Consider the following 144,179-nt stretch of genomic DNA (forward strand, 5'->3'; position numbering starts at 1 on the left):
TGTGCCTCCTAAGAACCTGCATTAGCTTTGATGAGTCGCATCTTCATGCAATTCATCTTCATCCTGCTGAAACATGAAGAAATAAATACCAGGCAAATGGAAGCTAGGCAAGGAGGAGGTAACACTGACAAAAGCATCACTAGGACAAATTTCCCGAGTCACTCCCAGAGCTGAACACCAGAGCTGCAGTAAGTGAGAGACAAGATGACGATCTGTGAAAACCTTCTGTCGCTATGTCAAGTGAATGCTGTGGGATCACTTCATGCCTGCATTCCAGCCAGTGTTCAGGGTTTTCTCCACCCTTCTCTGAGGCAAATTCTGGGTTCTGTGATTAACTTGCCATCCTCCCCACCCGTACATTATTTACATCCCCTCATCTGATCTTAGCCTGCTACTGTTCCTGTATTATTTCTTTTCCAGGAACTTCATAGTACTCATGGATTGATGTTTTTGCAGTCTACAATTCAGTTCTCCACTCTTCTGTTGATTCTGTTGTTTCACACGCTTCCCATCTCGTTACTATACTTCCCAGTCTTCTGGTTTTTCTCCTTGCACTTGAGCTCTGTATTGTACATACAACTGATTTTGCTTTCATCATTTTTTCTTAGGATCATTATGATATTTGCTAAATATTTTTACTTTTCCAGTTTGGTGTTTTCAAAAATCTTTCATTATGCAGTCTTGTATTTTCACCGGCAAACTGGCCAAGCTTCTTAAGATTTTACTAAATTTGGCCCAGCCACTTAGAACAAAAACTTGACCTTGCTCCTGTTATCTGAGCTAGTTGCTGGTTCGCCTGCTTGTAAGAGCTTACATAATTCATTTCATTAGTAGTCCATCAATCTGGTTCTTTTCTAAAGTTTCTGTCACATTTATTCCAATGGGTTGGTGTAATGCTTGAGACCCTGCAATGTGCTTAGCCTTAAAATTTTCCTTGAAAGTACATCCCGCTCACAAATACTTAGCATTTGCACCTGCTTTTGGTCACAAAGTGTTTTATAAAAAACAAATCCTAAAAACATCCATGAACCTTAAGCATTATCCCATTTTGAAATGCATCACATATTGCAGAAGCACACTGAAAGACCTAAAGACAGTTTGAATTAGTCTGCTCAGCCCTCCATGCTGCTATGTCCAGATTACATAGGACATGTTTAAACTCAATCTGTTGTACAGCCTGATATAGCACAGGGGAATCCCCTAACCTGCCCAAAAAAGGTGAAAAATCATTTCAGGCTTCAGAGTGAATGGAGCATGTAATTTTCCCCTCATGTTCCCATTAAAGTTTTGTCTTCTGTCTTGAAAATTCAAGCAAGTTTCAAGCCCCATTGTACTGGCTGCTCCATAGAGATATGGCATGTGATTCCCTCATGTGATTCAAGGACAACTAGAAGGCAGTAGAAGTCCAGGCCTTTTTGAAACCCTATATTAAATGAACAAGACAACTTCTGGGTGCTTTGCCGACTGCAGAGCATAACCCCTCACTGCAGTACAACATCTCAAGCTCTGGGATGCTTTCTCACACATCTTTATTCTCTCCTTCCCAATTCCCAGGGCAGTACAGAGCAAGATGTTGGGTACTGTTGAGAACTAAGGGGGCAAAGGGGAGTCCAGGGCTATACAGTACTTATACTGCCAATGACTGCCAGTAGTAATGAGAGAGAAGAGAGCTGAGATGATAAAAGCTTGGCCAAAATTTCTGCACACAGAATAGGTAAACTACTTACTTTTAAAGGTCAACAACAAAAAAAATGACATGCATGGGATAAAACTAGGAAGATGGATATAAGTCTTCAATAACAAGTGGACTGGCATGACCCTGGCAACGTCAAGCTCCCTACAGTAGCTCTTTCTCTAACATCTTGGATATCACTTATTTTAACAACACATTTGCTGATGAGAGTAAAGCTAATGTAGCATGAAGAGAAGGATGGAATAGAAGGCATCTTATTTGTCAATACATCGTCACTGTCACCCAGCTTTGGTAATGAGGTGCAATATGAACGGCAGTCTGATTTTCAAAAACACCATGCACCAGCATGCCTCTTTGCTTTCATCTGGAAGTGTGGGAGATCAGAACTATTGGAAAAAAGTTGTTGTTTGTTGCTTTTTTTCTCCCCTAACTTGTACATTTGTGATCAATAACTTTATCCATTTGAGATGAGCTTTAGAATCTATTAGAATAAAATATTTATGTAGTAATGTATCCAATTTTCATGATTCTACCTTTATATTTATATTGTTGGGTGCTTTTCTTATAGTGCAGATCATCCTAATACCTCTGCTTTCTTTTTTTCAGAAAGTATAAACTCTCCAATTGTAAAAAAGAGTTTGAAAATAGACCCTTCCCATAAAGCTTAAACAAGAGAAGACAGACAGTACAATATTTTGCTTCAGGTCTTGAGAGAAAAGGGATTTGATTCATGATTTTTGAAAATCTGAGGTCATGAACAATTTGCAGATTGTTTTACTAAACCATAAAGTAATAATAATAATCAAAATCTTAGACAAAAGTTATTCTGTTGCTGCTACTGAAGAGAGATTTACCTCCATTTCCCAGGGATTACCAATTTAATAGTCTTTAATAACCTGCAATTGTCAGACAAACATGTTTTATTCCTTCACTTCAACAATAGCCCAAAAGTGCCAAAAATATTTGCATTTATCTTCAATCAGTGAAGTAGATGGCAAGATCAGAAGGAGCTTTATCTAACAATAGCTGTGGTGCCTTACAATTGTCTTAAATATTTCAACAAAGAGATACATCAGTGTATTTCCCTGGCTAGCACTGAGTTGCCAAAGGTCAATAACTTCAGCTTTAAAACCAGACTGATCTCTAAAGCTTTTCTTGCAGTTGAGAGATTAAGGCAGAGTCTTATAAACATATTTATGAAATAAGAGCAATGGACTTCAGCCTGGCAGTTTGGAATGTAACACCATTCTGTATCTATATTATTTTGGGGATTAGAAACCATTAATTTCTAAAATTGTGCTGTGGAGCATAAGTGGCAACAGCTGCAGCTATCTGTTTGCTGTCTTTCCACATGGGCTATTTTCTGTGCAAGATATGCATGAAGAACACAAATAAATGGGGTGCTACCTCTTTAGACAGGGCCTGGCAAATTTAAAATAAAAAACTAAAAGCATAAACCATGTTTGCCTTAAAATTATGAACTTAGGTGTTAATAAAAATGGCATCTTAAAGCAAGTCCTTACACACTTCCTGTTTCTGTAATCCATTCTTCTTGCATGCACAAACTAATAAAATGCCTCTTCTTATTATGTCACTACTGTATATGAAACATTTCATGCATAAAATATCAATCCCAGACACAAGTCTTTGAGAGAATGATTGTACTGGCTAAAGGAAGACAGAGAGGTTTCTGAATATAGATCCAGTAATGCTTTCCAATCCCAAAGCAAAACTGCAACTATATTCAAGCTCATGGCTTTTCAGTGGCAGTAAAAAGCAAATCTTTGGACAGCTTAATGATGTGGACAAGCTGATTGAATCAGAATAAGACATGTGTCCCATTCATATTTGGCCTATAAAGACAAAAAAAAAAAAAACCCTCCAAAACTCTGTTACTTGGGGTTTTTTTTGTCCTTTACTTTTCACAAAACTTAACTTTGTACAGAGCTTATTTCAAAGAGAATCTGGGAAAAGTAAAAGTTTTGATTCCTGTCCAAAGGCGGGGCGGGGGGGGGGGGGGGGAATAAGAGAGAAAAGAAAAGAGAGAGAAAAGAAAAAAATCAACCTGAATTAACTTAGCCTTTAAGCCTTCATGAGATTTTTAGTGTTGCGAATTGTCACTGCTTATTTCAAGACTTCAGAATACCTCACTGTTAGTAAACCACTCACTCAAATTTGTTAAAAAAAAAAAAAAATTAAATACAGGTATTTTAATTAGGAGAATCAGGCCTGTATGATCTTCCATTCCTTCTTGATAGTATTACGGACTGTACGGGAACTGTGCTCCACGCCACGGCCCTGCTGCCCCTTGCGTACAGATCAGGAACTTGGCTGGAGCATGCTACTTTTCTCCCATGGTCCACATTTCTTTGACAACTGAAGCCACAATGCGGGGGAGGGAGAGGTACAGTTTTTTCTTGCCATCATACTGAGTCAGAACATGGCTGAGGTTTTACAGTAGTAGGACAATTCCAGCTCCTTCAATTTAGTCCTAACTTCAGATCTACTGTTTGAGAAAGAGACTCATGAAAGTCTTCTGCCCTCCACAGGAAGGCCATCCTCGAGAGTTAATTACATAGGGCTTCGTCCAGACCACTTCTAAATGTCTTCTTTACTGGAACCTCATTTTCTTTTCTCACAGGAGTATTTTACAGTTTAAGAGGCCTGAAAACTCATATAAAGAAAGCTTTTCAAAGAAGTAGTCCATCTGCTGCCAGTAGGAGAGCTCACCTGAGTAAAGGGTTATAGCACTAAGCATAATAGAGTTCAACACCAGAAAATGTTTTTCAATAGGTATAACTTTGCGAGCCTGCAATCATTCCTGATAATCCCTCTGTGGTGGGTTGACCCTGGCTGGAAGCCAGGTGCCCACCAAAGCCCCTCTGTCACTCCCCCTCTCAGCTGGACAGGGGAAAGAAAAATATAACGAAAGGCTCATGGGTCCAGATAAGGACAAGGAGAGATCAATCACCAATTAGCGTTACAGGCAAAACAGACTAGACTTGAGGAAATTAGTTTAATTTATTACCAATCAAATCAGAGTAGGGTAATGAGAAATAAAACCAAATCTTAAAACACCTTCCCCCCATGGTATTCACCATGGTCCGCAGGGGAATCTCTGCTCCGGTGCCTGGAGCACCTCCTCTCCCTCCTTCTTCACTGACCTGGGGGTCTGTGGAGTTGTTTCTCTCACATTTTCTCACTCCTCTCTCCCAGCTGCAGTTTCTGTTGCACAGTTTTTCCCCTGTCTTAAACCTGTTATCCCAGAGCTGCTACCACTGTCACTGACTGGCTCAGCCTTGGCCAGCGGCGGGTCTGTCTTGGAGCTGGCTGGCATTGGCTCTCTCGGACATAGGGGAAGCTTCCAGCAGCTTCTCACAGAAACCATCCCTGTAGCCCCCCCCCCACTACCAAAACTTTACCACATAAACCCTATACACCCTCTTTGGAGTATGCCAGGCAATTTTTCTCTTTTCTCATTGCCTATAGTCTCCAAATACTTCTGGATATTTATTTTACTCTTTCTTCTTTATAAGTGATTCTCTCCATCTTCCCTTTTCCATCTCTATTATTCTCTACTTATTGACCTCAGAGGTGATACACTACCGTCCCAGGATGGTTTGTGGTGTAGTAATTGTGGTCTCACCTCTGGACTGTGAAGTGGTGCTTTGCACACTCAGGCCACAAAAGACCACATAATAAATAGAAATTAAAGGCTGCTCTGCAATACAAATAAACTTACATTGAGAAGAGGCATATGCTGCTGGAACAAAAACGACCACTTGTGCATGTGATTTCTTTGGTATTGGGTGGGAACAATGTCCAATTATAGGCTTTTCTTACAAAATAAATTAGAACTTCAATGAGGGTATCAACTAATTATCTCCTAGGAAAAGGGCTTTAATTTGATGTTAATAGGGCTAAAGGAATATTTAGCTCCATCATTTATGTATGAAATGGTGCTATAAGCCCTTCAGTATCAAAATGCTAAAAAGTGCTTAAATAGTAGTCATGGTCCCATACAGTAACCTTGCTACCTTTTCCCACTTGGAATGATGTACGGAAAATTGCCAAAGCTGCACCACAGGATTAATTACAGACTCATCACGGAATTCTAAAACCACAATACTTAGGCAGCTAAGCAAGAGCGGCTCTCTAATAGATTTAATCAACTGCTGGGTAAACCCTCAAACGAGCAGATGTGACGTAAAAAGAGAGATCAATGAATTTGAGTAGGTTACAATGCCATTCACCAGGCTTTTTACTTGAGGAAAAAAGAAGGGAGGAAAAAAAAAAATAAAAAAAAGCACTGACCCATTACGTGCATTCTTCAACAATATTCTAAATAAAGTGTTCAAATAGAATTTAAAAAAATAATAATCAAAAGTTAAGAACTCATGCTTACTTTATATTAAAGACTGAAAATAAGTAGTTTCTTAACCTACTAAAGGTGATCTTCCTTGCCAGAAGGACTCCTACCAGGAAATGTAAGGGTAGCTTATCTGAAGGTTTTCTAGCTGTTAGATGCTATAAATGTCATTCCCTACTGTTGACACCAGGCTGCCATTTAGCTCTCAGTACACAGAACAGGGAGTGCTCTTTCCTAAATTTGTTTAAATGTCTAAGGCTATTACCTTGGTCTCTCACATAGTACATTATTTTATAGCAAACACAAACAAGTGAACTAGCACAGCCAAACTCTCTTAAAACCAATTAAAAGTAAACAGCACCTGAACAAACTCACTATCAATTAGCAAGTTGTTGGTTGCTTTGATAATCACATCACAGAAGGGGTATCCACAGAAATTCAATCACTCCAAAAATCAGTATTATCCCAAAGGCTAGACAGACATAGACAAAGCAGTTCTGGAGCAGCACAAGAAGGTTAATTTTCTCTCCCTCTCAACACCCACTCCTCTCCCTCAAGAAAGGGAGATAGAACCAGGCCATTTTCCCCTCTAACATGCTAAAGCTTTCAAATAGCTCCCAGGCATTTTAGAAGCAGTTGTACAGTGTTTGCTTGCCACTTTCAATTAAACATGGTACAACAGTCTGATGTCACTAGGATCTAGTAATAGTAAGAGTTTAAGGGAGTGTTCAAACTCCAAAAAAAGAACTATTCACAGGGATCCACATTTTTCTGGATAAACACTGAGGCAGTTTATAAAGACAAGAACAGGGAGAACAACATAAAGCACTGCCTCCCCTGTCTTTACACTCTCCGAACATTTGGTGAATCTAGATAATTTACTGCATATGGCCAAAATGACTGACTTACGGGATTCTGTAAAATCACTGCTAGCTTTTGCATCTCCTTAGAGGCAGTAGGTATCTCAGAAGCAAAACTATTAGAAGTATTTGAGCCTCTAGTAAGATTCAGACACCATTGGATTTAACCAAGTTCTTTTTTCCATATGCTCTGGCTAAATAGAAGTTTTTCTGGTTGGCCAAGCTTCTATTTTAACATTTTGTTTTCAACTGCTTCCATACACAAAGGCCTGAGGAGAACAAAAGTTGAAAAAAACACCTTTTTCCTGGGCCTCTGAAAAGGAGGCAAAGTGAGCAGCTTCAAGGTGTCAATAGAGATCAGAGCAGAAGTGGCTAAAAGAGGGAAAGAAAGAAAGATATTCAAAGGCTGATTGGGAAACTAGAATGGAAGGAAAGACATAGTAGAAAGGGAATGGAAAGGCTTGATAACTAGAAAGAAGCAGTCAGGGAAAAGGGTTCTCAAAAGGCTGTGTTTTTTAAACCAAGGATGCAATTAACACCATCCATGAGAGATCTGAACTCCAGTTCCATACAAACACTTTTTAAAACACGTTAAGGTACTCACTAGACTCAAATATGGTTACTTAACAGAGTTGTTACTTTAACTAGGTATTTATCAAGTCTATCTGTAATGTTTGGCACCAGCATCACATACCTTGATCTATTGGACTCTATTGCTTTGACTCACAAGGTGTTTCAGGATTAACTGAACTGCAACATTATGAACACCAAGCAGCATCTGGAAGATCTCTAGATCTTCTTGCTCAGCCCCAAATAGGAGTCTTGATCAGCTCCTTCCTCTTCCGAATAGTGGATTCAATAATTTAAAGAAATTGGAGGCCAAAAATTATTTTGAATTTTGCAAATGCACAAGGAGTAGAAAATATTTACATGAAAAATGATGATAAAATAAAGCCTAGAAATTTTATAAGAAAGGAAAAAGAAATATTGCACTCAGTTTTACTCAAAAGGCATGGGATTATCACAACAAAGTCACATCTCCCCATGTACACAGTTTGTTTACTTTTTGTATATGACTCAGAGACTGAAGGAAAGGGGAATCAATCTCACTTTGATTGTGCCTGCTTCTAATCAGGTTCCCTGGCTGTTTTTCACACATGAAGATACAATGATGTCTGAGTAACAAACAATGCAGAGAAATGCTGCTTCTTTAAAATTAAGATTCCCCCAGACTTTTTTTTCAGTGTCATGGAAGCTTTTCTATTGCTGCCAGGCTTTATACATCACTGATTTACAAAACCTTGGTTTTGATATTAGATTGACTTGACAATGTCTCACATAATGAGTAAAATTTAAAAAGCAGCAATAGATTATACTCTTAACATGCAGACCCAAGCTTGACTGGAAGTTGGAAAGAGAGAGGTGCCTCCCTTCCACGTAACTGTGGCCTCTCTGGGTGTTTAACATGTGGTTCTACTCAGAAAAGCCAGTAAGTGCACACTACTTACTGCATGTGGCTACTGCTATTTCTGCTTCACAGAGGTAAAAATCCAGCGTCTTCTGCATCAGTTTCTTGGTGACACAGCACTTGCACAGAGGCAACTAAAGCCTACAGAACTTTTAGGCCTGCTAAGGACCAGAAAATAACTTAGCTTGGGTCTCAGATGCAGGGCGACAGGTCTGAAGTGCTCTGGGCACTTGACAAGTCATTTAATCTAGGAAGGTGAGTCTGTCTGAAGCCAGAATCCAAGAACACATTTACAAAGTGTTTAATCAGACTCTTTTGGGTTTTTTTAAAAGACTTTTGGGGCTCAGCCCACAGCGTTTCTCAGATAAAAGTCTCATTTCCTAGAAAATTGCTTCCCATTTCACAGACGTTCAAGAATGATTTCTCAGTTCTTTCACTAATACTTCCTAATCCCAAATTTTAAACTACTAATTATTGTAATATTTCCTCAAATTCATATTTGCTTAATACTAAGAAATTACAATAACAGATATGTTATGTAAACCCAGAGAAAGAGAAATCTATCTATGATATGTGTAAAGAGATTCAGTGCAAAAAGAAAGAAAGGAAGAAAAAAGAAAAATTAGGAAGTAGAAAGACTTATAACATTTTTCCAAAGGTATTCATGGGCAATAGAAAGTAACACAGGTGTGGTGCAACTCAGCAAGAAACTGTCTACTCCATTGCATAAAATACAGCTGCTCTAGGAGTGCAGACCCATCCTGTTCTGCCTCCATGAAAAGGACAACCTCCCTAAGGTCCTTGCTGCTTCTATACACAACCAGGACAATCTCAAAAAGACAAGAGGAGCAGCGACACACTTTACAACTGACTGCATGGATAACACTATCAGAACTCTGACTGCAGCTGGTATATTCTGACAGTCCATATAAACAAGTATGCAATTTTTGAATAACCAAAATGTTATCTGAAAATTATTACATTTTTTTACTAATGGGTAGATACTTTTCCAAGGCAGAACCAAAAAACTAAAATTCAGCTCCCTACCTTGATTACATTTTTCTCAGGTGCTTTGCCCACATGCCTTTCCAATCAATCCATGCACCAATTCTGAATTAGGCAAGAAGCTGAAAAAAAGTTAGAACTTTTTCTTATCCTTCTACAAAACCCCTACAGCAAGTATGCACAGCCCTGAGCAATTGCATAACAGAAAATGAAGCTCAGCTGTGAACCCAATATATGGAGCTGACTGGGCCATCACATACCCAAACTGGAATTCTAGTAAGAACCAGAGCAGATGTAGTTTAATGGTGAAATAATTGAAAAATATAAAAATGAAACACTTTACCAATTGTAAAGATAATGTTTCTGAAAGTTTTTTTTCCCCAAAGCTTTTATATTTTGATTTTTATCCTGATGTGTCTTTTGTGAGATCAAAAGTTAATTTTTGATCAGTTTTGATTTCTAGATACCTTCCTATGCTGAACTGCATTCAACAAAATTAAGCTCATATACAGAATAGTTTGTGTGAAAATGTCTTGTTTCCATCAGCTGCATCAGAATGTTTGCCCCAACTTTTATTTTGAGTTTGTATTACTTCTTTTTTGGATAACTCTGTACCTTCCTTTTCCCCAAAGATAACACATCTCCTGTGAAATGATAGTATCCCAAAGGAGACAATTTAGTTACCTGCAATTCTGCTTTTTTTTTGAGATTTTGTTAATGAGCTCCTCTTTTTCACTCACAGCTCCTCTAAACTAAAATCAAAGTGTTTAAGTAGGTAGTCATGATGTTTTGATTCCAGAACTGATTTGGGTGTAGGGGGGGTGGTGGTGTAGTGGTTCTGTTCAGCTGCCTTTCTTTTGGTATTAATTGTAGATAATCTACTGTGAAAAACTCTCAGGATTTATCAGTTTCACCCTGTGGCATTTCCCTTTAGCCCAAGGATAAATCTTTCTAACTCTGGCAAATGTCAGGAATGTTCCTGTGATACAGGTGATCCTACAATAATAAAAATCAACAGCTAAAAGCAGACTTTATTGTAGATATTCATTATGATACTTATAGCCTGTTATAAATTTTCATCTCATTCTTATTTAACAAAGGCTATATATTACTATCCTCTATATCACTGTGACCAAAACCAGAAGACCATCTTGAGTTATGATATGCTATATACATAATCATTTTTACAGTAAAGATAAATGCAGAAGTTATCACATTGAAATCATATCTAAAACAGTGAAATGGGTGCTAATATTTTTATATCATGACAAGGATTTGTACCACAGCAAAGACAAAAGAAAGTTAAAGTCTTTAATCATACTTAGATCATTAAATATCAGAATACAACAGTCAATTAACTAAATGTTTCAAAAAATACCTCAGCAGTCTGCAACACACCTCACCTTTGCCAGAATCAGAGCCATCTTCTTGACACCGTCCCGATAGCCACCAGTGGCACTGTCTCTTCAGTTTCCCAGGTTACTCACAATGGTTTTGTTGAAGTCAAACACAGCCAGTTTTCCAAAGCCTAAAGTTTGCCTCTTGTCTGGAACATGCTGAACAAAGCTTCAGCACACACGGACATTACGGGGTCACATAGCATACATAGTGCCAGGCTAAGGAATACAGAAAATGAACACTTCTCACCTTCCCAGTATCTTAGTCCATTTATCTTTTTTTTCTGGTACTCTTTTTGCTTGGCAGAGATATCACTCATTTTTAGTTTCCTGAAAAATACATTAAAATAGCTGCACTAACATGTTTCTTTGGGTTTCCTGCCCCCCACAAACAAACAAAAAAGATCCAAAGCTTTCCTTTTGAAAGAGAGAGCACCATTCCCAAACATGTTCCTCAGGACAATCACCAATCATGTCAAGCATTGTCCTGAAATCCAAGCAGGAATTACTTGTTATTTTGTTTCCCATTTTACATTCCTTAGAAAACACTGCCTTTGTCTCTGCATGAAGGAAACTCTTATTTACAATTGCAGCTCTGTTGATTTCTCTCATGACAATGTCAAGCAGTTTATATATGAGAGGAGTAGCTGAACCCACTACTTTGTCACCAACACGCACTTTTTTTCAATAACACAAACTATAGAAAAAAAGCTTTGCATGGAAAAGCTTTCTTTGATTTTTGTCATCTTTGAGGCTGTGCTTAACCATCATCACATTTTTAGATGTGTCACTGGATACTTCTGAAGTAAGGAAATCAACTGCGTTCTCCCAGTTGTTGTGTGTGCAATGTGTTGACTCCAGTCTGGAAAACCACCCTGCCAGAACAACTCCAAAGGGAGTATGCAAATCCTTTTTAGTAACACTATTCACCATAAAACATCAAAACACTATCTGAATACATCTGGGAGATGAACAATAATTTCGTTCTGGTCAGGCTAATCTCTACCCCTTAGTATGAAATCACAGCTACATGAGTGAGATGAGAAATAGAGTATGCAATGGGCAAAACACATTTGAACGAGAACTTTCAGAAGTGTCTATATTCTGCCATTAAAATCATCATTAACAGACACACAGATTACAGGGAAAATTGTATTTTTTTTCATAACATTATTTATCAGAAGGACACAATTTCTATCAATGCTAATTTTAGAAGCATAGGTTTTACACTTCTTATTTCACAGCAAAAAAAAGGCACAAGGACACTGACTTCAGAAATCTTGCCAGTTCTGGCGTTCCATCAAAAAAAATAGAGAAACTGATGATTGCTTAAAGGAGCTACTTTTTTTCATGGTGGTCAAATATTTCAGGAAGAGTTTCTTTAGAATCGGAGTATAATTAAAATTGCAAATGTCTTTAAGGATGTCAAATAACTCAACTTGCCAATTAAGACAAATGGATATTGCACAAACCACACTGGATCTTGTGAGAATTCAGTCACAAGATTTCCTTCGTAGCACATATAGCTTAAGCATGCTTCCAGGTTTGGTTTATCATTTTCCCAGAGCTTTGAGTTTGATGTCATCAGCACAGCATCCTGAAATGCTGTGTGCTTTACCAGTCACTTCAACACTACAAATCCCCACCAAAGATATGCTTTCTTACCAGTTATACCTTTGTCCCACCCTAAAAAAATATTAACCCTAAGAGCACTCGGAACCTCTTTGCTGTATTGTCATTGTACAACTTGCCTTCGTGGAAGCTGTAGGCACATCTCTTGCATAGTGACAACACATTAGAACTTCCCTCCTCCCACAACAGACTCGTTATGGATAAAGCAATTAGACCATCATTGGTCCATTCTGAGCATTAAGCAGAAAGCCCCTCCTGTTGATTCTCTCAATATTCCAAGTACATATGGACACAAAGTACAGATTCACTCCCTTACCAGCGCATACTCTCTACCATCTTAGGAAACAGTGTCCTGTGGTTGGAAAAGGCCAGGTTCAGTTCCCAGGATGGCGACCCGCTCCCTGCATGACCTTAAGGAAGCCACTTGTTCTAAAAATGGCTAATGACTCTGAAGTGTCAAACCTGGCATTTCTTCAGTGTAGTTTTCAGAAACCATTCATTTCATTCAGAAATACAGGTAAGGTCTCTAGCATCTGGGCAGGAGAATGGGGGGCAGCTCCTACAGAAGAGGAAAGGTAGAAAGTCCAGGGTGCCTCAAGCCAGGCCCTCTAAAACCAGCAGCTGTTTTGAGGCCTTGAATCTCTTTGTCATTCTCCTCAATCTATAAAACAGAGACAAGAACATTTCCCTCCTGCCCAGGGATTGTGTGGATAAATACATTCCTGTTTGTGAGGCACTTAGATAAGATAGCTAAGGGAGCTATGTAAGTTGATAGATTCCTTGATCTGAAGGAACTGTACTCTTGAAAGAAGCAGCTTGACTGAGTTATGTATGTCCATATTATTCACAATATGAAACTGCGAAAAGATAAAAAACATTCTAATGATATTTGAGAGCAGGAACTCCCCTTCCCCCCCATACTTTGAGGACTCTGTCCCTTTGGACATGGTATGCCTTTCAGTGAGGAGGATTCCCTATTGTTTTCTTTCCTATTCTTTATAATGTAAATGTAACCTCATTTATTTATTTATTTTGTCTCTGAGGCCTCTTTTCATCTGGCAAGATGGCGGGGGACGGGGGTGGAGGGAAGAGGAGCTGAAGGAGGGGGGCTATTTAATAATGTCCTATTAATCGCAGTGCACTATCAGCAGGCTTTAACCCTGCTCCAATTCTTTGATTGCTTTTTAGGGATTAGAGCAAACTTCATTGTCATCCATTGCATTGCAAATGGGTAAATTTGAGTGATATGTACACAAAATATAGATAGGCAGATAGTGCATCGATATATGTGCAGAATATATACATGCATTTATATAGCTTGTAGACACACACACACACACATATAAAAGTAAGCTACATCTCCCTGTATGCCATACGAGAAAAATCAAATCAAGGCACGGAGAAACTGAAAAAAACCTACATGTATCATTCACCTGATTTCAATTGTGACTCCCTTTGAACCTCGGCCAAATCATTTTGTACATTAAAAATTGGTCAGGGATGATAAGATTCCATTTTCATGGTTGGTAATGCAGAACCGGTGAAAGAATACAATTACAGACCCCTGAGTAAACTCTGCGAATGTCAACTTGATGTAAATGATCAAGTGTCGACAAAGGGCTGGCGGGAGGGGGGGCAGGCAGAGTTGGAGAGGAAAAAGAGAAGGAGAGGGAGAGACAGAAACAGAGGCTTCAACTTCTTCAGCAGCCTCTCACACAGTGACGTGCCAGCACTTTCCCAGTCCCAGCCCTTTGGGACCTGACCTTTCTGAGCCAACACGGTGCCCCGAGTCTCCCACGGCTGCCACCGCCATTGCCCTGGGCTGGGACCTCCGTGCCGTGCCGGGGTCGTGACACAAGTGACCTGCCCCTGCCTCCAGCAGGCCAACAAAAGCAAGCAGCCAGCACAAAGAATGCCTGCGAAACAATAGCACGCCTCCACATAAATCCTGCAAGAGCCCAACACCCAGGGCTTGCATTGAGGGACTGTCAGACCCCGACCCCTGCACAGAGCGGCTGCACGACTGCAGGTGCGAGAGCCCCCGGTCTCGCTCCCGAGCCCTCCTGGCTGCCTTCCCGCGACGGCCCCACCGTTGCCCGGGCCCCAGGCAGCCCTTCTTGCTCCTCTCCGCCTTCCCTGTGAACACCAAGTTGATGCCATAGCAACTTCGGCTCTTTTTATATCAAGCCGACATAGGAATCTGAGGAAGGATGCTGTGACAAAGCGGATGTACAGAGGCTCGGGGAGCGAAAAGGAGGCAGAGGTGCTCATCCCTCATTAGGGAGATCAATGGTTTAAAAGTTCCCAGAGCGCGATCTGTATATTCCTTACTCCTCATGATTACCCAAGGAAGCGGATAAATACATTCTCTCACAGGCAGGTAAACTGAGGCACAGAGCAGTGAAGGGACTTATCTGTGTTCCCAAAATGAGCCTTGAGCTGAGGACTGAGTGCTGGGCACCTGTTTCCTCCAGCTCCCTGCTGACCACTAGCCCACGCTGCCTCTTGGTGATAAGGAGAGAGTTCATGTCCAGGTCTTGGCCAAATCTCATCTAGTCCCACATTGCAGTGAGAACAAGACTGCAGTGAACTTCTGAGAGGGGAACACATATCCAAAAGCCCTTTGCTATTCGTGAGCTGAAAACAGGAGTGATATTTCCATTTATTTTAGAACTATCACCTGAGCTGATTAAAGCAGTTACCAACTTCAGTTGTTCGTCACAAGTTGTTTTTGTTTCACATTTCCAATGTTTTTCCTGTGTGCACCACATAAATTATTGAAACATTATTTTATTTACCCATCCCCCTGTGACAGAAATAGGTTCTCTGAAAGCAAATCTTGCCCTAATCAGTTTTGTTTGTCTTGGTTTCTCTCCTCAATATTGCCACTGCTTTTGGGTTAGTGAACAAGTAACACTAGTTTGCTCTTGTGGAGAACAAAAGCACTGTGGGCTGATAAAGACAGGGTGCTAAATTAAAGGTTATTCCAAAATACATCATTGGTGGCTAGGAAACAATAGGCTTGTAAAACTTTTAGCAAGCTGGGTGGGAAAAGAAGATAACGTGCTGAAGTTAGACAGGATGGGGATTGTCTAGACCCCCGCAGCCTTGCTTCCTATTGAGCCCTAACCTCGGCACGAAACTTGCTTGCTTCACAACTACCTCCAGAATTGGCCATCAAGAATATGAGACAGTGAAATAAGCAAGCCCCAGGGTGCCAATATATGGGCTTAGGTTTATATCTTATATAAAAATGGCATAATAGTATTGTCCGTTCCTAGCCTGTACTCAATTCTTTTTATACACTAATACATCAGTAAAACCTGATCACCCTACCAACACACTGTTACAGAGGCACACACTTAAAATGTTGCCTTTTTTTCTCCTTTTGAGTACTGTGCATGCCATCCTAATTATAAGCAAAATAAAATAAAGCAGTGGTATGCACATGATATCCTACTAAAAGCAAATAGCGTAATCAAGTTTGATGTAAACGTGACGCAACTTGCTTAGTTGGTAAGGGGTCTAAACTCTAGCTAACTACCTGTACTTTAAAATTAGCTTTGCTCAAAATATCTCGAGCAATATTATTAAAGAGCCAAGTGACATTCAGAATGTTAGCAGGACTGTTCTGGTTTTGAAGCACAGTTTCAAATAAAATGAATTTTAAACAGTTCAAAACATTGCAATTTCTCACCTGCACATATGGCTTACGACAAATTTGAATACTGAGTGTTATCTGAATCTTAAACTCTGAACCAGTGTACACAAATACAGTTAGGGGGGTTGGGCACTGCAGTCAAATCTATTTGCTTCTCAGGCTAAAATTATTTGAACAGTTATTATTTTTCTCCCTTTCCCTCCCTTGATTCTACATTCATGGTTCCCCTAAATGACACAAAATTATATATTGAATTTTTCCTCCCATGTCACAAAAAGATAAACTGGACTGAACCCATTAACCAGGAAAGTTAAGTCAATACACATCATCCTTTTGACAAACTTTACTGCGTGTTGCCAGTCTTCGCAGATCATTACAGAAATTTAAATATAGTTAGTCTTTACTGAATATAAGAAAATGAAAGCATTTTTTCTATGTCCTATTTGTATAATAAGAAAGATCTCAGTTTACATGGATTAAATCTACATGGCATTCTTATAAAATACAGCACAATCTCTTTCAGCAAATGCAGAAATGACCGTTTTTATCTAACATTGCTGAAGCATTCTAGATTTGACATAAAAAAGCCACAGCTCTAATATTAGATTTAAATAGTGCAAATTACAGCACATGTTAAATAACTATTCCCTTGTGTATTTATAGCTTTAGGTTCTGAACTTGCTGTCTTGCATATTTTTCACACAGTCATTTTAAAAAGTTTTCAGTCCCTTCACTGATATTTTATTATTAATAATGATTAACATATAGTTATTGTTGTCACACTGAAGATGATTTACAAATATTGTTTTGTTAATAGATGTGGTGGAAGGTTTTATTCTGTTAAAACACTTTTACGGCAATATTTTGTCAACTAAATGGTTTCTTTTGGTAACTGAAATCCAGATTTTTCCTTTTTTAGGTTTTTCAAAATACACATGCTTCATTTGGAAAGCAAAAAAATAAATTAAAAGTATTTGCACCAAAATGAGGAAAGATATCATCCCAGTCTGATTTGCCAATTACACCTTACCACAAATACGCAAGTAGTTGAAATCCTTTTTATTTGAATAATTCTGAGACACATTTTTTAGGGAATACTAATATTTAATGGAGATGAATGGTACACCTAGCAACATAAACACGCAGCAGCAAAAAGTAGTAGTCAGCATTTCCAAAGCTAAGCCTGGGAAACTTATCCAAGTCCACTTAAAAAAGGGTAGCCTACCTTACACAAGTTATAATCTGTTGTTTGCAAGGTGGATGCAGCTCCAGACCCAACAGCTGGCCACCACTGATGCAAGCAGCAGAGGACAGCAGAGGGAAACCCCATTGCAGGTGTTGTGTCCAAGCCCTGGCTGGCTGGGCTCAGCATTCTTCTCCAGTTGACCTTCAGATATCAATTTACAGACTTGGTAGTGATTTTTCAGAGATATTTTTGTTTGTCCTTTACATATTCTAAACCACATAGATAAAAAGGGACTTTTTTTAAAAAAGAACCCTCAAGGTTTCACAGTTAAGGCTATTTCTGTGTTTTGAGCAAACTGATTGATCTAATTACTGAAGGCCTAGAGAATCATCTCCTGGGAGAGTCTGCATATCCATTTGCTGGCAAATAGTATCTGATGGTCACAGCGAAAAAGGGAATAAGGAGTCCTGGAATCAACCTGAAGTGCTTGCACCATCTACCATGTGTATTTGGACACAAAATTTCACTGATCTTTGCCCATGTTTACCTATTGCTACAGAAGGAGGGAAATTATTTGTGTACTTACCCTGCAGGGGAGCTGTGCCCCTACTATAGCTGGAAGAATAGCAAGTAAAACCAGTGAGCAATAGTTGCATGCATACACAAGAGAAAGTAACATGCAGTTCCTCCAGGTTGAAGCTTTAAAGATATGGCAATACCTGGGGAATAACGTACAAAGTTTTTGTTCCTGTGGGCAAAGACTGTCTGAAATGTCACTTGCTTGTGGCTATTCTGACTTTAAGAAGGGTATAATAAATTTGAGATTTTTCTACAGCAACGAAAAATCTTGGTTTTCCCCTCATCCACATTTGAGAAGGAGCTTTTAAAATCTAAATTAAGTAATTAATTAGTAATTGTAAAACAGTTTAAAAATTATCCTAAAGAAGTAGTATTGTTATAGTTATAGAAGTACATTTATGCATCAAGTTTTCAGTAGTTTATTTCCATATCCTACAGTACTAAATACATGATCTTCTACTTTTCATATTTTAGGGACAAGTTTCTCTAGCTGGTTGTAGTAGGGGAGCAATTTTTATATGCACACCTCTGCAGGTGAACACAGGAGCAATATAATGAAGGCTGAACGTATGGATTACACATCCTGCTGATCTTTTTTATTAACAATTCTGGAGTCAGAGTCAGTTTTAAGGGGGAAATAATTCTAAATCTTTTTATACATGAATGGTGTACAGATATATTTTTTTCCAGGCAAAATATTCACCACTATTAGGAAAACCTAGTAGATGAGTAGCAGATGAGCTGCGTGAAAGGATACACAGGGGCCCTTCCTTACTGCCCACAAGCCAGCAGCCCCCAAGCCCCAGGGTTTGTCTTCACTCTAGTATGAACCTCTCAAAAGTAGTGCACTTGTGAAGTGCAATACAAAATCTTGAAGGAGGAAACACTAGCAGAACAATCTCTGTCACCTGTCAAATAAAGGGAATATATAAAGGGAATATAATGTATTTAACTTCTTACAAAAAGGCTGGCTTATTTGGAACACCTACAGTGAGCCACACAGTGAAGCATTTGTAATAGTCAAACACAGAGGCTTAAGGTGTTGGGAAAGGAAATGGTCCATGAAAGAGTGGTCTACAAAGCTAAATCCCTAAACTAGGCTCACCTCACCGTCAATTTTGAAAACAGCTTTCAGGTCAGGAAATAATAGGGAATGAGTTCAAGTGAATGTCAAACCTGCTAACCCTTCTCCACAAGAGGAGGAAAAGTAATTCATGAAATCAGCAAAGGATTAAGGCAATTTGGGTACCTCTACACAGCTGAAGAAATGCGGGTCAGGGTGTGCCCTTGGGCACTGGATCCGTGATAGTCCACACTGCTTGATGTTTATCTCACCTTCGGGTTTTGTTTTAGAACCCCAGCTCACTTTCCAGGAAGTAAGCATGGCCTGGCTCTGAGGATAATCCCCTACCTGGACCAATCCCAAAGGGTGGTATGTATAAGACTATCCCAAGTTTGGCATTCCCAATCCTACAAGTCCTCCAGAACCATTCCAGCAAGCTTCATGCATCAAAAGCCTCTTCGTACTGTTTAGTCCTACCATTCTTCCTCCTCCACAAGCACACAGAGACCTCTTCTTGCTAGTCCACTGCTCTCTTCTGAAGATACTCAAGAGAAAATAAATCATAACCCCCTCTCCAGACCAGAATGTCCCAGGCCTTTCCAAGTCTCCCTCAGCAGAAAGCCCTGGGTTAACCTCTACTGCAGCTGTCGAAACAACCAAGCACTGCAATTACCAGTGGAAGTTCACTACTTCTACCCTGCGAAACAGGACAGATACGCAGCCCCATCAGAAAGTTTCTACTCTCCAGCTGAAGAAGGTGAACAAGGGTGGCTTTAACTTGCTCTCTTATCTTAAATGGCCATTGCTTCTAAGGCTACATCTTCCCTCAAGAATTAAAACTTTTAAAATTTTAATTATTTTTCTTGAGTGATCCGTGCTTACCCAGTAGTATTGCCATACTGCAGCGTTACACCCAAATGGATATATGCACTAGTTCTATAAACATGTGCTATGGCTACTGTTTCCCTAAGAAATCAGTACAAGTATTAAAAGGGAAAGAGCATTTCCCAAATAGGATCTGCACCTTCAAGTATGCTTGATTTTTGGTTCAAAGCAGCCTTCAGGTGTCAGTGCAAAACCAGTCTTTTCTGTATAGCTCATTGGCAAAAGATGAGCAAAGATATGGTTAGAAGGAACTCTGGTGGTGATTTGTTAGTGATTTTGATTAAATATAGTGTAGTCACATGGTTGCTGTTGCATTTTTATCCGTGGATAATTATGGAGTCTGCTCATTTTATGAGATGTATTTTTAAGAGTTTATCAGTGGCTTGGGATGAGTGCTCTTTTGTTTAGTGATGTATAAATTTGAATAATAATAAATAACAAAGTGAAGGAGAACAAGGGAAGAGACTGAAGGCTGGGAAGATGCCTCGCTATGTATGTCTGCTGCATTTGATCACAGCATAGATGATACAGCAGTGGGCATTATAGAAAGCCCTAATATAAATCAGATTAGATAAATATTAATTGCCATGTACTAACTGTGCACTTTATTGGGATATATTGATGTTTTCAGTCAAAGGCTCATGTTATTAGCGTACACTTAATGATCAGTCGCTTCCCTTTACACAGTTCTGTTTTGTCGAGCAGACACCAGAAAACAAGACTGTGACAGTGTACCGTGACGCTGCGTTACAGCAACGTAAGGGTTCGCTTCAGCTCTCCCCAGTGCTGCACCATGTTCGCCTCACACTGTGGGGCACCACCGTGCCTTTCCATGGGGCAGCCCAAGCTGCAGACACCCTCCAGACTGACACTTCCCAGCCAAAGAGCATGGGGGGGCTCGTCATTGTGGATGTACCATATCATCCCAGTAACATCACAGCAACTAAACGTTAGGCAGCCTGTCCTTGCTGCACTAATTGTGGTGCTGAGGAACTTTATGACTTTTGTGGATTACTGGTAGCATGACCTAGGCACTTGCAGGGTTTTGCACTCGCCTTCACAAAAAGGCAGGACTTCCTCTCTTGCATATTAAAAAAAGTATTCATAAAAAAATTGTAGCTATTCAGAATCAAACAAACAACTGCATTCACCACAAAGTTAAATTAGGGGGGCAATTTGAGGTTAACCATCATTGTTAAAGTAACATTGACTTGATCGTGTAAATAACATTGACTTGGACAATTTTGATGTATTAAAAAACTTCTTAATCGTACACAAATTCAAAGCAAAGAAGGTAAGCAAAAATGAAAAAAGTCTAAATGGATTAGTTAACATTTAAGAAACCACAAAGAACCTCCCCCCTTCTGTCAAAATGTCATTAAACCAAGACATTCCTGTGGAAAGCCTGATTTTGACAAAGCTGCATTTTCCACTAGTAAAATATCATGTAGGGAGATTTTCTCATAATTAATACAAAGCAGTAACAAGGTGTTCTCTTTTAGGTTACCGTAGTACATTTGAGATAAGTTTTATTCCTTTTATGCCAGTATGAGGCAAAGCGTTTTGCGACTGTGCTGTAGTATCACTCAGCACAATTAAATTGTGCAGTAATGAGTGCATGTGTCAGGCATTTCTTTGGGTTTCTATTACGGACTTGTGCTGTGGGTCCGTGTTTTGCACCAGAGGACTGCAAGCTGTGTGTCAGTGCTGTTGCCTGCGTTTCACTGTGGCTGTTTGGCTGTAGGTGCTCGTGTCTGGTTTGGGGTGGGAGTACAGCTGTGGCGAGCGGCGCCAGCACCGCACCGTCTGTACCGCCGAGTACAGCCTGCTTCTACTTTTATGTATAAACATGCAACATGCCACCACGCTTTGTGGCTGTGCTGAACAGCTTTAATATATGTTATGACAATGCTGTATTGTGCTCAGTATTATTGCTGCTTGCTCCGTACTGTAGGCATGAATTTAGCTGTGTGATTATGCTATAATATCACTGCGCTCCACGTTGCCCAGTTGTGCCAGGCTTACGCTGTGTGCTGTGTATTATAATAATGTTGACAGCGCTGAATGGCAGTGTTCGGCACTTTGCAGTTCTGCTGTATTCGTGTAAGGTGGTGTCGGGGCTTTGTGTGGTGCGTTGCCAGGCTGGGTGAGGGTAGCTTGGAGGGCTCCTCGCTCGCCTTATGGGGATGTGCAGAATTAATGTTATGTAATCTGCACTTTGTGGTTCGTTTGTATTAGTGCTGTGTGCTCTCTGCTGCTTGATTGTGGGGTATTAATGTCAAAATCCTCCATGATCTACTGCCATGTGGTTGTGGTGTAGCCTCCAATAAAATCATGCCTTGGTTTCTTAATAATGCAGAATTTTAAGAGACAACAAAATGTATAGGAATTGTTCTATATTAAAAATGCAGCATAATTGTATAATTACAGTATTTGCATCATGCTAAACAGATTGGCTGGGTTATTTCAGATTCTTTGAAGTCGGGATGGCATCAGGCCTACAGTATTTCTAAACTGTTTTGCCCGTCTGCAGTTGTATAATGAAACACCACAAATTTTACCCAGCAATACTTGTGCTTTCTAAGTGCTGCATTATGAGCATAAAATTACCAAATGTACTGAACACACTTACCAACACTGAACTAAAATCCCTTAACTCTCACCCACAAATTAAGTCTCCACAGATCCTTTTTTACAATGCTGAAGTAATAAATACGTATATATTTATTTCTACAACCATTTTAAGAAATTAGAAGGAAACCCACACAGTAGTTTAGCAGTTAATTTACAACAGTACAGCCTCTCGAGTAAGTATGTAAAACAAACACACATCATTTATTTCCCTCATTTGAAATCCCTGCTTCCCGACACACAGACAGACAGACTCATACACACAGATCACTACAGCCCAAATTGGACATCAGAGAAGAAACTAGGACTTCTTTGCTATCATCCGTGATTGCCCTGAGGGTTGAGGAGTGGCCAATTTACAGCATGAATATAGTCTGGGGATACATGAATCATGAATCATGTTTGATGTATGGAAAGGCACAGTCATTCTGAAAGGCTGCAAATGCAGTCATCTGCTTTTTAAGTGAAAAAAAATGCTTGCAAAACAACAACAACAACAAAAATGGAGAGATGAAATACCTGGGAAATATTATTTAAAAGACACCGTCTTTGCTTTTTTTTTTTTTTTTAATTGGGTTGGAAGGGGTTACTTCATTATGCAGCAAATTAGAAAATTCATAATTTATCATTGCACCCAGTCGAAATGCCACCCAACTGAGTCGCACCCCTGTGAAAACCATCACATAGTAACAAACTGTCAAAGCCTGCTGCAGCCGACGGGCAAAATTAATATGCAAATGTATGCAAGAAATTAAAAAGCAGAATTACCCAGGCAAATGAGGTAGCTATACTTGAATTGTTAGAATTATGAATAATTACTGCGAATTTTCTGCTCCTAATATAACTTGTTTTTTGATAAACAAAGACTTAATTATCGAGATGCGCTGGAGAATTTCCGTGGCGCTCATTAATCTTGCAAAAAAAACAAGTCCCTGGTGCCCAAACCGTAATGAAGAGCGCGTGCCCTGAATCTTCAGAAAGATCAGAGGCACCAGGGTGCCAGGGCTGGAGAAAAAAAATGACAGTGCCAATGTCCCCTCCTGTACCCTGGAGTGTCATAACGTCTTCCACTAACTATCAAAGGGACTTATTTATGCCAGCAGCTGAGCTATAAGTCCAATTTACGATGCCTTAAGCAGTGGTGAAATGATCTGTTGATGTGCTATGGAAATGCCATCTTGCAGTAGCTCGATTTGGTCCCAGTGATACCAACACGACGAGGACCCTCCGTTCCTCTGCTAATGGATGCAGCATGACAGACCATAATACACAAGAGGGACAATCTTTTAGGACCAGTCTCAATGGTCCTCCATTAATCTTGGTTCTGCAGCGCTGTGGTGTCCATGGGAACAAGAGCATTATCATAAGCACTGGTTTTAAATGTTCCCATTAGGGATTGCAATACAGAGGAGAGATGCATGGGGTGAGAGGGTTAGGGGAGACAGTCCACTATTAGTTTACATTTTTTTTATGACCTGGATTCGAACCATAATAGGTGGCTCAGAGAATTTTCTCTTCCTAAATAACATAAAGAAAACAACAAAGGAGGAAGCAGCTAAGTGTACAGCGCGGCGCGGTGCTGCATGTTCGTCTTCTCTGTTTTTACAGCTAGAAAATCAGCTTGGCCCTGGTGGGCTGAGATAATTTACCATGAGAAAGCAAAGGGAAAATAACCCCAGGTACTCTCAGCACAGACCAAATCGAACCCGCTGTGAGCTTATTATTACTTAAAAACTGGCATCTAAGTGGAAATGACTGACTCTCTGTCATTATCCCTATTACCACCATGATAAACCCAAGCAGATGATAAGGCAAAATTACAAAACATCAGTTCTGGAGCTCGGAGGCTACTTCAGAAGCTCAAGGCAGACTGCATTTTCAAATGCTTCCTTCTCTGCATTCAAGTCCCCAAATTTCCTGATGCCTTGACAGAACCATTTCACTGCATAGGCAAATTGTCACCTTTTAAACCAGGGCATCTGTCATTTTTATAGAAGGGTCTACCACTCAGTCACTCTCACTCTTAATCCTCCAATTTCTCTACACACACAGAGCAGCTACAGTACCGTAACGTTTGAAATTTCACTCTCACAGCCTGCATTACACTCAGAAAGGGGAAGGATGGGTGACAACTGCCTCAAAACTGACAGAAAGGACACCCCTCCTGACTGCTGGGCTTTATTTTTTTCATCAGTGGGAGGAGCTTGCCTGGGGAGGAATGGTACTTCAGAGTGAGAAGAGGGGAGCGAATGGAGAGCACAAAAAGGCGCTTCCAAGGTCTTCGACCCTCCTCTCACCCCTCACGTTACCGTGGCCAAGAGAAGTGCATTTTCCCCATATATCCCTTCTGTCTCCTTCCCGAACCTCTCCCTGCAGAGGTGACGGGTACATTGGCATGGAGCGCTGCGGACTCTTTTCCAGCAGCTTCTCCCTGGTGCAACAGAGCTGTAGGGGACCCAGAAAGCAAAGCATTGCCTACATCTGAGCACGTTACATGTGGCTTAGCAGGCTGATAATTCACTTCACTGGCTGTCTGGAAAAAAAGAGGTTATTATAAAAGGAGCAGTAATTGTGTCTGACATGCTTGCCTACCTCCATGCTGCTCAGTGAGCAGGACGGCTGCTAAAGTTCTTACCGATATAAACTTTCCTTTTCCTCCTAGGGATGGGGGAGTTTAACTTTCCAGTCCTGCTATTGCCAAGGCAAGTTTCATACAAAGTGTTCACCAGTTACATGCAGTGGTGTCCCAGCCCTCTTAATGACTGTTACCACCCCAGGCTGCGTCATGCACCTACTGGGGCAGCTCCCCGGATCCCACAACCCGATGGTATGGTGCTACCAAAGCAGCTGCCACCTCCCTCTATTTCAGAGTGTGGGATAGGCAGGATCATGTACTTGTTGCCACTAAAACCAGTTTCTCAGCTAATGGCCACAGTGTCAGTCTAAACATTTTATGGTGATGAAACCTCAGAAGGGATGATCCTGTATGGAATGAGCTTGTGAAAAAGCCTCCAAGAAAAACAATTTCCTTCAAGACAGGTTTCTTGTTTTACAAGAACACTTCAGTACAAATCACTGAGTCTTTCCTCCGCCTCCTTCATGTGCATGCATTTAATCATTTATAACAGAATAAAAAGATGAGGTTTGAAATTAAATTTCTTTTTTATCTTAGCAAAGAGTTGGGAAAACCCACACAAAAAATGCTGAGCGTGTTGGGAGAGCCTATTTACCTGTCCAAGAAGTTAGGAAACAGCTTCAGGAAAGAAAAATAATTTGCACATAGTGAAGCACTTGTGACAATGTGAAAATCTCCCTTACTGCAAAGTTCATTCAGCAGCTACAGGAGAATGGAGCTGGAGCATGGAGAATGGGTTGGCCAACAGCTACTATGACAAGGAACACAATAAACCCTAGTTCAGACTCCACCTAGGTCTAATAATACTTTGCATTTGCCATTGTTTATTACTTTTAGCCAAATTTTGCACAACAGAAAATGGCACAAGGAAAGACTTCAGTAATTCACTCAAAGTCACTGTCACAACAATTTTTTGGCCCTTTATTAGTGGCTCAAGCCTCAGGCTGACTCTGTCCCAGGCATCAGTCCAAAAAAGGGGAAGAGATCCAAGTGTGCAAGATGGAAATAATTATTATCTCTGGCCAAAGACTGCATGGTTTAGATTTTTCACAACCAGTCTTTGCTCTTATTAAACTGGAATCAGGATATAAGCATACCCTCTGCAAAGGCCTGGGACACCAGTTGCAAAGAGAACTCCCCTCCTCTTTCCCGTAATTATCACATCTAGGCAACACACCCAGAAAAAGATCTACATATATATGTATATCTGTGTGTATTCATAGAAACGTATGTCGTGGTTTAACCCCAGCCAGCAACTAAGCACCACGCAGCCACTCACTCACTTTCCCCCCCACCCAGTGGCATGGGGGAGAGAATCGGAAGGAAAAAGGTAAAACTTGTGGGTTGAGATAAGAACAGTTTAATAGAACAGAAAGGAAGAAACTAATAATGATAATAACAATAATAAAATTACAATACTAGTAAAAGGATTGGAATATACGAAACAAGTGATGCACAATGCAATTGCTCACCACTCGCTGACCGATGCCCAGTTAGTTCCCGAGCAGCGATCCCATCAGGCGAACTCCCCCCAGTTTATACACCAGGCATGACGTCCCATGGTATGGAATACCCCTTTGGCAAGTTTGGGTCAGCTGTCCTGGCTGTGTCCCCTCCCAACTTCTTGTGCCCCTCCAGCCTTCTTCCTGGCTGGGCATCAGAAGCTGATAAATCCTTGACTTAGTCTAAACACTACTTAGCAGCAACTGAAAACATCAGTGTGTTATCAACATTCTTCTCATACTGAACCCTAAACATAACACTATAGCAGCTACCAGAAAGAAAATTAACTCTATCCCAGCCAAAACCAGGACAACATATATGAAAGTATGTATGTATGTTCCTGACAGAAATGGGTGCATAAGGGAGGGTGGACATGGAAGATAGAAGAGGGCTTCTCAAAATGCTTGTGTCACATTTGCAAGCTGTTGCAACAGCACCTGGCTGACAAATCAGATGAATTACTTTCCAGTAGAAGAGACTCGGATCATGAGAAGGTAAGCAAAGACTTCAGGTCCATATGAACTTGTTACCATACAACTCCAAGCCTGTCTCAAAGAAACATAAATGTTTTCAATCCAGGTCAGTGTGCTACCATGGCAGAGCAGCACACACACCACGTGCACCTTTCTAACACAACAGTTGTTCAGCTTGCTACAGAAATCCCAAAGGAGACTAACAATTTACTGTATTTAAATAACAAATAGTTTTGGGGTAGAAGAGCTGTGCTTCTAGTTGTCAGCTTGAGGGTCTTTACAGTGTTGAAAAGGGGGAAAAAAAAAAAAAGACTTAGATTATTCCTAGTGACCCACATACCGCAAAACATCTGCTGACAACATGGTTGGCTTACTGCCCAAGTTCAACTATGAGCTGTCTCCAGCTGATCATCTTTGCCCTCACCATAATCCAGAGAGTCCACAGCAAGCAAAAGCAATAGTCAGGGATGCAGAAAGCAATTTGACCAGTTGAATAAGCACAAACTTGCATAAACATGCACACATATAACTCTAACATAAACCTGACCTTAAAAAAAAGTGCTACCATCAAATATAAACCTTCAGATTAAGATTCTTCGGGTTAGAAGTAAGAACTCACTTGTGTTTAGCATGATCCTTTGTGTTTGCAAAACTTGGGTTGTTTAAAATTTTAGGTCTTAGAGATATGCATGTACAATATGATTAGACAAAGCACTGGAAATAAATAAAAAGCCCCAAGAAATACCTTTTGTACTGTCAAGTTCCACCATTGTATTAAGTACAGTATTATTCTGTTTGTAGAGACAGAAACAATATTTCTAGAAGCACTTGTGTTCCGTCCTTCTTTTTACATCTGAAATGGTGTTACCCTGTCATGCAAACACATTGATGTAACTTGACTGTCAACCTCCCCTTTCATTGTTTGTGCTTATTACTTTTGTTATTATTTTTATTCAAATCAGTAATTACTCCCAACTTCCAAGTTTCTTGTGCTTTCTTTGTTCCTGCATTTAGGTACTCATTCTCCTTTTTAAATGCATCTGACTGCTTAGAACAGAGCCATAATCATACCTGATATTGTTCAAATTAATAGTCACTCATTTGTGATCATAAGGTTTTTTTGCACCTTGTATTACAGATGTAAGAAACCTTGCCATGCAATTCAAAAAGCCATACAGCAGTCTCTCATTTTAGTGTTACCAACAGAGAGTACTTGTTATTCTGTTGTACTTTTTATTAGTATCAGTATGATTATTGTTTCTGCTCAGTAAAGGCCAAAGGATACTGTGATTCAAGGGAAGGAGAGGGTGCTCAGCTGCCTCTCATTAGAGTCTCTTCTGGCCCAGCAGAAAGCCTTGAAGATTCCCCTGAAATTCCTGAACAGACAGTGCCTGTACTTGGGTGAGGGCTTGTTACACACAAACTGTTTGGATGATTTAAAATACAACTATATAGAAATGTAACAGAAAAATGTAACAGCAAGCGACAGAAAACATGATCCCTTAGGTGCTGTAGCTGGAGGCTTAGTGACAGATGATGTTGCAAAATGGCTTCAAGATGGGATATTTACAAAATTGCTTTATGAGAATTTTACACTGCTAATCACAAGGCTCTAATAATAAGTCTTCCTTTATTAATTGAAATCTAAGTACTAGTTCGCATTTTCAGTCACTGTCTTTGTTAAAGCATGTTAGAAACTTCTAATATTCCTTTTCCATTTCCAACCCTGACTTCATATCTGACAGTTTCAAGACTGCTTTAGCCCTTCTGAATATACTAGACACAGCACTCCTCATTTGATTAATTCTAATAATTTTTAGTCATTATTACTTTTTAACATATATTGGTATTGCAGATTAAATATTATTTATAGCTTTAATTTGTGTCCTGTTTGGATTGTACAATCACAGGGCTAACTTGGCTATCATTATTGTCATATAGTTTTATACTGATCCTAACATTAAAAACCATTCTTGTCTTTAAATGTTTTATTGTACTTGTCTTTCTTGTTTTGCATTGCATAGTCCATGATTAATTCTGTTAGCCAAGTGCATATGGCCTGCTTGGCTATCATCCATTATCTTCATCATTGTTCCCTCAAAATGAGCACTTTATTATTACCTTTTTCATCTTTCCAATTACCAGATGTGCTTTTGCATTCCCATACTTTCCCTACTAGACTGAGATCTACATTTAGAGTGTAAGTCCCAGCTCATTAGTCATTGAAGATTAAGTGAATTTTCCCTAGCTAAATACAGAAAATCTGAGGGTCAGTTCCAGTGTTATTTAAGTAGGTAACTTTTGAAAAACAAAATCAAGAATGGCTATTTCTTCCCCTAGAAAGAAAGTTTCATATATTGTAAAAAAATTGGTAGTTTGGTACAGGAACAGATTTAGATAAAAGGAAAATTCCCCCTGCAAATCCTGTAACTTCATTTGATTCAAGCATTTTTCTGAAGTGTCAGAAGTCTTATTAAAGCTGAGGTTTACCCTCACCTGCCTATCCTACAACTGTGATTTCCTGGAATGGTACCCTCCCCCCCCCAAAAAAAAACCAAAAGAAACAAAAACTTAAAAGGTTGTCAAAAAAGTTGTGTTAAATGTCTACAAAGGGCTGGCAGCATCATCTCTCACTGTGAAAAGCCTTTTGCACGGTTTCCATCCTAATTTTTCAGGTTCAGGCAACATAGTCTGGTTCAGTGTGTGAGCGCCTGAACACTTCTCTGACTGCATTCAAACTCCTAACCATGCAATGTTCACTTAGCCACAAGGTTAGCTGAGCTAAATGTGGCATACAGTAAAAAACCTTGACAAAGTAAGGAAAATATCTTTTTTTTTTCTTCATTTCATTCATACAATTTAAAGAAAAATACCTACGTATCCACCTAACACCTCAGTCCACTGTAGTATTATTTTTCTAAGTGTATTCAATACAGATAGGTTATTAATTTTTTTGTTGATATTTTTATAGTCCCATTATTGAACATTTAAAAAAATCACTGGAGAAACATTTCATATAATGCCACAAACTCCTCTTATGACATAGATATTTATAAATGCCCACCAATTCTTTCCATATAAGGTTCTTTGATTAAAAAAAAGAAGTGAAATAAAGGAATCTCTCTCTCTCTCCCAAACCTTTGTACTGTAAATCTGTTTCTGGGCAAGAACCTACTCATTGCCCCACAAAGCAATGATGGAACCAGACCTGTGCATAACCCGGGGATACATAAGGGAAATGTTGTATGATAAGGGAGGAAGCTGGAAGACAAAAACACACTAGCTTCTGTTTTCTGACCTAAGTATGCTGCTTTGGGCATTTTATAAAAATCTGTTAATAAATTCTGTGAAGGAGGAAGAAAACATTACAACGGGAAAAATTCCCATGACGAGGTGGGAGAATGTAGGCTGAAATGTTCAGTGACTAGGGTGACAAGTTTCAAACCTCCCCCGATACTCTTATTTTCAAGAGACAGGCATCTGTTTCCCAAAGCTTAGGTGCCTCAATGATGGTAAGCAGAGCACCAAAAACAGAGTCCTCCAGAGTTCACCTTTGAAAGTTGTATGGTCCAGGAGAGGCCAGAGGAACTGCTGAAGTGCTGCCACTTACAAGAAAACTCACAAGGCTTTTTAGTGTCCTGGCACTTAGCCCAAGCTTTTAAAAGTATTTTGGGGGACTTAATTGTTCAAGTAACACTTTATAATTAGCCCTTCTTATGCTGACCACAGCCTCTGAAAACCAGATTCTTTAAATTGTCCCTTTTTGAGTATCTTAGAATTGAGGCTCCCTTCTTCCCCTAAAGAAAAAGGTTTGCTCCTCAGGCAAATTCTTGTCCTTGATCTCTCTACATCTGATGTTTATACCTTTATGCCTCTCTATAGCCTCTTACTCCAGGCGTAGTGACATTTACTTCAACAGAGCTCTGCCCAAGCATTGTGCCATAGTGACATATCCAGACTCGGTTCTTCTGTGCCTGCAGAAGTAAAAGATGTCCCATATGTATCAAGATGACAGGGCAATGTGTTGAGAACTTTTACATATGAAGAGTCTTAAGATACCAGATCAAAAGAGATTGCAGAAGTGATAAATGTCATTTATACACTGGCAGATTAATATCATGGCAATGTCTGGATTTTCATCTAAACATCACCGGGAGAAGTTTGACAAGTCTGGGATAGCATGGCATGGCTATTTCTCTCATTTGGGCTGATATTTGCTTGATCTGCTCATATCTTAATAAGTTTGCTCTGAGCAGAAGAGCAACTCTGCGTTTTCCCTCCTGGCAAAAGATACACAAAATACCTTTTTATCTCAATGAACAGTTTGCATTCTTCTGCAGGAATTCAGAAACTTGCTATTGCTAAAATATCCTCTCTGTCTTTTGGTAATGTGGTTGTATTAGCAATGGCAGATTGCTTTTGGTACTCCTTTGTTCTGAAGTTTTAGTAACAAAGTGTCTGGATACAAAACTTTGTCATATTATGTTTTGAAGGTTTTGTAGCAGCAGAAAGCGGTGTGCATCTATGAGCATTTATAATGGAGAAAAGCTAAGTGATAAAGTGCACCTTTAACAAAATGACAGTAATTCAGTCTCAGACAGTGAATGCTATTATACCCTCTTTTAAAGACTAAAATCAGTCAATTGAAATGACAATTATGATAATCCTCATGTAATGAAGATTATTTTGAAACAAAAATCGGTTTTGGTGTGTGTGCTGGTGAATGTGCGTGTATTTACTGTACCTAAGTACAATCTCGATGTTTTGCTTGGCTGGAAATTCTATGCAAATATACCAGTATTTTCAAACCATTTTGCTGGATTCAGTTGATATTTAGTGTAAACTGGTTTCTTTAACAAAAAAAAAAAAAAAAAAAAAAAAAAAAAACACAACAAAAAAACTCCCTAAAAACAAGCTTTATATATGTTGTGGTGAGAGAGTCTGAGTGTACAGCTTGGAGAAATGGGCAGCCTTATAAAAGTGATTAGCTTGATTAGTCTTAGCATATGACATGATAATTCCTCCCCAAAGCACCCAGTGCATTTACCCTGTGTTTTATCTTAACTTTCTAAAGGAAGCTCCCGTGAGCTTCCAACAAACCACATGGGTAGTTAATAGTGAGCAATAGTTCCAGCAAACGTTATCCTAACTAGGAGTCAGTCTATGACAGGTGGCCTGTCACAGTTACCTGAGTTGAAAGAGAACATACTGATTGTCTGAATTTAGTTCTTATGTCGGCTAAGATTTTCAAAGAAGTCTAAGAGAGCTAGGCACGTAATCCTACAAAACTACAACCACAGTTATAATTTTTCTTGGGTTCCTTTGAAAAACTCGTTCTGTTTTAACAAATCAAGGTACTCACAAACATTGTAAAGCAGAAGTAAAATGTCACAAAAGCCACAACAAAGACATGCACATACAGTGAGTTCAAATGAAGATAAGGAAAAGATTTGCTGGGGCAAAGGCAGTGATAAAGCAGGTAATAAGTACAAGATGACCATAGGCAACTTGCCTCCATGGTCTGACATGAATGTTACATAGACCTCCTGTCCTATGAAACAGTTCTGATCGAAAATGCAGTAAATATTAGTATTAGGATTACAAAACACATTGGAGACCTATAGGGACACTTTAGTCAAACAAGGAAGATGCTTGTTAGCAAAATGTAGCTACACATTTTGTTTATTATTGGCTGCCTCAGTTGTTCTGAGTTTCATAATAATACTCCTTACCCATCTCTGCAAAATGCTCTTTAGGAAAATTGATATGTAAATATTGCTAAATGATTTTTGTTCAAGATATTGTACCTTCCATTGCTCAGTTGATTTCAAAGTAGAGAACTAATGATGAGCCTCGCAGAAAATCCCCAAGACATTCCCTTAGGCCAGGTGGCAGTTTACCTGTAGTGTTTAGCAGTCATATAGGATGCATTCCTTCTTTGTTGAGGGATGGTAATTAGGATCAGGTGAATTTGTATTTTGCTTGCAGAGCTTTATTAATGTGAACTATCCTAAAAGTGGTAGTTCACATTAATAGAGCTGGTTATTTCTGGTTAATAAGGATGGGTATTTCTTCTTAGACCTGACCTAGTTCTAATAATTTGCCATTCAAAAGATGCAGAACTTAGATCTTTGCAGGAAGTTGTTACAATTCACTGTGAACAGTGACCTAAAAGGGTTGCCGTATGCAGTCAAATACATTGGCACAGTAGGGAAATGCGATCTTTTCTAAGGCTATTATTCTAATCATTTCATCTAGTCCCTTGTCCAAATATAATATGCACTGGCACAAAGTTAATTTAATTTTTTGTAATCCCTGCAACAGTACAAAAACCCATGACAAAGCAGGGTGTCGAACATGTGCTTTTAGGAAGTCCTTCATTGCCTGTTAATTGTACAATGCAATTGTGTCAAAGTGGTCTAGATGACATTGCTCTGCTGACTGTTTTGTGGTGATGTTTAATAGCTGGAAGGCCAAATGCAGTAGCTGGCATTCACTTTCAATATGCCTTAGTTACTGAGTATGGTTTCACATGTACATATTTCAGTCATGAATAGCTGATTGTACCCTTCCACACACTCTTGTTTCTTGGTTTTTTAAACTGTCTTGGCCCTGATCCTGTCAGTAAAATTCACCCTGGCTCTGCATGAGTGCCTAATGCAATAGCGAGGACTTCAGCTGAAAAGCTTGCCAGGGTGCCTTCTCAGGCTTGTATCCACTGCAGCACAATGGCTCCAGGACTAGCTAATGAAATTGTTGGGCAGATTTTATAAGTGGTGTCTGAATCTTACAGGCCAAACTCTGCCCTGGTCTTGCATCAGCAATCACACAAGAGAATCCAGCTGGCTGTCCTTCTCCTCCTCCTCCCTCCACTGTTCGGGAAGAAAAAGAACAAAGCGTTAGTCTTTTTGCCACTCCAGAAAGCAGCACCGTACCTGAAGGTCTGACATAAGACATCCACAGGAGCAGACTGAATCACTTCTCTTTATTTTTTTGCATCCTTAGCTGGTGAGTAATACTAATGCTTATTGCCCCAGAGACATACACGTGCTCAGCACTTGCTTCAGTGGGAGTCAGGCACTAAAAGTCAGCAGCAATCCAGGCCCATGCACTCACCCAGCATTTTGTCTTCAAGGCTCCTTGCAAACGTTAATTAATTCTCACAACATTCCTGAGAGGTATCCCTACCCCTGTTGTCCTGAAGGGAAAACTAAGGGTGATAATGAGAGCCTTGTAATGAAGTAACATCTGATGACCTGGAGCCCAATCTGCTATCTGGGTCAATAGGTAGATTATGTCCTTGGACTGACTAATCGTAGGCACCTAACTGTACTAACACACAAAAGCAGCAATTCATGTCGTGGCAAAGAAATGACCACCCCCAGCAGTCCTTCCGTGTTGGAAAATTACATCACCTCAGGGCTCTGATTCACGATCCCTGTCAAGTTAACAGTGGCAACTAAAGAAACTTCTGCCTCTACTCCTGTCAGCTAAATCTGAACACCCCTACTCAGGAATGAGACAGCAAATATTCTCCCTCATTAAGGATAAAATATATCATTGCACATTATCTTGGAAAAACCCTGTAAGCCCAGGACTGAAAGTGGATATCTTACCTTCAGCATGTGCAAGAAGATGGAACAAGTCACTGCCCATTTCTGCCTCAGTTTCTCTCTTTATATTTGCTGTTGATAAAGTACAAACTTTCCCTAATTCATATGCTTTAATTTTGTCTTCTTCAATATTATGAAGAAATTGTTAGGACAGGACTCTAATGTGCAACTAGCTGCTCAACTCCACCTTGAATTGGTGGACTGAACATTAGCTGAGCACACAGAACAGCTTTGAGATTCCAGCCTTGAAGTCAGTAAATTTGGGGGGAAAAAAAGAAAGCACCACTGTCATGCTTAAGACCTACTACTGCTAGAGCTGGTCTAAATTATTTTAACTGAGATAAGTGGATTGTAATTTAGGGATTCTGTCAGAGTTTATTTCTTTGCTGATATTTTTGACTAAAAAAATCTATTTTTTCAATGGAAAAGCTGTAATGTTTCCATGGCAAATGTAGGCAAATTTAAATCTTGAGCAAAAGAGAATGCTCTGAAATTGAATTCCACAGAAATGTGTATTTTGATTCTTTTTGAATCATTGTGTTGTGTGTAGAAAGATTGCAATTGCCTGAAGGACTAAAATTCACCAAATGGTTCTTATCAATAACTAAATGCATTCTCCTATAGGGAATATTTGTTCTATTATTATACATTTAATGTTGGAAAAAATCTTTCAGCCTCAAGTGTTTAGGATTTGGGGTTTTTAATTATTACTGCTGTCTCAGAGGTTCACGTGTATTTTACTGACTTTCAAACAATGTTTAGGGACACTCCAAAGGAAAGAAAAAAAAAAAAAACCAAACCCCAGATATTACTACCTGTCTTACATGCTGAAATGCAAAGAAATTGCATTTCATCAGAAATACTTGCTTTCCCTCCCTCTATTACAGGCACTCCTCAGTATAAAAATTCTATTTGAAAATTTAGACAAGCACTACATTCTGTAGTCCTGAGATTTAACAGAGTAACATGATGAATTTCAGAAGCATCAGCATAAACATGAGTGCAGATTGCCCGGGTTTGTATGCAGCTACATCCATCCTTCAAACTTTTTTTTTTAACCTACCTTGTGGCTAATGACCTCAGGTGGGAATATGAGAGTATTGCATTTAAAAAGCAGGAAACTTACAGGCAGAAGCCAAATGTAGGTTTTCTGCTGTTCTATATGCTCTGAAGAGACAGACCAAAATCAGAAACTTAATCAGAACACCTTCAATTTATTTTTGCTAAAGTTGGACTCAGCAAAACAACAATTGCTTTTTGATCACAGAAGTCTGACAAAAGCAAAATACAGTGTTGGACACTGACTTCTAAAACACTGTAGAGACAGAGCATTCTGTGATTGATCTGTGCTCTTTAAGAGAGAGGTCTTTACTTCGTTGTTCCGCTTGACACCACAGACTTGAAGGAGAAGACTAGAAAGGGATCCACACTTGCTGGTCTAGCAGCATCTCTCATTCCAGGGGCCAGCAATCATACCAACCTCAGGGGGCTCCAGAGCCTCTAAAGAATACCAGCTCCTGCCAGGAAGCTCAAAGCCAAGGTCTGCTAATGGCCAGCTTCACCTGCTTTTCTTCTGCTAAACTTTGCCAACCCAAGAAACTGTGGTTTTCAGGTTGCTCTGAGACCAGATGGCTTTTAGGCGTTGGGAAATAACTCCCTGATTGAGCATCACCATTAAAGATGGTAAATTGATATTGTATTAAAAATAGTAATAAAAGCCACTTACATAATTTTGCATTTTCATACACTTAAAGAATGTCAATTTATTGAAAAAAATAACAGTCCACTTACATCCAGCACACTGAGCCAATAATAATGATGTATTTTACAATGTATGAACTTTGCCATGTGCTGTAGATGTATCAAAAAATCAATACAACTAAATCGACAAGTTTGTCAATGATTGAAATGAATTTCCTTTTTTCTGGTACTTCACTAAACTGAATTCCATAGTGTCATATGAATTAACATCCCACTCGGATGGTTTGTGTAGCTGGAAAACAGCTAGGTTATCTCTGAGCGCATTCAGGGAAAGGATTGTATTATAAGCAGATTAAGACAGCAGAAGGTATTCATATGCAGCCACAAATTATTTACTTACTAATTTAACTGCAAAGACTCTTTGAAGTTATCAAATTTCCAAAAGACACTAGTCATGCTGGATTCTCGGCTGGACTATCAGGACCCAGTGTTCTCGGAAAATGTGTATCTACGGCATTCCAGAAAATCTGGGTCTATCTGATGCAGAATTGCAGTATTTGACCAGAAGCAGGCCATAAGACCCAGTAACTCATTTAGAAAGCAACTAGCACACTGACTAAACTGGGTAGTTGCGTCTCATGGAACTCAGAGAATCCAAAAAACAGGAACAAAACTTAAACAGGGGTCACAGAGGAAAGGCCTTTGTAGTTTCTGAATATAAACTTGTGTTGATGCTCAATTTAACATTAAAGAGACGTAAGATGAAGTTTAGAGGGCTGGACTGCAAGTGTTATGAAATCCTTCCTCTTACAAAGCTGAAAGGGATCAGGACTTGCAGCTATGATATGCAGCTATCTTTTCTTTCTAGTCTTGTTTTGGGGGAGTCGGTGAGCTTAATTTGAAAGACCCCTTGGTTTTGGTTTGTTTTCCTATTTACATTCCAGTCAACAAGGAGTATGTTTTTTTCAGAGTAAATATTTTCTTATTTGCAATTATGTTTCTGCAGCTGAAATCAAGCAGCTGGATCAGAGAGATCCTCTGGGACGGGTGCTAAGGACCATGTTTTTCACCTTGGTCTTTTGGGCCATGCCTTTAATTGGAACTTAGTGTCCCATTAATGATTGTGCCTTCTGGGATTTATATGACCATTTCAGAATTGCAGTTTCTGCCTAATGGACTGCTGAACAACAAAGAGTCCTTGTAGTCATATCCCAGAGGCCACCCTATTAAATATACAGCAGTTCTCAATTAACCTGATGTTTAAAAACCACAATAGCTCTAAAGGCTATCTGCTTATGAAAGTCCCTGGTCTAAACTGATATCATTTAATTGTCCCCTAATGCAATTCTGTCCATATGCAAAGACCAGCTTGCATGTGACACTAATAGTTGACTTCATGCTCTGCTGTGACCAGGCTAACAGATTTCTGTACCCATAAGTATCAGTTTCAAGGCATTAGGATACTGAAATTAACCTTGATTGTATCTCAGAGTTCACGGTATCTGCAATTTTAAAGAGTAAGCACGAGTTCCTATGAAGTTTAAGCCACTGCGGGAATAATATGTCACAGCTCTTTCTGTGAGATCAGGAGGGTGGATATAAAAAAAGAAGATGATAAATTCACTAATCTCAGCAGCACTGTGGAAAGACGGTGCTGACATGGTTCCGTGCTCAGGAAAGTGAATTCCACCACCTTCCTGAAACACCTGTGACAAGCCAAATCTTAAAAAAGAAGACCAATTATTTAAACAAAGGTACACAGACAACTATACTACAAAGTTAACTTGTCAAGGTAAAATTAGGTTTTAAATAAGGAAACTTATGCAAGCTGTTATTATTTTTACACACTCAAAAAAGAGATTTCCTGACCTTCCTAATACATTTGCTTCAGCCTTAGTTTCAAAAAGGGTTGGTGACATAGCTACAAAGAAGTGTATTTAGCTGCTGATCCTCTGAATTTACTCAAGTGAGTAGAGAGAAAATATGTAAGGTCTGCACAGGACCAATGAAAATGGCTCAGTAACAGATATATATTAGCATGTGTCTAGCAGAGGAAATTAAAAGCTTTCCCTTGTTGCTTACCTGAACTTCTGAGTTTTAGGCTCCTAGTATGCTGCTAGAATGCCTTCCTTGCTGGCTGATTCTCCAGGCTGTCCCATTTCAACTGGAAAAACGTATCAATGGGAAGAAAAGTCTGGTTCCCTGCAAAAAGCGGTACAGAGCAATGTTTGCAAAGTTATGGGAGGGGAAAAAAAAGCACAACCCCCCCCAAAGACATGAAAGCAAACAACACGGTGTCCATGCTTCACCCACAACACCATCATTTCTCTTTCTACCCACTGCTGAAAAACTTGCTCTGAGCTTTCAAAGATCAAAGCAAAATTTTAAAAACTGTGAAAGTTTTAGTAAAAATGAAAAAAAAAAAACAAACAACAACAAAAAACCAACCACGGCCCTGAAAATTATCCTGTAGGAACACAATTCATTTTCAGAGAGGAGGTTTTTAGCAAAAGAGAAACAACAACTACCAAGTACTCTGTCAAGGGAGAGACAGGCCTTGTGGCCAGTGCACTGTAATAAGTCTCTGGAGATCCCTGGCTCTGGAGACCCGTAGATTTCTTGTGTAAGCCCAATGCCAGAAACACCAGCTGCTAGAAGTACATGAGGATGAGAATTTTTAATTTCCTTAGAAATATAAATTTAGCTCTTGTTAGTAAAGTATAAGTTTGAAGATTTATGCTAAGGGAAGCAGATACTGGGGGGTGAGAGGGAGCAGAAATTACATTAGTTCTGAGAAAGCTGTGATCTGGTACATTTCTACGAATAGATTAACTCTGAAATCCACTCCCCTAAATAATTCCTTCCAGCCAATGGCTTTGGAGCTCTGATTCATTATCTCAAAGTTTTTACAAATTATAAGGCTAATGTGAGGTCCTTTCCCATAAATAAGGTCCAGCTGAGCACAGAGAGGTATAATTTGTTCTAGAGAAGAAAAGGCCTAGGCTGACCATAAAGGCTGGGAAGTTACTCACCATGGCTGGAAAGTGCCTCTTAATGAGAAGGGGAGTCCAGTTAAAGCTCATCAGAGAAATTTCCTAGGATATCTCCAAGGATCTCAAGAATGTTTTGACCCTGGTCCTAAACTGTTCTTTGAGTCCGTCTCCAAAAAAACTGGGAACATCACTAATATTCAGGAGTTAAGAATGAGGGGAGGGCATATGGGTTCACTGGTGTGGTCTCCTCAGGGGACAACAGGGAACTGGGGGAGAGCATTTCTGCTCTGCTTTCAGCCCATTTCCTTCCATTGCCCTCTTTTCCTCTTTTGCTCCTTCTGCTACAACTCATCTAACATTTTTTTATCTGTTTACAGCTTTCTGATCCAATTCATCAACCTGGCAAGGAGATAGCTACCTTATCTTGCTGAAAAGTTTTTATTTTTCTGATGTTTTACTTATTGATATATTTACTTATTGGATACTCCTTCCCATATAATCAAGTGAACAGCAGAGGCATATAGCCAGGAGCGGGGGAAGGGATCTCCAAGTATCAGCCATGGTAAACTGTTAGTCTAGCCCATGACGACACACAAAACTATGCCTAACAGCTCACTCCTATTGAAAGGAGGTGGGCTTGCTCCCTCTCTTGGGCCAGTGGCTCTGGTGTCAGTGGAGTCAATTATAATTCAGCAGAGAAATATCTACTTTTTTTTTTTTCCTGGTCTTGTTTCTGTAAGTAAGTGAGTTAAATTGACTGACTGAAGCACCCAACGGGAGCCAGAGCCAGCACAAGGTAAACAACAGATGTGCAGAGCTGGGTCTGGCTAGGAGTTAGGGTATAGCAGAGTTAAGCTCCACTCCTTGACAGTGATGATCTGGTACATTTGCTCAGATGGTCCTGGAAAAATGCCTTGGGACACAGAAAACTGAAAAGACTCAAAGTCAATTCCAGAGAAAATTCTGATGTAGTTATAGCTCACCATTACCAAAAGAAGGAGGTCCCGTTAAGCCAACTTGCTGAATCAACAGGAAACAAACCATAGGAAAAAAAAAAAAGTTTTTAACTGGCTTAAAGAGGTGACTTAGCCCAACAAAGTTTTCAATTATTGCCAAGCTAGTCCACGGGACAGGACCAGAGAGCGCAGCTCAGCATGAAAAGAACAGGGGACAAAAAAGGCAAAAGTTGTTGGCCATGGTTTACAACTTCACCTGGTGCTTTGCATGTTCACTCACCTCTTATCTAAACGCCTGCAGCCATTTCAGTGCATTTCCATTAACTTCTCTGTGAGGTAGCTCAGGTTACCCATGTCTTGCAGATGAATCGAAACAAAGAGAGCTCAAATAATTCACATTAAGTCCCAGAAAAAATAGGGGTCTGCCTGAAATCTGAACCCAAGATTTACCAAATTCTCTAGTGTTAACAAAGAAAGACAAGTTGCTCCTCATTCTGAAGACCCCAATGAAGGCAATGAATGAAGGAGACAAATGGTAAACCTTACTTCAAAAATCCACCCATACCACACTCCTCACAGAAGCCTTGATTGTTCAATGTGTACTGTCTTCCCTCATAATGTTTGTATTATTAAACAAAATTTGTATTGTTAAAGATCTTAAATAAGAAACGTCGGTAAGTACATTGAGAAAGCAGCAAATGCACTTAAAGCAGAAAGCTGCCTTTATCATTATAATAATAGCATGGAAGAGCTTTAAAAAAAAAAAAAACAAAAAACCAAGTGTACAAATTATCCGACATTCATTGCATGACATCCTGACAGCTATGTTAGTCCTGTTAAAAATATCCAGGAGGACAGCACATTGCAGATGGTACTTCATAATGCCTTCACTTAAAAGCAGTCATTCTCTACCTCAGAGAGAGCGCAGCTTGATGAAGGCCATAGGACACTTGGTTCAGCCAGTAAAAGCTGCTTGATGAGGGCGTCTTTAGTTAGTTAGTTAGCAACTTATTCATTCATTCATTTTATGCAGGAAAATTTGATGAAACTTGAAGGAAAAATCATAGCCTTGCACCTTCTTTGTGCAATCCAGAATCCAGAATCTAGTTCAAATAATGTCTGCTTCTCTGAGAATTACAAGTGTGAAAAATGGGTTAAAATGCCCTAGACTTTCACCTGTGGAAACATGAGCTCAAAACCGACTTCCTATAGGTTACCAGTGAAATGATTGACTATTTGTCAGTGCCACAAAAGCCAATAAATTACTGGGCAACCTGATAGGATTGATTGTCAAAAGATGCCCAGGAGTGGAATACCCTGCCCGGGATGAGGTGTCTAAGCAGAACCCTACAAGTGACCTTCAGGAACAGTGCATCTTGCAGCCCACACTGCTGTTATCCCCATTCAGCTTTGCAACAGAAAAAAACACGTTTGCCTAGAATATCATAGAGAGGAATATTTTAATAAATACCAAGTAGAGAAATATAATTTTCTTAGCAAACAAGATGTCAACTCGACAGTACAAATGTCATATTTACATTCATCTTATTAAGATTTATACCATTTAATGTTGGGCTTTAAGAATTACACTATAAACAGAATATAATTTTCATGTAAAAGGGATGGTATATTTTTAAATCAAGCTTGTAGAAACTCACTCATCAGTGGTTTATGAAACTTGAGTACACTGATGCTTCAGTACTCAATTAATGTCAGGCAATATGGATTTCAATCTGGCTTGAAATATATTTAAACAAATGAAGTAGATACAAATGTTGGCTCTTTGGCCAGCCAGAGCTAAAAATCCATTTTCTACCCCATTTATAATAAGAAGTAATCTGAATGTAATTTATCTAAAGCACAATATGTTTCCCTAATTTTTACATGTAACCATTACTTATAGTTTAAGTAATAGTTATATCCATGGATCTTAGTGCACTTAATTGAAAATGCATGGTATTAAAATGTAAGACTCCATCCTTCAAAAATAAAAGCACTATCCCAAGGAATAATTGAAGTAGGGGAGTGGGAGCTGGGAAAAGGCACAGGAACGGAACCTTAACAAAAATTCTTAAAGGCAAACATTTCTTCCCATTTATGTTATATTAGGATTCTGTTTGAAAGAAATTAGTCTCTCTCAGCCCCATATTTCAGTTCAGATTACAAAATTCTCTCATCTGATTGTCACATTTTGCGCTGAAGTCAAATCCTTCTGCAGCAGAGTGACATGTCAAGGGTGACAGTGACAAATTGTCACTAAGTAAGGAATAACACATGACAGGGCGTTCGGCCATAATGAGATATATGCATGCCTCGAGAGCGTTTGCAGGCACGAGGCTGAAGGGCGATTGCTCCCAGCACTCATAATGTTGCTAGGTCTCATTAAGACTTTACATGCACTGGAATAGATTCCTAGTGATTAAAAGAAAAAAAAAAAAAAAGATTTATGAATGAGTAAATCATGGCAGCAAGTTTTATTTTTATTCATACTTACCTAGAAGTTTGTATGGCTTATAAGGCTAGGGCAAAAAAGAAGAAAGGGTCTTTTATCCCTCTTTTAAATTTTTTATGCTGCTGTCCATCACGGCAACATACAAGTTCCATCCCCTCTAAATGAATAGCATCGGTGAAATCTTTGGCCTAATGGACTTGATGGTGTTCCCTGACACGTATTCATTTGTAGCCATAAACTTTACATGGGCAAGGTGTTACCCCTCAAATATATAATGATTTTATTAATGTCTCTTTTTGTTGATGTGGGTTTAGAGGTAATATAGGGGCACGTCAAAGTTCACAGAAAGGTTTTTAACTTATCCTTTGTGATTTGATTTCTAATGACTTTTTAAACTTAGTACCTCTTAATTAATTATAAGCATAACTGCTAAATCCTGACAAGACTATCATAACATAGGGACTTTTATGAAGAAGGTCAGGCCTGTGGTTAAAGGGACATAGGAAGTCATATATTCAGCTCAGCCAGTGTCTTTCACCACCAGGGAAGAAAGATGAGAAGATGTTGTTAAAGAGTTTATTGCAGTCCTCACACTATAGATCCGATTGAGTCAAGATTCAGGGCAAGATATAGGACAATTGTTTGTGCAGAAAAAAACTTGAAGTCAGGTAAAAAGAAGTGGGTAGAGCTTATGGTCCCCCCACTAGCAGAGCAGGTTGACTGACCTTTCCATGCCTCTGTTTCCTAGATTAGGAAAGGCTGCCATTAAATGTAATTTCTCCACCATCTGTAGAGCACACAGAGCTTTTGGGGCTAAGAATAGTCCCAATTCAGACTGCAAGACTTCTTAGTATTAATTTCAATGTATGAGAAATTTGCCACCATAAGCAATAGCAAGAAGCCAGTGACGTTCTCTCATTTAAGAGAAAAAAAACCTTAATTTATGTCTAAAAGTGAAAACCAAAGTCTCATCCCATTCTCCCCTACAAAGCAAGTACTGTCTTATTCTGCTTTAAAAAATGAAGAGGTACCAGCAATATTGTGGTTGCTCATCAGGTGTCCCAATATTTAAGAAACTGCAGGGAAATTCCCAGGAGATTTTACCATTGAAGAAAGCTAGTTAGTGATAGTATGTTATATCTTTTGTCCAACCCATGGAGCATTAGGAGCATCTTCTCCTAAACAGAACTCCCTCACCTCTCTGAAAGAGGGAAAAAACTACCATGACACACAGTAAAATGGAAGAAAGGATGGGTGCTTTGGAAGACAGAGGAAAAGAAAGACAGCCCCAAAGTCCAGAAGCTGAGACCGTGTCCCTGCTTGGATGACTGACACAAGAGCAACTGCTTGTCAAAACAAACCTTAGCAGCAAATAATTTTATTAGTCCCAGTAATACTTAGTATTTCTATAGCATCTCTCATTTAAGACCTTCACAGACCCATCACAGAAAAAAATCTTTCCAATTTGCTACCAGGTATGTGTCTTCATAAGCTACGGGGAAGTTACAGACTCAGCTCAATCTGTGACAGAGCAGAAATAAGGAAAACAGATCTCCCAGGTATAAGGAATTCTTCCAGCATGATACTCTTCTAGATATCCTGAACTTATTTCCCAAATCTCAATCACAATGACGCATAAAACGAGCACTGATCTTGAAAGCCTTTCCGTTTGGATTTGAAATAAAAAAAGAATCAGTGGGCGCCAACACATTGCTAGGAATGGGGCAAATCAGAGACACTTTCCATTATAGAAAATAGAGCCTATCAGATTGGCCTGGGGCCTTGGATTCAAACCCTTACTCATGTAAATGACTCCCGCTGAGGTATTTTTCTTCCTGCCAAGGAGAGCAGTTTGTGCCCTTACCTCTCATCCAGCATGTCCCCAGCCATACATCCCAGCCTCTAAACAGCAGTGCCAATCACCAGCCTCAGCTCTCCCATTCAAACAATAAAGTCACAGGCCTCTTGGATCAGGGAACAACCCCTATGGCTGGAGCTGACAACCTTGGATTCGCCGCTCTCCCGGCAATAAATGAGTTATGCAAGTACATAAATTTCAATTACTCACTGCTTTGGAAAGGGATTTCTGGATTGTATTATCTGCAGTTATATCCTTGGCAGTGGGGCCGCCCAGGCATTTTTCAAACAAGAGCGACACCTGGGTTGTGGCATTCACTCGAATGGGCTGGTTTACGCTTGCAACCCTTAACTGTCCCACAGAAATATGTTTCACAGATGGGATGGTCATTGAAACAAACTGGGAAGTGAACACAATGATGGCAGTTTTATGCATTGGCAACTTGTCTGTTTTAATTTTAGACTTTCTTGATAGCTGTGTTGGCCCTTGACAGCCATGGCCCCCGGATATCACAGAACAGGATTTTTTTATTTTTTAGATAGTACCATTTATAATCACTATGTCATAGCCTTCTACAAAGCAATGCGGTTGCTGCTGCTGTTTATGGAGAAAAATTATGACAACGAGCCTAATTGTCAATTCACACCCATGAACTCTAATCTGCTTTAGTATATTGTCGTTGTTCGCATTATGCCTGTCCTGGTGCAAACGTACAAGGGGCAGTCTATGTTGAGTGAAACAGAGTATGGAGACATGCCCCAAAGACACAGAGACTCCTAAGCTTTAGGGTGTCTTACCTTCCTGACCTGACCATCTCTCACCCTGAGGAGACAATCCCTTCCTGTGGGTCATGGGGAGCACATCAGCCTCTACGAATTGTCCAGGTCTCTTCAGAAGTCACATGAACAGTCAAGAGAAACCCTGTAAGCAGAACTGGATATAGGGAGCATGCCCAAATTTGTTTATATGCAGATCTGGGGTCAGGTCAGCTTGGGCTCAAAAATGAAGGCACGTTCAGGATCTCCCCAGAACTTTCCAGCTTCAAGAGTGTAGGACCTGGTGGATCCCCAAAGAGAAACATTAACACTGGATGTGGGAGTCCAAGTGCTTGTGGGGATTCAGTCTGCTCACTGTCTATCTCAAAAACTAATACTAATTAAAGCCTCAGGGAGCTAATTGGACTCAAATAAATGAAGCTACAGTAGCCAGAGAATTTTGAAACTGAGGAGGCTGTGGATCCTTTCATAAAGGAATGAGCAGAGAGGAAAGTGTGAGGAAAAAAGGAAAGTGTAAGGAAAAAAGCAAACTGAAAGGACCACAGGAATGTGCATGGAGGACCTCAAAGTGTGTATAGATTAGCATATTTTGAATACATTTGGATACCAAAATATACTGAACAAATGTGGTTTGGTTTTGATTATTGAACATTCCTTTATGTTGCCAAGTATAATGGAAGCTTTCTTCCTGTTCAAGTAGGGAATACAGAGATGGGTCTTAGTTAAGCTAAGCATTATAAACAATTACACAAAAAGAAGGTGGAAAAGACCAACATTCTGAAATGACAATATTTTGCTTTTGCTGAGTGACTTTAAAATATGTCTGGAAAGTAGATCCTAGCCTCTTTCCACCTGATGTCATAGTTTTCCACGTTTACAGTCTATGGTAATTGTATAAAGCTTATACTGAGGTAAGAAAAAGCTCACAGAAATGCTCAACAAGTTCCTAAAGCCTCTTCTCCATGGAATATTTCTCCAAGTGATACTGCTGCATTCACTCTATCCCCATTCTCAGACATGGATACCGCTATCTGGGAGGGGTGGGTAAGGAAAAGGCCAGTCCGCATAGCTGACATTTCCAGGAGATTTACCAGTCTTGAAACTGAAGGTTGAAGTTAAAAAATTTGTGTTGTACAAGGGAGGAGACTGGTCAAATACAATGCAGTGCATTGTGGATCTCTAAAGAAGAAGCAGGCATGCGAGGCCATGTTACGCCTTGTCCATCACCTGTGCAGTACCTGTCTGCCTGCCAGATCTCACCCGTCACTCTGCCTAGTGTTTGCTAGCTCACCATTGTGAAGCAGGCAGCAAGGGAGAAAGGAGCATAGCAAAGGACGCAGCAGACTAGACAGTGCCGCATTTGAGCCACAAAGTTCAGCAATACTCAGGGAGCTATGGCATTCCTTGTGACAAGAGGAAGCCCGCAGCCTTTTTTACGACAGTGGTTTCAGCCAGACCAAGTCTAGGGGACAGGAAAAATGGTACGAAGTGACATTCCCACCACCTCTAGCCAAGCTTAAAAATCTGTTCAAATGGGAAATGAGTCCTGAGCCTTTAGACAGAAACCTCTTTGAGCTGAGAGTAAACCAGAAACAGTTCTAGGGTTGTCTCTTTTTTTAGTTTGGATGTGTTACTAACACAGTATAACGCTACAGTCAGCTACACATCATCCCAACTGTAAAAATTAAAAAGAGCTGTTGAATGTCAAGTGATGAACCACTAAGTGTCACAACTTCAAAAGTCCTGTTTTTCTGGCAATATTTACTTATTCACATGACACATTAACATATGTAATAAGTACTTAAAAGAACAAATGTCATATGGAGAAGAGAAGTCAATGTGTACCCATAATACAGTGAAAAGTATCAGGAAAACCTTAGATTAGATTGTTTTAATTTCTTGACTCATATACCTGAAACATAATCCCTATGCTGCAATAGCACTTTTTTCTTCTGTGACTGTACAGCACCTCACACTGTCAGGGTTCATGACTACTGCTCCTCTTTTCTGCCTCAAAACACCTAACAGAGATAAGTTTTCTTTTCACTGAATTTCTTCTAAAGGAGTTTATGAAAAAAAAAAAAAAAAGAGAGAGATAGAGCTATAAAGAAGAGCAGTTCTCTAGGAAGTTATTTTGAGCATCTTTAGCTCTAACTTTGCCAGCAAAGGCTCATCCCATCAGTCCTTAACTCATATAAGCAGTGCACGTTATTAAGCCATGAGGCTGCCACAGGACTGTTGTGTAAGATTATGACTAGATCTTGAAAGTTCATTTTGTCTCAGCTTTTCAACTGGCATACACTTAACTGCTTTGCTTGCTTCCAAATTATGTCTAATGTCCATTGCATGTGTCATATGGCAAACATCAGCCAGTTCTGCAAAAGCTGTTTCTAAACATGTTTGGTTAGATTTTTTTAAGGCAAGTTCATTTCCTCTGCCAAATTTAAAGAATAGACAGCCTGACATGTATGCAGCATTTCAGCTTCACGGTCGATGGTCTTCATTCATTATTTGGGTGTGAAAATGAAGTGTAAGAAACAAAATGCTGCTACAGCCTTCCCTACATCTGATACTAGTAATCGGTTCCTCCAATGAGAATATTATGGGTTTGGTATATATGCAAAGAAAATAGAAACACAAAGGTGAATGATGAAGATGTATGAGCCAGATACAAAAAAAAAAAAAAATTATATTTTAGGCCGGTACATCTTAGACATAAACTCTTTTCTTCTCCAAAAGAATAAAGATTGTATTGATATGCAGCTACTAAGTTAGAACACATACATGTTGCCATTTTAAACTTCTAAAAAGTGTGGAGATCTGTGGCTAAATAAATCTCCCAATTTTTAAACTAGCAGAACAGTAGCAAAGACGCTGACTATGTGCTACTCATTATATAAACTAATACATTTGACAGCTGAACTGAGACTCTCACTGTTACCTTCAAACTTGAACTTCGACTTGACCTAATCCCTTATCAAATGATAACAGTTTACCATCTGTCCTTGGTCAGCCCAATGGAAGACTTCAAAGGATAGATTTAATAGCATATAGTTTGGCCTTGACATACAGACTGTATCTGTTCTTACTTAAAGAACAATAAAACCCTGTATTTCATGTCTTTTTTTTTTTTTTCTTTTTTTAACAGATGGAGGGCTGGTGTCTTATTCCATTCTGTCACCCCATCTGGACGCCTTAAATGTGATACTAAGGGAAGCATGGGGTGAGCCCACCAAAAGCTCAGTTCAAGTTGAGATACAATGAGAAAGGAAATAAAATAGACTGATACCTATCTTGCGTCATGGCACATTAAAGGCATTTAAGGCTGCCATAGGGGAATGTGGAGAAGAAATCAGCACTGACTTCTGAAATAATGATGGCAGAACATAACAATGCAGCATTGGAGTGCACTGCAAGCTCCCAAAGAAGTACAGATGCTTCATCAGTGACACCTAATTGAAAATAAACATTTTTGTCAGTCAGTTTACGTGGCACTTTGCAAAGCAGCAAACCACAAGTCTAAACATCACAGGAATCACTTTCTGCTTACTGTTCCTCCTGAGATGTCACCTGGCTGAGTTTACCACAGGAAAACCTCCTTTGGGGAATTCAGAGTATGTGTTTTACTCTCACTGCAAAATTAACTATTTTGCTCTTTTCTGAATGAGCTCTTCATTATAATCAGGGGTTCAAAAGTTTTTTTGTGAAACACCCCAATGCTTTAATACAGCGATGGCATTTTTTAAACTCAGAGTAGTACATTCAGTTAACATTTTTTAACGGATTAAGGACCACTAAAATCATTTAGTCTGAGCTACTATCTGTTTAACGTAAGGTAAAGGACTGAACCCAGTGATTTCTAAAGGAGAGTATATTTTCCTTACTATGAACATGTAGTAGAGTAGTAGTATGATTATAAAAAATATAGTACCAGTTCATGCTGACTTCTTTGTCTGCAAATGCTCTGCAGAGACAACTAAGGATGAGGTCTTCTCTTTTCACATTTCTGAAGTAACCGGCATATTCAGCTGTGCTGTAAAATAATAAATAGCTGTTCTATAAAATAATAAATAGCAAATGGGTTTATTTTTAGTGGTCATTCAGATTTTACTCTGGTTCATTTACATATGTGAACTTCAAAGTTCTCTTGAATTGCAGAACAGTGAAGCAAAACCTTATCAATAGTGGGGTGCTTTCATGTTAAAATGATGCCCCTGATCCTATAAGCAAGAGCTTCAGTCCCCAGTCTTTTAACCTAATACTTTCAACCTAGTGAGTCCTGACATTAAGAAACTTGAGGGAAGAAATGAAGGATGGCAGGATAATGCAAAGGCAAATGATTAACAAATATTAGGAACTTATCCCTATCCCTTCCTGGTGCCTGTATCCCTCTGTAGATATGAAAAAAAGCAATGTAATTCCCTTCCCTCCTAGAAAAGGATGTTGTATCAGTCACCATGCACAAAAATGCATCATAACGTTGTCATATCAATCAAAGCTGTGACAGACAATGCCAAGTCCAGTGACCAAAGTTTTGTAAAAGTATGAACAGGTTTCTGCTCAATGAATCTCTGCATAGACCCCTGTAATCATATTTGAGAATATTATTTACCAGATGAACCAAAATAAAAGAAGAAAGGGAAAAAAATCAAATTGATTCAGACCAAATATATTTTTGCATTTTCTGTGACAAAGATAAACCCCCTGCATTTTATTTGGATTGAAACAAATAATTTTGGTAACTTCCTTTTTTTTTTAAAAAAAAAAAAAAGCAGAGAAAATGCAAGTCGAAATTGTTACAAAACTGCTGATACCAGCTTTCCCCATTTTCACCTCTGACTTTTATTCACAAATTGCAGTGCTTAGGTAGATCAGTTGGAACGGAACAACCCTGTTTTCAGTCTCCCAGGACAGCACCCCAGCCCTGAAGCAATAAAGCTATTTGAGGTATGAATCTCTCCTATTGACACTGTTCCACTTTGGGAAATAAGCATTTCCTAGATCAAAGACTGAAACTTGAGTGGCTATCTTAAACACAAGACTGCATAATTACTTTATATAAAATATATCTAGCTTGAAAGCTCCAATGTAATCTCAGCTTCAAAATGCACTCTGGCTGGGGAGTTATGTAGTCTTCTGACACACGGGAAGGGCTTTATTTAAATCCCTGTCGTCGGTTTCTCTGTGAGAGACCGCAGGACAGTGCTTCCATAGAGAGCAGCTCCAAGGAGCCAATTTTTCAGGAAATAATAAATGAACATGCATCTGCGTATGTGCTGCAACTTCTGTGCAGTCAAGAACTGGGAAAGGAGCACTGGAACATGAAAATGTCTGTCCTCTACCCGTACCTTGGGCACTCAGCACGAGGCAGGCCAGGTAGCACCTAAATGCCCAAATCCCCAGTCCCTGCCTGAACCATGAGGGAATGGCACCTGCCAGCATTACAAAGTGGAAATCTTCAGAACATGTTTGTTCATTGGTAAGGGGTGTTTCTACCTCATTTCCTGTAATGCACATTTCTCCCATTCACTAGCATGCTTTTACTGGTGTTCTCATGGAGGTAGCCAAAGGAGCCTGTCTGCTTTGAGCCAAAACCTGCAATGATGCTGGGATCAGCACCAAACTGGGGAGAAAGGAAGCATTTTAAAGCCCTTTACCAAAGGTCTCAGTAGGTTTCAAAGACCCAGTCTGCAGCTCTTCCAAAGGAGTCAGGCTGGGAAATCTGTTTGAAGGCTCCAATAAGGTAGTGAACCTGTTTTCTTAACGATCTGTCCTTTCTCATCTGCAGAGGGAAAGCAAGTCAAGTGTGTCCTACTTTTACTTTAGTAAAATGGATGTGCAGTACACACTTCATTACAACCACCACGGGGATTAAAGTAACTTGAGCAAATGGCCCCAACTCCTTGTAATTATCTTTTGAAGACACTCGAAGACAAAAGGAAAAAAAAAAACCAACCCCCAAAAAATGAACTAGTTCAAGAACAGCAGTTTGCCAAAGGACCAGTGAGCAGCTACCACAGGCCATGGGCTCAGCGGTTCCCCTCACGAGCCTGGCCCTCCCACAGAGTGTCCCGAACCGATGGCAGGGGTGGTGGGCCCCATGAGACAGGGAGTATGCAGAGGTCCTCAGAGAAGAAGGACCCCTTCCACGGGTGTGTGCAGGACAAGGCTGAAGAGCGTCCGGCTTTGAGTCTGAGCGATGCTGCCCTCCTATGGCATGTCGCTCAGCCCACTCACTTCTGCACTGACACCCCGCTGTCTCAAATGCTTCAACAGGCCCCTAACCCCACCGAAAAGGCAAAAGGACGGGGTACATGATGATCAATCGGTTACTCTTTCTGGCTCAGGGCCCCTGAAACATATTCTCGGACAACTGATCCAGCTGGCAGGGCCCAATATTCTGTCCAGGCCCTTGTACTGGGCCACAGCCCTTCCCAGCCTGCTGGTCCTGTGTCCCTCTGAAGTCTCTGGGCTGTGTAGCTCTTTCCCCTGTTAACTGTTTCAGAGGTAATGCAACAGAGAAGCAAGAAGCTGAGAAGTTTAACTGAGAGCACAAATATTCTTTTAAAAACAAACCTTCAAATCATGACAAGTACAGGTCTGTAAGAAGCTCCTGACTACAGTCGTGTGCTCCCTTACTGCACCGTCCAGGGGGACTGCAACCCAGCCTGAGTCGTTAGGCCAACCCAGTACTGAGTCTTCTTCTTTCTGACAGAAGAGCAAGACCTCTCTTGCTTAAAGATTATTTTTCTTCTGAAAACAGTTTCTAGCTCCTTTCTTACCTACTTACTAGCAAAGATCCTCCTCTTTGTTGCCATGAAGTGGCTGCAAGTGGCTGTGTAGTTGTCTTTGCAGACCCTGCTCATGGCACGTCTCTACAGCTTTATGTGGACTCCATTCAGTACAACCACTCAGCCCTGATGGCCCCCTTTGGGGTTTTCTCAGCTTACTAAAACATCTTTCCACTACACCTCAAGTCTCCACTCTAGTCAGTTGAGGCCTGTTGTTTATTGGTGGGACCTGGTTTTAAGTCTTGAATACGTGTGAAGCTTTATTAAATAAACACACCACTTGTCTGAAATGTGGCACGGAAGACTGAAAGGTCAGCAAGTAGTTCAGCAACAACAGAGGCACCCACGTCTGAAATGACTTTATGTGGACAAAGGCCCACAACTACATTTCTGTGAATGTTCTTTGTGGCGAAGGAGGCTTGAACTGGGTACACCTCATGGGTTTACAAGGAGCTGCAGAATATAATTGTATAAGGGAAAAGAAATTATCAATTGAAGAGATTTAGCATAGCAGGAGAAAATGGCAATCCATAGACTCTGTTCAGATCCAGTTGGTGCCATGGATGATTATTGCATATTTTGTGCACTTAGTGAAGTGGGTTGCATAACGCGCTCCGATACATGGAGCAGCTTCTAGCTAACAGGGAATGCTCTTCTACCTCTCCCTCAAATCCCCCAAATACCTGTGAAATCACTTCTCCAGCACAGAAATAGGTCTGCCCTAAGCCACGCCAGCCCACTTTCCAAATTCACTGTGGTCAGAGCTCTGCAGTTCTGAGGCAAACCCGATTTTATGTAATAAAAAAGTAACTGACTTGGTGTTTACCATGTGCCTTCTCAGATGCTTCTTGCATCTGGATTGTTTCCAGTGTACATATATAGTTTATATATGTTTATAACTTTATAAAGTTTTAAAAGCTTTGGCAGCCTCTCAGCCAGAGCTGTGATGTAGGTCTAGTGTGTGTTTATGGGGCCTGAGCTGAGTATCAAAATACTGGGAAGTTTCAAGCACCTTTATGGACTTGCATGTGGAGCTAAGTAGAAGCTGTAACCCAAGTGAAGAGGATTTCTTCTGTGTGTAAAAACCAAAGTTTTCCTACAACAACAAATTCCTGACTGAGCCTCACTGTAATCACTTAAATCACCAGATCCCAGGCAGTACACTCCCCCCAGGGACCTGCAGAGCCCCACAGCTGTCTGAATGGACACACAGGTTGTCATCTCCCAGTACCAGCCCAGGCCTCACAACCCCCTGGCCCCTCTGCAGCCCACACTGCTTTGCAGATGACGACAAGCCTGCATTACAGGCCTGGCCCACCCTCCAGCCTCCAGCATGCCTCATGTTCCATGGCCACAGCCTTCCTCTTCCAGGCGAGAGGGCCCTTTGCATGACTTAACCCTGGCCTTGCTGTGCCTGAATCGCGGCAGACCCTGCTGGGGAGTGGGAGAAGGGAGCATCAGCAAGTGCCCGTCTACTCTTGGATGCAGAATTTATCTTTAGTCTCAGGCTTTGGTCCCACATCATACCCCCAAACTTCCCTGGGCTCCTCCTCAGTGAGTTCTGCTCCCACCCTTGCTCTGTCCTGGAGCAAAGCCCTGCACAGTGATACACGCCACTCTGTGAGTACCTGGCAATTGGATCTTAGAAGTCCATTTCTGAAAAAAACCTACCTTGCATGATTGTACACTAGCCCCTGTATGGGCTACCACATACAGTAATATTGTGGCTCTACTGGTTTTACCACCCCACTATGACATGCTCTTGAAACCTAATAAATAGCTTTTGACGGCAGGCCGTAGCTGGCTTCAAGCAGGCAATCCAACAAGCAGTGGAGATTTTGCATATAAAGCTATTAAAACACAAGGTAACATGAAGGGTCAACTTCTTTCCGTGCTGGTATAGCAAGCAGTGAGGAGATAAAGACAGAACACATTTCTGTAATGAGCTAATTACACTTAATAAAAAAGAGCATGGGATGTCTACTCAGAGAGGCTGTATTCAGCACTGATGGAACTAGGAATGCTGGACACTGGAGTTTGCATTCCTTACAATACCTGAGTATCTGTTTCAAACCATTTCCTGACAATCTAATTTCCCCCTTGAAATTTCAGAAGATGTAGGCACCAGTTTTGTCTCCCCTCACTATCCTCAGAAAGCGAAGCACAGCTGTTTTTACTAGCATTACAAAACACCTTCAATTTAAACCAAACTTGTATAAAAAATGGAAGACTTTTACTGCTTTTATACATTATGCTGAGCATTGTTACTTCCCTTTTTGAGAAAACTCCCTCTATGAATATATATTTAGAAATCTTCCCACAAACTGATGAACTAATTGCAATCATAGAATTACTAGAAAAACTGACAAATTGTAAATAATTATTTCAAAAGGTAAATATACCAGGTCTTTTACTAATGATGTGCTAGCAGCTTCCTATCAAATAATAGCTATCACTTTGAAAAGACCAGATCCTCAAAATGCAAAGAAAATACATACCAGGTTAATGCCCCTACTTGTACAACATGGAAGGTTTCAGGAACGCAATGGGAGAGATTGCACTAATTGTTGCAAATAATTAAGCAATCGGAATTTGCTTTTCAATAGGGTTCTTTGTCTATAAACTGCAAAGAACTTCTCGGAAGCAGGCTATGAATTTTCCCCATTTCTTAAAGAGAGGTAAGAAAGGCTCCAAAACGAATCCAGTTTCAGCAACAGAGACAGACCTTGAACCCAGTGGCATGCTGACTCCTAGCACCCTGCTGTAACCATTAGGAAGTTTCCCTCAAATAAAGAGGCAGAAATGTGCTAACTTCTGCCCTCCATAACATCAGCGGAGTCCTAGCATTATAATTAAGGTGACGACACAACCTAGTCAGTCAACCATCTCACGTCTGCCCAGGTAATTATATTTTAACTGTTGAAGGACTTTGGGAAATGGGCAATCACATGAATGCTTGGTTGGTGCAGCACATACATTTGCCATCTTAAGGTGATTAATGTAATTCCCAGCCCAGGAGAGGCTAGATGATGAGTTCAGTGCAACCCCTGGTATTGAAAAGCAACTGACCAAGAGAAATAATCCAGGACATACCCACTCTACTCTTCATTTGTTGCAGATAAAGGACTTTAGAGAAGAACCTGTATAACTTCTGCTATAGATAGCTCCTTAGATTTGACTGAATTGACTGAGGCTGATTTGCTCCACCAGGCCTCCATAGGACATTAACATCGTACCTAAATAATTTAGCTGGACAGTGAATCAAGAACAAATGCTTTTCAGGACTTTTATGTAGGACCAGGAGATGAAGTGACATGTGCTGGCTGGGGATTTTACATGCAATTTAGCACCTGACTTAGCATGTGATGCTGAGCAAGATGAACAATGTTTCTGGTTCCCTGTTTCCCTGTCTTTAAAAGGAAGAGGGTACCTAGTTCCTAGATACGAGCTCCTCCTACTGAGGCTGTAAGGCTCAATGTTTGTAGAACAGCTTGGGACCTTTGGAAGAAATATGTACGAAATCATTACTGATCCCAAATGTTTTGTATACTCTGTTGCTGCACTCAATAAAACAATCAAATATAGAACATGTTTCTGCAAAGCCAGCATGTAGAAAATTCTCTATTGTCTCTTTCTACTTTATCAAGCAGCCCATGGAAATCTTTAGAGTCCCTAGTCAATACTATTTAAAACTTCAAGACTGATTTTACACTCCACATTCTCTGTAATTTCTCTTTTTCTCAAACAGGTAGTATACTTGTGGGAAGAATGCCTTCCCATCATAATTACAATACACAAAGCTTCAGACTTGCACATTTCAGGTGAAGGCCTAAAATTTTTAAGGTTCTCATTATCCTTCCAACACAAAAAGACTTTCCTGGGAACCACTGCTTTTGCATGAAAGGATGTGTATTTTGTTTCCTTTCAAAATCACAGTGAAAGATAATGTCATGAGCAAGTCATAGACTTACTGGTAATCAAATTAATGAAAAATCAAATCCACCTATTGTATAAGTTTAGCTTTATTATAATACAAGAACCCATACAGGGTGGCCTAGGAGAAAACTGGTTCCAACTTGTCCCTTCCAATCATTCAGCTTCCACTGCATGTCTTTTGGGGTCATAGGGCTAGCAAGTGCATCTTGACAGCCCTGGAAATTATTCTAAATCAGTTCTTCATATTCCAACCCAACACTTCTTATGATTACAAAGTTAATAGCTTAACATGGACATTCTAGATTTAACCCTATGACCTGCTTAACTGGTGACAAGAAGAGCAGCAAAATGTGGCGCAAGTGCCAGGATGAGAGTGAAAACGCTTGAGGATGCTAAGGCTCCACTAATAGAAGCAATGCCAGAAAATGGAGGTAATTGCAGGTTTTTCATTTCTTCTTTTGGCCTGCAGAAGTTTTCTTTCCGTAATTGACTTTCACCTGCAACTTATATGTATTTCTCAATAGGAAAACATCAGTGATGAGGCACAATGATGCAGCTTGATCAGATACTTGGCTAATTCTCCACTGTTTGAAGGCAGAAGGGAATTTCTAAGAAAGGAGTGTAGGACTCTTAGGACAGGATAGGTATTCAGACCTGCCCAATAACTACTTCTGGCCAGTGCCTGAACAATTGACATCCAGCCCAGTAACAGATGACATTAAAATATGATGGGCCAAGGAAAGAGAATTATTTCTTAGATAAAAAGGGGCTTTAAAATTTCCTTCTGAAAACAAACAAAAAACCCCAACCCCTGTTTTAGCAAAAGGGTTGTACACTCAGCAGGTTTAGCTAGCTCACCACAGGCTTGAATGAGCAACAATACTGGCACAGCAAAGGGGGCAGCAAAAGGAAACGGGACTGTGCTACTGACCCCATGTACCGATTAGCTGTAATGTGAATCTACTCTCTGACTGATATCCAGCCTATCTATAGAAACGTGCGAGACAGGAATCAACCGACTGAGTCTCATTCTCCAAGTATAAGACTTGACAGGTCTGAATGTGTGTTTTAAATGCCTGAACAAGGAAGGAAAGATATTCTGGTGATGAAAACTTTTTGCAGAACAAAAAAATTGCAACCTGAATCCACAGTGTGTAAAGCATTAAGGACATCTTTTTATCTTTGGAAATTATTTTACAGTTAACTGAATAACAACTCTGAAAATAAAGCCTCTTTTTATTCTCTCTCCTTGGATTTGCACTGGGAAGGATTTAAAGAACTATATTTGATCCATTAGGTTGAGGAACTCACAGTACTGTACATTGTTTTAGTGTACTAAATTTAGTTGACTTCTGTCTCTTTCAATTACCCTTCTAAAAAGGACGGGTGAAAAATAATGTCTCTCTTTATATCATTTGGTTTGCTGTTGATTAACTCTTCTCTTCTAGTGCTTGCTTATGTTTTGTAGGGTAGGGAGGACAGAACAGCTTAAGGGCGGAGGAGGGGGGGAAGGATTGAAAAGCTCTTTTTCTGAGTTTGAGCTTGTAGAGTCTTCCCTTTCATATTTATATCTCAACAATAAAATGTCAGGATTGTTGATAAGGACACAAAGTCAGATGGAGAATGGACTGAATCTTAACTTTGGTAAAATAGGCCAACTGTAAGAAATCCTGAACGTAAAAATAAATTTCTATGCATGCTATCCTCATCATTAATGTGAAACAAAATTAAATACAAGTTTTACATAATTAATCCACTGACTTGTCCATTTTTGCCACAGCAAAGAACTATAGAGGAATAGCATGCCCTAATTCTTAAAAGAACTGTGATCCGCATCAGAAGTACTCTTAGACATTTCAGAAATAGTTCAATTCCATTTGGTATCACTTATGTGTATGCACTCTGTAAGCTATGTACAACTCTGAACACCCCTCAACCTCTCAAAAGGAGGTAGAAAGTAGGCATGAATTCTGCGGCAGGTCTTGAACTCAGCTTCTTTTTTGCAAAGGATACAATAGCAAGAGGTAAAGGGTTTCTGACTGTGATGTCCTCCAACCATCAAATGGTCATCAAATACTTTGATGAGGAGGAAGCAAAAAGATGAATGTATTTTAGTCATCTGTTTAAATTTCCAAAATAGTAATTGCTGAACTTGACTGATCTCAAAAACTTTGTTCTGAAAACAGGAAGAAGCAGCAATGATTTGCCCTGAGTTTCTGCAGAGTCTGAATGATGAAAGATATATCGAAATTTTATTCCCCCACCTTGTTTCAGTGCTTAGACTGGGCTGATACTCCACAAAGAAAAAAAAAAACCAACAGACTTCTGGAGAGGAGGGAAGTGCTCCACTCAGAAATTCACTAATTCTTTCCAACCTTCCTGTTGGAAAGGTTAGAAAAGTCTCCCTTACTACATTTGATAGTGCTTCATTAATTATCAGGATTAATCTACTGCTAAAATCCAATGCAGAAAATTTGGCAGTGATCACATATGTTTCATTAGTTACTCCAGAGAAACATGAAGCAAGAAATCCAGATCCTGTAATAAGACCTGGAAGAACTTATGACAGGATTGAAAAACTTTCTGGTGCATCCTATGACAGTGCTGGTGACAGTAAATTCGGTAGTAGACTAGTATTAAAGGCAGAGGTGATGATTAGCAAGCGTACATGGAATTGTTGGGAGTTGTGACTTCCGGGAAACAAGTGTCTGTGGAGCAGATATCCTGAAATCCCTCTTTGCCATCCACCCACCACATGTTCCCTACCCTTTCTCTTGACTAATGTCGTCTTCTTCAGACATTGGGATGTCACCAGGAACTGGGGAAGAACAGATCACATCTGCACCATAGCTGGTACAAACATAAGTATCTGGCAATGCCCATAAATTCTGCTATAAGGTATGTAGGTATGCAAGTCTGATAGTCTTTTGTGGACTGATGGCTTAATAACTTGCCAGCAGATCATATAGTAGAAACATGTCATCGCTTGCGATACAACGGCAGGTGTGTTCTTGCCTATAACTGGAATGCACCTATTAGGGCAGAGTTTGAAATTTACCAGTTCAGACAAAGATATCTTCTTCAGGTTGTGACAAAGGCAGCAAAAGAATGGAAATATCTTTGTAGACATCCATTTTTTTCTTTATGAACAATCTATTTAATGAATGTTGTTTCTCAGTTAAAGCTCCACTTTATGAACAGGCAGCCATTCTGAAGACAGAAAATTATGCAAGTCCCTTTGCTGTGAGAGATTCAGATCCCTGTTTGGCTGATGTTCCACTAGACTGATCAGCTGTTGGGCACATAACATCCCCTGGCACTTCTCTAAAGAAGTCTTGCAGTTAGAAATAAAACTTGCAGTTTCAAGAAGTTGGACACTCTCCATTGCTTGCTGCTGACCTACATGGGCTATCCATGCATTCAGGCAGGTTTCCACAGTAAACAAGCTCCCAGTGGAATGTGATATGATATACAAAAATCTTTGTCCGTCTTCCAATCTAGATACTTGAGAACTCATAAAATAATTAGGGGCTTATAATCTATGCTGTCTCTCCCTTAGGGACCATTAATACATTAAGAAACTCAAACAGTCCTGAAAAACCATACCAATACAATACCTATACACAGAAAACTATCATGGCTACAAAGTAAAGGAATACGCTGGTGGTTGAACACCATACATCTGGATAAAATCATTTTCCAGAATAAATCACTTCTTCGGTACAATTTTTCATTCCCAGTTTGATGTTCCTTCAGAAAAACTGATAGGATTGTCGAAGGCAAAACCATAATGTGGAAACACAGTGAACTGTAGGCTTCTCTGATGAGTAATCAGATGTGTCTGTAGCAGAGAAGTAGAGGGAAAATGGATGGAAGGGGAAGAACAATGTCTGTAGATCCTGTAGAGATCTGAGGAGATGCTACAGTGGAAAAGAGGAATAAAAGGAGAGAATTTAGGGGAGAGCGGAGAGCAAACCCTTCTCCACTATTTGTGCCCATTTGAAGGCTCTCTGTAATATCACAGCCCCTGACAAGCTGTGAAATCCAGCTGACCCACAGTGATCTAGTGAGTGCCCCAGTACCCGTGCAGGACTCATACTTCTGGTCCCAGCACTTTGAACACTGCAAGCACAGCTCCAATTAGAACAGTGCATCAAATAGCAATTAATGTTGTCTGCACTTAAAGGGGGAAGAAATCAGATTGAATAGGACTGAAAGAGACAGATGAAGGAAAGACCCAAGGTGGATGGCTCTGTCTTGCTTTTGCCAGGCAGAGATGATGAAAAGGAAGCAGCAAGGCAACCACTGTTGTAGGAAAGGCTCACACCTTGAATCTTCAACCCTAGGCAAGAAGCAGAGAGCCTGTCCAGAACAGCAATCCCATTTCCTCAGCTATAAGCACAATGGTCTGTTGTGTCCTGGCCTGCTCCAATGCTTGCCAATGCCTCAGGTCTGCTATGGCTCCCCTCATTTTCAGTGCTCTTCAGGGCAACATAAATTTCAATAAGGCTAATATTTAGCCTAATGAGGCTAAATAATTAGTCTAATAAAGCTAAACTACTTGTTGGAATAACCCAAAAATTCCCTTGGAAGGCAGAAGGAAGAAGCAGATTGACATGAAGTAAGCAGAATAACTAATAAAAGAAAATTAATTTTACCATAGGCACTCAACATCTCACATTCTACTATACCAGGTGCTATGCAGATGGGTAAGAAGACAACCACCTCTTTCAAGAGCTTAAAACAAAGCCAACATGCAAAAACTGTGAAGAACAGCAAAAACACAAACACATTTCAATACATTTGTTTCTCACTCCTGCGGTTCCTCATTACCTCGGTCACAGTACCCTTAGTTAATCAAGGAATGTCAAGTTCAAGCATAAATTCTGTAGGTTAGCTTAACAGTTACTGTGTTGCAGTGTGCAATTTCACTTATGAATTACTCATTCCTTGTTAGGGCCTCTCTTGTGATTCTGCTTCTATCACTACTCTTAACGGATAATTCAGCAGTGTGCTAAACAGCCAAAAATATCATTCTCTTTCTTGATTTTCAGACACTGGATACCTGCAGGTCTTACAGGCTTCAAATGATATTTCGGGCACTACGACCTCAGAAAAGTCAGGCTTTCCATATAAACAACTGGAATTCACCCCCAAAACAGAACAGTTTTCATGCAGAGAAAAAAGTATTCCGGTCAGATTTAGAGAAAACCTTGTGCTGCACTGATACCAGAAATGGGTGACAAATTTCAGAACTATTTTTAGGAGGACTTTGACTTGTGGAAGGGAAACAAGCAATCAGTGAGATAACTCACTGCCACACATGGAACCAGCTAACGTATGACGATAACAGAGGCAAAAAATGTTGCGAGTTTCTAAAGTGGTATATCAGGTGACTCCTGGTCTGGATAAGAGATGAGTTTTAAATTCTACCTCCTTCCAGGTTTGACAGCACTGATTAAAAAAACCCCAAAGCCTATAAATTATGATGATCAGCTCTGTCAGTGACAGAAGGAACTAGTTGGTAGACAATGTCCAGGTATTTTCAGCACCATATTGTCTTCTAAATATGGTGCTGTTTACCGTATACCTTCCGCTATGGCTATTGCCAAGCATTATTAGAAGTGAGTCAGGGATTGCACATTTGCTAGTGCAGATCCACCCTCACCATTCTAAAGGAAACAGCTTCATAATGACAGATGAGTGAGAATGTAAGAATAAAGGCATTTTTATTTTTTATAGATATATCTGTTTTCAGAAAGTAATTCAGTTTATTAGTAAAACTATTTTTGTTCAGGTTTAGCAGCAGATAGACAAAATTAGCTGGAGGGTTACTTACTTTCAAGTAGATCCAGTGTTCCACTCCTCTCCTGGCAGAAAGGAAAAGGAAAGTACCTTCAGGTTTTCAAGGCACAGATCATGTATTTCTTGTGGTATGAAGTAATTTCTTTTAACATTCAGCTGTGCGATTCACCAATTCCCAGAACTGCATGTTATAGTTTGCATTCTGAACAAAGCTAAGTACCTTCCCTTCCAGGGCTCTTTTGTCTTCTAAATGCATCCTCCTTGGTTGTATTTCATGTTATTGTGTTCTGTATAAATGAACATATTAATCCTTAATTTTCTAGGTTTCTTGCTCATTTGCCAAGGAAGCATTTTTCTTCTCTCAGAAGCTGCAGATGCAGATTACCACTGTGCCAGCTTCTTCCTTTCTGGAGTGGTCTGGCAAAAGGAATTAGTTCAGGAAAGTTCATAAAAATATATATTTTCTTTTCACTTCTACTGTACTTCATAGCTGTCTCATTGTGTTCTCATCACTGTTCTTCTGAGTATATTTATGAAAACCCATCACAGCAGCTAAGGTTTGCAGGGTTGGAAAGCTGACCTTCCAAGACAAGAAGTAGAAATACAGGAGGCAATCTTTCTCCCATCAAATGACAGTTACTCCACAACTTTTTCATCCTTTGGGGTATCCCTGGGAAAATGCAAAACCTCAGTTGTGGCTTGTTGCAGCATTCACAATGGTGAAGAAAATGCTGTCAGGATTCACTTGTCAGCAGCTTAGGCAGTTGTGGAACTTGAGGTCCATTTGAAAATACTTTGGGTATTTGTATGCAGTAGACCTAAATGCAAGGGCATTAAAATCTGGCATGGAAGCCTACACGGGCAGGATATGCTCCAGTCTGAAAGAAGACAGCTTTTGGTTGGGGTAAGATGAAACACAGACAACTAGAAAGAAGTACAAGTGCAATACTGCTGGTGACTTCATGTTTAAAAACATGGCAAGTCAGTGTAGAGAAAACTAGTCTGTAGCATCCCATTAGAGCTGCTGCATTTTTCTAAGCTGTCTGGATTACTCTGCATCCAGGCAAAACTCAGTTCACAGAAACAGTATATTTCCTTTTCTGTATATCCCTTCAGGAGAAAAGGAAAAAAAAAAAAAAAACCAACACAAAAAACCCAAACTGTTGCTATAGAGTTATCATCCAGAGAGATAAAGAAGGCCTAAAATGAAGCAAAGAATTCATGGAATCACCTTTCTAAATCTTCAGCTGCTCAACCTTGAAAATATCAGGGGAGAAAACCAAAATGCACGTGAGTTAGCATGCAGTTGCATAAAGCTATGCGTGAGATCCTGACTAAGACTCTAGGAATTTCCAAAGTTGATCCCACCACACCTGCCTTCTCCCTGCCTATGAGGAAGGACATCATGAAAATCAATCCTCACACAGATAAAACCAATTTCATTCTCCTGTTGAGTACTGCATCATTGCAAAGAGCCCAGCACCCCAAAACAGCATGAGAGGTGAAGGAATGGCACTTAGTGCCGCAGAGCTTTTCCAGTCAGTTTGATGTTGCAGTACAGCCACAAGCGATGGGATCTGAGTCATGTTCAATGAGCACCAGCTCTACGTCTGGTTTAACAATAGAACTGGTGCACTATGGAAACTCTAATTTAGATATTCCATTATATATGCTGGTAAAGGCATACATATATACTGGTTATCCAGACATAATCTGGGGTTTGCCTCACACCTCCTGCAATGAAGCTACTGATACTTACCTATCATCACCCATACAGGACACTGCAAACCATCCTTGAAACAACTCATCAGCAACTGGTAGAGACTCTATTAAAACTGTAGCAGTATTAATATCTGATGTCTTCACAACAGTAAAGTTTTTTTTTTTTTTTTAAAGCAGAAAAGTCTGAGAAAGCCATTATTTGTCACAGGATGATCCAAAGGCTGTTAATCTCCTGTCTACACCTTAAGAAAGAAAAGAGGAGAAAAATCTAATTTAAACAAGTGCTACTAGGGATAAAAAATTCAGACTGATGCTATGTTAAATTACTTGGGAGGCTGAGGTATCCAGCCATGGTCTTCAGTAAAAAAGAGAATTACAGGGTCTATCAATTAGAGAAGCGGTGCTCTGAGCCTATGTGCTGGCATGCTTACAGTTTTTTTAATGTCTGGCAGGATGTTTTACAAACTAAACTCAGCAAGATGACAATTCCACCAGAAGGTGCTTCAGATGGTTTTGCTAATAATTTTGATCAGCTGAAATGGAGAAAAACATCACTTCATTTATTTGGCTTTTCCAGAACCTGTCAAATCAGAGCAGAACCATTAATTGCCCCTTTCTGCATCTCCCCCCATCTCTCCCACCTTCTTCCAGAAAAGACACACTCCAATTTTATTTTTTTTCTACAAGTATTCTGCATAATCAGCCTTTGTTCCCAAAACGAACTTTGGTCATTCTTTGTGCACTTCCTTTGCTAGAAGGAAGTGCCATTTCTTGAGAATATTCATTGGAGGCTGGTACTGCTACTGCTGCAAACATGTAAGTGCTAACCACCATATATTGGCTTTTGTTTTAATAGCCTTTTAACCAACTTTGTTAATGGACTGAATGCAATTTAGATATGGAACTTGGCTAAAATGTAGCTTCAATTGGCTATTAAAATTTAAGAGCCAAGTAAGATAGCTAATTACAAAAAAGCTCCAGTGATAATGCTAAGCAGAATTAGTAATAGCAAATGACAGTCTGTCTAGTCTTATTCCCAAAGGGAAAGAAACTCTTAACTGAGAAGTCAACCAGACAACGTGCAGAAAACCTAATTGCATTACTGGTATTATGGCATCCCAAATCTGGCAGCTCACTGGGACAAAACAGTGAGTAAAGTCTGTCAAACTACTCAGGAAAGCAACTGACCCCCTTCTTAATGCTAGCTGCAACACGCATCGGGAATTATGTTATTACTTTATATTAACTTATTGGGAAATATTCCTGTAAAAATTATCAAATCAGCACCATCTAAAAATATCTTATACCCATCCTGAATTTGATTCTCTCTCCAGATATTTTAGATTAGGGGAAAAAATATAAACAATCTGTCTGCAAAATGTTCAAGCACTAAAAGAAGCATTCTGTGCTTCATTATCAATATCCTCATTACACCATCAGCTGAAGTGCCGACTAGTTCTCCTGTGAAGATTTATCATGTATGGTGGCCACTTTGAAACATAGGTAGCGGAGTCTTTAACATTCCCTACTCAAGTGTCTCCCTGCTGTGCCTGTAAATGTCAGTCCAGTTTTTTCACGGCTGTGCGCACAGATTAGAAACAGCAGGAGAGCTTGGGAGTATGACTACAATACCAGTAAGGACACTTGTCTTCATGGCACTGCTCAAGTGATTCTTGGAATGCAGGACCCTGCTGTTTTCTAATATTTACACACAACTGGAGTCATCAAGAGCAGTAAATGCAGTCTAAAGGCAGCTTGCTTCTTTTGTGTTAGAGGCTTTACTTTCAAATGGGGATGTCAACAAAAACCTACTACACCCTCCACCTCTTATAAAGTGGTGTATTTCCCCATCACTGTTTTGCAGAACAGCAAAAACACATGTGTGCAAGCACATACTGTATGCAATACATCCAGTAGTACTGCAGGTATTACCACAGCCTTCCACCTGGCTCATCCTGACTACCCTACACTTTAAACATCATTGAAGTTTACAGTGAGCCAGAGACATTCTTCCCTGTGAAGACCGTAGTTTTGCAGAGTCTCTTGTGAGCAGAGACAAGCCCTGAAACAACATTCACCTAGAATGGAAAGCGTCTTTCCCCCCCCCCCCCCCAGAACATTTGCCACCAGTACAAACTTTTTCCAGGACATTTTGGGGGTGGGAAGAGGTAGGGGTGGCTTATGAAATCTGCACCTCAAACCATTCTTTTCAAATATATGGAAACGTCTGTGTTTGTTGCATTTGGCTTTGGAAGCGTCAAAAGAAAACACACTCCTTGAAAACTTGGAAAGTAAAGAAAGGAAGTTTACCAGTAAATAAGTTACTAAAAAAAGTAAAATGTCAAACAACTGAAATACAAAAGAATGACTTTGAGTATGCAAGACAAGCAAGAGAATACAATATGCTTTCCCGACAATGGTTCTTCAGAATAGGGTAACATACTTTTTGAACAAAATGATTAAATGAAGTCATTAAAATGATAGTTGGATTTGAAGAGTTTTAAATATGAGAGAGGCTTCAGCAGTCCTATTTTTACATCTGAAACAAAGAAAATGCTATGCTTAAAGTCATCAGCCACACTTTGCTAATAACCAGGAAAATGAGTCTGTATAGCAGTCAGAACAGAAATGAGAAGGCACTAGACCTTTTAAATATGTTATTCCAGTTTTATTTCAAAACAACGGATTCCCTTGTTTTCAAAACATAACCTCATCATTCATTCAACATTTTATGCTACAACTTATTTATTTCAGTGAGTAGCTACTCAGACATTACACAATCAAGCAAGCAGAGCACTGGACATCCACACAAATACACCACCCATTGGCTCATAACAATTTCTTTTGGTTTGCCAAACTTCATAAAGCAGTCTCCTTGATAAGAATAATGTTCATGTCCAAATTAGATGTAATTTTGCAGTATCTAAGTGAAAAGTAGTGGTAAATTAAACACTGCATTTTTTGACTTGCAACTCTGACAAGACGACTCAAAGCCAAGCAAGGAAGTACTTTTAAGAAAGGTTATGTGCTTCTCAACTACTAAAAAGAGGTAAACCATTATTTTGTTATGAGAAGCACATGAGTCAAGCTTTCACTGGAACTAGATACTTCACAAAGTTATTCTTCAAAACTATAACTTTTGTAGCCTTTTCACTAACATAAAAAGAAATACTGAGGGGGGGAGGAGAATTGGCATTGGGTTTTGGTTGGTTCTTTTCTTTGCCCTGGGCCCTATGTCTGAAATTCTGGTCTCCTTGTTTTGAGAGAAACTCTGAATAATTGGAAAAGTGATACAAACACAAATACTACGCAAAAAAAAAAAGACAAAAAACAAACCAACAACCCAACCTAAAATTTGCTACCTGTCCTCCAAAGAATTGTTTAAACACATTATATAACAAACTAGAATGGAAAGGATTTGATTTTTGTCTTATGTTCTCTTTTTTTAATTCAAACACTTGAGAAATATTTAAAAGATGTCTCTACCATTTTGGACTTCATCTCAGTGTAATCTAAGTGACCTCCAATAAGGCTTTACGCAAAATTAGAAGTCAGATGCAACACTGCTGTTCCTTATAAAATACCCATAACAAAACTAAATAAGGCTTTATTTCTACATTATAGAGCAGAAAAAAGCACTTTCAGTTCACCTTTAAGATATGAATTTGTGTATATAAAGAATAAAAATGCATCCTCACTTCAAAGTTGGCAAAATTTTGCATTAGTATTTAAGTATACATAAATTATGCAAATATTTTAATAAAACATTTATTCTTCAAAAACAGGTACAAACAGCAGTCCGTGTTTTTACAGGATTCATCATTTAAAAAAGGAAAGAAAAAGATTCCAGTGCTACAGTAACTGAAAAAAACCCAGAGATAAGCCAAAGAGCAACTTAATTTGCTCCATCTACTATTTACTTCTGGACTCTCTTTCTGGTTGCTGTGACTTTCTTGGGTTTTGGTGAGGTAATCTTCCGGGTTCTGGTAGCTACCGCATCTGCAATTAAAACAAAAAAAAAAAGACAAGACCTTCTATTAAAAAAAAATAAAAATAAATGGATCACAAGAAAATACTTGTAGTCTTTAAGAGGATAGATCAACTCAAATAATTCATTTAGTCTTGACTGGGGGGACAGGGGGACACACGACAGACTCAGAAGAATTACCACAATTTCTGGGCACCAATTTTCTCCTGAAAAACACGTACAATTCAACTTCTTGAACAGTAGCATTACATACAGTTGAGCCAATTTAATAGCTCAGCTCCACCAAAAGATGAAGAATCAGATCCTCTTCAGAAGCTAAACCCCTCCTTCCTTCCCATGCACCAACTTTCAGTTCTATGATCCTGCCCAGTATTAAGCCATGTTTGGTGCTCTTTGGACCTTACAGCTAAGCTGATGCAGCTCCGCAACCTGGCAAAGAACATTTTTTTGGTCTAGTATTCTCATAGTTCAGTGAGTTACAGCATCTTAGAGTGTTCTGAATGGAGCTTATACAAGGGGAGGTGGAAGGCACACAGGTAGAAAAGAGGAAAATTTTTTTTTAGCAATGTCAAGCTGTTAAATCAGCTCAGCTATCAGTGCAACTTTACCTACAGATTTCAAGCTATTATTTGACAATATTTTATTAACAAAGGTAACAAACAGTGCCATCTAAATAAGATTCCTAACAAACCTGGCAGGCAGGTTGTTCAAAGAGACCATACATACAATAATAAAAAACTCCCTGCACTTTCATTCTTTCCTGCTCACTAGCAGGGAGAAGGGAAAAAAACCCCATACCACAGCCCACTTCCGTGAATCACATTCAACTATTATAGTCACTTTGAGAAAAAATATTACATATAATAAAAATTGCTACCATTTTCACAAATGCAGTAACAATTAAATGTTTTTCATCCCCTAGTCACGGTTTGGGGTTTTTTTTTTGTTTGTTTGTTTGTTTTTTGGTTTTTTTTTTAAATCCTGACTTCCTCCTTGAAGTCAGTTTGCCTAACTATTTAAGTTCTTGCTTGAAAAACTATATATAACTCTATCGTTCCTGTCAACTTCTTAATCTGCATTACTGACAAAGAAAAAAAGGTAAAATTGAGTTTCATGGAAGACCTTAAGAAAGAAGCTGCTTGCATAAGACAACAGCCTTTGAGCAGTATGAGTCAGATCGTTCAAGCTCAATGAGTAAATTTGGGGGAAAGGAAGGAGGCAAAGAACAATGCGAAACAAACAAAAATAGTCTTCAGTCTACCCAAACCCAAAACCACACCAAGAAAAGCAATGACCTATTGCAAACAGTTTTACTTTCATGTTTGTTTGATTTTACATAATTTAATTCGCTCTTAAAATGTTGATTTGAAATTAAAAATAGCAAAATTAACTTTGAAGAATTTTTCCATTCTTGAAAATGAAATGGAGATTCAAAAAATATTCTTATTCCTTTTTTGTCCAAAAGCACTTGAGCATTCAACATAAAACTATAAATAAATTTTGTCAGATAATACAACTGTGATTAATAAATCACTTAAAAAAAAAAAAAAAAAAACACAAAAACCAAAAAACAATGGACAGCTCTGGTGAAAGTCTCTCACTGAGCAGAGCAGCTTTATCAATGACAGATCTGTTCCAGCAAAACACCACCACCATCTCCCAACTGCTATGTAAAAACCAAATCCATTTTGGTACCCTTACAAGTACTGGTCACTAAAAGCTATACAAGCAGGTATCATAAACTAAAGTAGTAACTCTGTAAATCATTCCTATTCCCAGCTAAATTCTGGTTTATCTTCAAGAATTAGTTTATAATTTTCAAAGTCACACAATGTTTCAGCTGCTATAATTGTGAATTCTAGCAACAGACATGTGTTCTGAGTTTTCAGATTGAGTAGTCTTACTGACATGTAGGCCAAGTTATCCTATCAACTGCATGAACTGTATGGATTTTCCTCTCTCCATCCCTCCTGAGACTCTGTATTGCAACAGAAAGCAGAGAATGACCAAAGTTTTCTCTTCAAGAAAAAACAATAACCTGATCTTTCTCCCTTTCATTAATTTTCACCAGTTTTGACTGAGGTGACTGATTTTTCTTCTCATCCAATCATAGACTGTATAATCAAATGCTGCAAAGATAGGTCAAATTCATGTTCTATTATCAGAAAGACTGTCAATATGAAAATGATGACCTTCGGTAGGAAAATACTACAGGTGTTTGTTTATAGAGAAAAAAGAAATGAGTTATCAGATTTTCATGGCTGTATTTCAGGAGTGTAGTATTTCATGGTAGTCATAGACAATACAAGCAACTAAAGCTTACTAATTCCTAGTTCAGTAAGAGCTTACCCATTTCTAGTTGCTTATGCTGGAACACCAAGAAGGAGAAGAGAGCTACCCTGTCTCTGATTTTTCCTTTATCTTTATTGCATTAATGAGTTCTTTTCAAGGCTTTTCTAAACAAACCATAATCATGGAGAATCTCTAAGTGAATCATAACAAAAAGGAAAAAAAAATCCTTGTTGTGGTTCTTTTATTCATAATTTCAAACCTAAGCAGCAGAAATATTCTCTTAAACTATCTGATTAATTATGTTAAACTGAGAATGACTGCTCTCAACTCATGTTTAGCTTCAATGTTTGCAGCTATTTCAGAACTGAAGGTCTTCTATACCAAAAAGCTCGTCTGCATTTTCAAAATTAGTGAGCCTGATAACATATATTGTCCCCTCCCCACAAACTTTTCTTGTGGGACAAATGTCAGTTCTGTTTCTGAAAACAGTCCTGTGTGGGCAGCACCAAATGAGGACACAAACAAAGCTATTACAAGAAAAGGAGAGGGTTTTTATAAAGCAGATTAAACTGAATTAGGTTGAAACAGCAATTTAAATGAGGAAGAATTATATAGGCAAAAATAAACCAGATGGTGTCACTGCACAGCTTGTTTTGAGACTGGAACAAAGTTCAGCAGAGGCATAAAGAGTCCCACAGGCTCCAGAGGCATTATTAGACAAGTTGACTGTGATATCTGATCCTCTCCGTGTAAACAGTATTATAAAGCAACTTTACAAAAGAAATCCAGCAGTACTCTTTCAAGAAAGTTCTGAGAAAAATGGAGGAAAAAAAAAAAAAATCAGGAGTGGTGATCATGGTTTCTAGCGCTTTAACACACACACACAAAAAAAAGGAATTTAATTTAACTAATTTATCTGAAAAAGGAAAAAAAAAATGGGAGAGAGATGCGGTGGAGCCTTTTGTATTCATCAAATGTGCAAAAGATTGCTGCATAAAATGAGAGCAATTTTCATGTCCACAGTGGACAGGACAACTAATAAGCTTAAGGGAAATTCATATTAGGTACTAAAAATATCAAAAGAAAATACTCTGCCTTATCAAACCCTTTTCAGTAGTAAGGATAGTTAAGTATTACAAGTGGTGTTGACCAGGGATATTTTAGAATCTTAATCATAGAGGTTTTAAGAGAAAATATTGGTATGTATCAAGATTAACAAAGATTTAGATAGATAAGCCTGTCCTTCAGCTGGTGTATAAAGCAGATCACCTCTTGATGTCCCTTCTCATCTTGTTTTCCAATTCTACGTACACCATTTTAGAAACACACATAAGTCTTATGAATAAGAGAAATAAAACTGTACTCAAGTCAAAAAATGAAAGTTTCTATAAAATGACAGAGGTTCCTTTGGTAAAAATAAGCAGACACCAGAGACCTAAGTTTCCCACTTAATTGCCTGCTTTGATGGAAATGAGGACAGCGAGAGATTCTGAGCATGAAAACACAGCTACCGAGCAGATGAAATCAGGTATGATTTAGGTGTGAATGGTGACTTCTAGGTTACATCATAGGCTAGAATATTTGAAAACAGAAGCACATACAGATTTTAGACTCCAGGCAAACATCAGGTAAGTGAAAAACATCTAGCAGCAGGCACGCGGGAGGTTAGTAACTGCATCACTTGCATATGCTGAATTTACACCCGACAAAGACTGAGTACGTGCCAGTCTGTATAATGGCCGAAGACTTCCAGCGATTCTAGTCTATGCAAGCTCTTAAACTAAACTTGTAGTAATCATCATTAAACACAGCTAACATCTTTCACCCTCAAAAGAAGCACATGCCTTCAAGTACGTTGATCAGACACTGCAGGGTTTCCTTTCTTAAAAAAAAAAAAATAAAAAAAATCCAATGGGTGTGCACACATGTGCATAATCTCACACACACACTTTGCTATATGTTTGTCTTTAAGAAAGAAAGGTCAATAAATCTGGAATGTTGGACCATGTGGTGAAGAGTTCTCAAGTGGTTTCTGGAAGGGATGTTCTCAGACTAGTGTCCACGTAGATGGAGCTTAATTATCATTTCTCTATAGACACCCAGTGTGCCACAGCAGGACAGTCTTATGACAGAACTGACATTTCTTTAATAGTGGCAACTTCATGCCACATAGATTGAATTGCCACAGTTAACCTGAGAAGTGATGAAGTAGGAACGAGAGGACCGCTAACCTAACACAAGTCTCCCTAGTCAACTAGATGCAACCTTGCATATGCCACTATATCAGAACTTAGTGCAATAAATTAATCCAAGACTGTGTTTTGTTACTAATTTAAGTAACTAATTGTGGACTTGTAATTTCCAAAGGAGACAAATTTAACACTGTCAGTTCTTCAAAATTCTTCCACTGACCCCAGTATCGCTTTTGTCTTGCAAAATGTGCTTCAGTCATATTTCAGCGGTCTTTGATCATATAAACTAACCAAGTCATTTTGCTGGATTGCTCCCTAGGAGACCTTTTTCCATCAACTGCCCCTTAAAAGGGTTCTACAATCAGCAAACTGAAAAGGGAAAACAAGAGAATGGAACCCATACAATTGCTATTTACATATGGAAGGAATAAGAAAAAAACAAATAGCATTGGAAGCTGAAAGACTACACTCAGCATTCAGCTGCAAACATCAAATGGGAAGTGAAGCCAGGTTGTGCAGCATCTAATAAGATTTAAGCATTACACTAGTCCACCGTTCTCAAATCAGTTTGGGCAGTCTGAATATGGTGCCAAGGAAAAGCTAGTTTTCTTTTACGAAGATGAAATAAGGAAGAGTATGTAGTTTCCCAACTCAGCTAGGGAACCCTGCATGGCTGATAAAACCTTGTAGTGTAACACTTCTCAAACATGAATTTTTCAGTACTTTGAAGGCTGTTGAAGCAACTGCAAGTGCAGCAAATAGTAGTTTTGGTTAGTTGGCTTGTTCTCTTTTCTCAGCAGTTCTTTTCTCTACAAAAATTCAGAAATATGATTCCAAAAAAAGAACAGAGAGACCAGAAGAATGCAAATATGGACTTGAATTCCAGGAAATATATGATTGCAGGGTGGGGATGAGAGAAGAAAAAAGTAAGTTTGTATAGTTATGGGATGGGGTTTGGCTTTAGGTACTCCTTCTTCCAAGTCCTCTGTTTCCTGCAACAAATGAAGCTGATATCTTCCCATATGATAATATGGAAAAACATCAGGACACAAGAATGTATTATTTGATGACTTTATGCCTGTGTATTTCCTAAAGATAACATCGAATCTATGAGTGTCCTTTTAAAAATTTTAATAAAAAATTGTTCCAGATAAATACTGAAACTGATTTACTTCTATTTGTAAGCATTTCTTTACTGAAGACTTTCCTAAACACAATTGTACATACACATATAAATCAGTAGTCACATGCAGCATGTGTTTAAAAATAGCCCTCCTCTCCACCACACAGTGATTTGCAGGAGGAACAAAGTTTCATTCAAATATATTACTTGCAGTCTTGAAAAAGATTAGTTCCCTGTAAAAATCTGAGTCACTGCAGTACAATTTTTCTTTCTTTCCTGTAGAAAAATTTCACTTGCAAATTTTATATCCAAGTTTGAATTCCAACACTTGTTCAGCATACTGCAATACATCTTCAGGTCACAGAAAAACAACAAAAAAGCAGACATCACTTGTTATTCTTAAATGATTTAGTTCTACATGTAAAGTCATTATACAAAACCTTACCCCATGGAAAATTTTCCTCAGAGTGTTTTTTTGTTTTGTTTTGTTTTAATTTAATCCTTTTTATTAGCAGCAAACACAAGAAAGTCCCATGAAGTGTAGCAAGGAACTTAAATGTATTTACATTTTAAATGTGCTTTAAGTGCTAGAAGTGGTCAGAAGAGATTGTACAGAAATAAGCTTAAAATATAAAGGAAGACTAAGCAGAAAACTGTGTTCCAAGCAGACACAGGAGTAAATAGGAACACTCCCATGCTTTACATCTCATAATAATAAAAGAGGCAAAATTAATGTCTAAGTGGCACATGTTCAAGGTGCTTCTCAGTGAATTTCTCACTTGCAAATTGTCAAGGAAAACCATCATTCAAGAAGAACCACAAAGATATATTCAGTTTAGATCTAATTTATTTTAACCTTCCTACCCATAATATTTAAGGATCTTTATACTTAAAAATCACCTCCTACCACACCTCTTCTAATTTAAATAGCTTTTGAAGATCCTCCAACAATTTTGGGACATGCCATAGAAAGACAGATCACTTCATATCGCGTTTTGAGTATACTTAATGCAAAATACAGAAGCAAGTTTGTCTATTTCTGACAACTGAGAGCACTATTTCTCTGCTCTAAAACCTGAATATTCCTGTTAATTTCTAGGTACAACATAGCAGCACATGCTTTTAACTTCTAAAACCAACTCACATAACTCTCATACTAGAGCATTTAACTTGCAACATTCCTGAGACAGGTAAGGGAAGGCTAAGAATGGCACAGAAAGGGACAGATCTTTTGGTGACTAGTCACAGAGACAGATACACTGTTTTGAGACTAACACCCACTTACTCCTGGAGCCTGTTACAGATACTAGTCAATACCAAATCCTTCACAAGAAGGAACAGATGAGTAACCGACAATTGGAACTATCGTAAAGTACAGGTTTTGCTGAAAACATTTGTGTTAGGGTATAAAATTAAGAGGTAAAAATCTACCTACAATGTGGGCATTGGTGCGGAGTAGAAAGACAAGTAACAAGTGGTGCCATAAACAAGCTCAAAAAAACTCATATGATTTGCTTTCTCCTATAGCTTGATGACAAGGCCAATAATTCTTTAAATATGAAAATGAGCCTACGTGTAGATTTAATCCAACATTAAGTAATAAATCTTGAATAAAGGAAAAAAAGATTTCTAAGACAATAACCCAGATAATTATTTATGCAAAGCCATGCAATGTAAATAAACATAAAGCTAAGTACCTATTAATTGAGAAATACTGTTAAACCTCCATTTTGGAATGCCTTCTAACCAATGCATCAGTATGACTGTTTTCATATCGGAGCTGTTCACATAGTTTGTTATTTATACTGCAAGAGTAACCAAAGACCCCAGTTAAGGCCTTACCATGCTAGATGTTATCCAGCAATACAGATATGCACAATTCCTACCCCAAGCAGTATTGACTATTAAAAAACTACTTTAAAAAAAATACAGTACTTCCATTGTCATGTCCACTGCAGTATTTTTCTCTATACTGTCCCAATTAATAAACCCCAAAATTGTTTAAAAAAAATCACAACAGAAAATTAAAAAGGCTGGTGTAAAAAAATTCTATTCTAAAAAAAATCTGTATTTCTATAACCCAAACTTCATCAACCCCCAAATTAAAAAAACCTGCCAGTGGTAGAGGTTTTATCTCTATTGGTAGCTTTGAACCTAGGATTATTTATAAATTCTCATGAAACTGTTATTTTTCCAGAATTTATGTCATTTTCACTGAAGTTCCTTATACTAGCTGCCTATTCCATATAAACTGATTAAAAATAAGCATATTAGTCCTATTAATATTATGCAGTACACCCCTGCAGAACTGTGGGTGGATACATACAGTGTATGCCAAAATTTGGTATTCTGCTTTAACAGTATGATCACTTATAAGCCTGTATATTTTACTATCATACATAAAGGCAGGTAATACTGAAAATGGAGCTGTAAGAATGTGAAAAATACTTTTCATTTAAATAGAAATTATCTCTTCTGACAGCATTTTTCCTGGTGGAGAGACATTGACCAATATAATACTTCAACATCATCCATATTACCTTAAAAGGGATACCTCTTAAAGTTCCAGCTTTCAGGAAAGCGTATGGGTTCCAGTTACCACAGGGAAAAAAGAGGAAACTGATAACATGCTAATTTAAACAGAATTTAAGAGTTCCACAAAGTTTTGTGCATCTTATTTCGCAAGTACAACAAAGCTTGTTTCTTGAGGGCTTTCTGAAATTCTGTTTCTAAAAAGAAGAGTCTAACACTCTTGCTTGACAGCTCCAGAAACACCGATGGCTGACATGATTGAAAGAGATGGCCTTTAATGAACTCATCTGAAGTGCCCACTCTTATGCTGAGAACAACCAGAGGGAGCAGACAGAAAAAGCAAGAATTTCAAGATGCCTGTCCTTTCTCAGTGCCATTCCTCCTTCCCCCTCCACCAAGCCTGGGGGCTCCCCAGCCTCAGCAGTAGCAGATTTTGTTACTGGCACAGTCCCTGTAGCCACTGAGCACCCTGGTGTCCTCAAACTGCTGCACAGCTGATCAGGATCTTTTTGGGCCGACTAATCTTTTGGAGTGGATTAGACAAACTGCATAGTCAGATATGATTAATGCTGATTAGCTGAACAGCAAGAGGCTGCATAGGTCTTCTTGCCACTGTTTTAAGTCCAAATACTCATGAGATTTTGTTTGAGCACTTGAAGAGTAACCCCTGTCTGGCCATATTTATCCCCTTTTAGAAAGCAATAAAATAGCATTTCAAAAACTTTTTAAATGCTCCTGTATGACTAAACTTCAATTTCTACAATTAAGATGTATCAAGAAGTTATCAATTTTATTGGACAGTGAACTTTAGGGTATTTTTTTTAGCCACAGGACTAATCCTGTAACAGATAAACAATTCCATGGTAACATAAAACTAGTCAGATTTTGAAACAGTTTTAAGTATTTCTATAATCAGCTATTTTCAATTTATCAAAAGCATCAAAATCATAAGATTATGAAACAGTTGCCCTTTCCTTCAACACAGATTTATGAATCATGTAATAAGTGGTAAAGTTTTTAATTCCAAATTTGGAGAGAACAAAATGAGTAAGTACATGTATCACTTTTCACCTGAAATCATTTGATATACTCCCCCCACTTGGTATTCATTAAATTGGGTTGTATAAAAAGGTGAAATTAGAGCCATTTCACCTGTAACTCCATTGAATTGGCAAGAGGAGGTTTAAATTGAAGCTCCACCACTCATTTTAACCACTGGATGCTGAAAATATATATAGCCTCCTAAATAGCTTTACTTAGTCTGAAAAAACTTAGCATTTACAAAAAGGTGATGCTACCACTTGGATTGCAATTCCTCAAATTCTTTTTCATGTCTATCTATGAGAATTTCAATCTACAATCCCAGGAAAAAAGAATATAATACAGAATATAAAATGAAAGTATATTCTGCTCATGTGTATCAAATCACAACCAGAAAATAGTCAGCTGTATTAAATATTTTGTTATAAGGTCTTAAATAAAATCTAAAATGCTAAAACTATGAATAAATGTCAGCATCATATCAAGTAATTATACTTTCTTTCAAGGAAAAACAATCTAATTAATGCTTTTTCAGCCACTGACAAACTAGAAAATTCATAATAAATTGAAGTCAAGAATTCAAAAGGCATTCAAGTAAGAGAAATAATCACTGATTTTAATGATCAGAATTCTGTAATGTAAACAGCTGAAAATGAACAGAGCAGTGTCACCTTCTGGAACAACATTAGCTTAATTACTTGTACTTTGTACCATACTGTTTGAGTAAATATACTAGGGTAAATCCATAACTTACCAATAATATTACTGTCTTGGAAATGTTAGATTTACCATCCTGCCACACTCCTTCATCAAACCTTTTTAAACAAGTGGATGTGTTTTGGAGTAAACTCCAGTGCTACTGCTTTATTATTTTTAGACTACTTGACCACAGAAAACTTCTGCTCTTTTACTTAGAAGTCTGAATCAAAAATTCTTTAGGAAAAACATCTTTGTAATTACTTGAATTCAGTTCTCATCTACACGAAGGTGTTAGAAGGTTAGATCTAGAAAACAGTTTGACTGGATCCTCACCATAAGCTTACCCTATACAGATCTACTGAAGATTCCTGATCTTGGACTTACAATAATCCTACTTTATCTGTCCATGACTTTTTCCAGACAACACTGAAACTATGCCAAACTATCTGAAAAGTAGCTTTAGCATTTTATATCCTTATAGCTGATTCTTTCTTCAACATTACTTAAACTTGCTTTTAGAAGCTGCTGCTGCTAGCCCCTGGCTTTAACACACTGTGATGAAGTCATCCTGGGGAGTCAGCATATTCTGACAATGGGTTGGACAAGACAGGAGGGCAAAAATGAGAATGGAGGAGAGAATGAATGACAGCAAAAGAATGGAGTGCAACCACCACTTTTTATCACCTAGCATTTCTACCAGCTTTAGGCAGCATGTAATTGGAGAGTATACCTTTCTTACACAGACAGTTTAAATATTTCAATTTTATTAATCTAAAAAGAAATTATTTACAATCAAAAGCACTTGAATTGCTAAAGGTAAACAGTTGTATTGGGTATATGTGGCCATGTGGCAGGGTTTTGTTAGCTGGGGTCAGCTACAGAGGTGGCCTCTGTGGGAAGAGGCCAGGCGCTGTCCTGTGCCTGACACATTCCTTTCCAGCTGGCTCCAAAACAAACCCACTGTAGGTCAAAGTTGAGCCCAACTTGTTTGTGGCACCTCTGTGAAAACATTTAAGAAAGGGCAAAAAAAACTGGACAGGCAGGCAGGGGCTGGCGGTGCAGGGAGGAGAGTGAAAAACAGCAGAGGGAACACCGGGGTCAGAGAAGGAGTTGGTGCTCCACAGCATCAGAGCAGATACTCCCTGTAGCTTGTGAAGGACCCAGGATGGAACAGATATCCCCTGCAATTCATGGGAAAGCCCACACTGGAGCAGATGGATACTTCCTGAAGGAACTGGACCACAGTTTTTTCCCTGAAGGACTGCAGCCCAAGAGAGAGAGCCCACACTGGAGCAGGAGAAAAATGTGAGGAGGAAGGAGCAGCAGAGAGAAAATGTTATGTACTGACCATAACACACTTCCTCTCCATGCCCCCTGCACTGCTCAGGGCATGGGGTAGGGTCTAGAGTGAAGAAGTTAAGTTGAGTTTGGGAGAAGGGGAAGGAAAGGTGTTGTTTTAATGTTTGTCTTTGTCACTACCCAGATTTATTTTAATTGGCAATAAATTAAATTTATTTTCCCCAAGTTGAGTCTGTTTTGCCCAAAACAGTAAGTGGTAAACAGTATCCCCATCTTTGTATCGACCCATGCGTTTTCTCATCCTGTTTTCTCCTTTTGTCCCACTGAGGAGGGGAGTGAGTGGCTGGGTGGGAGTTTGGCCTTTAGCCAGGGTTAACCTACCACACCAGTACACGTGACTGAGAACATTCTTTTGACTTACTAGAAGAAGTAGGTTTCTTTTTTTCTGGACTTCCTGTATCTTCCATTTCTGCTTCAGTGCTCTCATTGGCTGTAGCTGCTGCCTTTCTTTTTTTCTTTAAAAGGAAAAAAAAAAAAAAAAAAAGCAACTGAACTCGAGAGCAGAAAAGACCACACAAAGTAGCAAGTACCTTATCCTCACAGGTATCCCCCAATTTTAAGTATTATTTCTTCATGTATTATAAAACATCTCCAGTTGCAGAGAAAATTTATTCATATATTAATGCAAGAATACTAATACTAGGCAATAGACAATTTAAAAGTTCAGTTCCCCTATCTGCAGTTCTCATTAGGAGTTGACATTTTAATGCATGAAAACACAAGTTTTCATGATCAAAACCAGGTTTTTTTATTTACATTGAATAACTGTTACAAAAGGAGCAATCTGAAAAATCTTAAAAGAACACAGAAAAACATTTTACCCAAAGTTGATGTTAATTGCTTTTAAAAAAAAAAGCAATTACACCTCATTAAATTCAAGTTTATCTGGATCCTTGCTTCTTAAGGCTTTCTTTGCACAGCTTAAAAGTAGCTAATACCCACTGACAGTACATTATTATTTTTTTCTAATAGCAACTATGGGTTCTGTTCCAAAGAGAGGTACTTGGGAAACATGAAGTCTATTCAAGGTACATTATCTTAAAACCTCTAAATGGATAGAACTGTTATTATCTGTGTATTACAATTAATCTTACTATTGCAAAGTATTCTTAAGGTGGTTATGGAAAGATTATTTTTTTTAAAGCCATGTGATTTTTGCAAAGGATGAGTTGACTTGTACCTGTATCAGACCTAGAGGGTAACTTTGATGAACACTGGAAGAGTTTATCTTTTCCTTTTTTATTTTTTTTTTTTTAATTGTGTGAGACTAGAGCTTTACTAATACAGCTTTAAAAGTGGCTACAACTTCACATAGCTCATGAGAGAAAGGGAGAGTGCATTACATCTTTCCTTTCCAAAGTGTTGCTTCATGATTACCATCTAAACCCTGCTGGGCTGAACAGATTGGTTCGATAATTACATACAATAACTGCAGTGGGCAGGTAACCCTCAGCTGGCACAGGGCAGCTCCCCTGTGAGAACTTCCATATGCAAACTGCACTGATGGAGTACATTAGGTACATCTTTCCTGCCGGTGCACAGGCCTGATTACCGCCAGCCAAGACTCCAAGGTTAGCATGTCAGCAGATTTGTGATGCATTAGGCAGGAATAAACACAGACACTTTTGTTCATTCTGACCAAAATTAAGGAGGACTATTTCAGCGCTGTAGTGCTTTTATATGAGAGATAATGCATTCCTCCCAATTGTACTAGAAAACATTTTAAACGCTCATCAGAAAAACAGATATCCAATACACACTACACAAAAGCAAAATGCATTTATCTTGTTTCCAAGCTTATTTAATAAAAAGTGGTTTCTTAATCTTGATGCAGGTGAATTACATAGCAGTAGAAATCAGGCAGCATTCATCTGACAAAAGCAACACCTGCACAACTGAAACTGAACATTAGAAGGAACCACAAATCACTAAGATCCCTATTTTTCCAGTTTAGTTTACTTCCAATATTTCCCAGCAACTCTTCAGCACTAAACAAAAGTATGATGTTGTCCTTGCCCTAAATAATTTAGTCAAGAGCTCCAGATACTTCCTTCAACACATGGTACTGTTAGCTTCTTGGTTTCCTATAACTGTTATAAAATATCACACACACAAACTAACATGCATTTACTATACAGGAAAAACAAAACAAAACAAAACCAACCTCCAGCAGAACTGTGGACTGTGTTTCATTTACTTATACATCTGGGGAAACTTCAGTCATGATATAGAAAATAAAATGTTAACTTTTAATATAGCAGACATCTGTGAGTTTTAGCCAGACACCAATACTGGAGAACGACTTAGATTCCAGAACAACCATGCTTATATGCAACATATAATGCACATCATGGCTCAACTAGCTATATGAGCTGAAAGCACAGGAGAATCCTACATTTCAGGAATTTATTTACACAGAAGTTAGAAATATTGTCTCCTAGCTATGAAATAGCTTAACTTCAGAACACCAAACAACACTGTTTTAAGAAAGTATTATGGTAGATTGCTCCGAAGGAATTGAAGAGTAGGTGTCTTAAGACCTGTTGTGATTAAAAGATCAGTACAGCCAAGATGCCATAAATACTTTATATTAGAGTCACCATTTCCTCAAGGGTGGATGTCAGACTGCATTTTTCTTTTCCAAATTAGACATTAAGCATGCCAAAAGAAATTCAGCACGTGCTAGAAGATACTGGCTTTCAGAGGCAAGATGCTACTGATCAGTGGTAAATTAACTTTATGGAAAGCAGTTTCTAACAGACTTTGGAATTTGGAGCTTATCTTTAAAACTCTCAGTCACCAAGTTGAGCTTCCTGTCACAACTGAAAATACATATAATTTTAATTGGCATTGTGTTCTTCCTTTCTTCCTCTGTGTATCTAAGTGTCCAGCTATTCTCAACTAGCATAAATTGTCTTCCTGTTCTCCTAGCATCTCCTAATGATGATAATGATGATAAAGTCTGATATCCCTGGAAGAAAAACCTAGTAGCATGAGTTCCCAAACATATATTCTGGGAAGGAGGACATCCTGCTGAAGACCATCCTTCCACTCATTCTTGAACAAAAGTGCAAAATATGCCCTTGAAAGGTAGACTGACACAATCTGTTCTTCTACCCTAGCCTACACCACAGCTGTTACAAGGCCTAGAAAATCCAACATAGAAGGAAGAGTCAACTGTCCTGGTATTTGGTCAAAAGCAAGCAGGCTATGCCAACCTGATTTCAAGCAATCAATCTTATTCTGTCTGGACACTCTAGCAGTAGCTGGCATGAAGTAGCTAGCATGAAGTCCACTGCAATATGAAGTGGTCAGCTGAAAACACTTACTCAAATGGGCCAGTAACACATTATTTTATGTAAGTGCCTGAACATATTTGTGACAACTGAGCAAGATGACCATGCATATGCTTCCTCAAACTAAAAAAAAAAAAAAAAACAAACAAAAAAACCACAAACCAAAACGCACACACACAACAAAACCAAAAAAAAAGCCCCACATAACACCCAAATCCCCACTAAAACCCAATGTAAAAGCTAACTCCTAATCGATGCTAGTAGGTAAGAACCTACGGAAAAAGTATTATCCCACCCTTTGGTAATGGTCTTAACTGATATTGGCTAAAGCAATAAGATTTTTGAATTTTTATTCCATTGGAAATGCGCATCAGCCATCTCTGCTGGACAAGGACATTGAAGGTCACAGATGTTGGCTCTGCAGCAGGCCAACTTACTCAGCAAAGAAACCAGCCAACCATTAAACACATTATTTTTTTCCCCCCAAAACACACATCTCAAACCATGTTGATCCACAGGGGGAACAGAAGAATTTATGCCAATGAACTCTTTGTTTGGACAGTTCTTTACACTCAGTTCAACAGAAAATATTAGTATAAAGATCACGGCTGTAGGATTTTAGCCAAAGTACTTTTTGCTGGGCAAAAAGAAGAAAAGCTGGACATATATCCTCAGAAGACTTTAAAATCCTACAGCTTTTTTGCTTTTGTGCTTTTTGTCCATCTTTAACATACTGCTGATCATGTCACTAAACAGGCAGAATTCTTGTGCTATTATTCTGTATTATAATTCTCAGTTGCCTGGTTCATAAATTGCCCACTTGTTATTAACAAATGCAAATAAAAAAGGATAAATGCAGTTTGAAGTGTGGGATAATAATAATAATGATAATAATAATAATAATAGGCCTATTGTGATAGGAACAAGGGGTAATGGTTTTAAACTAAAAGAGGGTAGATTTAGACAGACATAAGGAAGAAATTTTTTACGAGGGTGGTGAAACACTGGAACAGGTTGCCCAGAGAGGTGGTAGATGCCCTGACCCTGGAAACATTCAAGGTCAGGTTGGACGGGGCTCTGAGCAACCTGAAGATGTCCCTGCTCATTGCAGGGGGGTTGGACTAGATGAACTTTAAAGGTCCCTTCCAACCCAAACCATTCTGTGATTCTATGATTCTATGATTTATTGTTCCATTATTTGTTCTTTTTTAATTGTTATTATAAACCATTTTAACAGACAATTTCCCTAAGGCTTAAAAAGTTCTTACGCTATATTCAAATGGGAGTCCAAATCTAGAGTTTAAGGCTTCTTAAATACAAGGAATAAAATACCCCTAGCCTACCACTATAATTAAGACTCTTAAATAACATATTAGATCACAGTGAATTCAATATGTGAATTCCAGAATCAAATACTTAGTTTTAAGTATACATCTTTATGCCAAGCTTTGAACTAGTCACAGAAAGGGAACTAATATGAAACAAAAACTAGACTTATTTTACCTTACACGTATTTTGACCCATCTGGAGTTTTACCAATTTAAAGAAAATAAGTAAATTAACTGAATGTTCATCTGTTCAAATGTCATTACAACTATATACACACATTCTGTTATCCAAGATATTATCTACTATGAAAGCACACCTATAAATATCATTCTGTATTAAGTTTTAGTAACAATTAGTGAAGTTAAATTAGAGAAATAATGTGTAAGAGTAGAACTTAATCAAACAAACATTTCAATATTTGCTTATTTCCTGCTGGATGCAGTTATGACACCTACTTCCAATACCACTTTAACTCTTACTTAACTCAAAAAAATGCCATAAAAGCTGACATAAATTTTTAGAATAAAAACCTTTTGTGTGGGATTTGTTTTCAAGTCTCCATTTTCTGACAAGCCGAAGTCAAGTACACCATCATCTTTTTGCCCAATGGCCTTAAGACCTTGCAGAAGTATTTCTCGGAAATGCTGATAAACAGGTTTCTCTTCATAGCTCAGTAGCTTTACCTTTTCCATATATTTGGCTATTTCATCTAAAGAAATGGTACCTCCAATTAATTTCTATTTGAAAACATTTCAATCATTCACTTTTACCGTAAAAGAGTCAGAAATTATGCATGCACTACTTACGCTATTTTTTTAAATGGTTATTTATAAACTCATAATTATGACTTTACTACAACACATTTTAGAAAAAAATTATACCAAGGTTCATTACCCAGTGATGACAGCATCACTGTTTTTTACACATTCATCGCAATGAAAAAAACAGTCAGTCATAAAAAATTTAATAGGCCAATCTTCACCAATAAATGTTTGTTTACATATTTCTTATGTCTATATTTTAAAAATGTTGTAAAGGAAACTCAATGTTATCCCAGAACTTCGTCAGTTCAAGACTGAAACATGTATTAAAAAATATGTGAAACATTTGACCACTGAAAAATGAGACAAGTCACACTTGACAGAGAAAACACTCTTCTGATCACCAGAAGTAGCTGGAAATAACTAAATATTTAAGTTTTAGATCCCAAGAAAGTGTATTTCTAATAGAGTCAGGTTAAGAAAAACCGATCTGCTCAATTCACCAACACCAAATAGAAACAATCCAGACTTCAAGTTCGCATTACTTTATATTTTGAATCTCCAGAATTCAGTTGTGAAAAATCAACTTACACGTTTCATGTTTGCAAATACTTAGTACTGTCTTTAGAAGCAACAGTGTCTGCAGTTCGCATAACTGCAGCCAAAAGGAAGAGTCTAAACTTCTCCTAATGAACAATCTAATTCATGCCACTTTGTTGTTGCTGATAAAAGTAAGAAGAAAAATAGATACAAACTTAAGTAAACAAGGAGGACTTCAAGAAGCAACAGATTAGAGTACAATGCCTGAGACACACCTCTCAGGAAAAAAGCTGCTGGCAGTCTGACAGCTCCTCACCTTTCGCAGCAACTGAACTGATCTGTTTTTATTTGAATACAGAGTAGCACAGCGTTCCCTTGTACACACTCAGTGTACCCCGTGTAAATACAAAATTCAGAGCTTCTACCCGTTGTCTAAAGTTGTCTACAATTTGGTGATGGCACCCAAACAGACTGATGGATTTTTTTTTTTTTTTTTTAAAGAAAAAGGACATTAAAACAAATTATTAGAGAATGCTTACCACATGGTACAAACCAAAGTATTTTAATTTAAAATAGTTCCTCTTACCTGGTTTATTTTTCCCAGGAAAGCATTTGTCCATCAAAACTGAAACATTATCTCTACATCTGAAAAACAAAATTATTCAAAACTATTGTTTCCTTCAAAGTCTGAATCATGCCTGTTCTGATAGACTTCCTATGTACCTAGCTTGGGCCACTGTCAGAGACATGAAACACTACTAGATAAACCTTTGGTATGACTTAGAACGGCCATTGTTAGGAGTGCAGTACATATGAGAACCTGACAAATGCCAGACAGGCTATCTGAAATATGCTAAGTTTTTGTTCAGCAGTTTTTGATTCCTATAAAAGCAAGCAAGTAGAAGACTGAAGGAAAAGAACAAGTCCGTTTTAAACCCTCACATACCAGTGCTCTCACCTCTTCATGCTACAGGACTCTTTCTCTAGCTGATATTATTCAGAGCAGATCCCCCGACAAAATAAAAACTGGGGGGAAGTGGGGAGGGAGCTTCGCTAACATTAATGGAGGCCAGAGTGTTAAAAGTAGAAATAAGGAAGCCAGATAACAAATACTTGTTAATGAGACAGAAACTGCTGTGCTGGGAGAGCTTTCTTCATGTTAAATATCTGACAAGAGAAGGTTGAGCGGGGGGTGGGGGGAAGACAAAGGAATGTAACAGTGAGGGAGAGGGACAAAAAAAAAAATATTTAAAAATGCCATATTCCTCTACCTGGAATGATGCTCAAAGACATTTAAGATCCACCTTTAGATCTCATCTCTGCCACTGACTTCAGAGCATGGTGTTATAAAGGCTACTTGTACTCCATGCTTCAGTTCTCTTTCTGTAAAGCAGGACTAATGATTACTGGTAAGAGTGCTTTTTGGCTTAACTATGGCAGTACTCTAAAGCAACAGTACTGCGGTGGATAAACAAGCATCTCACATATGCAAAAGAAGACACAGTAGAACAGTACAAGTAAAGTTTAATTACAAGCCAAGGATACATGAGACAATGAAAGGAAACAGGGGTACACAAAACAATAGCCCACTCACCAAAAGAGAACATACTGAAAGGACAAAGCATTTCTATATTAAGACGTTTTCATTCCTATTTTCGATTTCAAAAGAGAAAGAAAACAAGTGGTTTCTCAAGTGGTTTCTCACCTGATTTTTGAGTCTCTGACAAAATTTGGATCTTTCAAATTATCCTCCCATGGTAGATGGCCACTAAGCCAATGAATCATACAGTAACCCAAGATCTCCAGATCACCACGTCTTGATGGTGCTAGATATATACACACACATAAAAAAAGAACCGTAAGAGCAGCTAATAAAGCACACATAGTTTAACAACAGTTAAAATTTGTAAATATGTTAAGACAATAGAAAGCCAATGCTCACAATGCAACACTGCTGTATCTGTTACTTATTTATTTATTTTAGCCTGAAAGCAAGGAAGGAAAAATTATTCTTCCTACATCTGGAAGGGTAACTTCATTTTCAAGTCCTTTATCAATCTCTTTCTTCTACTCAAGGATATGACATGCTGCAGTTATCCCAATCTGGGAAGCTTTTTAAGTACTCCAATTGTGGAAAAAATAGAGCAAGTTAGTGAAGTGATTGACTTTGTTCAAAACAGTTTTTACTTTCCTTCTTCTATAAAAAGGTAATAGTGCTAAAACCCCAGCTCCTGAAAAAAAAATATTCCATGATGCTGAAATATTTTATGTAGCCTGAAAACTGAACGGAGGAAAATAATAGATCAGATCCCTAAGCCTTAAAAAAAAAAAAAAAAAAAAAAAAAAAAAACCAAACACAACCAAAACCAAAACAACCAAAAAAACCCAAAACAACACAAAACCACACCAAAACAACCACCCACGTGTACATTGACCACAGACTACACTAGAAGTTTAACTGGGCAAATCAAGTCATCTTTGTTCATGTTCAGTTTTAAGCATAGGTGCAACGGTTCGTCCTGAATTAAATAATAATTTTCAACAATTTATAATTTTGCAGGACACTTTTATGGATAATAAAACAAAATTTAAGAATGAAGAAAATAAAATTGGTGTTCACTACAAATCCTCACTGTTTAATCAGACATAGACCTGTCCTTTTCATGTTCAACCTTTTCTCACTTCTTGCCTTTTGATATTCAGTGACTAAAGGCATAATTATGAAATAATATTTCATAATTAAATGAAGTTTCTTTAACAAAATCTTCTAAATATTAAGCCATAAACAAGATAAAGAATATTGTACATCTTTGCCAAATATGAAGGAGCAATGTTCACATTGATAACAGAAAGTATGTATCTCCTGAAAACAGGGCCTGTTTTTCTATCAAGATCTCATAAGCGGTATTCCATTTCTACTCAGTTTAAAAAAAAGCTATACACTAAACATCTTAACAGTCTTTATAAATTGAAGAAATCTATTTAACAAAGTTACATTAAAATACATGAAATTAATATCAAAGTAAAAGATATAAAATGGAAAAAACCAAAAATGCCAGCATAGTCCATAGAGTAGAATAAAATTTTTTTATAGATTAAGAAACCTGGTTGTTTACAAAACTTAGCGCAGCAAATGAAGTCTTTTGTGTTCCTAAAAAGGATGCACAAATGCCTATTGCCAAAACCAAAGTTTTACATCCTTACCCACACCGTTGTGTGCATCAATACTGGTATATTCAATAGTTCCATCATGACACCTTTTAGGATCTTCTTTATATACTTTGTGAACTCCTTCAGGACAGTATCGGAACGCAAGTCCATAATCCACCAAGTACACCTAGTAATTTTCAAAAAAAAAAAAATCTAAGATTAAAGAACTATAAATACAAAAAATGCACAAATAATAAGTGTAACTCCCAACCACTCTTAAAAAGTATTAAAAAGGTGAGGTTTTTGACTTTAAATGATCCTTTCCCAGTGCTTTATTGAGATTACTACATATGATTTGAGAACAATGTGTCAGATAAATTTTGTTGTTTTCTGTACAGCAGTCTGATCTGGAAGTAGTTTCTTGCTGATGCTGAGGCCAAGTACAGTAAAATAGTCAGTTATTACCAGTAAGATGAAAGGGGGGGGGGGGGGGGGGGAGAAGAAAACTCCATGGTGTTCATAGTGTTAAATACACTTACTGTCCTACCCTCTTTTAAAGTCAGCTATCCATTTGAACACTGCTACATAGTATTATTTCTCACTAACACCACAGCTACTTTAAGAGAACTGAGATTATTTTACTTCTTTCATGAGCTAAAACATTTGGACAAGAAGACATACATAATTCTGAAACTCTAATATGCATTTTTTGAACAGTAAAGAGAGTTAAAATAGCAGAAAAATGAAAGACTTCCGTAAATCAAGTGGAACAATCAACACTTTAAAGACCGATTTTTCCAAGTAACAGAACACTTATCTGATGGATTTCTTGAACAAAGGAATGAGGTAACAATGCAGACAGGCAAACATAATTTACCAGTGTGCTATATAATTTTAAGCTTCCACCTCCAAATACCTATTTGAGAGTCAATTTTTTCTTAATCTTGAGAATTTCTCTAGAATATTATTTAGGGCAAATAGTCAATTTGATAACTGTCCAGCAAAATGCATAAAAAAATTCATAGAATATTAACTAGATATAAATGTCAAGCAGAAATAATATTACCATATACATTCTTAAAAATGAGCTTCTGCTAGATTTCACAGGTTCAAAGCACTTCCATGTGTTGTCAAATAGAAGGTTTAAAACATGAGGAATAAAATGCATCAGAAATACCTGATTAGGGTTCTTGTAACTCAGAAGAAGGTTTGAGGCCTTGATGTCTCCATGCACATATTCATGCTCATGGATGTATTCCAGAATATCAAGCTAACAAAATAAAATACAGTCATATAAATGCAGTACCCAGCTCTGCCCAGCAGAGGACCTGTACTCAGCCCAAAAGTGTGATTTAACCAAAAGACTTACACGGGGAAGCCAAATTGTAAAAATATAATATATTTTTTTTAACTTACTATTCTCAGGCCTAATTGTAGTACAGTTTTATGGGAAAATCGCTTTGCATTCTCTTCATACATCTTCTGAAGATCTCTGCCAAATCTGTCCATTATCATAAATCGATAACTAAATTCAAGGAAAAAACAACAGCAAAGTCACTGAATTGTACTTTGCAAAGTATTTTACCTGTGTGTTAATTGTACAAATTACTGATTGAAAACATCTCTCTCAAAAGATAAACTGCAGGTACACAGAACAGAAATATGTGGGAAATACTTAACTTATTTTTAATGCTGTACATTAATTCTTAACTTTTTTACATCAGCTAGTCAAAAGTTGGTCCATCAAAAGAACTGTTCTTTATTCCTGGCTAGTTATGCAATACAATAACCAGTACCCACAGAGGAAGATATTTGTTTTGTAATTCACCATAGGTAAAACCAAGCACCAATCACTTACAGAAATACATTCTTTAATTTATAAATGACTGACTTAACATGGTTACTTTAAAAAAGTTAGTTTCTTGAAATCAATTACAAGCTTTTTTTTAACCTATTATTAAAACCAAAAATCTCTCACTTGCCAAAGGTGTTCTGATATTCATTGCTATAGCCAAACTGGTTCTGTTACTGTAAGAGCCCATAGTAGCTATATTAAAGAATCTCATGCATTAAACACTGAATGGAAAGAAAAGGGTTTTTTGGAAAAAAATATAATTTTATTATATTTACTTTTGCCTCTCAAAATTAGTGGGTTTTTTACATTAGATTAGTTTTAAAGTTGAGGACCTACTGAAACAACGGTATTTCTGACATACTAGGGCATACATACCAACTGCCCTAGGTAGTGGTCCACACAAAGAAGCCTGACCTACTATAAGCTGCCAGAGAACTACTAAAACTCCTCTGCAGCATAGCTGTATAGAGAACACCCACTAGGAAACAAGGACTGTTTATCTAAGACAGGCATAACATTCAAGAGCAAGTAACAAAAACAATTCATGACATGGAACAATATTAAAAACTATCCCTAGACTTAAGAAAAATTTAACATGAGACTAGCAATTATTCTAGCTCACAGATTAAGTAAAAAAACCCTAATCCTAGGGATAACAAAATAGAGCACCAAGTCCTTTATATGTGTGAGTGAAAATACTCTTTAAGTGCACACCACACCACAAGAAAAACTTTGAAGGTAGTCGTGTTATTCAAAGACTTATACATCAGAAGTCTACTTTATTTTAATTCAACTATGAAAAGCTTCTAAACCACATATATATATAGCATCACTGTATTACAGCAATGTTCGAGACAAATGGAAACCAAACCACTAAGAACATAACAGACACAAATACAAATAACAAACAGAGTACAAATAAAATGTATCTATTCATCTATTCCTTAAAAACACTGTCATGAACATGAAATTTTGTAGCAGAAATTAACAACATGAAGATAGGTGGAAAATACATCTTAAAAGAAATTAGGTTAAAAGGGATAGTGGTTGTGGATGAAATAAATCCCAGTATATGCCAAAGAAAGATATATTCACCTGTTTCCATTTTTTTCATGCAAGCCAGAACCCCAATATCTTGGTACACCTAAATATTTCAGTTTATGGGACTTAGTCCACTTCTGAACTGAAAACACAAATAAAGGTAAGTTCATGAATTCACATCAGTAGAGACTTACATAAAAAGGGAGTACTCACATCACTTACAGTTTCTGCGTACATGTGAGCTGCTTATTTCATGGAAACTTGTATGCAAAGTATACTGGAAATTAATGATGCATCCATTGTAGGGACAGAGATGCAACTAAAGTTTCAATTTAGACAATACCATCAACACAACTGTAAAGAACATCTTGCCAAAAATCCCTAATTTTACTAGATGTCTGAATTAGATTTAAATAATTTTAAAATAATTTTGAAAATTACTAAAAAGATTCTCTTAAAGTTAAACCTTACTCCTGTAGGGTCTATTTTCCTAAGTGCTTGTAGTTCATTAAAAACATTTTAATAGACTGCTTACTTTCGTCTGGCTTAGCAGCTCGCATGTAGAACTTTAACTCAGTAAAAAGAGGTCCATTCTGGCTGGGTTCCTTTAAGACAATTTAAAATTAGTTAAAAACTGCTGTGTTAGTGCCTAATAATTATTAAAAGCTCACAAAATGTTAACATCCACCCTATAAAAGCGTGTTCTCCCTCAAATGCTCTACCCAGTGCTGATAAATTCAATAGAATATGGTCTTTTTATAAAAGAAGGTTGGCTCTAAAAAGCTATTTTTACTATAAATTGCTTAACATGAAGGGTATCAAAGAATCCTTTCCCATAACAAGAGATTGAAGAATAACAAATTATCTGAAATGTATGGAAATATTACAAATTGGCAGCAAAAGTTTAGCAGAGAACATTGAACAACATTCATTATCTCAGATTTTCCAGATTAAAGCTGGACTGCATCAGTTGCAATAGCCATTAATGAGCCTAAAATAACACCCGAAAAGATTTGATGGAAAAATCTTAACAAAATTTAAATTCTTGCTGAACATAAGGTATTTTGTTCCCTTCATACATTAGTTGGTCAAGGTAAAAATTACAGAGGATTTTACAATTTCTCTTAAACTAAATTATAATAAGTATACCTATTTTGACTTCAGAGTCTACCTTGCATTTAAGCTAAAATAAGGTATTTCAGTTTCATTTTCTAGGGACAAGTCTATGGTAACCACATATTATAAGTAAAGTGCAAAAGAGAAATTGGTTTGAAAACACCATAGCTTTGAAATACTGCAAGAACTGCAAATGGGCAAGTACCTTGACTCTACATTTCCAGAACTTAGCGCAGAAAAGAAAAAAAAGTTATTTCAACCTTGCAATTTTTAAGGGATTGAGATAAGCTTAAGCAATTTATTTTAGTCTAGTTACTCATGTATGTCCAAATTCATCCTATCTCAGTGAAAATACCTGTTTTGGAATATCCTACAACCTTAGAAAAATCTAACCAAAAAAAAAAAAAAAAAAAAAAATGCAATTACTGGCAAAGAAACCCAGAAAGAATACAATCACATGATATTAGCAAAAGTTCCAAGATACACAATGTCAATCTTAAATGGTTTTAATTGTAACTTTTAAATGCTGATATAGTGAACCAGAAAATTGCTAATGGCCAGACTGTACCACTCAGCTAATACAGGTTTACTGCTGTCCAACATTAACGAAGCTATGTAAAGAGATCAAACACACTGACGAACATGGGTTTTAGTGTGTATCTGATGTATTGGCTTAGAGGCAGAGTAGGAAGACTGGTCAGAATGAGAGCAGATATCAGCTTAGGCACCACTCCTAGGCCTGGACTCTCCATTACAGAGCTACCGCCTATCTCCATCCACCTCACTTTCTCCAGAGCATTGCCCTGATAAACAATGGAGCCAAGACAAGTTTTCCAGCCCCTCCTTGTGGGACCAACATTCAGACCTAAGCCATGAGCCTGAAAAAAAAACGCACAACTAGACCAACTGATAAATGCACATACACTTTGGTACATGCATATCTACTTTCAGTTAGTCTGTTTATTCACTATGAACAACAAATTAGTGATATAGAGATTATATAGATGGAAGAGAAGGATTAAATAACTACAGTGTAAAAATTCAGCTCAGACAAACGTTACTTGACCTATTCACTTGTTTCTGTGTAGCATAATCCAATAAAATGCTCTAACTTAATCAGAATATAAATTATACATATTATTTTGATTCAATTTACATGGATTTGAAGAATGTTATTTTCTTACTAAAATATAGCAAAAAAAAGGTAGATGTTAAAAATTCTTAAAATGTTTATCTTTAAATAAATTATTCCACAAAAAGTATGTCTCAGTGCTGGGGGGGTGGGGGGGGGAAGATGTCTCTTTCTCTAGTCAGAGTAAATGCTGAAAATCCAGTATCTTTTCATATTTGAGGGGATCGATAAATGATTTAACCACAAAAGAGATCCTCATGTTGACTGTGAAGCTGTTTCCTCACAATACCATTAATTCTACATGCAGATAAATAAATGCATACACTATGTTAAAAAAGCTCATGTAATGATGTCCAATATTTGCCATACTAGTCACCTTATGCTAAAACCAGAAAGACTTCAAACACAAATTTCTGTAGCTTTATGCTCAGGGTCATCCTAAACACGATTTGCAAAACTGAAATTAAAGTCTAATTAGAAAAGATATCATGATGAAAGAGATCTTGGAGTATGTGTTGAAACCCAACAAATTTCTTCAAGTAGTATTTTAGGAATTCTGATCTTTTTCAGTCAGCAGTTTAATGAAGTGTTGTTAAACTCTGTATCCACTCCTGAACAATGACATCTGAAAGGTCCACATGTTAAAAAGCATTTCTTTTTCTAATAAAAACTGTGATTCACTTCGTACTGCTCAGACATCAATACTATGAGGATATGTCAAAGACTAAGCCAATTTCCATTCTGCTTTAATAGCTCAATTTGAAGAACATTACTATAGAAGCACATATTTTGTTAAACACTAATAATTGTTCAAAGCTGTTAACCACTTTGCTTCAGCTGATGGATCAACTAGGAATCACCCAGGCATCAGAAAATAGGCCCTTACTCGTAGTTGCATTATACTAGACTGTAGAGGCATAATATGTTATGGGTCATTTGTGAGGGCAGCACAAAGACTGGGGCTACTCTTTATTGCCATAAAGACAAAATTATAAAAGACAAATTAAAAGTGAGTAGTCATCTGGGAGACTAGCAATGGGGGTATTTACGAATTGCTGCAACAAAGTGAATCTAGCATAAAAGCAACGCAAAAGTTATGACAACTCCTCCTATATTGAGAGCCCAAAGTGGAAGAGAAGAGAAGCAGATGGACAGGTTTCAAACTCAGGGAAAGAGGAGGATAGCAATTATGCACAGCATAAAATAATGCATATCTAATGATTTTCCAAGCAAGTCAACCTGGATTCTTCCATGAAAGTTAAATGGCACTCTGCTTCCTGATTAGTCCAAACTCAGCAAGAGCCAGTAATTAGGAGCCAATGTCTCTCATAGGCAAGCCACTGCTGATAACTTGAATGTCTGCTGTCTGCCTCTAGAACAGGCCACAGCTCCTGCATAATGGACACCACCTGCCCTCGATGGCACAGGCTGGACATACAAAAGCAAGCTGCCACCATGCAAGAGCTGCAGGCTGGGGCTCCTGGTCTGTGTGGAATTCCTGCCCACAAACACCTAAGGCAGCAGCAGTAAGCAGATGTTGAAAGTGCAGTAGTTTGACATTTGCATCATAAGCAGTGCTTTTTTCAGCAAGTGACAACATTTCAGAAAGAGGGTCATCACCAACAGTACCTTGGGATGTCTGAACAGTATCAAAACCAGTACTCTAGAATTTCCCTGTAGTCAGCAGATATAAATATCAAGATTAAAAGCACATACTAACTAAACTGAATTTTAGTCTAAATTAACCTGATCTTTTAGTTTCAGGCACAAATGTTAAAAGTATTAACATACTTAGATAAGTGGCCAGCTATTGCGCTAAAGCATTTCAGTATCACCATATAGTTTAATAAATAAAAGATTAAAACATTGCAGTTCTGAACTGTGCTGAAGAACTGATTTTTTAGATTGTGAAGTTCTTGTACGGTTTTTTGGTATTTGCTTTTGTCACAGGACCACAAGTATCACCAAGACAATGAATGGTCTGGATCTACCATGGCTATTCCTGTATTCCCAGGTTTTTTTACTAAGACTTTACCAAGGAATCACATATAATAGTAGGTTCTATAAAAAATAATCTAGCAGAATTTAAGAAAAAATACTTTGTATCTTAGGAAGAGAACATTACAGCCAAATCAAGTTAAATAAATCTTTTTTATTTTATGATTAAAAACATAAGAAAATTTCAACTAATAAAAACAATTTGCTGATTTGCTACAATGGGCTAAAAATGAGCTATCAACAATGCTTTTTCTTCTCTCTAATCATTAGGTTAAAGAAATTATGTCTCAATGCCATTTTAATTCAATACAAATTAGAATACGTATGTGTTTTATGATAAAACATTTAAAGGACTTTATAGCTGTGGGGACCTTGGGAATCAAAGTTTTGCTGTTTCTACTCCCAAGCCATCTGTCAGCTTACCAACATCCAGTGGTGAGCAACAGTTCACACAGACTCACTGCTGAATCACAGAAATTCTCCAAAAGCTAGCCAGATTTCATTAATTTTGTGATATTTGGTCTGTTTACAGGAAGCAGCAAATGAAACAGATCTGATCCATTTCATGAACCTTTTTCAACTCTGCTGATGTTCCATTATCCACCCTTATACATAGGAGTCCCAATTCTCAGCAGCGTTCCTCTATATCACCACACTTACTTTCATTTTAAACAGCACTACGCAATTGTATTATTTCCAGTCAGAAGATGTTTTAAATCACACGTTATTCTAGTAAAAACATTTTCAAGTTGTGAAGTAAAGATTCAAATGATCTCTTACCACTTTTGCAACATAAGGTGCATCACTGCCAACCGACTTTGAAGAATTAACATCAGCTGTTAAAAAGGAAGCATTTATTAGTAGTAGGAGAGGAAACTGTCACAAAACATACACTTATTTGCTATGCAGCATGGACAAACAAACAACAAAGCAACTAAGTACTGATGTGAACATATATCAGTACCTTAGACTATGGTAAGAGAACTGCTCTATACGGCAAGACTACTCTATATGGATGTGGTCTTGCATTCTCCCTTCTGCTTGAGGAGAACAGGCAGTTCACTAAATAAAGTTCTTTTTTATTATTCAATAACTTTTTCCTAGTCAATAGCATTTCTTTAATTTTCTAGGACTGTGATGAACATACATAGTTGTGGACATAAATATGGAAAACACATTCTCTCTACTATTTTGCCATGTCACATATCCAAAAGTGACTTTTTGTTGCTACTAAGCTGTTGGTATTTGTGACAGAAGGAGATACAGGTATGAAGGACATCAAGTTAGGCGAGCACGAAGTACAGGAAGAGTCAGGGACACAGCTTTGTGCAAACAAGGGGAAGCAAACAGAGAGCAAGCTTTGGCTTGAAGAATGTAGGAATTCTTATCTCGAAGAGCTACACAATTTGAGTGAGCTCAAACTCCAGTCTCAGTAAATTTAGTAGCTCACTGAGCAAGGCTGAGTAAGTAGTAGAGAGCTTCTTTGGCAAGAAGCCACCCACTGGTCCTGTTTTTCTTCTTAATCCACTTATGCTGCAGTCTGTTCATTTTGAAAGCAGGACAGATTATTAATATTTTTTTCAACTCAGTATGAATTCAGTGCAACTTTTTCACCAAGAGGAGGAAGACCACAAATGCATAGCAAAAGAAAACCTTATTATCATGATCACATTAACTTTCATCCCTTCAAAATTGTTTGGAAAAAGACCTCTCTTACCTGTTCAGATAACAGAAATGCTAAGTATGGAACAATATCCACTAAAAGAAATTTTCCTTGAATTCAATAAACAGCATTGCAAAACAAGATCTGTGCTAACGCTTTAAACTGTAAAGTCCAAGATTTCAATGTTTTAAGCATTGTTTACAAAAAAAAAAAGCATAGGACTTATGTCAGAAGTTCGCAAGGCAATGAAAAAGTCAAAAGCAGCACCAAATTCAAAGCCAGACAAAATACTGGGTGATCAGTAGCCTCCACAGAATATGCTTAGACAGTTTCAGTTCAGAATTTGTGATATAAGGACACTCATGCAAAAATCCCTTCTTTCAGCCAGACCAAAATTCAAATTTAAATAAATACTAAACTATCCTTTCACTGTTAAAAAGTAGTAAAGGTTTTGGTTTAAAAAAAAAAGAATGAACTACCACTGGAATCTCATAAAACCACAGTGCTTATAATGACCATTTGTCCACTCTTGTCAGTTTTTTCCAACACCATGAACCAAGCTAAGGTTCTAGTAAAAAAAGATCACTTGAAGACACTCTGTGTTTCTAACTTTGTGTCAATTTTTCATTTTAAAGATAAAAAAAAAATTTTTCATTATCAAAGATAACTACACTTACCAAGGTACAGGCGTCCAAAGCCTCCTTGCCCTATAGGGACACCTAATTTCCATTCTTTTCTTGATGTATCTGCTAGAACCTCCCCCAGAGCAAACACTTCAGCGAGTTTCCTTTTTGCAGGGGCTCTTTTTCCAGCAGTTGTCTTCTTATATGGCATCGTCCCTGGAGGGAGAGGAGGGAAGGAAAAATAAATAAAAAGCACAGGTTACACGCTGATCAGACTTATTTTATGTAGAAATCTGTTAGAAGCATGAAAAAGTATGGATTGTTTAAGTTTTAATTTGTTACTACAAAGATACTTTCAAAGATATACAGTAAGTAGTTTCATTGGCATGAATTCTAAGTGAAAAACAACTAATTTTTCCAGGCATCACAAAAAAATTTGACAGCAAAAATCTTCACAAGAGAAACCTATTAGAAGACCTTGTATAATACATGCTAGAAAAATCTCAGAATCTATCGTACTTAATCAATCACAACCAATCGTAGGTCTAAACTTAGAAAAAAGTAAACTAATGAAATGAAGCTCATCAGTTTTCCTGGAATGAAACTTGCGTATTGAAGAAGTGTCATACAGTCCAAGTCTTCAGTAATAATATCAGGCATTCCTCCTAGCAGTAAAACATACCAAAAAAAATTAAGCCATTCAAACAGTTAATTATTTTTTCTCCTATATAACTGCAAGCAACAAAAATGAAAGCCTGCTTATTGTTCACAGGGCAGCATTTAGTAGATCATCAACAAACTAGAACGTAACTACCTATTTTGAGATCATAAATGTAAAAATATTACTGTTGCCTTTTCCCAACCTCAGGTCTCAGATAAGCAGTATTTCCAGAAATAACATAATGGCCCATTGGAACCAAACACATGCATCTTTCTGCAGAATAGGCCTCATTTTGAGCAAACAAATGTTTTGAGTTTTTAGCAGAGCCAGATTTTGATTCAGTAAAAGAACTTACTGAATATGCAGCCATAATATGGCAAAGAATGCACTAGATCTCTTTACATGAAAGGCCTTCATGATTTGTTTTACAAAGATCTGATCTTTCCCTCTAACTTAAGAAGATAAAAGTCGTACAAACAGAGCCACAGTTATTTTCTAAAAGATACTGTTCTGACTGTTGGGATTTTATTATTATTATTTTATTTTGCTTTGGGAAGCAGGAAGGAATATTAATACACAATTCAGGAAGTTTCTGGATAGCAAAATATCTTTTTCCCATTAGTCTAGCTACCCAATACAATAAACCTAAGCCAAATGCAGTTACTTAACATCAGTTTTCCTCTTTTAATTCTAATGTTCCTCTAGGACTTCTTTTAATTTCCCAAATAGAAAACCGCATAACTGTGACAGCTGTTCCAACAACACTCCCCCTCTACAAGCCTCTTTTCTGACTGGGTAGTATCTTCAGGAAATTTTCTTCCCCAAATAATGTCTTGTCACCCAACTAACATCTGAAGAGAGCAGCCCATACCCATTTCTCTACTTACTAAATGCAAGAATAAGTGTCAAGTTTCCCGAAAATGTTATTCTGATCACTAATACGCAAATCTACAGCTCTGACTGACCAAACCCCTAGAGGTGGAACATGGCTGAGTAAAGCTCGACAATGGATGGAAGACTCCATGAAGGTGGGCAATGGCGAAAAATGCCCAAAGAGCTCTGGCGATAATGCAAAGGACCTAAATTTAGCTCAACACAAAGGGAACCTGTGGGTGGCCTTTGTTTTAGATAAACAGCTAAACAACAGTTGTGTGGAGCTCAAAATCCATTAAGCAGATCAAATGGTGGTGTAAATGTCTCCCCAAGTTAGCCAGGCCAGTGTGGGGGGAGTGAATACAAGACTCAGCCCACCATAAGAGTATACAAACTAAACAACTAGCAAAAGAATTTTGAAGAGAGCAATAGCAATGGGCTTGAACTGGTTTCAATCCAGGTATTCCTTCCTGGTGGCTGGGGATGCCAGCACTGTGACACAGAGTATATTAGAGAGCTTGGTAATGGGAATCACATCAGTATTGTGACCTGTATCTTGCAATTGCTGTGTTTTGCCAAGTGTAACTTACATTTGTATTGTTTTCAGTATATTTTGTACCACTCTCCTAAATCAGAAATCCCGTATAGCATCCACTACCTTCAAATAAGTAAATTTGATGTTAAATATTACGCCCTCCATATATGGAAGCTCTAAAAGAACCTGGACTTTGGCAGCAAGCAGTCTGCAGACACTACAGTCATTCAATATAGGAATAAACACAGAAGAGAAGGTGTATGATTCCATGCCAAAGAAAAGTTCTGCTTTTTCAGGGTCCCTATTAAACTGAGAAGTATCTCTGTGTCATAGAACCACATCTGAATATCTACTGTGGTTAAACAAATAACTTCAACAAAACTGTATTATGAAATACCCATATCACAGGAAGAGACTGGTATTTATCAATACTTACATTGCACAAGCTTCCTCATTATCACAAAACAGGATGTTTTAATTCTGCATTACTTTCCCATATTTCCACTTCTACACAGTTACATTCTTCCTTGTAATCAAGATACAGCTTTGACATTTTACACTTAAATTTTAAGACTAACTTTACCTCCAGCGTTATCCTGTCTTCAAGAAACTCCTCACTCTACACCTCTTCATTTTTATTTTTTTTTTTAATCTTCAAGGTGATACATACTGTACTGTCTTAGAGGAAGGTTATTCCTCCAGATTTTCTAGAGGAGCAAAATGAGACTTCCAAGCACCAAATGCAATTCCAGCTAGCTCAGCTGAGACCATACCAATGGGAACGTAATCATGTCAAAGCACCAGAAGGAACAGAGATTGGTAGGAATGGCTACATGTTGATATCGCTTACAAGAGCAGGCCAAAAAGATCACAGCAGACCTTTAAGCAGCTTCTCAGGACACCCAGATCAGGAAAAGGATTAAAACAAAGGACAGACTGAAACCATTCGAAGTGGTAACGGGAAAATAAACCATAAGTCTGGATCCCCAAGACTAACTCAGATAAGGAGAAAAAGAAAGCACAAAATTCGGCACCGTTGCCTAATGACTCAGATGTGGGAGAAGATCACGCTCACTGTCATCTAAAGGGTACAAAAATGTATACAAAATGAGCATTCTGTCCTCAAGCTAAAAGCATTATAAGAGACATGAAGAGGGCTTGAAGGACTGCATCCCTTGACCTCTGAGTTACTACAAGTAATTCCAGCAAGACTTGAACAGATGGACTTAGGTGCTTGAATGCTGGACAGACTGCTGTCCAGTAAAAGAAAAATTTGCAGCCTCTTTTTCAATAAAGCTAGCAAGCCAGTGAAATAAAACTATTGATACGCTTCACATGTTTGACATTTGCAGAGAGTCTCTTGATAGTAACCTCACTTAAAAGGGAATTAAGTTTACTTAAAATAGCTCCTCAAGAGTATTAAAGGAGCTGATGTTTCCTTTTTTTTTTTTCCTTTTTTTGTTTAACGTGGTCAATAATTGTATGCCTGAAGGTATTTAGTTAAAAAAAAATTAATGACAACTTCCTTTTATCCATAAAAGCAAAAATTCAAAATGGACATAAGTTTGAACATCCCCAGCTGGGAACCCTGCCCTTAACAAATACACTAGATACACATACATGGTTTCTTGGCTGTCTATATTCATATCCATCTGTTAAGATGGCACTGTGCCTACTTACAAGTTGGTCAAACTATCAGTAGGCCATAGGTGCCAAACACTGATCGCTTTCAATGGGCAGCATGCACAATACTAAGCACTCACTCTTTTGCAAAAAAGCTGTTATCCATGGAAATATTTAAGCAATGGCTGCACATGCTTTCACATTTATTTGGATAAATCCATTCACGGATCATCTATTGATTGAAACCAAGAACACCTGGAGACTGCAAAATTTTCTACATGAAAATATAGAACGGGGGGCGGGGCAGGGGGAAATAATGACATTTTAGTGCAAATTCTATCATTCTATGTGCTTTTCAACTCATGATACAGCAAATACGAGGAGTTTGGCAGGAAACTTATGAACCAGCAAACATGATGTAGAGCTGCCTACTGTACATTGCACAACTGGAATAAAGTCATCTACTTCTCCCTAAAATCACCTTTAAAAAGTCACACACACACACACAAACAAAACAAAAAAAACCCCACACCTTTAACTTTCCTGCATCTCAATTACCTCTCCCCATCAGTAAATGGAAATATTTTCTATCCCACAGGTATTGTGAAGCTTAATTCATTAGTGCCTGCAACCATGCTGAAGTCCTTGGAAACAGAGTGCCACAGATGTCAAGTACTGTACTATCATTCAAGTATCAAACAGACCTGACCCTACTTAGATAAGGTATCTGACAAGAACAATTTTCAAGGTGCATGATTGTAAACAGCAGCATTTTATGTGGCTACAATATGCTCAAAACAAAGATTTTGCTACTAACAAGTATGAATAACAGAAGTCTATTTGTCTAAACTCTCTCCAAAAGCCTCTTAGTGCTACAAAGGCTATTTCTCCTGCTTCTCCCTAATAAAACATCTTGGAAGAAACTGAATACACTGTACTTGAGATATGCAGACAGTTTTGCATCAATAGTGCTATTAGTGGTGTTATCTTTAGAAATGTTGTCTGCCATGGTTGCTACTCTAGCGATACTTGAACTCTTAGAATAAATATGAATAGCCACTTCTCAATTTTTGTTGGCATCCATTCTCAATAAAACTCCAAAATTAATATAAATCACATTTATTTTGAAGGAAGTATTTCTGCTGTGTGGCAAGCCAGACGGGTTTCTTCCTGATCCTCCTCTTTTATTCCCTGGAAATTATTATTTTTATGGTTGTTTATATCAGTAGGACCTATTTTCATTCTCAACACAGAGAAGGCTTGCTGGTGACCTGTGCTCCTCTTCATGAATAGGTAGTCCCAGCAAGACCTGAAATCTGTGCATCATTAATACCGTTCATCAGTCCTAGCAAGACATCTAAGTCTGCCTGCAAAGAAGGAAATAAAGACAAGCAAAAAACAAAACCACGTTTTCGCTCAAGGAGTGGGAGGGAAAGAACATGACACTTCAGACTTCTGAATACTGTAGAACCGTTTTCATAGGAGGGACCATTAAAAAAAAAAAAAAAAAAGTACCTGAAGTATCAGTAACTTATAATACCAAGCAAGGTAGATAGTGAACAAAAACTTTCTTGCATAAGTTGGACATTCTGGTTTATCTGGTCTATCATTGTGTTACATTTTTCAGTACCACTATAGTCTCATTTCCTGGTGATTAAGACATCTGACAAATAATGGTACTTATGGAAGAAGAGGCACTAGGGTTCTTTCCTCAAGAAATAAAAAAACATCTTTTTAGACAAAATTAATAAATGTACACTGGTGGACCACAATTAATGAGAAGCATTTCATCACAATAGCACAATACCTGGCAAACTGAACACTTTTTTTTTTTAAACGCACACCAAGATCACTTTTTAAAATTTCAGAATGCATCTTGTTCAAAACCAGGAAACAGTCATTTACAAAAGGAATTACTGTGTTGCTAACTAATTTTAAATTGCCTTCTCAAGAATACATTTTCTTCTTATGAGCAGTATTTAAGGTTCTTCGGAAAATCCTGAGCATCATTCAGATAGTTATTGCAATAAAGAATACGGTAAACTTTATAAGGTACAAATCATCTGTCACTCAAATCATCTCACCACCAAACCAACAGCAAGTACCTATGCATGTGAGTGAGACACTTAACTTAAAGGCTTTCTGATAGTTTGGCACACTGTATAAAAATCAAAAGCTCTGAAATTCATTAGGAATCCTACCTTATTTGGGAATTATCCCCAAGAATTAAGTGGACAGCTTATTCCTACAGAGGAAGACACAAGTCTTTTGACACAGTAATACCTACAGGAAGCTTCACAACAGCTTTTATATTTTTGCTAATGATAAAAAGGGCCCATAGATTCCCTATGAATTAATAAAAGCCTTAAGCACAAATTGAAAACCAAAGAAAAGAGGGTTCACCCTGCCTGCAACTCAATTCTTAAACAAGGAAGGCAAATGGAGAGAAACAGGAAGTGAAGAAAAACCACAACCTCTGACAGAAAGAAACCAGCTTAGCCCAGGTCTTACACAACAGGCCTGTTCTGATCCTAAAATTGCAGATTTTTATTTGTGATTTGTAGGTTTGTATTTAAAAAAAAAAAAATTCATTTACTTTAAAGCAAAACTCAGGAACGCCTCCCAGCCCAGATGGTATTTTGTCAGCCACACTGGGATGTTCCTAAAGGTGACAAACCTCAAGTGGCACCGACTACAGCTTTTCCTCCACCTCCGCCGCCTTAGCGCTAAAAAAAATAACCACGAAGGAAAGCAACTTAGGCCACTGCCACCAAAGGCAGCTTTAGAGCCAACAGCCCACGAAGGCGGGGGAAGGGCGGGTGGGGGGGGGGGGTGTGCAGCAGACCCCAGGGGTGACACTGAAGGAGCTCTTACCCACCTGCCCCCATTCTCTCCATCCCTGCCGGCCCAGGAAGATCCCTCCGGCGCCGCGAGCTAGGACGGGCTAGGGGGGCGCAGGGAAGGTGCCTTCCCTGCCCCCGGTAGCAGACAAGAGGGAGGAACAGGGCCCGAGCGGGCCCCAGCGGTACCACCAGCCTCCTTAGCGAGGGAAGCGGGAAAACCCGGTCGCAACCCGTCAGAAGGGGAAGAGAAACAGCGCCCCAAAACTCGCCTCCTAAAAAAAAAAAAAAACTACACCCTAAAAGCAGACTCTGACTTCAAATACCTCCTCCGTGCCCAGGCCCGACCGCCGCTCCTTCCGCCCCGTCCGAAATTCCCGCACTGCGAAGGGCCCTGAGGCGGCCCGCCCGCCCCGGCGCCCACCTCCCACTATCGCCCGCGCCCATTGGGCCGCCGCGCCACGGCCGCCCGCCCCCGCCCCTCCTCGGGGCGCGGTGCCTGCTGGGAAGTGTAGTCCGTGATCTCCGCGGGCGGCCGCCCGCGGAGATCACGGACTACACTTCCCAGCAGGCACCGCGCCCGCGGTGGGCGAAGGGCTGAAGTATGTGACAGGGCAGCTGTACGAAATCTCGGCGTTTTAAGCCAAAGTAAATTTGGAAAGGCCTTTATCAGGCTGATGCCGTGTGGCAATAACCCCTGTCTGGGAAATAGGGCGAGACACAGGCCACCAGGTGTCCGGGGGACAAGGTAATGCAGCAGTTCTCCCCCATGTATGACTGATGCGCAGGCCAAAACCGACCCCTCCAGCCACCCCAGCTCCAGGGCGTGCACTTGCACATTACCTCATTACGTACCATTACATACCTCATGATTTTACCTACTTTCCTACTTACCTGCCAGACCCTTTCTGATTTTACCTGCTACAGTCTCGCATAGCTGTGCGATGGACCTTCTCCCTACTCCGAAGAAGCTTTTTATCTACGCTTTGACAAAGCCTGTGTTTATTTAGTCCTGACTGATTTTTTTTAACAGGTTCTGTGATACTTAAATTGTTTTGAGTACACAAGAATGTTTTGCAAAATTAATAATAATAAATTGCAAAGTTTTATGAAAGAGAACCCGTGCCTTTGAAGGGCCAGCATAGATTCTGACTCTTTCCTCTTCTGATTGTCTTTCCTCCCCATCCCAATCTCCTTTTCTTCAGGTCCGAGACAAATTATACAGCGTTGGTTCACCTAGCAGGTCTGATCCATTTGTCATCCAGTATCACTACATCTTTTTGTCATCAGGTACAAATGCAGGCACACCCACACTTGTTTCTGTGGAGCTGTGAAGTGGGAGACAGGCATGGAAGATTAAAGACATGCCAGAACAGGAGATTTAGGGGGATGAGGCAGGGAAAAAAAAGGACAATGGTTTTGTGTTGTTAATTTTCTGGAGGTTTCAAACCTTTAAAAAAAGCATTTTGTTGTCATGGCCACCATCTTCACATGCTGCAGTTTTAGAGGTACTAAATAGCTGAAAACAAAGACCTATCATTCCATAGTATGGTCATCATGACAGTACTTATTTAGAAGGTTTGCATGGAAACTTGGGCTACTTTAGGAATAATAGATATGTATACTAGAAATCCTAGGTACTCCTACAGATGTTCAAGAATCTGAACTGTTCTGAATGTTCTAGGGTATTATTGCTCATAGGAAAGACCAAAGGATTATTTGAAAGAAGTGGAGCACACTACCACACATGATAGCATTTCACTTGAAGTACCATCGTCTTTAATATCGGATTACTGGGATCATGAAAACATTTTAAGATGCTGATACAGAAAATCAAATGAAAAATTTAATAGATATTCCATTTGTTCCTTTAGTGAAAAGCTGATCTTCAGGCTGTCAGTCTGAAACCAGTCTTAACAATGAGACCATAGAGATCTAAGTAAATTCTGCTATCCCATCTAAAACTTTGGCCAAAAAATATTATCTTTCTTGCATGACGAGAGAAACCCAGACCTCATTCTGCCTCTGATTTTTCTCTGTTGAGCCAGAATAATCAGTTGTGTTTTAAGCAAAAGGTACAGTTTCAATATACGTGTCCTACTTCTTATTGACAAAAACACAAGGTTCTGCCTATAAAGTATCAGAGCAGAGATTTTCATATATTATGTTCCCATACAGTAAGGGCCTGGGTTTTTGTTTAGCCTGTCTGGATGCATTTGCTTTAATACTGCTATGGCTGGAGATTCTTCAAGTATTAACCAAATCCAAAGTGGCCACAACTTTTCTCAGATGTTCCCTATATACTGTGAATTGTTTGACTAGATCTCAGAAAAACAAGTATTGACCAAACAATCAAAAGCATAGGATGGGTTTCGCATTATCATCCTTCACTGTAAGAGCATTCCTGGAATGTGCTGACTACAACTTTCAAATATGCTTGAAGAATTATTTTAGATTTGATAATTGTGTTTGATTTGTCTCCAGAGAAAGGACTTTCTATCTTTTCCTTAAAAGATTTCTAATCTTAAATGAAATGGACAATCCAATCTCTGTGTGCGCTACAGATACAGCTGTTAGGAAGAGTTCAAATGCCACTTTTAAATAGTAGTAAATATGCAATATATACTGTACTGTAGTATATAAACAGTTACATACTTTCAATTTAGCAATGGGGATAAGAAGTATGACATTTTGAATGTGGCTTGACAAGTACGCCTGAAGAGATAGTGATCAAACTACAGTATAAATTCTTCTAAACCAGCATCTCATAAAATAACCTAGATTAACCTCGAAAACTTTCAGAAGACTGGTGAATCTCCAGAGTAAATGGAGAATAGCCATTTCACAAATGGCTGTTCTTTTGGGAGAGCTATCTGTACTCATCAGCTCCAGAAGGCATGCAAGTTACATCCTCATTACTAGGAGAATATTAAGAATGTTCCTCAAAAGACTCAAAATAGCATAAAGAACATTTGAATCCTCCTACCTCACCAAAAAAAAAAAAAAAAGAAAGAAAAAAAGAAAAAAGTGAAATGTTCCAAATTATTTAGCCTCACAGTTTCATTCTACAGTAAGAAAACTGAGGCATAGATTCATTAAAATATTTGCTTAAGGTCTTCAGGGAGTATTAGGCAAGGTCAGAAATGTAGCCCAAATCTCTTAAGTGGGTTCAGTGCTTTCTCACAAGGCTGGGTAGAATGCAACACAGGAATGCATGAATGTGAGAGTTCCAGTAAAAATACCAAATAAGAAAATGCCAAATGTCTTCAGGTGGTGAGATAGTGTGTTATACTTCAGTTAGGCTCTGCTTTAGCATAGTGTTTTTCAGGCTTTGATTCATGGACTAAAGGTCTTCAAGATATCAGAAGGGAATATTGGAGCAAAAGATATACACATGCTTTTCCACATACAGATGCAAGTAAGCAAGCAACAATCTAGAAATGTAAACGTAATACAACATTTCCCTTAAGTTCTGTTCTTGAAAATTATAGCCATAAAACCTCACAAGATTGTTGTTTATTTCTTTATAAAAAGATTAAGTGACCTTTAGATTTTAAAAGTTTGGATTTAAATGACACAGTGGTGTTTTTGAAGAACGTGATATTCTTCACATTTCTACATTTCCAAAAATTATAGAGTTAAATGGCTCAGAACTCCAGTATGTATTCCCTTCCTGCAGTCTTTTTTATTTTTCTACTTTGCAAAATGAGAAAAGTCCTTATACATTTCACAAACACCTTGCCATACTACACACTTTAAAAAAGCAAAAATTAAAAAAAAACCACAAAGTTGAAAAAAAAACCCATCAGACAATTCCAAAATGAATAGGGTGACTGTGTCACCACAAATGCTTGATAAAAGAGTACATATGCACTGCACTTGGCTGTCCTGACTGGGGTTTGAGGACCACAGATGGGAGTAGAGATTAGAGATTACTGGTCCTAAAAAGCACCATGGCATTTGCTTCAAACTACACTCCTCTTGAGGTGCTAGACCAAAAAAGTTTTGCTAAAAACTTTGTGGTCGGAGGCTGAAAACAGTTTGAGAAGGAACGGTGGTATGATCATGTTCCAAGAAGGTGTTCTTGGCTCAGTAGCCTTGTGCTAACAACCGCCCTCAGTGTACCTACTGTAGTGTACAAAGAACTATGCTTCCCATCATATCTATGTATTATCCTGCAGTGTGAGTATACTGACACTAGGGAAAAAATGTGGTTACTGCAAACTTTCTTTTTTTCCTCTCATTCACATTTCACACTATTTTCCTCAGTGGAAAGATGTGTATAAATTAAATGAAGGGTGTGGGTTTTTTCCTCTAATGCATTTTTATTAAACTTTAAAAGGGTAGTCACTATTCTCTAAGAATAGCAAGCAGTATGGCGCTCCGGAGTTGTTGTTGTTCATCCATTAATATACATTCTAAGACTATTTAAGATGATCTGCCTAGTAACATCAGAGTTTGTGTGTATTTCAGGAGACCAGTACAACATCATGTTGTGTCTGAGTGCTGTTAAAGGGTAGCTAGGAACAAAATTGGTTTTGCCACATGTTTAAGATCTTTCCAGGTGTCTTTACAAGTTAGACTAATTTTTGTATTTGATTAGATAGGAATTTGAATTTTTGTTTATTAATTCCTTCAGAATGCGGTGAATAAGAAACCAGAGAGAATCAACTGTTATTTTGAATATTCAATCCATTTGATGAGACAATTTTTTTGCTCAATAAGGTTATTACACCTCTATCTAGAAAATTACACAAGATAAAGCTGTCACCTAAGTTCTCTTCACGAAAGGAAGGTGCAATATTGTTTCATAATAGGATCAAGTTCTTAAAGTACTTAAAAAATCACTTCAGCAAATAAATATTTTCCCCTTTTTACAAATGAAGAATCAGACACAGAGTTGATGAGTGAAGTTTGTTTAGCTTGGCATGATGAAGGAAATTTGTAATAAATGTCAAAGTGAGACCTGGATTTCTTGACTCCTTTTTCTATATTATAAATTACAAAACCATTATTAGTTGTACTGTTCAAAACATTAAATGCAAAATTAAGACGCTGAGGCAGGAAAGGTCTTTGTAGATCTTGCAGCTCTTTGAAAATATCCTCTGTATTCATTCCCCAAGTTAAGCAGTTAGATAGATGAAGGAACGGAATATGGAGAAGAAGAGGTCCAAACTCTACAGAGTACCCAATAATTTAATGGAAAGGGGATGGAATATTAGGAGAATTAATGAAAATGCTGTGGAAGAAAAGCTAGAGTCAGATCCACTGGAAGTTTCACTTTTTCTGGAAGTTTTGTGATGCTAACAGACATGTGATTTGAAGCTGTTAAAGGGAATAATTTTAAATAGCTTGAAGCTTCTAAGACTAGAGTTTGTTTGAAGTGCATTACATTAATCCAAATTAAAGGACTTTCATGAGTTTCTAAAGGGTTTGTATGTTTTCTTTGGTCAAGGTCCAAACTCATATGCATAGGCAGTTTTTTCTACTTAAAAATAAATGACTGGACTGTCTTGGATGTGAAGTGTCTTCACCCATCCTAGTTAGAAGCTATATTTATAGGTATGCATACATTTTATCTGGGAAGCACTGTATAGCCTACACTGTAGATACATTCACATGCACACAAACAACAGTACATGGAATCTGACTATAATGATACAAAGAACTTCTGTTTATCATCAAACATTTCATATATCCCATTACATGTGAAAGAATTATTATCTGTCCTGTTGCAGTACAATGCTTTTTCCTATAATGGAATTTTACTCTGCAAATTTATTTTGGTATTAAAAGGTTCCACTTTATAATGTCTATGGTTCAATCAGTGATCTAAAAGGCACTTAAATGCTTTGAACAAGATACATAAAATGCTTTTATTGCAAAAGCTTTGCTGTATCTACCAATTTTACCATTGATCTCTTTCCATGTAAGGCAGTTCTGGAAGCTGCCCATGCTGTATAAAATCACATGGTGGCTTTTGATCTCCAGCTGGTGATTAAAGCACATTATGGAGGTTTGAAATTTTCTTGTGGTCATTAGCATACCTCCAAATACTTCTCTGGTAAATAGTAGTGGTGTTCTCACTACACGCTATTTAAATAAGAAACCAGGAATCTATAAACTTATTTACTATCCTTTGTAGCTCAGAGGATGCAGATCTCTTGAATGAGATGACCTTACCCTTAGCAATAGACCTACTGATCAAGTAGTGGTTTCTTAAGGTTATTAGGCTCTATCAAAATGCAAGGAAGAATGAGGTCATATGTTTTTAACCCCCCTTTTTGATACAAACAGGCAGAGGTCCATGCTTTGCAAGACTTTATATAGTTACTCCCTATCTACAGTTCCATATTTCCCACTGCTAAAACATGTCACCATCGCTTCCAAGGTCACCAGGCTGTTGTAGGTTTTACAAAGTGGATTTTTGAACAATGCAGCATTAACTCTGTGGCTTGTAAATAGCAAAAAAAGCATCTTTTCTCCCACTTTTTGAAACTGTATTTATGTGGTGGGAAAAATAAAGAATCACCATGTATTTGTTACTTTCTCTAGCAATCTCTTTGAGGTTTCCTTTCACAGAAAATAAATGAGGATGTCAGCTTTATATATTTAAATTTCATTTTATTATATTACGTTGCATTTTATTTATGTATTGTTACCATCTCTATCTTGCTAGCAAGCAAAGTTTACTGACTGTTACCCAGATACAGAGAAAAACATAATATTTGTTGAAAGATATTACAGTCAGGAAATACCAAATAAATTCCAAAGCTTTCTGTTAGTTGTTCTACCCTGTCTCCTCACTCCCAAAAATAGAACGAATACAGGTAACCTGTTTTTTGACAAGTCAGCAGTTACAGGCTTTTAAAAGGGGATAAAATCTGGGTCGGGGAAGAGTATTGGCCTGGAACAGTTGTTCCAGTTATAAGGGAGACATCTGAGAGGACGGTAAAAGATGTGGAAGAGATGGTCAGGCAGAATATCAAGGTTAGCAGATATTGGCAGACCAGTGAAGGAACACGGTTTTGAGTCTATTATATTGTGTGGCAAAGCACGTTGAATTATTTGAATCTAGGAAATAACAGATTCCCATCTCTGATTTTATCCAGCAGTTTGACTAACGCTTGGAGGAGAAGGAACAGAACTACAGAGAGAAAGAGCACTAAAAATTTATCATATAGGTAACATTTTTCTTTTATTTCCAAGCAACACCCTAAAATAGCTAAGATCTTTTATAAGATTGGACACAGCAGTTTTTATCCAAGGAGCTTATTGTTCAGAGGAAAAAAAAAACCTAATGAAAAGCAACACACATTGCATCCTTTTTCATAACAAAGGTTAATCCATGTTCATATAAATAGGTATTTGGTGGATTAATTGTCTCATACAAACTTTCTTTGAGGAAGTAGAAGGGGCAGAAGTCATTGACTGTTTCCTTGGGAGAAGTTATCATACAATGAAAATTAAAAATAAACCACTGCATTTCATTATAATCCACACTTTTCTGTCTTCTGGTAAGCTTTATTATCCAGAGCTAGCGGTCTGGAGAAGAAAAAATACTTACTGCTGCTCTTCTGTACTCAAGCATAGCATGGAATCCTTCCCGTCATGCTGCTCTACTGCATAGTTTTGGTGTTACCATGCTAATCTACATAAAATTTACATGACATGTAACAAAATATATGATTTGCATAAGAACTGTTTTTCTCCAAGTCCCAAATGACACTGAAAAACTCTAAAAAAATGCTACCACTAGGTGTCTCATTGGTTTCAATATACTCCAACCTAAGAGCAAGAAATGTTCAACAAAATTTAAGAAAAATACAGCTAATTACCACTGACATTTCCTCCTTCGTTACACCAGCACACCCTGAATTTAATCACATGCATTATTGTAATCAAGCTGTCAATCAGATTTTGAAATATTTCATTTTTTGACATAATTACAGCAGAATCCCTACAGCCCGTCTAGAACATGGATATGGCAAGATTGATATTGTGTTACAAAATGTGATCTGACAAAAAAAAAATTGATGCTTCTGTGCAAAAATTAAAGAAACACTGAACTGCTAATGCATTTACCCTGCAAATATGTTACATCAGGTAGAATGTCAAGAGTTAACTGCCTGCCCATTCACTGAATAATATACTTATTCTTGTTGTGCTTTAAATGCTTAAATGTTTTCCATGTCCATTTTTATTTTTGTTTAAAAATCTATAGCTTTAATTTGCTTAATTGGAACCAACTGTATGGAGAACTTTTTTGCTTTTAGGCTTACAGCAAAAGATTCAGAGAAACAATCAGCAGAGAAATGGGATGCCAAGGAGAGAGTTGGGCTCATGTTGAAACTCCTCTGAGACAATCCCATCTATGGAAAGCCACAAAACTAGTAGGCTGTTTGATTAGTGTTTGCAAACAGCTCATGATGAGACATCCATAGTATATCTTGGTGTCTTTTTCAAAAATTTCATGTTCCTGCTTTTTGGTGTATGGTGGGGAGCGTATTTTTTATGTTAACACTTCCAAACATTCAAGATGCATGTAGAAGTGGAAGGCTCTTCAGATGTAGACCCATCTGTCAGCAACTACAGGGGTTCCTCAGAACACATATAATACAAACTTCAGCCTGGCTCAGGTAAGTGTTAGTCAGATATGGGCTCTCATTTTTGGGACCCTTGTTTGTCTTTTAACTGAGAAAGTAATTTTTACCATCTGATGAGTATTTAATGGCCTCTGTGAATGAGTTTGCAGACCCCAGCCTGATTTTATGTAGACAGATGTCCCCCTTCACAAAAACAACTGTCACAGTTGGCAATAGTTGTCACATGTGGTGGCAGCAGCACGGGCTCAGGATGAATGGACGGAAGGCAGGAGAGTGTCCTCCTTGCTACGAGGAGGCAGGTGAAGATGGGGGATGTTTGCAATACCACCGACAGTGCTGAATTTTCAGTGAGCAATGTTGTTAATTCAGGCATCTTTTATGTGACCAGTGCTCTTTGCTTTAAAAGCCACTTGTTTGGATATTTCTAGACAGGTATTCCACTAGAATAACTTGATCTAAATGTGTTTGGATAACTTAAGACAATCTCTTGTCCAATAGCAAATTAATAATTCATTTCCTCCTATCCAATGGCAGGTGAGGAAAACTGCAAACACATTTTTCACTGGAGAGATATGCAAGGTTTTTAAGAAACTGCAGAAACACACATGTGGCTTCACACACAGTCCCAGCACTTTTCCACCCCTGACCTGAGGAGATGCACTATAACTGTGCTCCTTCTCTCCAACTTCATTCTGTCCTCAGGGTCTCATTTGCTTATTTTCTATATAGCTGGTAGTGGCCCTGTTATTCAGAGAAATACTGTTTTACTTGAGTATTATCTCAGCTCCTAAGACCTCTGTTTATAAGATCTGTTTTTTGTAGTTGAGTTGCTGTATTTTCATGCAGACATCTGTTGAAAGCATTGAATTAATTAATGTAGTAGTAGCAACTAAGAAAACATGATTAATCAGCTTTGTCCTCTGCCACATTGAACTTACCAGGGCACTGAGACGAGATGTATAGAATCTGATGGACTCTGTTTTATGATTTGTTCTTGGGGAATACGTTAAATTTCTTCCTTTTCCTTTCATGCCGCCACCTCCTACTTCCCTTCACAGACCTGAACCCGGCTCCATCCACACATATGAAAGATGACCTTGCATATCTCATGGTGGAGGCAAAGAGTTCTGCATTCCCTGCAGGCTGGCTGCTTTTTGACAGGAGATGCCAAGCTTTGTCCCTCCCCAGTTGCCTATAGCTCATATTCAATTTAAACATGCTAGCATTTACCATATATTGTTGAAACAGCTAATTTTTTCAGTGAAGACATGGCTTTGAAGATATTTAAATGGTATTAAACCTACCTCAATGATATAAATAAAGAAGCGAGTTCAGCAGTTTTTATGACACCATATACTGACAATATTCTAAACTGTCCACTAAACATTTTTCATTCTCCATGGAATATCAACATACTGACTGCAATATTTCTATCTGTGTTCTTTTACCTGCTAATAATCAAATTGCAGCCATCAACCTTTTCATTTAGAACTACTTGCTCCAAAAAGTAAGCACAGCCATTTGAAACAATTTTGTAGCTATCTCAGATGGAATGTAAGTTTTAAATTGTTGAATTGTAAGGCTGCCACCTTGTAAACATATTATAATGTATATTGGTCTATTTTGGTGAACAGCTGAATAATAATGTACTTTAAAAACAGTTTGAAATGCATCATCTAAGATATAAAGCAGGGAGGATGACTAATATGAGAATATGGCATTTCACAGCAAACCTAAGGAAAGCTTGTGAAAACTACAGTATCTCATCACCACACTGGCTACATTGGCTGGAATACAGTCAATACTATATTGACTGCTAGAAAGGCTATAAGTACAAAGCATTCCATCTCTCCTGGTGAAAGTAACTGAGCTGGGCCGCTGGGCCAAAATTGATGGGTAAAAGTGTAAATCTTCCGGTTTCATGAATTTTGTATAACTTATTCTTGAATATTTGTTAGAATTGTGTCCCATCTCCTTGACCAATGTAAACTTTGCTTCTCCTTCATTTTCAAAGAGTCTTTTGAGAATGATCATTAAAGTAATAGCATATTTTTAATACATAATTTATCTGCAGAGCCCCAAAATAGAGCCTGCTTTGCCTGCATTTCTAGTTCAGAAAACTCGAGAGGGTACTACTTTTAAAAAGGATTAGATTGCCTGATCAGGTGTTTTACACTTTTTATTAAGTTATTTCTTTAAAGTAGAAAATGTTTCCTAAGTGTTTGCTGTTTACTTGGATTTATATTGTTTGCACATGAGACAGCCTTCTAAGCAGAGGGACGGGTCTGCCTGGCTCACGCATGAAATCATCAGTCCTGTTTGCTCAACCCCGCATGCAGAGAGAGCAGAACTAGCTCAAAGTGCACACACCATCTTTCTCTCCTGCTCGTATAGACTGTTATTCAAGCATTTGTTGTGGGACGTAAAGCTCCTTCCCTGTAGTCAGCGATCACTGCATGTCTATTCAACACAGATGCTACATTGCCTCTAATTCTTAATCAAGGCACCATGGCATGGTATTCAGCACAGAGGACCAGCACACACACCCCAGGCCCCAAAAAACAAACAAACAAACACACCTGTTCCAGAAAGCAAAAAAAAACTAAAATGAAAATACATCCTATATTACCAGCTAAAGATATACTTTTCTCCACTTCAGTATTGATATCTTTGTGCTGTAGTATGGATTAAGCTCAAAATGCAATTGTTTAGTGACCACGTTATGTGTCATATAAAAGAGGGAAAGGCTATGTTTGGGAATGCTCAGAACGAGGTGAAAGAAAATTTTCTCTTATAAAAAGAATCGAAAGAGGAATTCAGATGCATGGAAGTTTGTCATTTCTGTATGCAATTGGTCAAATAAGATACATAACCTTTTCCCGCAAATGTTTGTCACATCTCTAGATTGCCAGAGCTTCTGTTGGAAATATTAAATCTATTATATCATCCTAGAATGATAAAAGTGCATGGAAGGAAGAAGTATGTATGTATAGGTGTGTACTTTCCCAGGGATATCCTGAACATTTGTACCTGGTCTTTCAAGCAAGCCAGAAGTTGTGAACAATTAATTCACCTGACAGGTAGGCTATACTTGGGTAGAAATATTTAAATTTTTATTAGTTATCAAGACCCTAATTTATTAGGTATAATAATCTTTAGTTACCAAAACCTCAAAAGATGGAAAGCATAAAAGACAGCAAGGATGTATAGAGAATCTTCTTAGTAAAATGACATATTTAACTCACAGCCTCAAGGTTGTTGGTTTATTTTTCCCCCAATGGAAAGCCAAGCATAAGATAAGGGATGCAGGTTATTATAAAGCATCTGAAAAGTTCCTTGCAAAACACCATTTTTAGATGAAGTTGTTTTCAAATTAACAACATGGCATAATAAAAATCAACCTGTCTGCCGTAATGTGGTCATTTTTACCAAGGCAACGTGAGCCTGGAGTGAATATGAATCATTAAAGGTGTGATCTAATAGTGTTTTATTCGACTTTGATTCATTGCAAATTTCTATCTCACATCAATAAGAAGCTGCAAAAACCTTCACAATACTAATAAACACAATAGTCAGAACGTTAAAATAGTCTTGCTTCCTACTGTATACTAACAGAGGAAATAACACCAAAAAAAATCAAAACCACATGAAAAATATACAGACAGAAGCACTCACAAAAGCCATAGAAGACGTTCCAAGAAAGAACCAGAAGGGACATTTGCCTAGGAATAAAGGAAGCCTGGGGATTTAACAGATGAGTGACAGAGATGACAGCAGGTAGGAGTGGGCAGCTGAGGGGTTTGGTCTGGTGGCAGGGAGAAAAGAATTGCACCTGGTGTTTCTGGGCACAAAAGTTGTTGGGAAGCAGGTAAAGCAGACAGAGGGCAGAGTCCAGACAGAACAGGGCAAGGAGAACTGAGCTGGAGTTACCGGAGAGAAGACTTGGCCAACTGGAAAGCCTTTTCAAATCAGCACTGATTGGAAAAGAAAAGGACAAGCAGGGGGAGGAGGAGGAGGAAAAGGAAGACATATCTGGCCCAAAGGTCTTCCACCACTCTAGTAAGTAAGCATTTTCCAGCTGAGGAAGGAGGGAAACTGAAGCAGACAAGACAGCAGGTAGAAGACACTTGCCAGCTTCAAGTTCCCAGCCAAATTTGTTTAGCATGGCCACACATGCTACACTTGGCAGCAGCCAAGTTGACCATTTGCAATGGTTCAGAATTTTACTTGTTCCCTTTTCACTGCATGAAATGATCCTGGGACACTTGCACCCAATACGTAGTTTAGGAGGTTATATGATGAAGATGTGTATCTGGAAAAAAAGTGAATTGTATGAGTAAAATGAGGTATGTCCTGAAGAGCAGCTTTTTGCCTGCTACCGTGCAGCTCTGCCAATGCACTTCAGGCTTGACTTGCAATACCCTGTATAAAATTTCAGTGCCGCCTCTCTACAGAGCAGTGACTCAGTCATGCTGAACTATGCCACCTCTGTGGCAGAATACAGTCTATTGTATCTGTTTTGTAACCTTCATGACTCAGAATCCAACACAGTAATCAACACAAAACAGAGCAAAGCATATTTATAATGCAGATTATTTGATACATCACCATTCAATGAGCAGGTAGAAATTTCAGGCTGGTATACATAACTACATCTTAAATAAAGGGTTGCATTATTAACAAGCTGCATCATGTTTTTCAAGGTCCATGGGGGAGGGCAGGAGAGGGTGAAGCTTGGTTTCTTTTTACTGTCATCATTACTATCCAAAACACATAGGACTGGGCAGCTCAGGGACCTGAAGCATGGATAGTTTTCCTTTCTAATCATAGGTTGAATTTGAACTATTGACCTATATCAAGACTGGTAAGAAACCAATGGTTGCCAACTTAAGTAAGTGACTGCAAATAGTTTTGTTGTCTCAGTACAATTCCTACAGAAAAACAGGGTACAGACAACAGCCCTGTCAGTTTTAGCATCATCATTGCAGACTGAATAGCAGCAAAGGGTTAGATCTTATCTAAGCAGGGAACTATTCTGAAGCATCTACCTACTTTCTGGTTTAATTTCATACACCAGCACATGCTCCAGCATACACCTACCTTAGTCCTGGTCTGCTTAAGCCAATGGTAAGGTGCAGCCACAACAACATGTAACTGTTTCTTAACAAGTCCATGAGTGGGCAAATTTTGAGTTGGCAATGACAAAGTTAGTGTTTCCCTACTGTTCTTGATTCCTTAGTATCAAGAAGCAAACTCAGCTGCCCAAAGCCATTTCTGCACTCCACAGAGAAGAATTTACTTCCATCTTTTACAGGAGGCTTTCAAAGTGGTGTTACAGAATTGTAGCCAGAGAAAACTTCACAGTTCTCAGTAACATGACCACCGTGGCTGCTCTGATCCTCATACCGATAGCAGAATATGTTCATAGCCTCCTTGAGGAACAGTTTCCTCACAAACTGAATTTAACTTATACTGCTAACAGAGATTTCTTTTATGACACATTGAGCCATCCAGTGGCACAGGCTGAAACAAACTACTACATGTACTTGTTAATACATTTCTCCAGTCCTTTTCCTTATATGAGATATATATTAGTGACTACAAAAAAACCCCAATAAACATCTGTTTAGTGATTATTGCAAAGAGAAATGAAGGTGATGAACATTTCTAATCATTTAAGGTCAGACAGAAGTGGTCTCTCGACATTGATTTAATAGAGAAGAGGGGTGGGGAAAAAAGAAAGAAAGAAAACAGTGTTTAGGCTGTGCATCTGCCCTTAACTCACCTCTTTGCACATACATGCTTTTCTACATGCAGTGGTTAACATCAGATCTCAGTCTTTGACACCCTGCAAATTCTTGTCATAATAGTTTGAGTTAATTTATCCCAGATCACCCCACTTTTGTGAATTCTAGAGTCTTGTGACTGCAAAACAATAGTTTAGTATTTGAAATAGGAAGAGATAAGTATCTATACACAGAAGCAGAGATACAACCATTGAGGGCTTAAATGAGCCAATAATTAACCATACTGTGAGTGGGGTTTTTTTGTTTTAAAAGACTGTGAGCAACTTAAATGCTGAATTATGGTGCTATAGCAATAGTAGGTAGAGCTTGGCTTAGCACGGGCAAAGAAGAAAGATCATTAACAAATAAAATAGGGGGCACCTCAGGGGACACGCCTACAGACAGTCTGTCACCCACTGGTTTTAACATTTCATTTCAAAATTTAATTAGATATCAATTTCTGAATGCCTAAATAAAATCAACCCCTTTGCATAGCATCAACATGCATCAGCTTTCACTGACAAATTTGAAGCTGCAACAACATCCCTCTTCCTAAATTTTGAGGGGAAAGAATAACAACAGAAGAATAGCCAGAAATGACATCCCTGGTTCCAGCAACCCATCACACCGTCTAAAAAAAGCAAACAATGTTAATACCAATATTTAACTCATCACTGATGCACTGGAAGTGATAGCAAGGCTTTATAAAAAGTACATGTGAAGCAACAATATTTTGCACTAACCTAGCAAAGCGCAGGGCTGAAATTCTCTGGTGTACCTGGTTAATAAACAATGACAGTCTTCTTTCTAGTAAAATTTCTCTAAAAGAAGATAAAACTGTGGTTACAGAATAGCTTGTCCACCCTGAACAACTGTTGCTTGTCTACCCACTCATATAAGGCAGTATCAAAGCACAACTGGCTTTACTCAAAACCTGTCAGCTTATTTGTTCTGAGACATTGTTCAAGTCTTCCCAAGCTGATTTTTTTTTTCCCCCAAAAAAGTGAAAAGTAAACTTAATTTTAGAATAATGAAGAGGAGCCATTGTCTGGTAAAACACAGTGATCAGTAATTTTAGGGAAAACTTTTACACTAAAAAGCTAATTTAGAGTACCATTAGGGTCTACTTTGTCTGACCAAAACTTGTAGGTTATCTAGGAAACCTCTATAAGCACTATATACAACACTGTAAACCCTGAACATGTAAGTCAGTAAGAAACACCGAAGACTTCATGGGACTCCCTACTGATGCAGTATTGTCAGACAGATCATTGCAGAATCCAGGTATAAATAGCTAATTTAGGGTGTCATAAAGAATGAAAAGTGCAAAACAAAAGCCGATAGTTCTGTTCTGGGGACAAACTAAACTCTAATCAATGTTTCCCTTTCTAAAGTAAATGCAGCAAGTCAATTTAATGTCCAGAGCAGGTGTACTCCGTGTCACAATGTATAGTCCTGATGTCTATTTTTTCTTACCAAGGCAACCAGGGTTTGGAGGAGACCAGTGGCATAGAGCATGTCAGGGTTTCAAGAGCCATTACAGCTGAGTTTTTATCTATCAAAAAATAAACATAACTACAGCTTTCTGAAGTAATTGTTAGCTACTCAGAAATATGAACTGTTGTGCAAATGTGTGAGCTACCTTCATTCCTGGTATCAGTGCATTTTTCACCGGGGGTTTATTGGACCAGCAGTTTCTATACTTTGCAAATAATTCAACACAGTTGTAGTAGGCTTAGCTGTGTTCTGCAGCAGGTGGGCAGGATGAGACTGTAAACCATCTGTCCATTCATCTCTCAGACACATATCCCCCTATTTCAATAATACTCAGAAATCATATCATTAGACGACTGATAAAATCATCTCCATTTTATAGATGGGAAATGAAATGAGGCCTGGGCTCCTCCATCAGGTTGGGGCTAAAGTCTGTAGTGTCCATTCTGTTTGTGATAGTGCCCCACTCACTGGACAATTGTCTTGCATCCCCTACAGTATCTCTCCCTACCTGAGGCTCCCTAACTGCCCCTTTGTGTGGAGTGTACACGGAGTGAGATGGTTTACAAAGAGAGTGGTGTGGTTTGCTCTCTTTATGTTAATTCAGTTTATTCAGGCTACTCAGCATATACGGTATTCAGAAATACCTTGATGTAAAAGGACAGATCCAGTCTCCGAGTTTCATAGCTGCACTTCACATTTTAGTGTAATTCAACCATTACCCACAGTATTGCAGTGAACTACACTGAAATAGCATGCAGTATGCTGCGGTAAGGTTAACTGTGGACTGTGTCAATCTGAAGTGAAACATCAGAGGGTTTCATGTTCCCTCCAGCATGGGAAAGGACAATTGTGCAAAAGGTTATTGAGTATTTGCTCATGTCAAAGAGCAGATCCTAGTGCCAGCAGTGGGAGGAGTGGCTGCATGGAGGGCATTCAAGGGCAGGCAACTGCTCCCTGGGGCTGCAGAATCTGAGATGGGGGCTGAGGCACCCTCCTACTGGAAGGTGCTATAGGTGGGGCTGTGTTGGGGCTGCTGGTACAAACAGCCCTGAAGGCTACGACTGCGCAGAGGAGTTGCCCTCCTGTGCCTCTGCAGGAGAGGGCTTCTAAGGGCTGAGATAAGAATCGTGTGCCTTTTTTTTTTTTTTTTTTTTTTAATTATCACCAATATTACCTACCTGCTTCAAAAGCAGTAAGGCCTGGGCAAAAGGAGAATCTTTTCAGTCATGCTTAATGGCAAGTACACATGCGTACGAAGAATTGCAAAATTTGTACATGGAGCTGTACATGTTTGGACGAGGACTGGGAAGGCATCCTGTCTGCAGACAGCTGACTGTACATTCAGAACAGTAGCAGTCAACTGAAAAGCTGCATGTCCTCCAATTAGTAATGCCCAGTATGATCTTCTTCCCAAGTAGATCGACAGTGCATGTTGTGTTTCTGTCTTTCCCGTAGGCTTGTTAAGGCAAGGAACGTGGCCATCTTATTTGCTAGGAACCTTGCAAACAGATAAATGATTAAACTGCAGAGGATAGGCAATAGGCTCAGACCCACAACCCTGTTAATTACTTAATACGGTATCATGTTTGACAGATTCTCTCTGCTATGGTAAGGGGCTATCTTTGCTTGGGCACTTAGCCCGGTAGCAAATACAAGCTGGTTCAGCTTCACAGAGCCCACCGTACAGTGCAGGGGGGCTTTGAAGCCTCGAGAGGGGTTGTTTCCAAATGAAGTTGCTGGCTGGATTGTGAACCAGAGGGAAGTTTCTACCAAGATTTTCCAGTGGATAGAAGGGGCTGCATGTTTCCAAATGGACAGTGGGCAGAGATGGCTCACTTAAGCTCTGTGACAGCAATTGCTGTTGAAGCATTGAATTGATTTCTGAGTTGTGAGACACCCCGTGGGTGCAGAGCCTACCGCCAGCAGCACCAGGGCCCAGTTTAAAGCCTCTGTTTTACTTAAACCAGCGCACCCCGCTAACGCACAGTAAAACATGTCTCCTGGCCCCAGACTATTACTACATTTCCTTGGTGTTTTCCTTCATCCTTTTCCAGACCCCTCACTATATATGCAGAAGTCGAGGCAGTGCAAAACACCTTATTTTGGCACAAGAACAACAAAGCTTCGTTGTTCTCAAAGCAGCAGCATAAAAGCATCACGTTAGCAGAGATGCCAACAAGGTGAGTCCCGGGCCACCAGTGCACCCGGAGCTGCTGGCACCAGCAGCGGGAGCCCCAGCCCCCGGAGAAGGCAGCGTGGCTCGCTGCAAGGCGCGAACCACTCGCCTCCCCACGCACAACAGAAAACGCACTTAAAAAACGGCGTGAAGAGGGATGGCGCGCACCTCGGCTCTGCCTGCAACCTCGCTGAGCCGCTGCCCGCCGTGCAGCAGGGCTGCGGGGGCAACCGGAGAGCCGGCAGCGGGCCGGCACGCTGCCTGTCCGGGGCCTGCGGGAGCCCGGTGGGCTGAAATCCACGTCCGCGTTGCTGCAAACACTTCATCCTCCTGCCGGGAGCATGCTGCTTCTGCTGGGAGGCTTGGGACTGAAGCGAAATTAAATTAAAGCTCTCTTCCTAGCGAGCGGGAACGCGAGGCGAACTTTGAGCTGGAAATTGGCTACCAGGCAAAGCCCTTGCTTGCGGAAGTTTTACACGCAGGCACACATAGGCAAAGTCACGCTCGCCTGGGGGTCACGCAGCAGTAACATCGACACTCCGTCTGCTTACCAAGAAAGCCAACATAGTGTTAAAAAGCAGGCAGGATGCTCAGACCAGATTGGACTTTAGACAGGAAATTATCTTTTCAAATTTTGGTTGAACGATAAGAAGCTTTTAAAACTAAAGAAATGAATGATGTATGCAAAGCTGTACTTGAAATGATTCTGGTGTTGCAAATTGCCATGCTCTTACTGTGGAGCTGATGAAAATAAATGAAGCTCTGCGTTGCTGGGCTTTTTCCTCCCCCTTCTAATAAATGAAATGAAAAAGCCCCATTATTGTGCCACCTGCTTCAAATTCCTAATTGTGGTAACTGAATTCTGAAATTGTTTGTTAGCTCTGTAATATCACAAGCATTAAAAATACTGAGAGGCTATTAAGTTCTTTAAAACACAACACTGGATAAAAAGGTGCCGCTATCTTCAGATTTTATTTCCATGAAATAACTTTTCCAGTGGAGAAATGTGTTAAAATCCTACAAGTGCATCCTGAAAAAATCCCTGTTAATTTAACAGTTAGAGAAGCTGCAAAGTAAAGACCCAGGAGAGGTCCACTGGCATACTGAAATATTTTTAAAAGAGAGCAATATGCCGTTCTGTTCATATTTTTTCTAGCACAGAAAGGTAAAAATTTCAGAAGACAATAGAAATCACATGAAATCCAAATGTAATATTTCTGATGAACAGGTAGGTGAGTGCACATATGTATCTCTGGAGTGCCTATAACCATGGAATCTTGCTGTATGCCTGAACTATGGTTGCATGTGTGTATAATGCATCTCATTCAATTCCCAGTTTCAGTTTCTCATTTTAATAATGTTCCAGCTTAGATATCTACATAGATTTGTTTTACAATTTTTTAAAAAAACAGCAATTATCATGACAAGCTAAAAAGTTTTTCTTGAAATATTTTGTCAGTGCAAATAATTTCTCTGGATATCCAAATCCCATTGTTTTGTTCATTTTAATGAGAAATGACTGGAATCAGTTAAACGTATCTGCAAAAAGTTATCCCACACATATCCTTGATGGTCTTGTATTTCACGAATACATATATGGTTACATACATATATATATATATGTATGTATAAATTACTAGACACGATGTGACCATTTCCCTTGGATTAATTTCTAATGTGTAAAAACCCAGCACAGAAATGAATAAAGGGTTAAAATAACAATCTCAGAATTCAAGTCAGCTGTGACAATATTCAGCACATTGAACTGCTGAAATCTACGTGGAATTAGACATCCCTTTGCCCATTGAACCAAATTAACCAGTTTGCTATTACCTTGCATAAGCAGCATTTTAGAGGATAGGGGACGGGAAGAAACAGGGGCATTTCTCATCACGCTTATTACTAGGCAGTTCTTGCAAAAGCTCGCCCACTTGCTGCCTTCCCCACTTCCCAGCTCTGGAGGCAGAAGTTACCAAGCAGCCTCAGAACAAATCCCAGTAACAACAACTCTTTCTCAGCTTTACACTGGCACACAAAGGTGTCCTGTTGGCTGCAAAATCTGGCTTCATCAAACAAGAGGATATTCCAAACGCAAGTGCAAGCACTGCAATCTGAATATTTTAAAAAGAAACAACAGAACAAGAAGGAGGAAACAACCAAAGAGCTGTGTTGATAAAAGAGAGAGTTTAACAAAAAAGTTATCTCTAAATTGATTAAAACAAAAAGAGAATAATTCCAAATGGAATTTAGCAGGTGCTATTTAAATAACTTTTAAAAAAAGGTTGCAAACAAGGAGTAAATACAGATCCTGCAGGGATTAAGAGGAAATGAAAAGTTACACATTCCCAGTTAATTTATTTGATTATTTTACCTCCTTTGTCATATACAGATTGACAAACTCAAAGTTGTGTTTCGATTGATATTTAAAATGATACGATGATTCATTTGTACGTACATATTTTGGCTCTTGACTTGCTTGCAAACTAGTTATTACAGTTGCTGATTTGATTATGTGCTGGTTGTACTTCACAAAGAGCCTGAACCAAGGTCCTGGCAAACAATGCCTGGCTTTGAAGCCGTGCTGCTACACGGCGTGCTTGGCCACCTAGGCCATATGCTGTTATTTCTGCCCCTCAGTTGGATAACGTCCTCGACCACAAAGAACTTCCAAAATGGCCACACAAAGATCTACGCACTTCGAGTTGCCGGACCTGAAGATTTCCATGTATATACTCTAGGGATATCGCAACATCTTAATTTTTGAGCAACATTGTCAAAGAAAATTTTGGTGAGAAAGCGTGTGTGAAAAACGTACGGAAGAAGGCAAAAATGCGAGTGATCGTAGCATTGTGGCTCTTATGCAAACAAATGTTTGTGAGTATTTCTGTAAAACTAACCACATCTTGTTTGTAATACACTGCATGACATTAGAAAGGGAATATTTAAAAATACAGGCTCACATCTGCAGAAAGAGCAGCGCTAATTATGAGGAAACACAGAAAATGGACATAAAATGCAGTAATATATGCAGAGGGTTTTTTTAACTCCTCTAAAAGTAAAAGGAATGAAAAACTGGTAAAAGGGGAATAAACCAAGCATTAAATATAAACATGCGTGACTATCTATCTGGAGTATCTTATTTAGATTTTTCAGCTATTTATTGTCTGTTAATTTCCTGTGTTCCTGTTTTTCTATTGAAGCATCAAACACCAAAGCACAAACCTTCAAACTGGCTCTGCATGTTTAATAAATACATCCGCATGCTTACGTAGCTGGCTAGATGCTAAGGGTATGTGTTTATATATCCTGAAATGCCTATATTTTGTAGAGTGACTAACACAAATCAGTAGTCTTTTTAATTCATCTCATGTAAAAGCCAAACTTTTCCTAACATGATTCCTTCTCAGTCTTTTGTAATGAACTTCACCAGAAAGCTGTAGGTAGCAAGTTTCATCTGTATATCTAAGGCTCAATATGATTTTTTGTATTAAAAATAAAGGGAAAAAGCAGGGGAAATATTTTGAAAGTCAATTAAAATTTTGTGTACGTTTTCATTTTTTAATGATAAATTAAGTTACTAATTTTGTCCGTGCTCTTTGTAGACACTGCAGGTTTAATTGCTAATTGTTAACTGCGAATGAATACATTTGCATATTAATTAGCTCCCAATTTACATTTTTAATTTGCTTCCTTCAAAAGGTGCAAGATAAAAGGTCGTGTTATTTTAAATAATTTATGCTTTATTGCATGAAATACGCTAATATGAAATGTGCCTACTAATTTTAACCCCTTTTCTAAGAAGCAAAGTGAGGAACATTAGAAAGAAAGACAAATCTGGGGGTGTTTTGAAAAACAACGTTATGCCATGTTGTTCTTCAGCATTAGAACTTGCTTTTTTCCTGAAGCCCGATCTGGTTGAAAATTAATGCATTCTTTCCTTCACCATCAGTTTAAAAAGTGATAGTATATTTGAAGAACAAAACAGCTGCCGAAGGGGGATTGATTGTTGTTGTTTCCTGCAGAGGATTAACAAAAAAGGTTCTCTCTCTCCCTCCCCCCCATCCCTCACCCCAATATATTTTCCAAGGAAATTAAAACCGTATACAGCAAAAGGATAATTTGCCAAAAGCATCTTGCTTACAAGGAAAAAAACCCACGTTTTTAAATGTCCATGTGTACTTACATATCAGGCTTTTGATTTTAATAGTCAACAAGGATAATCAAACAGGAAAAGGATGCCCCACCTTCCATGATCATAACAAGATAAGCTTAAGAAAGGAAAGTCTGTCTGTTTGTTTGTTTTATGTGACCTCAAGGATCTTCTTAGAGGGGAGTTTCAACATGCTGTTCTATACATATCAATACAAATATGGCTAGGCAAAGATGTTATTACAAGTGATCCTACTGTTCCGTAAGAAAGTGTCAAATAGAAGCCTAAAAACACAGAAGCACAGCTCTGATCGCATATTACCACTGATTACATAAATATCTTCTTTTATTTTTATTTCCTTTTTTTTTTGCTACAGCAAATTCACTCTGAAAAGGGTTGTGCTTAGTAAGGCTTTTGTTGCTGTAATTGTTGTATAAGAACAAAAGAATACTCTTACATGTGTAATGTCAAAGAAATAATATATATACTTAGCATGAGAAATAATCTTTCTAGTTAGGAAAAAACTGAGGTATATAGCCTGAACATTGTAAGGTCTTCAACACAAGGACCAGACCTGAAAAGAAGTTGTGTGTCATGCTTTCTCCTGTATCATTATTAAGGACGACTGATAACTGTGACCAATATATACATGAGAGAGAGTTGTGTTCCACACAGCAGAAGGAAACATGGGAAGCTTTAGGAACAAAATTTGCAGCATAATGGAAAATACCTGTTTCCCCCAGCCTCCTAACCTAAATCCCTTTTCCTTTCTAGATTAAAAAGTCTTCCAATCATATTCAGTAAAGTAGCTTTGATTAGATTTCCAGTAGCATATCAACTGCATTAGTGAATTTTAAACAGAACTTGTGGTTTTGGTTGCTTGACAAGGATAAAAAAATCTCCTTACTTCTACCACACACAAAACACTGGGAGAAATAACAGCAATGAAGTATTATTCCCTCTAGATGTGTCAGCTGCATAATCAGATCTTCAACTGTATTAGTACAATTCTTGAATTTGTGGATCTCTGTTTCCTTACATCTACGCTAGCATAAGAAAAGCACTGCCAATTTGTCCATTTAGAGCAATCAAGATAACTATAAAGCAGTCTCAATATTTTTCATTTCAAACGACACTGACATTACATGAAAACAACCAAGACCATCAAAAACCATCCGCTTCTAGCAATCATAATCTACTAAGAAGGTAAGATTCTAATAACGAATTAGAGATGGCTGGAAAGAAATTGCCTTTGATGAGGAGGGGGGGAAAAGGAGGGAAAGAAAAGGAAAAAAAAAGAAGACGAGAGAGCTGGGTTAACACATATCAGTTATTTGGATACAGCTGATACTGACTTTTCGTAATGTTGTACATGAAGCATGTAGTGAAGTTAGGAGCACTGTGATTTCACAAAATCTCAGAGAACATCATCCTTTTATATATCTTGTTCTCATCATATCAGCATGATTGATGCTTCAGTGCATTGTACATAACACAATGCTTCCAAAAATCAAGGATTAACTGTATTTCTTTTAGATTTGTTCTTTATATTTGATCATAGGTGCAAAAAAAATTCTGAACTGCACAAAAATGTGCAAAAATGTAACTGCAGAAAAACAGCACAGTGCTCTTTACCACTGTTTACTTTTGAAGTTTTCCTAAACAAGCACTGAAATTTAGCAGTCAACTTTAGTTAATAAAGCTACTTAAAAACAGCATAAATCATGCAGCTATAGATTTGCACATGCAAGGATAATCTATGACATCCATCCTGCTTTTGCTTGGAGTAGTAGTCAAAACATTTTTGCTTCTTGCAGGTCATGCTGATCTGTAGTATAATTTGAATTCTCAAGCTGTTATCCATACATCATTCCCAACAACTTTCCAAAATAGAAAAGAATTTCCACTTCTTTAATTAAAACAAGAAGCTACCGCATGCACTTAGCTGGGTCCTGACTTGGGGAGAGACTTGACCTTGGGGATCAGATCCTCAGCTGAGGTAAACTGGTAAAGCTCAGTTGGAATTAATGGGGCTATCCCAGTTTACCTAACTGAGGATGTAGTCCTTTTGTATTTCTAGCATCAAGCACTGCCAACTGTTTTCAAATACACCTGAAGTGCCTGAATGTCATTATTACTAATTGATGTCTACACGGCACCTTTAATGCAGATGGGTATAATGCGCTTCACAGATTTTTGTGCCAGATTCCACCCACAGGAACACTAGACTAAACCAGGAGGAATGCCACTGAAAAAAAGCATAGTAGAGAAAAGGAACAGCACATCTTAAAACAGAAAGTGCATCTGGCTGTTAGCTGAGTGATTGTTTGCACACTGTTTGCAAATGCAACCAGTTCTGGGGTAGATGGCAGCAGTTCAACAGTACCCATGTACAACTGAACAAGTTGTGCATGGTAACAATTCCTTGATTTTACTTATGACAAACAGTAATTAGCTCATGGTTATGTAAATATATTCTTATCCAGGTAACATTTTTCATTGCTTGTATTGCAGACAGGAGCTCTGCAGCTAAGAAACATCCACAATTAGTAAAAAAAAAAAAGTTTATAAATGATGATAAAGAGCATCTAAGATTTACTGTGTCACAAGTTCTCCCAGCATTTCTCCCAGTTTCCAGCTACCTATATCGTTGATCAAGCAATAATTGATCTGTAACAAAGCCGCAAGGCAGGTTGCAATATAATCAGTGAGACTTTCTACTGAGGAAGACTGTTCTGTCATGGGATAGAGGTTCTTCATCTTAACCAAGTACGGTTATGTCTGTTTCCTATGCAATTCATCCAGAGCGCAGTTAGCCGTATGATCGAAAAGGTGCGTAGCTGTCACTCCTGAAGAGGTACTTCTTCATCTAGAGGAGCATTAATCAGCTGAGAGATTTACAGATCAAAGCCAGAGCCTGAGCTGGTGCCGACAGTGGTCTTGGAGAGGAGAGTGGCAGTACAGAGCCCTAGTACATGCACTACGGTTGTACTGGTGAAGAGCTGGGCCACTGTATTCTGCAGAGCCATAATCTCTACATTGCTGCTTCATTTAGCTTTACGTACCATGATTCACAGTAATCCGCTTGAGATGTGACAGACAATTTCAGTGACTGCATCCTCATCCATGGTGGAAAAGGTGCAGCCTTTTGGCAAGCCCTGGATGGAAAACAATGTTCTGGGTATGTCTGTATAGCAAATATGTGATGAATAAATTGGCTGTGGGCACCAGCAGCAGCACCGTCCTGCATGAGCTAATGAAGTCCAGCAAAGAATGTGGTATAGTAGTCCAGGAATAGCTCAGAGCTGTACCTCCAGAGTCCACACGAGCATCTGGCCTTTACAGTCCTGACCCCCTGCGTGGAGGGGCTGGCTAACCCTCACAGCACTCTCCCACCCTAGCTAGCTGCGTTAATCAGGTCAGCAACACTTTGTGGCCAGCTTGTCAGAAGTTGCAGAGATGGAGCAATATAAGGACTGAGATTTGACATTTGTACTACAACTGGAAGACAGAGATCAAGGAGTGACAAACATGCAACAGTCAAGAAAAGCTTGGGACAGGAGGAGAACAGAGAAGGAGCTGCAAGAGACAGACTGAAAGTTATTTCAAAGCTGATTATTTCTATTGCTACTTTATTTTTGTGAGATATTCAATGAAATGGAGCCTGATGTTTTAGAATACGCTCCTCACGCTGTGACAGTAATGGCTGTCAGGCTATGCAGCTGACTACTTTCAATGTATCAGACCTCAGTTAGCATCTGAGACTAGTTAAAAAGTCCCGTTGTGGTGTGTAAATGTGAAACAGTGTGATGTACGTGTGTCACTGGACTAGCCCTGAGAAATTGTTTGGTAACAGTGGCTTGTGCTAAAGAACCACTGAGCAGTAAAGGGCAGTAAAGGATTGTTTTCTCTGATGAACTATTGCTTGCTCCAGCATGCTTCTGTACCATATAGACAAGTTTACCTTCTTATGAAATAGCCTTTTTTCAAATACTTCCCAGGACTCATAAACAGCATTACTTCAAACAAAATGCTCAGTGCTATTGAAAGTAGGAAGCCTGATTCTCCTTATGCTGGGTTGAGCCTCAGGACTAAAGCAACAACACAAAACAATTTGTCTGGTTTGTAAACTGAGAACATTTTCCATGTGACTGAATGGAACAGGAAGCACATGTTGAGAGCCCCCAAGTACCATTTCCGCAGAAGGATTCTGTTCACTGCAATGAGACCTTTAAAAATATCCAAGATGTGAAAAGATATTTGAGAAATTTTCATGAAGAATTTTTAGTACCCTCTGCTGTAATAAGCAGAAGGTGTTTAATAAACATGATATGCAGCAGTTGCTAAGCAGAATCTGATTTATGTACAGTAGCAGTTAGAAGCAACTACACATCAGGGTTGTACACTTTATTTGACTGTGAATTCTGATTTTCTGATGGAAGCAATTCTGCTGAATTTTATTTATAATCAGCCTACAACATGGGTAGCAGTATTATAAATGCTTCTCAAATTACATAGCAAATCTTGTTGTCTTCTTGGGCAAATAAGAAACCTACATCATCAGCTTTAATTGTAATACAGGTCATTGTCAAGGGTAAAACACTTTTCAAACCCTTCTGATAGTTAAAATCATACAGAATTTAAAAACAGGATGCATGATAACCCAGTGTACCTGAGATGGTATTGCATCTGCTCAGTAGGTACATTTCAAAACAAATTGTTCCCAATTCCCCCCGCCACACACACCCCACCCCATTAAACTAATCATTAAAACTCAATGGATTCCTGTATGGATTACATCGGAGTTTGTGTAAGTGAAGAAGAGGGAGCCAGAAGCCCTGGTCTCTGCTCCACCAGTGTAAATGGAGCACAACTCCCACACCATCTTAAACCCGTTAGCTGTGTATCAGGATAACAGAGATCAGAGCCTGGCCCAGAAACAGAGCAAGGCAGAGAAGTACAGTTTCATTTAGTGGCGTTCAGGAATCAAGCACACATTCTGTCCAGGTACAGAACAAAACTAAGGATGTAAGCTGTGCCTCATATATGGCATTAATCAATTACAGTGCTCTATCCTTATCTCATTATAAGTCAGTAAAATCAATGGAATAATGTTTACTCACATCAGATGAAAATCTTGCCAAAGAGAAAGGAGACGGTATATAGGGAAGTATGCAAACCTCTCTTCCCCTTCCCTTTCCTCCTCCCCTTCCTCTTCCACTTCCCTTTGCCCTTCACTTTTCCTTCATCAGTACATTAGAAATTTAAAAATAAAAGATTAGGAGACTTAATAGGGCCCCACAATGGATTTGTAGTGCCAGCAAGTGGATAATGACATTCATATCACTCAACCCAGTGAAAACATTTCTGGGCACGAATCTGTCCGCCACATTGGAAGTAAAGCAGCAACAGAACCCTGTCAAGGAATAAGCTTCATTTTTATCTGAATTAATCTGATATTATCAGATGACTATCATAATAATATTAAACATATATACATGCTTTTTTACCCATCTCAACAGACTGATAATTTTCTTTAGTTTCTTTCCCTTCATAAGATCCCCCAGATTTTCCAACTAGGCCAATCCTGTAAGCCATTTGATGCACAGACCCTACCATACCAAACTCTCCCATTGAGAGACTGTTTGAAGAGCAAAGGCTCTGCAGCAGAGCACATGCACACTACGATTTCTTGGAGTCATAGCAGGATATGTACAGAAATACAAATGAAGGGGCTTTGGCAGATAGAACAAGAGTGAGTGGAAAGGATTCTTGACTGAGTGAGGTGGGGTTGGATTTTAGGTCCTTGGCCAAGTGTTCTGTTCTTCTTTGTAGATGCCCAAATTTATATGCTCCTTTTTTGTTGTTGTGTCATGCAGGATCCAGGGAAATCTCTTACAATGTAGTAAGATGAATAAACACATCCACGGCTATGGGAGAAGAGCATGCCAGTCTAAACCCAGCCAGGCTCAACTCTGGTACATACAAAGGTACCACACAGCCCTATTTGCCCCAAGGCTACCTGAGCTATACCAGTGCTGCCACACTCTACACGAATCAGAGTCTTGCCCCATATTTTTACTGGATCAGAGGATGTTTATTCCTAGAGCAAATTTCTCCCCCACCCAAATCTGCAGGGTGACCATGGATGAAGACACCTCCTCCATACATGATGTGCTGCCGTTCCACCTCTAGAAAGTGCCGTCCTCCCTGTCGGTGTCCCACACCGAGGCAGTCCCTGCACTGCAGGACATAGCGGTCGTGCATAATAACCTTCAAAGCCCACTTTGTTTACAGTGTTAATGTGTCATGTCAAGCTAAGTTCTCACCCTTTTTCCTGCCGGCCTGGTCTATGAGGTTTGTGTTTCCCTCTCTCAATCAATAATGGCTTAAGTAGCAAATAGAGTTCCCATCCCCCAGCACTAATAGACCCTCATGCAGTCAGGAAGCATCAAGATGAACCCTCAGTTACCACTGTGCACCCTGTTTAATGTATGCATTTTTATGGCCTCTGATGTATATGGTTCCATTACTGTCTATGAATACAGAATACTGGAGCTAGTTAATGTATTATTTATTTTATTACCCCTTTGTATAAGCTGGTATTTGTAATTTGGAATTTTATATACTTTGGTTCTGTAATGGTTTCATAATGTGTACACAGCTCAATAATTAAAAAAATACATCTTACCACCTCACCTCCAGAGCCAAGTTTGTTTACGCTGCTAACTGCACGCCCCGGCCAGCACACGTCCCCAGCCGTCTGCCGGCCCCTCCGTTCCCAGCCCCGAAAGCCTCGCCGGTCCCACGGCCAGGACACGGCCCTCACTGGCACCCTGAGAAATACAGCACTGGTTTGTTCTTCCTTTCTGGGACAAAAGGCAAGTTTTCTAGAATTTTGGAGTTTTCAGATTTTTAGACGTAACACTTGACTGCCTGGCATGTCCTCTTCGTTTCTGAGGATGGAGCCCCATGAGCACAAGGACTGCCTGTCTGCCCAGTGCTCGGCCCCGAGCGGGGTTTCGTCTGAGCAGTAGCAGAACCATTTTCCCTCTTGCCGACAAAGCCAGTTTCTGCCAGTATGACCTGTCGCGAAGCACATTGGGCAACAGGAGGGATCGAAGGGAAGAGGCAGTTTCTCTTTCCTGGCAGGGCAATCAGCATGTCCTACATCCAGCTCTGGCCGGCTGCCCAGTCCTAACCTGGGTGCTCTGCAGCACTACTGATCCTCCTGTCGGCTCATGACGAGGAGCTTGTCACTCCTCCAAGTGGCCTGGAAGTTCACTTGCAAAAATTCACAGTCGTATCCTTTCAGGTATCACAGCCTGGCCGCACAACTGTTTATGGATTTCATTTAGTACTTTTTGCCCAGTTGAAACATTCGTGCTAAAACTATGACCTGTCTAAGTACATAAGTATGAGAAAGCATAATATGCTATTACTTTCTGTCTTCCTCCTCATGGATGCCAACCAAACCACGTGGCACCTGCACAGAAACCATTTGGTGCCAGTACTGGATCTGCAAAATGCCGCTCTGCTACCACAAAGGGTCCCTAACAGTTCTTCAGCTGAAGGAGGTCCTGCCCTTAAATCAGCTTGTCCACTGGCCAGGAAGATAACATTGGAGGTTGGTTGATGGGGGTTCTCTGCAGCAGCACAAGCACTCGTTGGTTTTGGCTGAAAAGGCACCAGTAATTCAATGTCCGCAGAGGACGGTGTCTTACTGCTGCATGGAGCTGGGAGGAATATGAAGGCATCGGCTGCCAGAAGCAGCTTTCATCTTCCCAGCTCCGTGGCTGGAGGCAGAGCCAGGAGAGCACAGATGTGAGGGTCAGAGGAAGGGGAGGAAGATACTGAGGAAGAAAGCAGAGAAAGCCTTTGCTTGGGTCATGCTAGTAGCAAAAAGGGGAGTCAGCAAACCCAGACCGGAGTTTGCTCTGCTCATTTCACCCCACATGGTCTGAAACAGTATGATGCGATGCTCAAAACACCAGACTGACACAGAAAGTATTAATGAACAGACTTGCTGGCAGCATCGGAACCAGGCAGTCTGACACAAGTCCTTACACACAGGCAAGTCGCTGGAGGCCACCTCGCCCCAGCGAAGACGTCTAGCACAGACCCTGTACATGCAGAGTGCAGTGCAAGCCAGAGGAAGAACTGTGGGCAAGTGATGAGATGCAGGAAAGACTGAAATGAAGAAGCATTATCTGTGTCAGTGTTCAGCACACAGAGGAGTGCAAAACCCCCACTTTTTTCTCTCCATCGGTCAAAATTAGCAAAGTTAACAAAACTGATACTGAAGGAAAGAAAAACCCAAACACAACTATGCAGAACTTTGGGAGAAGGAAAGAAGATGGGGTGAGGAGATCTTCAGGTTATGTGGCACCAAAACAGGGAAAGGCAAATGAACCCAGACCGCCAAACCCACTAACAAGGACTGGCAACACCCAGTAGAGAGGGTTAGATACCAGGAAGGATAATACTCTGCCTTGACTACCAGTATTTGTATCCAAAATATTTGTGTCAGGGTACTAGTGAGCTGGAGAGAGGACTGGATGACTTTGTGTGATGAAACTGCTGGGTAGGAGATAGAGGTTCAGTTTCTGCCTCTCCTGTAACCTTCCTGTGTGACCCTTGCCAAGTTCTCTTTCTCTGCCTTACCACCTCACTTACTCAGATGTCAAGTACCACACAGCAGAGATTGCCTTGCTGTATGTGTTTATGGTCTGCCTGGGAAAGCCGACTCCACTATCAGGTGGGGCCGGCAGGCACAACAACTGAAAGAACTATTGCCAGTCATCAATTGTGTTAAACCGGCTTCTACCTCACACAACTGAGTTGGTATAAATAACCAGTGCTAGTAACAGGTGATAGAGAGCAGCAGACTATTTCAGAAAGGGAGAAGTTTTCTCTTTAATTTAACCAAGTACGTACACACACACACACAAACTAGACAGTTTTTCAAAAATGAGGATGCAGATGAGAGATTCAAGGACAGTTCTAACTTGCCCTCTGTCAATTTACAAGAGAATTTATTCCAGACTATTCATACATGAATATTTAGCATGGCAACAATTACATCCAATGACACCCATGAGATACATAGTACTGAAGACCCTCTCCAAGGAACATGCACAATGCTTGATGTCAATTTTTTAACTGGACAGAACATTTGAAATGTGAGAATTATATTTCTTTAAATCTTGCAATAATATTTCCTTTAATTATTATATTAATTTCTTATATATTGCTGCCATGTTTTATAAATGAGAGGTATGATTGATTCACACGAGTAGAAATGGATACGTGACAGGAAGTAAAGGGGAGAGACAGTGGCTGCTGAGGCATGTTAAAATAGCCTGTGGTCAATCTTATTCTTAATGCAAAGACCTTGTTTTTGTTGTATAAAGGAAAAAGGAGGGGGAAGGGAGAGAGACTGTTAGGGGGAATCACTCAGGGCTTAAATAGCAGAGACTTAAGGACATATAAAAAGAAGGTGGCTTCAAGTCCTCAAATAAGATTTAACCCCAAAACCACAAAGTAGAGAACAAAGTCTCTATATGGCTAGGTAGAATGCTTCTCTGTATGGATAATCTATTTATTTTCAACATGAAGCTCTCGGGTTATCATGCCCTATTATAAGCCCTTGCTGTGGAGCACATTATTAGTTGGGGAGGAAAAAAAAGAAAAAAGAGAAAAAAGGCAATGAATATTCATACTAAACATTCCAGATACAAACCTCTGACAAACCCAGTAAAATGGGAACCAGGGAATACTGAGGTCACAACAAATGCACCTGCAGTTGTGATGACTTGCCTTGCAAGCCTACTTAATTCAGGATCTACATTAAACTGGACAACATTCCAAAGAGCATGTTTAACCATGAATTGAGACAATAAAAAGATGTCCTTTGCTCACCATGGGATGTTCTTCCTAAGCAGGCAGTACAGTGTCTGTGGTCTTTAATTCACATGGATGCTGGCTCCACTGCAGAAATGAATGCAACAGGCAAAGTCCACAACTAACACCTGGAATCAGTTTTCTGGTTAAAGTAGGACACGTCTCACTTCCAACAGCTTTCTAGTAACCACTAAAAGTGCCCCTGAGAGCCTGGATGACCACTCGTCTCTCCTGCACTGTGCCAATGACAATTTCTTTTGCCAGGAACAGAGTGGATTTTAGCAGCTATACAAAGTCTACTGACAGTGAAAAAGGAAGCTTAGCAGGTTAGTCTTCTGCTGGCATGTATTATTCAGTAAAAGACACTTATGACAGTCCACTACATATTTTCTCCAAAACACAGAAATCCATATAACAATAATCCTTGTCTTAGGACAATTAAATTTAATGAAACTTTCTAATGAGGTTTTACAGCCTTCTGAAAATGTGTTCTTGATGGGAATGACAAGTTGTTTTGCCTAAAAAAGTGGCCCTGGAACTCATTCACAAGGCATGGGAGCGTATCTGCATCTGTGGACCGTGCAATACAATCTCTGGAGAAATCCACTCAAAACTCCACCTGCCAGTTGCATGGTTGGACTTGATAGTATAAACCCCAGACACCATGGGACTGTCTTCTAGGCAAAAGTATTAAGTTGCAGCACATTATTCACTGAGTTAGAAAAGAACAAACATTTAATAATTGCAAATTTAAAAGCAAAATTCTGTAGGACTGGGATAAGGAGATAAATCATTAAGGGATTAGATACTGCTGAACAGAGTAATGCAACGAGGTCAAGAAATGAAACTAAGCCTTTGGCTCATCAGTATTCCCCTAAAAAGCAATAGCACTGCCTCTCTGAAATTAATTTAGTCCTTGTCCCTGCCACCCCTTAGACATTGTGGGAGAATTCAGATATGTGCCTCCTTACACCCATTTCTAAACCAGCTTGTTTAGTAGAAACTCTGCATCTGTCTCCTGTCCATCTGAGAACTATGAGATTGATGGCACCATTTACCCAACATATTCAGTAAGTTTTTTCACACATTTGAACCAGTTTCTTGTTTTCCCGCTAATATTCCAGATGGTGACTTCTCATGGCAAGATTGTTTTAGTTTTCTGCAAGCAAAGGTTTTATCTGTGGTGGACATTTGAATTTGTGAATACATCTGCAGAAGACTGTTTACCATTTACAGACTTTAGCCTAGGTAACAGAGACAACCATGAATATTTCAGGATTAGGCTTGTCTTCTGCCTCTAGTATAGGCCTCTGCCAAAACCTTACAACCCGTCCTACAATATGTAAGCCTTAAATCCTTCAAAAATAATACAGCAATAATCAGGACCAGATATAGTCTCAGTTCTTATTGGGAGAAAGCCATAAAGTCATACCATGAGACAAAGGAGCAGCTGATGCTGATTTGGACTCATCATCAGCACCACCCTTTCCCAATTAGGCTAATAAAACTGTGGTGACAAGGTCAGGATACAGCCACGGAAGAGGATATAAACTTTATATAATTCCTGCCTGAATGGGAATTTTACAATTCTGACCACTCTCTGACTAAGGCCCATCTTAAATAGTTAATTTTTCCTGACTAGGCATTAATCCAAGATAGGCAAAAATACAAAATGCGGTTTAAATTAAGTATGTAGATTTTTCTGTCCATTGAACAAGATTCCTCTCAGATGACACCATATTAAGGCTTGCAGCTCTTTTTGAGGTGTTATGTAGACCAACCACGTGCATTGTGGCTGGCAATATCCTAAAGGAGAGATGCCAGGGCAGAGGAGGCACTATGAGCTATGTTGAAGCCACTTTAACAGAGGAACCTAAGCTAAGGCTGCTACTCCTGGCTTACTCTGAGTAGTCAATGGAGGGGGAGAGACCGTCCCAGAAGGTAATTAATCCCTTGAGATCTCAGCCACCCTCTAGAAGCGTGCATCTGTCCCCACTTGGTTACTTAGGGTGCCTTTGACAATTAAGCTCTTTACGTACGTACCTCAGAGATGTGTAAATTTAGGGACCAACTCAAGGCTTTGTGCCTTAGGGAGGGAGGTTACTGCATGCAAATGAGATTTACTTGAACTGTTTTGTCACTGTATTGGCAGAATTTTCATTTGGACGATCTTAAATCTAAGTAAACTAAGGTTTTACTGGGCACTTGAGTTACAATTCCAGGAAGTTTAATACTGCTTGAATACAGAGAAATATATCTATATATGTGCTGTTATGGCATACAGAAGCTTTCTGATTTTGTTGCATAACCCTGACCCTGTGACACCATTTTCAGGTTTTATCTCTCTACTCAGCGTTTCCTCCCCTCGTGGAGCGTTATCACCTTTGATTCATCGCCCTCCGTGACAGCTCACTCTGTTCAGTACAATTCCTGGTCTTGTACACTTTCTGTTGCTTTTTCTTTCTTACCAAAACTTCTGTATTTATTTCCAACCCTGAGTAAATTTGAAATAACTTGAGCTATTCTGGATAAATAAATAATGAAGGATGTAGTCTTTTAAAAATATAATAAGACCTTCTTAATCTCTTCATATATTACTGTAAGTAAATGGAGATTATTTCACTTTAATTTTTGGAGCTGGAGTCTGAGAAGAAAACCATTTTGTGTTGTGCTGACAATCATCTTTCTCAATCATGCTTGAAATACTGACTTCCTTGACTATAAGCTGTAAGGCACAGATTTAGATCCTACTGAATTCAAGTAGAATATAGAGAAGTGGCTGAGGGAACCACTTGGTGCAGTGTCTTTAGTGACTTATCCCAGGTCTCCCTCTCCCCAAGCAGCAACCGTGATCCTGCAGCCACTTAGGCAGGCTCCTTAATCGTGCACGAAGGCTCACTGAAGACCTGATTTTGATTGAAGAATTTTCCTGTGCAATGCTGTTTGTAAGATTGGGGCCATTGTGAAGCTCAGCAACTCTTATAACCTCTGTGCTTCAAAATTTCTTGGATTTATGTTATTAGATAGATACCAGCTTCTCAAGTATAGCTCTTACATGTTGAAATCCACCTCCCCATCCCCACCCCCGCCCTGGCCATATCACTCATATAATGAATTCACTTTGGGAAAATTATGATTTTTTTTTTTTTAAATCAACTTCTATTGCACACTCTCAGAAATATTTTGGATACTCAATAAAATAACACCACCATTGGGAAAAGAAAAATCATAAAACAGTGCAGAGATTCAAGGAAAGAGTCAAAAAGTGAGACATGGTATAGTTAAATTCAGAGGTTTACAGATGTCCATGAGAATGCAAAAATTTGCATCCAAATGTTTTTTTAAAATCCAGCATATTGACAGGAACAGCTATTTCAAGGAGTACATCTGCCTTTTTCTCCTCTTTTTCTTAAAAAACCTTTAAATTTGGGAACATCACACAGAAGTTCTTCCTAATCCATTAAAATAATCCAGCCACATCCAAACAGCTGATATGGAATTGGAAAGGTAGAAGGACCATTCACCTTTGGCTCACCTCTCTCTGAAGGTCCTTTCATTCCCACGAAAGGCCCCTTATTTTCTATCTCGCTTCCCAGCAAATCCACATCCCCAGTCACTCCAGTCCAGCACCATCCCGGCTTCATCCCTAGCACGAAGGTCCTATCCAGCTGCTATAACTGGCCACACTCTCCCTTATCTCAGCATTAAAAAAAAAAAAACCTCCAAAAACATACCTTCTGCTTTCTTTAGGTCAGGTGGACATTTGGAGGTTTGCTGATGATTTTTCCAGCATTTTCCCACCCACTGTGAAAATACAATTGCAAGTGAACAAGAGGTACCGACCAGCTCATACTGAAACCTGCGATTCATGCAAATAATGTCCTTCTAGAAGTCTGTGGGCTTTAAAAGCACACGTGCAGCGATTAAATAGAGCCATGCTATGAGTGGCTGGCATTGTAAATACAGAATTTACGGCCTTTCTAACTATGATTTTTCTATCAAGCCTTCAGCAATGGTTACTCATTATTTCTTTGCATCTTTCAGTCTGGATTTATCTCAATGGCTGAAAAAGGCTGGGGAAAATTAACAACTGGGACCCTGCTAGACAGCCTCTTGGAAGCCCACAGGTTGGAAAGCAAGGTGTAAAGGCAGTGGGTGGAAGCATTTGCTGTGTGAGAGGAGAGCTGGATAAAGCAGCTCGGGATTTCAGAGATGGGGATGTATCCACTGCCATGAGCAGCGATTCTCCTAACAGCGAAAAGTAAGGCAGAGCTACAGAGTGCTACTAACTGATTTCCTTGCCTTGTCCTTTCTGTTAGGCAGCTAGAAAAATTAATTCCTGCAGATATATTTGATGTTGAATCTGCTTATCTACAGGGTGGGGGTCGGGCAGGAGCCCTGGCAGCCATCAGCAAGAGGAGGGGCAGCAAGCGCTGACTCGCCAGACGCCGAGGGCTGTTGAAGTTGACACGTGTCCAGGCGCAGACACGTCCCTTCTACCGCTGCACCTGTCTTGGGAGCTGCAGGCTGATGCCTGCATCAGGCAGGGCTCTGTATCGCAGCATGTCACCCTGCCCTGAGCTGGGAGCTTGGAGACCTCCCCCAGGATGTTAGGCCACCTCTTTGGCATTTTTTGCCAGAGGTTTTCATCTTTTGCCTGTCTCGCTGTGTATAGCGTGACGGTGTCCAGCCACTACATGGCACCTTTGGCTTCATCCCAATCTCCTAGATATCTGCTCAAATGTCAGTGCCCGCTAAATTCTCTGCTTGCCCAGCCCTTTTCTCTCTACGTCCTCCATAGACATCCTCAATGCCCTAAGGAAGTCTTCCCTCCTTTCTTGCTTTTCTCCATTGCCAATTTTGCTTCCATTTCTCTCAGATTTGTGTAGGGAAGGGAGGGAGGGGCAGAACTGAGGAGCTGCCAAGTGTCCTCATTGCAGGGGACCCCGCATCAGTGGAAGTTCTGCACTTCTTCAGATGCTCCTTGGCCCAGAGCTCCTCCGCGGTCCTGCTCCTGGGAGGCAGAGACCCCGGCCAGGCATGCTCAGCACTACTGCTGTGTTGCTCCCACCCACCTGGGCTCCAGTCACTGTGGCTGGCTGATCCTGCACTTGAATTTTAACTTCTGTAGTCAAAGAAGTCACCAAGTTATCTGGTGTGGGTTTACACTCCACAGCCTTGAGTAGTGACTTGGAGCCTAGAGTAACTAGAGAAGTCCCAGAGCATAACAAGGCCCTGAAAACCTATTTTGGCTTCCAGCCCCCAAGGCAATCCCCTTGCCACTGTCCCCTGCCTCCAGGGTTGCAGACAAGGTGAGCATTAACAACCACTGCTTTCAAAACCCTGCGAGGTACTCATCTCCCCCTTGATTACCCTCAGTGGGTGTCCAGGCACCAAATATTGCAAGACATTACCCCAATTGTTCAGAGCGTCTGCTCAGACAAGAAAGATTTCTGAGCCCCTCAAAGATCCCAGTGATTGATGTTGCAGAAATGATAGTAAAAACAAAACATCAAAATGTGTATTGCACGTACATTCCAAATATTGTCCAGCACTAGATCAATGTAAATATATTTTTTTCCTATTAAACTTACTGGGACAAATTCATCCTTTTAATGGAGCTATGATGATTTACACCAACTGATGTTCTGTCCCTTTATGCTCTTCTTTTCTTATTTTCAGAACAGCAGGGAAAATTTCACGATTATAAAAAAACTACAGATGCTGTTATTAATTTCCTATAAGTTTTAGAGGCTAGCAGTTCTGTTTGCTTCTCTCTTGCTCTCTCACTCTCTCTCCCAAGAACAATCAGAATAATAGAAAAATATACAATGTTGTTATGATTACATCTTTTTTCATGCCTTGGTCTAATTTTTCTTACACTTTTGTTTATACCTTTCTGGAAGTAGGAATTCTTCTTTGAGCAAGAATCCTTACAAAGAGAAATTATAGTCATCTTACACCTAATGCATCACTGAAGAAGAAAGAGGATTTATTATCCTTCAAGTATCTTTTCACAAAGAATTTATCCCAGCAGGTGGACTCAATCTATGTGGGGTAGGTAAGCGTAAAATTTGATCCACAGGTTTTAGAGCTACTGTAAAATAGCCATTTATGTTGGTACCTTTACTAATAAGTGTTTCGATTTATACTGAAAGAGATTAAATTGAAGTTCCTCTACTTCTTGATGAAGTATACTTCAGCAAATGAGGGTTAAAACTATTCTGTGGCTGGGAAGGCTTATTTTCTTACACAAAACTGTAATAAATTAAACAGTGTTTGTCCTTTTTGTGTTTCCCTTTCTTCCTCCATCCCTTCATCTTTCCTTTCCTTCCTCTCAAATTCTCCCCTGCCGTAGTTTGCACACACACTCTATTAGCTTCATGTTTTTTAGATTCTTATCTGTGAGCAGAAATAGCTTAAATGTTTGCAATACTGGTCAAGGATAACATTCATACTCTTGACAAGAGACTCTCTCAGCTCTAATCTACTTCAATTCTAATTGCTGAATTATTAAAGCCAGAGACCCTCTTGTGCTCTGTCAGTACCTACCCTGCTGCTGAAATACCAGCAGTAATGGTGAAGCTGCTGCCAGCTTTGAGCTTGCACCACGCCTGCCTTGGAATCATTTGGGAAGGATCAGCAATTTCAGATGAGCATGAAGAGACTCTCTTTGCACGTTTGAACCAGTTAGGGGGAAAATTCTGTGTCTTCCAAACAGTGTGTCCACTATGAAGGGATAGCACTTACAGACTATTGACTGCTCTTCAGCTACAAAAAAAACCAAACCAAAACAAAAAAAATCTTATAAGGAAAGTTGATCTACTTACCTGAGCTCTTAAATAGCCTCCTCTTTGATTTGAAAGTGCCTGATAATAAGTGCAGCCACCTGAGGATAGTTACTGACTTTCTCATGTCCAAGCAATACTCAGGTGGGCCCAGAATTGCAGTGCCTCGGACTGAGTCAAACCTATCCTCATAACCAGAAGAGCTGTTCCTAGTTCTGCTCTTGTGTGTGCACTGGAGTACAGCACAACCAGAAAGAAAGCGAAAGGACTGAGATGGGGCAACAACTGCGTGCGCCACACTTGGCTACCTGCTCATAAAGACCGTTACAAGACCTCAGACCATACAGTATTTCTGCGCTGCTTTATCTTCATAGTTTGCAACTGATATAAAACAACAGAGACCAGGAGTAATTTGTTTGCCTGATGCCTGACTTTCAGCCCCTCCTGGACCTGTTCATGGTAGCTAGAACAGCAGTGAAAGTTATGGTATCACATTTACTGTAGGCATGGAAATGAGCTTGTGCCATGGTGCTGTGTGGCAAGAACATTCATACCACCCTGCTGACCTTCTCAAGCGTAAACCAAAGTTACCTTAGTCTTAGCAAAGCCAATGTTGTGATTGCAAAGGCTGTTTTGAGCTGATTGTTTATGTATTTATTTGCTTTTGAGTTAAAAAAAAAAAAAAGAAAACATTTCTGCTGGCCTTAGCACCAGAAAACGCTTATTTTTTTTATGGAACCTATAATTTGAGTCTAATTTCACCTGACAGAGTCAACTGACCATGCAGTTACTTGGCACCTGCTTAATGCCTCCCCATTAAGCCAAATTTACACTAATAAGCAGCAGTCATTACCATTCACTGTCATTACATTAAATCAGTTACCTGAGACACCTCCCAGTAAACATAAAACTTGATAAGATACATTCCAGTTAAGAGCCAAATTCTTCTTTCTTATGCATTTTCACTGCTCGTGCCTTTAAGGTCCAGCCACCCACCAGGCATGTTGCACATGTGCCTGTTGGACGTTCACACGCTACCTCTCTTGTTGAGGATCCTCAGGAGAAGGAAGGAAACAGCCGTTTGCTGCTGACATATGCTAACAGCAAACTGCAATGGCTTTTTGGCAACCTCATCTGTGCTGCCCTGCATACTGCGGAGCAGGACTCAGGCTTTATTCTTCCCATCCCCACCATGTGTAGGAGAAAAGTGGGATCAGTTGCAGAGTTATTTGAAGCCTTCATTTTCCATTTCCTGTGTTTTTAATTTGTTCTTATTTTGTAAAGAAGTATTTTGAGTATGTTTATGTTTCCAAAAATGCTGAAACATACCTGCTTAAACTATTGTAATATTTTATTTCATTTTTAGAT

General features: G+C 38.9%; 1 protein-coding gene across 3 annotated transcripts; it reads right to left on the minus strand.

Moving 5' to 3' along the window:
- Window positions 1-66,289: 66,289 nt before the first annotated feature.
- On the minus strand, window positions 66,290-104,334 carry VRK1 (VRK serine/threonine kinase 1). 3 transcript variants are annotated; one of them, XM_030003372.2, is made up of 13 exons: window positions 104,232-104,334; window positions 97,428-97,589; window positions 95,868-95,923; window positions 91,377-91,446; window positions 90,896-90,983; window positions 89,362-89,470; window positions 89,123-89,215; window positions 88,000-88,132; window positions 86,501-86,621; window positions 85,382-85,440; window positions 84,025-84,203; window positions 79,231-79,324; window positions 66,290-67,642 (listed from the first exon to the last, which is right to left on the minus strand). In XM_030003372.2, exons 2-13 carry the CDS (start codon window positions 97,582-97,584, stop codon window positions 67,560-67,562), a joined length of 1,242 nt encoding a protein of 413 aa, XP_029859232.1. In that variant the 5' UTR covers window positions 97,585-97,589; window positions 104,232-104,334; the 3' UTR covers window positions 66,290-67,559. The 3 variants fall into 3 exon arrangements, with proteins under 3 accessions (XP_029859232.1, XP_029859243.1, XP_029859254.1); XM_030003383.2 differs by having other exon boundaries at window positions 104,202-104,302; XM_030003394.2 differs by having other exon boundaries at window positions 104,178-104,285.
- Between the last annotated feature and the right edge of the window lie 39,845 nt (window positions 104,335-144,179).

This window comes from Aquila chrysaetos, chromosome 2, assembly GCF_900496995.4.
Source record: "Aquila chrysaetos chrysaetos chromosome 2, bAquChr1.4, whole genome shotgun sequence".
In the NCBI taxonomy this organism is placed as follows: domain Eukaryota; kingdom Metazoa; phylum Chordata; class Aves; order Accipitriformes; family Accipitridae; genus Aquila; species Aquila chrysaetos.

Excerpts from the sequence above, each read along its gene's own strand:
- VRK1 (XM_030003372.2), bottom strand. The coding sequence starts at position 97,584 with ATGCCATATAAGAAGACAACTGCTGGAAAAAGAGCCCCTGCAAAAAGG. Across the intron at positions 95,924-97,427 it reads CTTTGGACGCCTGTACCTTG|CTGATGTTAATTCTTCAAAG; the intron begins GTAAGTGTAGTT and ends CCTTTTTAACAG. Across the intron at positions 88,133-89,122 it reads GTTACAAGAACCCTAATCAG|GTGTACTTGGTGGATTATGG; the intron begins GTATTTCTGATG and ends GAAAATTACTAG.